Raw genomic sequence first — 144,179 nt, 5'->3', positions numbered from 1 at the left:
TAGGAATAAAGACGTTTTAAAAAACTAGTCGAAATGAAATCTAAGTTCTGTATGTTGACCTCCGTAACCCTGGCCTCGCATGCTTCATTTCTGTCTTAATGCTTCGCTTAATGCTTTGTTCAAATTTCTCATTTGATTTTTCTACCTATTTGTTCGTTTCTAATTCTCTCCTCCATATCTTTGGCCTACCGTGTTTCTAGCTCATTCAAAACGTAAAAACTTTCTGAGACGGAACTCGGTTATATTCCTTCCTTGTTTGATCATGGCACAGCGGCGCGGGACTGTCCTCTATCAAAATAGACTTTGGCTATTGGCCCAGATCATACGACATTCGAGAGAGGAAAAAACTAAAACAGATTTCCTGACATTTTATGCTGATTTGCTGGAACTCTTGTCTCTGTCTACATCGCTCTCGTGCGTTCTGTAAATGTAACATATCTATTGAAATAGCGCTGTCTGACTCCTTTTCACTGCGCTGTGCCAGTCAAGTTGAAATAGGTTAGGTGTCATCTCTCACATCACAATGTTGTCACCAACAACCATCATCCTCAACAGACAATAGTATTGTAATATCGCCCAACCCTAGTGACAACCATGCAGCATTTAATACCATACCGCATCGAGCGTGTTCTGTAGCCAATCATAGCTGACCCCTCAATCATAGCTAACCACCAACAAAGAGGCAAACGGTCCAAACGGGTCTCCAAACCCAATGAATCACCTTCAAAGTTTCTCTACAAGCCCAAAGGTCAACTCAGATCAAAGTGATAAACACATATAATTGCTGTGCTTTCTCTGTGGCTCAACATTGTTATTGCCCCTGTCATTTGTAAACACATGTAGTGTTGCCACTAATCCTCTATCAGCGCCGAAATTCAACGTGAAACAGACACAGCTAAGGGTTAAGGAAGTAGTCATTGTTTTAATAGAGAGAGAGCTGCTACAGTGTACCCCGTAGAGGAGCTCCAATGGAGACGCAGCGATGGGCGGCTGAGCCAGTCCAGATGCCTGCCGATGGACCAACTTGCCTGAGAGACGCCCGAGCTGTCTGGGGCTTCCGACAGCGCTCTTCATCACCGCACTCACCACACGCACACACTCCCTCCACATGCCATCTGTGAACACACAAACACACACCACACCAGCAACACCCACCAACCAACCAGCAGCGGCACAAAAGCGGGGAGACACGTTAGCATCATGGCTAAGACCGCAGCTCTGCTGACTGCTGACAGGCGTTAAAGAGAGATAGAGAGCGGGAGGGAGAGAGGAAGGAGGGAGGGAGGGAGCGAGGGAGACAAGAGTTGCTGAGCCAGATGGTCATCCTAAGCTAAGCTAAGCGCTAAAGATTGAGCTGCCAGAAGACAGCCGTCTTGGGCCGCTCTGGTGCTGTCGTGTGTGGGACTGCTGCTGTGTGTGTGTGTGTGGTGTGGCTATTTGCTTGCCTCTGTGTCTGTGTGTGTGTCATAGTGTGTGTTGTGTTTGGGGTAGTGTGTGTGAGCCGTGGCGTGGTGCTTGTGGCATGTAGGGTTAGCCCTCTCTGGTAGTGCGCGGCCCTGCACTTGCATCAATTACAGCGGATGACGGTGACAGCTGTAATTACAGTGCTGTAAGTGTGATTAACCAACGGCTCTGCCATGGAGATCAGCAAGCCACCCATTTCATCTTCAGCACCCCTCTGACCATAGCCGCGGGGAGAAGGGGTGCTGAGGGTGCTGCAGCGATCTCCAAAATGTGTCTTCACAAAAGTAGTGCACTGGGCCTTTACTAGTCCTGTACTAGCTGACTGATATATAGTTCTCTGTAGCGCGGGCTACATCGTTAGGGCAGAGAGCATGCTTTACAAAAGAGAAATGTTTTTATTGTCAGCAGATAGATGCAGTGAAATGTGCTGTTCTAATGAAGATCTACAACAATAAGTAAATGGCAGTATTAGACTGAAATATATAAGGTCATTCCGTGAGGCTCTCCCATGTTTATTACTGGCTCATTCAACATACAGTATTTGTTGCTACTTCACTCAATCCCGTTTTAACAGTTTCCCTTCCTAACTGTTTTACATTCCCTGAGATCAACCAGAAATGTTTTCTTGGCCAAATATTTTCATAAAAAGGCCATACGTGGTTTCTCGTTTCTGCATCATCAAATTTTGCGGAGGAGTAGGGGGCGCTTCGGTGCAGCGGACAGTAGTGTTCTGGAGCCGCACAGAGCTTAGCTCTGGCACTTCTCACACTGGTGCTCGTTTAGTAAAGTTAGATCAAAGCTGAATCAATGTCTTGGAAGATGAATGATTCATTAGTATTCTACATAAAAGAATCAAATACAGTATAATAGTACAGTATACCGTTACTGGTACACCAAAAACACCACCTAATTTCTTATGAGATCTTAGGACATTCAGCTGAATAGTCAAAAAGAAAATCAAATGTGGCCAAAACACAACAGCGCCCACCGCTAGGCAGGGGGTGAGGATGGGAGGGTGCAGCCAAATGTTTTTATTCATGTATGTCCCGCAAAATCATCCTGCTGTCCCACATTTGGGAATTTTATCCCCCCCCCCACACACACACACACACTCTCTACCTCAGCAGGGAAAAGAGGCCAGGAGGAAGGCTGAAGAGAGAGGGGGGTGGAGGGGGATAAATCGCCACTAAACACATAAATAGGTGTGCATATAGATAGAGACACTGTAACGGTATTCGTCTGAAGAAGAGGAATCATCGGACCAATGCGCAGCGTGGTAAGTGTTCATGCTTGTTTTATTACAACTGAACACTATAACAAAAATAAACAAGAGAATAACTGAAACAGTCCTGCACGGTGCAAAACACTAAACAGAAATTAACTACCCACAAAAACCCAGTGGGAAAAAGCTACCTAAGTATGGTTCCCAATCAGAGACAACGATAGACAGCTGTCCCTGATTGAGAACCATACCCGGCCAAAACAGAAATACAAAAACAGAAAAAGGAATGTAGAACGCCCACCCAAATCACACCCTGACCAAACCAAAATAGAGACATAAAAAGCTCTAAGGTCAGGGCGTGACAGACGCACGCACGCACGCACGCACGCACGCACGCACGCACACACACACACACACACACACACACACACACACACACACACACACACACACACACACACACACACACACACACACACACACACACACACACACACACACACACACACCCTCTCCTGCGTCGGTGAGCTCTCCTGCTGCTCTGTGTGATAAGGGCAGCTGCATCAAGCTCCAGTGTTATTATTTTTCCTAATAACGGACGGTTTGGTGGAAGATTAAACCAAACCTCTTCAGGAGACTGGTGTTTATCCTGCCTCTAGTGAAAATGAAGCACATGTAAACCAATATCATAATACATTGTGAATATCTTCTATCATCTTATTGGCAAACCATAATCACAAGTTCCTCTTTAGCCTACTCTAGCATCCAGCTTTCATCAATGATATCCCTAATAACTGTTTGTACTGCAACCGTGATAACACGGAACATTCACACAAATCTAATGTGATGAAGTCAGTGAATCGATTGGAGATGCCAACTCGGATATGACATGAATATTTAACGATTTGTCTGGGCCAGGCAAATACATTCCGTGATACCTTCAGGGAATCAAGACAGTGCCGATTTGTTCATAGAGGATAAGAGTTATCTCGCACAGATGAGCTGCGCAGACACACACACTTGCAGACACACACACAGCCAGACTCGCTCTGGCTCATAAGCTGCAACCCATCCAATATGCGTAGCTGTCGGGCAGCGCTCGGGAAAGCCATTCTAGACAGCACAGTGAATCCTGCACGCTACCCTCTATTCAATCACAGCCCTCCCTGGCCCAACCCGTACAAGTGGACCAATCCGGTGCACCAGACACTGCCCCCTCCCCACCCCCCATTGCCACACACACATTTAAAGCATCCAATCCAGCTGTGATTACTGGCCAGGAGCCAAGCTGTCGTTCTGGCCGGGGTGTGGCATGAATGGCAGGGAGATGTGAGTGTGTGTCTGTGTGATTGGGGGTGGGATGGCGTTCCCTGATACAAATCGAACCACATCTGAACTCTGGTAGTAGATAGTGCCTCGGCAGCACGCGAGACAGACGGAGATAGAGAAAGGGAGGGAGGCACAGAGAGAGACAGGGGGTTACTATGCCAGTGTGTGAGAGAGAGTGAGTGAGCGTGACTCTGGAGAGGAGAAGAGGAGCAGCCAGCCAGTGAATCATCCTCTGCTCACAAACATCTCTTGGCCCAGATCACAGAGATATAAAGCCTAGAAAGGCAGACTTACACTCTGTAAGACTCAGATTGGGATACATTCTACTTTGATCTGAGATTCTAGGTTATAAGTTCTAGGAGGTTGGATTTGACAACAGCAGTTTGATTATTTGTTGGATAGATGTTCTGCTCCAATATAACTCACACATCTGTACACAATCTTAAACACAAACACGGACACACACTTCTAAGACGAGGCTGATGTATGAGTGGTAATGAAACACAGTGGGGACTTACCTATGGTTCAACATGAGTAGTCTGTCCCAGAGCCAAATGCCAGGAGTGATATCCAGGTGAAGGGTCACAAGCCAGGGGAGGGGTCATACTCAAACCAGGAGGTAGAGAAAAGAGACATTCTGAAATAGGAACAAAGAAAAATACTAATCATTTTGGGGCTGCTTATATTTGTCCTATTTCACACGTTAATATATGCATGTGTGAATTGGACATGTGTTTATTGCATTTTCCAACTCTCCCTGAGACACCCTCAGAGACTGGAGCAATTATGTAAAGTCCCCATATTTGGGGACCCTGTTAGATTTTTTTATTCAATTCAGTCTGGCATGAGAGCGGTAGCCCCTATCTGCAAAAGCAGGGTGTCTGCGGAAAGCTGAATATCTTGGCTATTGATCTGTGCTTTAAAAACTTTGGCGTGACTTACTACCATATATGGGCATACGAATGTATAAGGGCGGGCTAAGCCAATGACCTCATTTCAAGATGGCTGCCACCTACATTCTGGTTAGCATTGTGAAGCATAAACAAAATAAAAACGGAACACGTCGATACACACCGAAAGCTTAGGTTGGTAGGAACAAATCTAGCCTTTTATCTGATGATGTATGACCTAATAGCAACATTGAATGTCCACGGAGTGACTATATCTTTGTGCATCAAAAATATGACGTCGCCTGCTTATGCGTCGTAGGCTTCCATTACACAGGGGATTGGCTACTATGTCACCTTGACAGTCTTGTAGCCAATGAGTTACGCTTTCCAGGGATATGCAGTTGACCTGAGTGGGACAAAGAAAGGCCTAGAATATTTTATGCGTAATGCGAACTATAGCCTTTTGGCTCAGAGACGAGATGCATGAGTTCATCGTAAATGTAATCATCGCTTTAGCATAAAATATGGCTAGGGGGAGGGGGGGAAGATAAAAACGAAGAATATCGAACAGGAAGCTAAAAAGAAGGCAGCTATGAATAAGTACACCGAATAAAATACTAGTCGGATCAGGGGAGCGATTTGGACAATGAGGATTTCGACTCGGCCGACAAAGATTGCTTTCTAGAAGGATTGGATCCACTTTTAGACCTGTGAGTAAATAATATTCAGGACTTTTTGCAGCTCATTTACTATATGTATTTCGTTTTTTATAAGTTGTCTGCTTTTTGTGCTTTGGATTTAGTTTACATAAGCAAGTAACAAGTCATTTCAATGTTATATCATTCCAAGGTAGTTATTGTCTGTTTCATATTAGTTCACTGTTTGCTGATCTACGTGTCATCATTGGAGAGGCCACTAAACTCTCATGGCCACTAAACTCTCATGGCCATTGTTTATTTGTGGTTGTCACCTCCATCAAAGTGTTACTCTTCGCATTGTGTGTGTGCTTCACACCTTCTATGTGAGTCACTGTACAGATGAAGTTGGTGTTTTTACTTTACAGTTATGTTGTTTAGTAAATTTAGTCAACTGTAATTCTGGGTGTCTTACAACAATATATCCCTATATTTTAGTCACCAGAGAGTGGAGGATGCAGAGGATGTGGATGATGACGTTTGGGAGCCACCCCTCCCCAGCAAGCGCCCCTGCCGGTCAAGGTCTTCACCCCCCACTGCTATGTCAATCACCCTGTCTGATAGTTCTACATCCACTTTTCATAGACCTCTTGAAAAAGAAAATAGGGGCTTGTGGCACCATTCGTCCTAACAGAACCAGTTTCCCCAAGACCAAGGTAAACGACATGACAAAGACATCGGAGAGGGGGACCATACTGTCGATCAGGACAAACAAGATGCTGTTTGTGAAATGGAAGGACAATAGGGAAGTAACCATGCTCACCACACAGCATAAGGCATTCAATAACAACCATGTCTCAAGGAGGGTGAAAAAGGAAGAATGTCTCCATTCCTGTTTCTGTGAAGGACAACAATGCCAGCATGGAGGGTGTCGACCTATCTGATGGTCCTCCACAAGACCAGGAAGTGGTAGAACACTTTTTTAAAAACCAATTTGTGGATATAACAACCATGTTAGATAATTCCAGTGCTATTACATATTTTCCTAAATGCTATTTGTTCAGCATAGAAACACAATTTCTACAACACCAACCTCTCTCAAACATTGTGGTTGTGTCAGGGGACATACAGTGGGGCAAAAAAGTATTTAGTCAGCCACCAATTGTGCAAGTTCTCCCACTTAAAAATATGAGAGAGGCCTGTAATTTTCATCATAGGTACACTTCAACTATGACAGACAAAATGAGAAAAAAAATCCAGAAAATCACATTGTAGGATTTTTTATGAATTTATTTGCAAATTATGGTGGAAAATTACAGGACTCTCTCATCTTTTTAAGTGGGAGAACTTGCACAATTGGTGGCTGACTAAATACTTTCTTGCCCCACTGTACAGGGTGTTTTTTCCAAGTGTTTTTTCAAACCTCTCCAAAGTGTCTGAACATTTAGCTTAGGCATATCCAATGTATTGGCCCCACATACAAATGAACTGTTGACAAAAAACTATATAAAAGCAACAGATATAAATAAAACAAATTGTAAAATGTCTTCTCAAACATAAACTTGGTTAAACACGTGTCCTTCACTATAAAAATAAGCAGAACTATTTACAACTATTTAACTACACCTGGGATGTAAATGCTTTCATTCTCCACAAGCAGATGGCCAAAGCAAAAGGTCAAACCCCTCTCTCCCAGTTGGCCTTCCTAGAGCAGCTGGTGTTGGAAATGGCTGAATTGGGGGCCCAAAGCAACCTCACAAACATCACAATACCCCCCAATCAAGGTGAGCGCCACTATCCAACACACGGGGGTGGGTGAAATGCTAGATCTTCTGTCTGAAATGCCAGATCACTTTTTGGATCCTGGCAGAGAGGGATAGCGTCAAAGACTATCACAAGATATGGTGAACATGAAATCTAATCATCTACACCTGGGATGTAAAACCAACATGAATGCCATTTTTTAAAGGACACGTGTTTAACCAAGTCAGTTAAGAACAAATTCTTCTTTACAACGACGGGCTACCAGCAAGTCAACTCAAATCAAATCAAATCAATTTATATAGCCCTTCGTACATCAGCTGATATCTCACAGTGCTGTACAGAAACCCAGCCTAAAACCCAAAACAGCAAGCAATGCAGGTGTTGAAGCACGTTAGCTCGGAAAAACTCCCTAGAAAGGCCAAAATACAGGAAGAAACCTGGCTGTACCGGGTGGAGATTATAACAGAACATGGCCAATATGTTCAAATGTTCATAAATGGTCAAATAATAGGTCTGGTTACAGGTAGCATGTCCGGTGAACAGGTCAGGATTCCAACTGCCTTGTTCTGGGGCAGAACAACAGATTTTGACCTTGTCAACTCAGAGATTGGATCCAGAAACCTATCAACCTACCCAAAGGTCTAACCACTAGGCTACCTGCCACCCCAAATGATAAAACATCATCATGGCTGCATGTGAAAAGATGGTGAAAAACGACTTTAACCATAAAAGTGTGCATTTCCTGATCTTTTTTTGCTTCACTTCAGACATTCCTCTCCATTGCCATCCCCATTATTTGGTGTCAAATAGATATTGCAACTGTTTGCAAAAATGTTTTTTCATATTTCCATCACTAAATATGTCCCACTGTTGTTATGTAAAATATCACACACGAGAACAACGTAGAATTTTTAAAATACATTGAATCGACGACCTGTACGCACCACTTTGAATTGTTTAAAGCCTGATTAGGAGAGTGCACACCGATCTTGTCCACATTTGTGATGGGTCGTTTGCGAAGGAGTCAGCTGTAAGAGCGGGCTCTTGTAGGTGAACGTTGGGAGCCGGCTCGCATATCAGAAGAACCGAATCTATTTATAAAAAAAAATAAAAATTAAGATATGAATAATCAAAAGATTTAAATGAACAGAATGAACTAATTCAAAGAACAAAAAAATAATAATAATATCGGTATAAATGCTCAAGCGCACACATTCGTTCTGACTGTCTGCTTAGACTAACAGCCTCACCTGTTGTTCCTGTCAATCAGACACGCAGTGTCAACCAATGAACCAAAGAAGCGTGAGGGAGGGCTGAGCCAACTCACTCACAGTCACACAGTTAGCAGGAGAGAGAGGAAGGACAGTTGTGAAATCAACAGCTGGAAAATGAGTTGGAAGCACAGTAGCATTTGGATGCATTTTAATAATGTAGACAATGTTACAGCACAGTGTAGAATTTGGAAAAAACAAAATCTCATATCAAGCCGGTTCAACGCATAACCTACATCGGCATATGCGAACTGTGTACCCAACTGTGAAGCTAGCTATGGCGGAGCTTTGAGAAACTAGCGGGCCTACTAGTGATAGTGGTGGAGCCAGCACCTCCACCCGTGGAGATGTATCCACTCAGTCAAGTAGGCCTACTAGTGATAGTGGTGGAGCCAGGTATCCACTCAGTCAAGTAGGTCTACTAGTGATAGTGGTGGAGCCAGCACCTCCACACGTGGTGATGTATCCACTCAGTCAAGTAGGCCTACTAGTGATAGTGGTGGAGCCAGCACCTCCACACGTGGTGATGTATCCACTCAGTCAAGTAGGCCTACTAGTGATAGTGGTGGAGCCAGCACCTCCACACGTGGTGATGTATCCACTCAGTCAAGTAGGCCTACTAGTGATAGTGGTGGAGCCAGCACCTCCACACGTGGTGATGTATCCACTCAGTCATCCATCCACTCAGTCAAGTAGGTCTACTAGTGATAGTGGTGGAGCCAGCACCTCCACACCCACACGTGGAGATGTATCCACTCAGTCAAGTAGGCCTACTAGTGATAGTGGTGGAGCCAGCACCTCCACACGGGTGATCCACCACTCAGTCAAGTAGGTCTACTAGTGATAGTGGTGGAGCCAGCACCTCCACACGTGGTGATGTATCCACTCAGTCAAGTAGGCCTACTAGTGATAGTGGTGGAGCCAGCACCTCCACACGTGGTGATGTATCCACTCAGTCAAGTAGGCCTACTAGTGATAGTGGTGGAGCCAGCACCTCCACACGTGGTGATGTATCCACTCAGTCAAGGCCTGATGATAGTGGTGGAGCCAGCACCTCCACACGTGGTGATGTATCCACTCAGTCAAGTAAGCCTACTAGTGATAGTGGTGGAGCCAGCACCTCCACACGTGGTGATGTATCCACTCAGTCAAGTAAGCCTACTAGTGATAGTGGTGGAGCCAGCACCTCCACACGTGGTGATGTATCCACTCAGTCAAGTAGGCCTACTCCATTACCCACAGTAACGCAGCCTTCTATGGACCAGTTTATGCCAAAGTCTATGTCTGTAGCAAAACAAGGCCAAAATAATATAGCATTGGCTAAAATGATTGCCACCGATCTCCAGACATTTTCGTTCATGGAGGACAGAGGTTTTTAGAAATTATAGCAACAGTCTAAATCCAATGTACACAATTCCAAGCAGGAAAACCCTTTCAAAATCACTTATTCCAGAACTGTACGAGAGCACACAGGCTTCAGTGTGGGAAAGAGTCCAAAAAGCTACTGCAGTTTGCCTTACCACTGACTGCTGAACATCAAGGGTAACCACTTCTTACAAGTCGGTTACATGTCACTTCATTGAAGATTTTTCGATGTCTCGCTGTCTTCTGGACTGCTTTGACTTCAGCGACAGACACACCTCAGAGAACTTGGCAGAGGAACTGTTGAGAGTAGCAAGTAGATGGAAAAGTGGTCTGTTGTGTTAGTGACAATGCAGCTAACAACCAAAGTCATGAAAATGTTTAAATGGACCCATCATCCATGTCTTGCCCACACAATCAACCTGATTGTAAGAGATGCTCTGAAGGTGATGAAGCCCACTGTGGACAAAGTGGAAGTAGCTGGAATCCTTCCACAGGAGCACAGTAGGTGCTGAAAAATTAAAGTCTACACAACGCCAGATGGAGATGCCTGAGCTGAGGCCTAAACAAGACTACACTACCAGTTGGAACTCTAAATTGTATATGTTGAGCGGTTTCTTGAGTTTAAGCATGCCATCATCTCTAACCTGGCCATTGTCAATGCACCTGTTCTCTGACCCAAGAGGAATGGGAGGTGGTGGAGGAGGTGTGCAGAGTCCTGAAACCCTTTGAGCAGGTCACTGTGGAGATCAGTGGAGAGAGGTACAGTAAGCAGTTATTACTACATCATTATTTAATCCAGTATTATATATGTAGATAAGCAGTAGATGAGAATGTAGTATCAGTAGACAAAACATGAATCTGAACTAATAAGTTACTGTTCTCTCTTTTCAGCGATGTGACAGCCTCAAAAATGACACTCCTGTGTCAGGGTCTGCAGCGAATCACAGCCAATCGCCAGAGAGAAGCAAATGTAACCACAGGACATGTGGCAGAGTTGATGGACACCCAATGTTCATCAATGGACAGAATGTTCCACAGAATGAAATATAATCACGTGCTATCAGAAACCGCTGCACTTGACCCCAGGTTTAAGAAGGTAGCCTTCAGTATTGCCAGAGCGATTGATGAGGCTCTTCAAAAAATCACCTCAGCAGCAGGGAGGGACAGCCCCAGCAGTCAGCTGGCTCAGGCACCAGGGCAACAGGAAGAAGAGGGATCAGATGGAGCAAAAGCACCAGCAGTAGTGCCACAAACATCTGCTGTTTGGATGCTGTTTGACGAGAGAGCAATCGGGGATGCAACTCGAAGGAATCCCTCAGCAGATGTCATAATGGAGGTCCGATCCTGTTTGGAGGAGCCCCTCCTCCAAAGACCTGCAGATCCTCTGAGCTGGTGGAAGAACAAGGCCTCTGTCTACCCCACGGCTTACTAAAGTCATGACAAGGAGACTCTGCATCGTGGCCACATCCGTTCCCTCTGAGAGGTTCTTCTCGAAAACGGGACAAATAATTACTGAGAGAAGAGACCGCACCGGCCCCTCGATAGTGAGGCAGCTTGCATTTCTGAATGCAAATCTCTCATAAAAGATAAATATGGTCAGCATTGCTGTGTGCTGCTGGTTATAACATGGCAATAAAGAAGAGAGAGAGAAAAGAGGGACCCGTTGAATGTTTTAACTGAGATGCTGCACATTGTTATTTATCTCTCTTTGATATGGTGCAATATTCTATTATGCTGTTCAGATTGTTCAGATCGCTGTTCAGATTGTATTCGTTTTGAATGGTTACATTTATATGCACTTTGTTTATATACATTATACATATACATACCGTGTATATATACATATACATTAAAAAGTTGTATTTTAAATGCAAATGTTTAATAGCATCCTTTTTCATAACAAACCAATGCATTTTTAAATCAATTGTGGTTAAGGTAGTGTATGATTTCAGTCAATCATTTAATTCGAATAGTTTTAACATCAATCATAGTCAAACTATCGCAAACGGTTTGACTTTACAAAACTTTATTTTTTTTAAAGAGCCGTTTGGGAGACAAAAGAGCCGGCTCTCTTTGGTGAGCTGAGTCGAACGAGACGGAATGCCCATCACTAGTCCACAGTTATGTTCTATGGTGAGGATGGGTTGTTTTCCTACTTAGTTTAATCTTTATGTCATATTATTGGCCACATTGATATGAAAACTATTCAGAATCATTTTTTATAGAAAGACATTTTTATTGATGAAGTACCTGTTTATTTGCACTCCGGATTCCACGGTTCCAGAGGTTGAGATTTCAGTGCACTGAGTATGTATAGAACCTGTTCAATGTGCTTTTGAACAAATGAGTGGTAAATAACAGCGTAGTAATAGGTTTTGGATTGTCTAAGTCTGGTCTCTAAACCACCATTCCATGCTTTCAATTCAGACTGAGGCTTTACAATATGGGGATGCTGGTTTTTTAGAACCTTAAATACTTATTGATTTCTGTCAAAGCGAAAGGGGCTTACTTTTTTTCACACTCCAACCCTCATTTGTGTTTTTTTTGTTGTTGACGGAGTACTCCCTTTCTTCATCTTTATTGTGGTCATACAATGAGAAATAACTGGTTTTCACTGGTTTAGAGGATATACTAAAACACTCAAACAACTCTCTTACTAAGGCTGAGTGTGTTGCTCTGTGTTTAAAGGCAGCCTAGTTATTTGTCCAAATGGGTTAAAGGCATAATGGTGTTTAATCCCCATGGGTCTCCCCCACCCCACTCCAGCACACACACACACACACACACACACACACACACACCAGCTCTCACAACGACCTCCCCCCTCAGCAATCAGCTGTCAAAGTCCCCTGGCTTTCCAATCCTGATTGCCAGCCCATTGTCATACTGCCTATCGACTTGTTAGATTAAACAACATTTCACATGTCAATTAAATGTGTTTTTCCCTGGTGATTAGCGGATCCCACTAATTGTCTCCTCCCTCCTCCTTCTCTCCCAGATATTTTCCACATGGAAGAGCAGGAAATGGGCCTTTGTCCTGACGGGCACCAGTAGACATGTCAAAGATGGCTTCTCTCCTCTTCAGATACCCCCTCTCTCTCCCTGCTCAGGGTATGAAGGAGAGGGCAGTATTGAGAGGGGGTAAGTTCACACAAAGCGGGATATAGGTCTGAGTTTATAGGAGAGCCCTCCCCACTTCACTTTGGGCCATTGATTCATCCATTCACATGATGCAGTGAGAATGCAAACAGACAAACAGACAGAGAGCACTAGCCACTCAGATAGCCAGCCAGCCAGTCAGCACTAGCCAGCCAGACAGAGAGCACTAGCCACTCAGATAGCCAGCCAGCCAGCCAGCACTAGCCAGCCAGACAGAGAGCACTAGCCACTCAGATAGCCAGCCAGACAGAGAGCACTAGCCACTCAGATAGCCAGCCAGCCAGCACTAGCCAGCCAGACAGCCAGCCAGCACTACCCAGCCAGACAGCCAGCCAGCACTACCCAGATAGACAGACAGCCAGCAAGCCAGTCCTAGCCAGCCATCCAGCACTAGCCAGACAGCTAGCCAGCCATCCAGCACTAGCCAGACAGCCATCCTGCCAGCCAGCACTAGCCAGACAGACAGCCGGCACTAGCCAGCCAGCACTAAACAGCCAGCACTAGCCAGACAGACAGCCGGCACTAGCCAGCCAGCACTAACCAGCCAGCACTAGCCAGTCAGCCAGCACTAGCCAGACAGACATCCCAGCTAACACTAGCCTGACACCCAGCCAGCCAGCCAGCACTAGCCAGACAGACAGACAGCCAGCACTAGCCAGACAGACAGACTTCTACACACACTCTCCTTCACACTCCCACACACTGGGCTAATAATTACCCAAGCAGACTCTGGAGACCCAGACACCCACACAGGGCCCCTAACGGCTTTAGACAAGGGCCACGGCACTCACAAGACCCTCCCTCTTTGTCCCTTTCTCACTGCCCATGTGTTTGTTTTGCTTAGCTTAATGAACTTGATCTCTGGATCATCCTCCCATTTGTTCCATCTCATCCCAAGAGGTGTCGGGGAAATGTTAAAATGGGCCAGGGAGTATCTTTTGAAGTGTCACTTGAAAGGCGTGAAAAACAAGGCGTGACTGGTAACAAATGTGTTATTCCTTTTTTCCTTCCCTCAATGTTAGGGAAAATTCGGATGCAAAGTTATGCATTCTTAATACTGCTAAATTATGCACGTGGAAGTAATTCAAAAGAAGAGGACAGTCGCTGGGAGAGTCTACACACCCTAACCACTCTGATCATCTTGACATCCCTCTTCTCTTGACACCATCTGAAAGAAATGTCCACACACAAAAGATACCAATCCGGTCGCTCAACAAGCTCCAGAAAAAAAACCTGTCCCTCTGCTCTCCTCCTCCAGTCATAAGGAGCCGCCCAATCATCCCTTTTCATAATTAACGGCAGTGGACAGCAGCTCCAAACACTGGGGTGACATCTTTAACCAGTAATCAATGGTCCCAACGCCCAGGCCCTCCCTAGTCCCACCCCAGTGTTCAGCACTAACCAAGCATTACACAGACCTACATTCACAACACACACGACCGCTTCCTTCATAATGGAGGACACAACCCCGGGGCGGACCAGCCCAGATCCCAGACGGTTTAGTCCGCACTTTATCAGACCTTACAAAACACCAGCCCTATTGAGCCTACAGTATATTGGCTGGTGGTTTCCTTTAAGAGCAGCACAATGAATGTGCCAGGCCTGGTCTTCCCTTTGTGCCTGGGCAGCGGACCAGAGACGACACACCACACTGGCCTGGTGGATGAGGGATGGATGGAGAGGTGAAGGAAGGATGACAGGGACCCTTCCTCCTAACAGGAAAACACTCTAAACAGTTTTAATATACAGCTCATGTAGTAGCATCAATTAATACAGCACACCAATGCAACTCTCCTTAGCATGTGTAACAGTCTATACGCAACTAGGAGCAATGACCTTTCCTTGGGTAAAAGGTTGATTCAGTGCAGGCTCTAAAATTGGCGTTAGGGATTTCCCTGTTTAGTCCTCTTCCGTGCAATCTCTCTCTGGCTCTCTCATTCTCTCGTTTTTACAATGTCCGTGATACTAGCACACTTGTGTGGATGTGCGTGTAGTCATCCGTGAGCTCGTGTGCATTAGAGATCGTGTGGCTGAGTGTGTGGATGAGTGCTCTAGTGTAGTACATGGGCAGTGTGCACACGCCGGCAGACAGTAGTATGCGAAGCCAGTCTCTACAGTCAGGGCTAACAGACAGACAAGTTGGAGATCAGTATGAGGAGTTCACTTTACAAGTAGAGCTATTATGTCAGCTTCTATTCATCTTTAACCATGGCAAAACAACCAGATGACTTTAGCTCCTTCTGCTATTCTGAACCACCCAAAACAAAAGATCCCTAAGGAAGCGAAACGGAATATACTGTAAACAGATGTAATAATCTATGTTCTGCAATAACATGAACAAATCCACAATCTGACCTGGTTTTAAAGGCAGAAAACACTTACAGAAATCATTCATTATATAGAATGTATTTGGTACTAAAGTGTTCCTGGTTGTAGAGTCACTACATGATATTACATGCCCCTAAAAAGCCCCTCAGCCCACGGCCATTACTGTGCAGAGAGAACCACAATGGTGGGAGGGGCATTGGGGAGGGGGGGGAAGTGTGTTTCCATGACAACGGTGAAGTTCAACTCCTGGCGGTTAGGTGGGGCAGGGGGGGCTTAACTGGTCCCATACTCTACGGTCACTCCTATTGTTATGGGCTGGGGTCCTCATAAGACAGGGTGGGTGTTGGCTGCCTGCCTGTAAATGAAGAATGAAAACAGAGGGCCACCGAGACAGCTCCCACAGATCTAGGATGAGGTTACCATCCAGCCCTAACCTTGACCATAATAGTGAACAAAAAACATAAAATGACCTTAGATCAGTGTCTAGGGTTAACATCACCCTCGTCCACGCAGAGAGGGCAGTGGGTGGAGACCAGGCCCACTACTATGTGGGGCCCCTCTGTGGTCTTAAAGGAGAGGTGATGTTGGACTGGCACTAATTGAAAGTGGCGAGGTCATCCGATGACACTGCGGGGATACTCTGGTTTGTCACAATGTGTTTGGGCTTGGTGTTCAAGGCTGGCTGCTCTCACAGCAGAGTTAATGAACGACCCAGCTTAACACAGAGTGCTCAGGACACAGCGGAGTGCAGCGGCTGGTCTAGAGGGGAACTAAGGTTCACTGGCCTCACAAACTGAGCTACATGCTAAAGTATGCCTAGCTATCAGTCAACGCTAACATCATCACTAGATGAAGGACACGCAAAGTGTGGTTTTTCTTGTAATTGTACCTTTAGCAAACCCCTTGATATAGTAGCTGTTGAAGAGAACATAAACATGAATAATCCTGGTCTGAATATTAGGGAAAAGAGCAGGGTTGATTTTCATGGAAGTCATGCATGTCCATCCAGCACATGATGTGCTGTGTCAGCCAACCACTCTTGTTTTCTACATTAGGCATGGCAGAAAGGAAGGATGAGAAAAAGTGGCATTCTGGACTGGACAGCACCAGACACACACGCTCAGACTAACACCTTCAGGGACTGCAATACACTGTTAGTGCCACGTTGGAGCCCTCTCTCTCTCTCTCTCTCACACACACACACACACACACACACACACACACACACACACACACACACACACACACACACACACACACACACACACACACACACACACACACACACACACACACACACACACACACACACACACACACACACACACACACACACACACACACACACACACACACACACACACACACACACACACACACACACACACACACACACACACACACACACACACACACACACACACACACACACACACACACACACACACACACACACACACACACACACACACACACACACACACACACACACACACACACACACACACACACACACACACACACACACACACACACACACACACACACACACACACACACACACACACACACACACACACACACACACACACACACACACACACACACACACACACACACACACACACACACACACACACACACACACACACACACACACACACACACACACACACACACACACACACACACACACACACACACACACACACACACACACACACACACACACACACACACACACACACACACACACACACACACACACACACACACACACACACACACACACACACACACACACACACACACACACACACACACACACACACACACACACACACACACACACACACACACACACACACACACACACACACACACACACACACACACACACACACACACACACACACACACACACACACACACACACACACACACACACACACACACACACACACACACACACACACACACACACACACACACACACACACACACACACACACACACACACACACACACACACACCGAATAACAGCTAGCCTTTACGGTACACTTGTAAAGTTGTGATTTACACTTGTGTACTAAAAACAGCTTGACACAAACAGACACATTAAAAGTGCAGACGGCTCAGGCCTTCAAAGTGTGCCAGCGTTTGGGCAAATTTACTGAGGTAGACCTAAACCTAATAGCGAGACAAAATTGACACCATAACAGTTTTCCGCACAAAACAAAGCCAACGCAGCAGTCTGGTAGCTGGCTAACTGAAGCAGCTAAACAAGATGTCTCCTAGCCTCGTGTACAGTCTAAACTCTGGCCCTGTCTGTCTACACGGTGTGAGGCCTGCCCTGGGATAAGTCTCCAAATCAAATGAAGAGGGAGGGAATCCATTTGCATTGTAAATACACCATGGATGCAAATCCTGTTTAGCTTGTTGGTTGGAGGGCTGATGTGGAGCTAGAGGATGGAGAGACGCACTGACAGATCTAGGAATCCCCCCTGGACCTGGACCACCCTCCCTACTCCTCCTCTCCCTCTCGCCACCCAGCCACCCCAATCCCCCGCCCCCCTGGGGGGACATCCCACTCCCTGACCTCCTCCTCCAAGGGGCTTCAGTGGGAATTTAACACACAGGTCCCACATTCCTCCAAGGTGATAATTGCCCTGGCAGCAGGCAGGGGGTCATCAGGAGCAGGGTAAACAGGCAGTGGGGTGTCTATCTACTCCTCTCCCCTACAAACACTGGCCCCCACTACCTCCTCCTCCCCCCTCCTCAATGTCATGTATTGCTGTTGCCCCGTGAATTATGGCATCAAGCACGCCGACCCCTGACAGAGCATGTCGCCCGTGACGCCCATCGAACTGGTTGCAAGGTTTATTTAGTCGCTAAGAGCCCACAGCTGTTTGCTAGATGAGCCCTACTACAACATCAGAGCAGGCCAGCCTCTTCACACGTTATACTGTAGATCCTATTCAACCAACCAGGGCCAGGCTAATACCCTTTCAATATACTCTTAAGAATCTAGCTAGCTGGGAGTTATGGAGGAATCACCGCGGCTGCCATCGCTCCCACAAACAGCCGCTCAGCTTATTAATCACCCCCCTCAATCATCTGTCCTCTTTTCCCCCTGGTCGGTGGAGAAAGAGCGGTGTAAACAGAGACTGATGGATGGAGCTGGCCTACCACAAGTATGTCGCTGTTACTGTGGAGCTGCTGCTCTCTCCTTTATTCAACTCATCAATCAAACTAGAGTCAGGCCATCATCACTCCTTCCTAGGCTTATATATTACCAGCCAATCAAAGTGTTATATATTCACGGCCAATCAAACGCTTATATATATAAACGGCCAATCAAAGGCTTATATATTAACAGCCAATCAAAGGTTAACTGTTTATATGTCATGTGGTCAGGGATGGGCAACAACTACAACATAGAATTACAAAATACCATAAAGGTCAATGGATCAAAAGAAACAACAAAATACTTGTATTTTCAAGTACATTTAATTAAAATACATGTACAGTGGCAAGAAAAAGTATGTGAACCTTTGGAATGACCTGGATTTCTGCATAAATTGGTCATAAAATTGGATCTGATCTTCATCTAGGTCACAACAATAGACAAACAGTCTGCTTAAACTAATAACACACAAACAATTATATATTTTCATATCTTTATTGAACACACTGTATAAACATTCACAGTGCAGGGTGGGAAAAGTATGTGAACCTTTTGGATTTAATAACTGGTTGACCCTCCTTTGGCAGCAATGTGCTCAACCAAACGTTTTCTGTAGTTGTGGACCAGACCTGCTGTCACGACTTCTGCCGAAGTCGTTGCCTCTCCTTGTTCGGGCGGTGCTCGGCGTTCGACGTCACCGGTCTTCTAGCCATCATTGATCCATTTTTCATTTTCCATTGGTTTTTGTCTTGTCTTCCCACACACCTGTTTTCAATCCCATTCATTACCTGTTGTGTATTTAACCCTCTGTTTCCCCTCATGTCTTTGTCAGAGATTGTTTATTGTCAGTGTTGTCATTTTGTTGTGTTGGTGCGCGTCGGGTCCTCGTACCCATGTTTTTCATGTCTGTACGTTTTAGTGTTATGGAGCATGTTCTGTGGACATTTATTAAAAGACTCCATTTACACACACGGCGCTGACACCTGCAGTCAGTCAGGAGGAATGTTGGACCATTCCTCTCTACAAAACTGATTCAGTTCACAAATATTATTGGGATGTCTGGTGTGAACTGCTCTCTTTGAGGTCATCCCACAGCATCTTAATCAGGTTGAGGTCAGGACTCTGACTGGGCCACTCCAGAAGGTGTATTGTCTTCTGTTGAAGTCATTCTGTTGTTGATTTACTTCTGTGTTTTGGGTCGTTGTCCTGTTGCATCACCAAACTTCTGTTGAGCTTCATTCTCCTGCAAAATGTCTTGATAAACTTGTGGATTCATTTTTCCGTCTATGATAGCAAGCTGTCCAGGCCCTGAGGCAGCAAAGCAGCCACAAACCATGATGCTCCCTCCACCAGACTTTACAGTTGGGATGAGGTTTTGATGTTGGTGTGTTGTGCCTTTTTCCCTCCACACAGTGTTGTGTTCCTTCCAAACAACTCAACTGTAGTTTCATCTGTCCACAGAATATTTTGCCAGTAGCGCTGTGGAACATCCTGGTGCACTTTTGCCAACTTCAGACGTGCAGCAATGTTTCTTTAGGACAGCAGGGACTTCTTCCGTGGTGTCCTCCATGAACACAATTCTTGTTTAGTGTTTTACGTATCGTAGACTCGTCAGATATGTTAGCATGTTCCAGAGATTTCTGTAAGTTTTTAGCTGACTCTCTGGGATTCTTCTTAACCTCATTGAGCATTCTGCACTGTGCTGCTGCAGTCATCTTTGCAGGACGGCCACTCCTAGGGAGAGTAGCAACAGTGCTGAATTTTCTCCATTTATAGACAATTTGTCTTACAATGGACTGATGAACATCAAGGCTTTTAGAGATACTTTTGTAACCATTTCCAGCTTTATGCAAGTCAACAATTCTTAATCTTAGGTCTTCTGAGATCTCTTTTGTTTGCAGCATGGTTCACATCAGGCAATGCTTCTTGTGAATAGCAAAATCATATTTTGTGAGATTTTTTATAGGGCAAGTCAGCTGTAACCAACGTCTCCAATCTCATCTCATTGATTGGACTCCGGGTTAGCTGACTCCTGACTCCAATTATCTTTCGGAGAAGTAATTAGCCAAGGGGTTCACATACTTTTTTCCAACCTATACTGTGAATGTTTAAATGACATATTCAATATAAACAAGACAAATGTAATACTTTGTGTGTTGTTAATTTAAGCACATTATGTTTGTCTACTGTTGTGACTTAGATGAAGGTCAGATCAAATTTGATGACCAATTTATGCAGAAATCCAGGTAATTACAAAGGGTTCACATACTTTTTCTTGCCATTGTATTTTGTATTTTAAAGTACAGAAATATATTTGCAAACAGCCAGCCCTAACAGCCACAACATCCTCAGTGACAGTTAAAAAAAAAGTTTTACTTGGTATGACTGTGATAGGTTGTTGTTATTTACGTTAATTGAATACACTGACTTTAAGTCACTCACTCTGGATAGCAGTGTCTTCTAAATGACCGACATGTAAATACTAGAACTTCCAGCGCCGACAGAGATGGCCGCCTCGCTTCGTGTTCCTAGGAAACTATGCAGTATTTTGGGTTTTTTAATGTGTTATTTCTTACATTGTTACCCCAGGTAATGTTAGGTTTTATTCAACATTGTTCCTGTTCCCAAGAAAGCGAAGGTAACTGAGCTAAATGACTACCGCCCCCCGTAGCACTCCGTCATCGTGAAGTGTTTGGAGAGACTAGTCAAGGACCATATCACCTCCACCCTACCTGACACCCTAGACCCACTCCAATGTGCTTACCACCCCAATAGGTCCACAGATGACGCAAACACAATCACACTGCACACTGCCCTAACCCATCTGGACAAGAGGAATACCTATGTGAGAATGCTGTTCATCGACTACAGCTCAGCATTTAACACCATAGTACCCTCCAAACTCGTCATCAAGCTCGAGATCCCCCCCATCAAGCTCGAGACCCCCCACACTGTGCAACTGGGTCCTGGACTTTCTGACGGGCCGCCCCCAGGTGGTGAGGGTTGTTAACAACATCTCCACCCCGCTGATCCTAAACACTGGGGCCCCACAAGGGTACATTCTCAGCCCCCTCCTGTACTCTCCTGTAGTCAGCCCTCTCCTGTTCACCCATGACTGCGTGGCCATGCACGCCTCCAATTCATTCATCAAGTTTGCAGACAACACTACAGTGGTAGATTTGATTACCAACAACAACGAGATGGCCTACAGGGTGAGGGCCCTCGGAGTGTGGTGACAGGAAAATAACCTCACACTCAACGTCAACAAAACAAAGGAGATGGTCGTGGACTTCAGGAAACAGCAGAGGGAGCACTCCCCTATCCACATCGATGGGACAGTAGTGGAGAGGGTAGAAAGTTTTAAGTTCCTCGGTGTGCACATCACGGACAAACTGAAATGGTAAAACCTCACAGACAGCGTGGTGAAGAAGGCACAGCAGCGCGCGTCTTCAACCTCAGGAGGCTGAAGAAATTTGGCTCGTCACCAAAAACACTCACAAACTTTTACAGATGCACAATCGAGAGCATCCTGTTGGGCTGGTTCACCGCCTGGTACGGCAACTGCTCCGCCCACAACCGTAAGGCTCTCCAGAGGGTGGTGTGGTCTGCACAACACATCATCAGGGGCAAACTACTTGCCCTCCAGGACACCTACACCACCCGATATCACAGGAAGGCCAAAAAGATCATCAAGAACAACAACCACCCGAGCCACTGCCTGTTCACCCCGCTATCATCCAGAAGGCGAGGTCAGTACAGGTGCATTAAAGCTGGGACCGAGAGACTGAAAAACAGCTTCTATCTCAAGGCCATCAGACTGTTAAACAGCCACCACTAACATTGAGTGGCTGCTGCCAACATACTGACTCAACTCCAGCCACTTAAATAATGGAAAAATTGATGTAATAAATGTATCACTAGCCACTTTAAACAATGCCACTTAATATAATGTTTACATACCCTACATTACTCATCTCATATGTAAAAACTGTACTCTATACCATCCACTGCATCTTGCCATCTTGATGTAATGTATCACTAGCCACTTTAAACAATGCCACTTGATATAATGTTTACATACCCTACATTACTCATCTCATATGTATATACTGTACTCTATACCATGTACAGCATCTTGCCTATGCTGTTCTATACCATCACTCATTCATATATTTGTTTAGGTACATATTCTTATTCATTCCTTTACACTTGTGTGTCCATAAGGTAATTGTTGTGAAATTGTTAGGTTAGATTACTCGTTGGATATTACTGCATTGTCGGAACTAGAAGCACAAGCATTTCGCTACACTCGCATTAACATCTGCTAACCATGTGTATGTGACAAATACATTTGATTTGATACGGTATATACATGAATATGAATATACCAAAATTAACTGCAAAGCACACTGGGTAATATCATTGGCCTTGTTTCGGGGTTATGTCTAGATGGGACACGGCTTAACCTCATTCTCCTAACCTGCGTCGTTATTTCTCCTAACCTGCGTCGTTATTTCTCCTAACCTGCTTCGTTAATTCTCTAACCTGCTGTGTAAATTCCTCTAAACCTGCTAGGAAAAGTCCATTTTGACAAAAGTTGAATCATTCCTAGACAAAACCTTGTTTTGTGGCAGAGCGCATTCAAATAATATTCAGGATGCTTTTCAATTGGAAATGTGTACATACACATGTATATGTAGTTAATTTAGCAGACGCTCCTATCACACCATAGTGCCATCAGACTTCTGAAACCAATGCAGGGTGAAAGGGGACCACAAAATGGTGAACCGCTATAAAAAAAAAATGGTATAGAAAAGTATTTTGTCATTTGAAAATACAAATTACAGCTACCGAAAGTATCTTGTTACAAAATACATTGGAGTGTAATTCGGCCCAGTCTAATAGTTGTTTCAAATACATGTAACCGAAATACTGCCCATCAAGTAGTGTATATTATTATTATTATATTTTTACATTTAAGTAATTTAGCAGACACTCTAATCCAGAACGAGTTACAGGAGCAATTAGGGTTTAAGTGCCTTGCTCAAGGGCACATTGACATATGTTTCACATAGTCGGCTCAGGGATTCGAACCAGCGACCTTTCAGTTGCTGGCCCAACTCTATTGACCGCTTGATTTGAAGATGTAAATAATATGACCAGGGTAAATGGTCAGTAAGGCGATGGAGGAAGCCTGCAGTAGGAGGTTACCAGCCTATTCCATGGAATTCAGCTCTCTACACATAGTAGTAGAGAAATCCATCTATTAATACTTTCCTAATCTCTCTTGACACTCCCAGCAGGATCATAGAAAAGAATGTACCCAGTTCCCTTCTCATAAGCATCAATCAAATGCAGCAGAACACTTCTCACTGTGCCCTTTGCCTATTGTGTTCAGCCCACTGAGCTTACAGAGCCCAGACTGTAAGTTCTGGGAGGGAGGGCCTATTCTTGTGGGCCTGTGTTTCCTGGTCGGTGCCCACATGTGGTTCCCTCCCTGCAGCCACACATTGAAGCTCAGGGAGGTTATAAAAGCCTAGGTGGTGATTAAGAAGCCACATAATGGCCTCCACAAAACCAGGAATGCGTTTAACTGCTACAGCGGCTCGGGAATCATTCTAAAGCGGAACGCCGCCATTAATATCGAGAATGATGCCACTATTCCCAGGCAGGATCTATTTACTAAATTTACTGTATTTACTGTATTGGCTATTTACTTTATTGACTGTCTTTACTGTTATTAGTGTATTTACTGTATTGACTATATTTACTGTTATTAGTGTATTTACTGTATTTAATATTTACTGTTATTAGTGTATTTACTGTATTGACTATATTTACTGTTAATATGGTATTTACTGTATTTACTGTATTTAGTGTATTTACTGTAATGTGGGTCTTGAAACTAGGGTATAAATGAGTATTAGCATAGTTTAGAAAGGAAAGGAGCATGGAAGTGCATGAGAGGCATAACCAGTATGTAGTGTAGTGTGATTATGTCTCCATGGCTTGGAGGGTGGACCGGGAAGATTTGAGCTCTACCTCAGTGGCGGTGCTGAACTAACTACCAGATTTACATTGTTGGAAATGTGTGGATCCTTCCAAATCCAGGATTAGAGGAGTCAACTGTGCACAAACTCTGACTTCCCCTCTCTCTATCCTCCTCCTCCTCACACAAACACACACACATGGTGTTGGCTTGTAGCGGCCTTATGCTCCACAGTTAGTGAAGGGGAGTGTAAGTATACACACACATACACACACAGTAAACTTCCACTATCTCTTTCTCTCTACACAGCCAAACACACACACACACACACACACACACACACACACACACACACACACACACACACACACACACACACACACACACACACACACACACACACACACACACACACACACACACACACACACACACACACACACACACACACACACACACACACACACGGTGTGTCCCTGATGCCTGCATGCTCAACACACCCAAACCCCATCACTTTCCTCATTACAGGAGCTTCATGGCTTTTTAGGGGCTCTGCGCTTTATCAGGGGATTTCACATTTCCCAGCCTGCCACTTGACATGGCTCACCCAGCTGCCAGCAATCAGGCCAGGCTGTAGAGCAGAGGGCTGTAGAGGGGAAGGGGCCGCCTAGCCTCCCTAGACTCCAGGCTGCACCTTGATTTGAACCAAGCGCCAAAGAGCCACTGCTCCTGCTAAGCCCCCATAATTACAGGTCACAGATCCCCTCCTGCCTTCCACCCACATCACACACTGACCTGGCCTCATGGGAGGACTAGAGAGAGAGAGGAGAGGGACAGCAGTCCAGAGGATTGTATCTATTTGCTTGTTAAGTTGTTGAGAGACAGTCAAAAAAAAGTGCGTGTGCGTGCCCTCATGCACGTATGTGTGCGCGAGTTGCATAAGTGTGTGTGTTTATCTAATTGAGAGGTAAGCAAAAAAATGTTCCCTTTAAAGTTCCCAATAAATATCCTTCCCGTAATTTGAAACACCTGCCCGTAAACCCTGGAGGAATGCTAAATGAAACCAAGTTGCAGAGCCAGTCTCCTGTCTGGAGTCTCACATCATGACAGCAGGATGTGTAACGACTTTAACCAGGATTAGGGAGTTCAAGCAGAACAGCCAGGGAGAAGAAAACGGCACATTAACAATACAGTACTTTTGTTCCATGCCGAATCCAGCAAGACGAGTAGCCTTAATAAGCCTTTCAACTTCACCATCAACCTTCAAGTTATGTACTTCATGGGGAGTATAGCAAAGAATAAAATAACCTGATCATGTATGGAACCTTAACAATATGTGAGATCCTCGTATGAAATCACATCAAATGATTGGAATCATTAGGATTGGAGCATTTTTTTGTGGTGAGTAATGGAATGGCATGACTTGCTTTCACTTCGGACCCCCAAGGGAGGGGGGTTACTAACTGACCCCGGGGGCTGGAGACACTAACCCTCTTCGGCCCATCTCTGGTTTCGATTCCCCCGGCTCCTGTCGCCTTCCTCCCTCTTGCACCTGTCGGCCGCCAATAGACCCCCCGCCCGGGCCCTTTCAGCAACCCTGAATATATGTCCCTGCTCGCTGGCCCTGCCTGGCTAATTGCTGTTGGCCCCAAAGGCCATGCTAGGCCCAGGCGCTTAGCTACTACAGCCATCTCTACCCTTAGGTAGGGCTGTGACGGTCATGGAATTCTGGATGATGCTTATCGGTCAGCCAAATAACCTCAGTCACATTATAACGGTTCACATTTTAAAAATAAAATAAAAGTATCTCCTCTTCTCTGCTCCTGACTGCATGTGCTGCTGCTTCAGGGAAGGGGTGTTGCTAGGCAACCAAAGACAAATTTGCTACAACACCTTGTATGTTTCAGCAAGAAGCAAAAAAGTTTCATCACGTTGTAGAGTAGTTTGTTACAGCAGAAATGAGTGATAGCTTTATTATTCATGGCTTTAATGTTTTAAAAAAAATTAAAATACGGTTATGGTGGTAATTTTATTTTCATGGCGGTCTTCATCCATTACCATCGGCTACATGGTTATACTGTTATTGTGCCAGCCCTTAGCCTCCCTCAGCCCGGCCAGGCCTGGTGCTCAGTGGGCTGACCTGGGTTGGCCTCCTAGCTACGTAGGCACACTGAGACATGAGCTGCCACAGTAAACCTGGAGATTAAGCACCCTGTCTACACGCAAGCCATGAATAATAGAGCTATCACGCCAGACGAACAGGCAACAGCAGTTTGAGCCATGCACACTCCTAATCCCACAGGTTCGCTGCACCAACGTGTCACACACAAGCTACATTCATATACAGGGGTATGAAGGAGGCGATGCACGTTCTTGTACAGTTATGGGAATGGATATTTTACTTTATTCACACAGCATCAGTAGTCAGGATATTCCATAAAATACAATATATTAAATTCAATAATATATGCCATGCATGCATATCATGAGGGTATCCCTCCCTATAGTATACATTCATGTGAATTATGTTTCCATTTTCAAAATACTTTGACAATGATTAAACATTTATGTGGAGAAAATGCATTCCATATGATCTGCATATCACTTCATTATCCAATCAAATGCTTGCCCTGATAGTTAGAATTATCCATAATGTATCCATCATTTGTGCAGTGGTGCATCCCAATATTTCACTTGAGTGCTATGAAATAAACAGCTCCCCCCATACACTGTAGCCTAACTCACTTAAAAGAGTGCGGACAATAACAAACACCACGTGACTGACTGCAGCACTTTGAGTCGAGACACACGAAAGAGTCCGGCTCAGAGCATCCTCGCTGTCCCGCGGAGAGGAGGAGAGGTGCACCAACTCATCTCAACACAGTTCATAAATTCACCAGGCAAGCTAAGGGTTTCAAGACGATTTTGAACAAATAAACAATATCGCTCCTACATGTGTAATAACGTTTATAGTAGCCTACACAGCTTGTCTGAGTCTCGTCTCCCCATCCCTGTTTTCTGCCAATTACACCTGCCATTCAAGCCGAGGTCTGAACCTCGACATGTGTACCCTTTCGATGTAATTGCAGTACATAAATTACCCCCCTTTACATTACAGCCCAGTCCGTGACTATTGAATGGAATCCATGGATGTTATTTGTCTCCATAACACCTCTGGTCGTTTACTGCGTCACCTGAGTCAGATAGAGAGGGAACGTGTGGCATCGCATCTGAACTTGTGAAACTACCACGATTTTAAAAAGCACTCAGTCAGCAAGCGACTCACTTAGCTTCCTGTGCATCTGTCTCACCTGCGTGGTTATCTCCTGCATCCCCCAGCGAACATCACATGTCTGGACCCCCACTGCGAGGCAGCATCCTCCAGGGTTCTGGACATCCTAGACAGACTGTCCTGCGACATATTTTTAGTTTGGACCCCCGTGATGTCACATCCTGTTTGGGTAATACATAACCAGCCCAGGCATATCGAAATAAAATATGAGAATTGGCATTTTTTCGGATCACACGGACGAGTTCACTGGGGCAAGCAGGAAATGAGCGGCAGGCGGCGGGGAGAAATACGCCGTCCTGAAAGAACATTAAAGTGATACCCGAAATACCATTTCGAGCATCTATCCGGTGGTGACACGGGCGCATTATACTTTTATATAATCATCTGATCCACTCCCAATTTATCCCTTGCAGATCCGCAGTCGACTTTTAATTTCCTGGTAGGATGTGCGCATTTTACTTTTAGGCGTAATGACAGGCAGCATCATCACCTATTGTTTTAACCTATATGTCATTTTATACCCAGAGGCTCTATTGACAAACTGGGGAACTTTAAATGAATAGTTAACTGAGGAATGGTTGACGGGGTGTTACATCACACAGACCAAGTCTTGTCCATAGTCTCAAATTACATTCCAAATTAAATCACTGACCTATTTTCCCCCTTGTAGAGTTGCAAAATGTTACACAATGTGAGAATTGTTAAGAGGCACACTTTAATTACTGTTAGAGGCTGACATGTTGGAGACAGGGCTGACTTGTAGAGGCAGGAGACATCACTCCTGAGGGGGGACTGATTGAGGTTACTGATGAAGAGGGTGTAGATGCGACACTCTTAGAGGGGCAAAGGGGAGTTTGGCTGATAGAGGTTGGTTTGGGTGTGGCCTCCTGCATGGAGCCGGATCCTCTTTCTTTAGTCCAGGTCTCGCCTGTTTACCTTTGAACCCTGGCCCAGCAGCCCATCTCTGATCTACCGAGGGGCTCCCTTTATGGCCCGTACCCAAATCGTCCCTGTGATAGATTGGCCACCGCCATGCCAATACTGCACAATATTTACATTTCCTGCCCAGGCGGAGGTATTCGGCGGGGTTGATTGGAGTTCAGCTGCACAGTGTGGAGCCTGCAGCCTCCTGCCACCGAACCCACTGGCCCCACTCTGCAGTATGGAGACCCAAGACCCAAACATTCAGCTGGGAACATTCCAGAACCCAGACCCTCTCTCTCGCTTTGTGTTTGTGTATCAGCAAAACAGCCACCTTCACCCGCAGTCCCGCTGTACCTCAGCTTAACAGACAACAGAACAGTCTACGACTGCAGCTCACTGCAACCTGGGTGAGTATCGGAGATATACCCTGGAGTAAAACAGTAATAATAGCCTGGATTAATACAGTAATAATAGCCTGGATTAATACAGTAATAATAGCCTGGATTAATACAATAATAATCGCCTGGAGTAATACAATAATAATAGCCTGGAGTAATACAATAATAATAGCCTGGAGTAATACAATAATAATAGCCTGGAGTAATTCTGTAATAATAGCCTGGAGTAATACAATAATAATCGCCTGGAGTAATAAAGTAATAATAGCCTGGATTAATACAGTAATAATAGCCTGAAGTAATACTGTAATAATAGCCTGGAGTAATACAGTAATAATCGGCTGGAGTAATACAGTAATAATAGCCTGGATTAATACAGTAATAATAGCCTGGAGTAATACAGTAATAATCACCTGGAGTAATACAGTAATAATAGCCTGGAGTAATACAGTAATAATAGCCTGGATTAATACAGTAATAATAGCCTGAAGTAATACTGTAATAATAGCCTGGAGTAATACAGTAATAATCGCCTGGAGTAATACAGTAATAATAGCCTGGATTAATACAGTAATAATAGCCTGGAGTAATACAGTAATAATCACCTGGAGTAATACAGTAATAATAGCATGGATTAATACAGTAATAATAGCCTGAAGTAATACTGTAATAATAGCCTGGAGTAATACAGTAATAATAGCCTGGATTAATACAGTAATAATAGCCTGGAGTAATACAGTAATAATAGCCTGGATTAATACAGTAATAATAGCCTGAAGTAATACTGTAATAATAGCCTGGAGTAATAAGCAAAACATAAATGTGCCTGTGTGTATTTATCTGTACAAATACATTGATGGACATAGAGGAAAATATTTTGCTTTTACTTGGTGAATAGCTGGCAAATAGTTCACTTTTACTTGGTGAATAGCTGGCAAATTATTCACTTTCATCTGGCGAATAGCTGGCAAATGATTCACTTTCATCTGGCAAATAGTTGGCAAATATTTCACTTTTATCTCTGCTACTAGGAACCCATGCCAGACATTTCTGCTAGGAGAAAAAATAAGGTTGTTAGAAACACAAGCAGGAATGAGGCCATGGATCAAGTTTGACATTACTATCTGGGTCAGTTATATTTATGTTACATGGTGTTTCAAGCAAACAGGATTATGTACATTCATATCTATGTATGTGACTAAAGCGGGCAAATATCCAGTGTGTGTATAAGTGGGTGTACTAAAGTGGTTTGTGATTTATGGAGGCTGCAGTGTGGCAGGGTTTTGGAGGGTGGTGATTGGCTGGAGTGAGCCAGGAGGCTCAAAACAAGCTGGAGGGTATGCTATGAGTCAGGCAGTGCAACCTAGTGGTGGGAGAGAGGGACGGGGTGTATCATTGACAGTTCATCACACACACACACTCTGATACACACACGTCTAGAACCAGTAGCACCGAACCATGCACGTCCCCCCACAACCCACACACATGCAAACACCCTGTACAAAGACCATTGTAAATTGTCAGCTAAAAGCATTATTTTACACTCTGTCATATTTGTCCCCCCCCCCCACTCCCCACCCCCCAAACTAAATGGTGCTAATGGCAACTTCAAAGTCAATAGCTCTGTGGCTGTTCAACCTTCACAAAACAACAGCCAGAAAATGCAGACATTGTTTGGTTGTTTCCACCAGTGGACATTATATACTGGAAGTAATGGGCCATACCGTTTAGCCAGACCCACGGCTGAACAGTAACTAAATGCAACATCAGAGCGCCAACCTTGATACTGTCAGGGAGCGGTCACCCCACAGTGTCCCCCCCAAGATCAGCCCCTTGCCCCCCTACACAATTATAGCAGATTATCCCTCCTTCCAGATGTTTTATGGGAGCAATTGATGGGGCTTTGTGAAGGGGGGTGGTTGATTTGGGTGGGGTGGGGGTGTACAGACCAGCCATAGACAGAGACCCTAAAGTAGAGTTTAGTAGCAGCCCAGCCTAGCCTAGCCTAGCCCAGCCTAGCCAACCCATCCCAGCCCAGCCTAACCCGGCCCAGCCCAGACTAACCCAGCCCAGGTAGCAACAGCCCTGTTTGCCAGTGAGGGGATTAATAATGAATTAAGGCATCCCCCCTTTCAAAAAGATATTCATGCATGCTAATGCATCCATTATTTATGGTGTGCATACAGGCTCGCTAGTGGTGGTTGCATGGGGTTCCAAGGCTGTGGCGAAACATCCGCCTATTGTTGTTGTGGCTATGGCTGGGAGTGGGGCTAGGGCTGGCACTGTGCTGGGACTAGGACTGTGGCTAGGGCTGGGACTGGGATTAGAGCTGGAGTTATGGCTGGGTATAAGGCTGGGACTGGGGCTATGGCTGGGGATAAGACTGGGACTGGGGCTAGGGCTGGGTCTGGGGCTGGGACTGGGGCTGGGACTGGGGCTAGGGCTGGGGCGAGAGCTGACGCTATGGTCGGGGATAAGGCTGGGACTGGGGCTAGAGCTGGTGCTATGGCTGGGGATAAGGCTGGGACGTGGGCTGGGACTGAGGCTAGAGCTGGAGCTATGGCTGGGGATAAGGCTGGACTGGGGCTGGGAATGAGGCTAGAGCTGGAGCTATGGCTGAGGATAAGGCTGGACTGGGGCTGGGACTGGGGCTGGGACTTGAGCTATGACTGGGGATAAGGCTGGGACTGGGACTGGGGCTGGGACTGGGGCTGGGGATGAGTGGGGACAGGATGGGGACTGTATAAGGAGGAGGAGGGGAGAGAGGGGGGCTCCTACCACCAGACAGTCAGTGCATGGGGAGTGAGACCGACAAGTACTGTAGGGGAGGGGTGGATTAAACAAATAAATACATGATAAGAAATAGTCACGATTGGGAGGTCGGGCTCAATGGAGAACAAAGAGGCTAAGGGGTGAGTGGGGGGGGTAAGTAGTTAAGTCAGCATGGATTTATACTGTCTGGAAGGTCCCATTCTGGCCTGAAATAATGTTGGGGTCACGACCACTTTTCTATCCCTTTAATTCATCTGTTGGGTTTAAGTTAATTCACACTCGCACAGTCACGCTCTGGGGATAGAGTTAACTAGTGGTGATCTGTAGAAACAAGGCCATCTCTTTATCTACAGGATACAGACTAAATAGATCTGTCTGAAGTTGAGTTTGAATGATCGGGCCATATTTAGCACTGTCTATGGCTGCTGACCAACAGACCATGACAATCAAACTATGGTATAGTTTCAACCATAGATGTAGACATACACAGAAAATAGGAATGTTGCCAGAAATACAGAGAAATGCAGAGAGAATATGTAAGGCATCGACAGAGCCCGTGTGATGGGCGAATAGGAATAATAAGGGAAGGAGGGCAGAGAGCGAACGTGAGAGAGAGAGAGAGAGAGAGAGAGAGAGAGAGAGAGAGAGAGAGAGAGAGAGAGAGAGAGAGGAGGATGAGAAAGTTTGTGGAGCCAAGGCATCCTATGAGGCATGCCAGGTATGCACTGAAGCAGAGGACAGAGAAGAGAGAGAGCGATAAGGTAGAGGAGAGAGCTGAGAAGAGCAGGCATCCTCATTAGCATAGCTACATAGGCATCAGGCTGCCACCCGGTGGGACGGAGGTGCCAGGAGGAGTGGCCACCACGGCACCCAAACACTCATCTCCATAGATACCAACAAGGACAAGGGACATTACTGACATACCTGTCTTATCTGAGCAACAACATCTATGCAGCATTATCTTGTAACATTTGGTAGCCTTAGCAGTCTCGAATTCTAAATCATGTTCATCCCATATACAATGCTGATTGACCTGAAAATACTCAAGTGGGGCACATCCTAAAAACACTCTGTGATTAATCAGAAACCAATGCAGGTCACTGAGTTCACTCTCTACATAGAGACTGTTGACAGAGTGGTACTAATGCCGTAAACTACTTGCACACAGGCTTGGAAAGGCTACTGAGAGGTCAATGTTTTTGGGTCATACTCGCTCTCTCTTGCTTTGATATCTGGGGTAAGAGGTTATCAGTGTGGCTTTGTCAAAAGTGTCCCATGGGATGGATGGATAGATAGATAGATAGATAGATAGATAGATAGATAGATAGATAGATAGATAGATAGATAGATAGATAGATAGATAGATAGATAGATAGATAGATAGATAGATAGATAGATAGATAGATAGATAGATAGATAGATAGATAGATAGATAGATAGATAGATAGATAGATAGATAGTAAGTACTGCTGAGTAAGTACTCATAGTAAGTACTCCTCGTAAGAACTGCTGCGTAAGTACTCCTAGTAAGTACTGCTGAGTAAGTACTCCTAGTAAGTACTGCTGAGTACGTACTCCTAGTAAGTACTGCTGAGTACGTACTCCTAGTAAGTACTGCTGAGTAAGTACTCTAGTAAGTACTGCTGAGTAAGTACTCCTAGTAAGTACTGCTGAGTAAGTACTCCTAGTAAGTACTCCTAGTAAGTACTGCTGAGTAAGTACTCCTAGTAAGTACTGCTGAGTAAGTACTCTTAGTAAGTATTGCTGAGTAAGTACTCCTAGTAAGTACTCCTAGTAAGTACTGCTGAGTCTGTCATTGTCTAAAGAGTATATTTGACCAAAAGGCTATAGTGTCTTCCATGGACAGTTTTAGGAATACAGTTTGATGAATGGATTAAATATTGACTCTTAACCAGGCCATTCCCATCAGAATAAGGATCCATTAGTAGCTAGGTTTAGTTTACTGTAGGTAGTCACACAATAGTCACACATAATATGGTTCTAATGAATTAGCACTGGAGGCTAAACCTCCCTGAAGATAGTCAACCTTTATTCCCCCCAACAAACACCAGGTGAACCACTTATAGCTTTTACACATCCATCTTACCACACACAGGAAAATCCATAAACGTTGAAATGATGTCAAAACAACATTGTGAGGTTTTTGACAAGATTTCATTTTCCACTGTTCAAAGTGAAAATGGCTCCTGCTATATTTCCTGCCCCACCGCCCCCTGATTTTTATGACAAATACAACAGCACCGTAATTACACATGCGACCACCGCGTAAACACCATATCGTTAACCAATGTCTTGTTAACATGGGGGGGACTTGCCCAAAAGTGCTAGTGTGACGCTTTCTAATCCTTCCTCACTGCTGCTGTCTGCTGCTTGGCACGGTTCTAAAGGAAATATAAACATTAATGTGGCAGAACATACACACCTACACACACACCTCGTGTTTGGGCTGGGGCTGGTTTGAATGAGCCGTGTAGGGGTGCCTGGTGATGGATCTACTGATGATAGACTCACTCTTAAAGATGTGTTACGAAGGTTTTGTAGAGTTTCAGCCAATAGTTTTGAAAGTAGAGCTCATGAGCCCAAAAATTGTGCACACTTGTGTACAACCTCATCCATTTAGAATGATATGTTACGCCCTGCAAAAATAACACAAAATGCTTTACACATACTGCAACCGAGTCCGACACACACTTTAAACTCTTAACTGACATACATACATTCTCTGACACACACTTTAACCTCAGACACTCTCTTAACCGGCATACACACTATAACTGACACACACTCTCCCTTACACACACACTCTCTGACACACACGCTCTGACACACTCAACACAACCTCCAGCTGTAGAAAATAGTCCAGCATGTCTGTGACCTGCCCCGGGGAGTCAGGGGGGAACTCTTTGAGTCTCCTAATAATGATGAACCTCCCACCTCCTCCCGAAGAGGCTTTCATTAGGTTTCAAAGGCTTCCTGGGTTTTACATTACAGACCAAACACAGTGCAGCTGGACACAAGAAGTGACCAGTCTCAATGAGACACTATGGAAGCAGAGAGAGCGGAGAGGGAGTAGAGGGAGCAGGGACGTCCCGTGACGTAACCAAACAGCCCAATCTTAAGGCCAGCAGGATCAGGAGGAATGCCATTGATGCTGATGTTTGGTGAAACAGGTCACAGTGGTCCCTGATGACAGGTGTGATATTACTCACAGAGCCCAGTGGTGTAGGGAGGCTGCCTGGCTGTTTATAGTGTTGCTGGGAGTGATGAGTTCAATCTCTCTCTGACTCTCTGTCTTCTACAAAGGGAAGTCTGGCCTCATAGAGTATCGGATGATAATAAAAATGGAGAGAGGTCATGGCAATGTTCCAGCATATTCTACTGCAATCTCATTTACCTCGAGCCCATACACCTCCACTGGCGGAAGCTACCTACCAGCTGCCTGTCAATCTCTACATGAGAGGTGGCTCCAAAAACCCACAGCACACCTCCTCAATAGCAACTCCATCAAAGCTCTCTTACTACAGAGATATACAGTATATATGACCCTATGTCAAAGGGTGAATGGGCAGAGAAAAGATACCCTCCTGAATCCTATTATAACTCAACCCCATTGTCTCTGGGCCATGCCGTATGCCCCTCAAAGTGGCCCTTAAAAGACATGTTGAGACAAAAAGGGCCTCTGTTTCGGAATGGGCCCAAATCAATTATCATAGCAACTGGCGGTTGCTCTTTAACATGTCAATAGTCCTCTGGCTACATGCATAATTATGCAGAGTCATTGTGGTGGCCTCTGTGTTGCCCGCTGACAAAAACCACAGGCACGGGGTCCTATTGTCATGGGCGCATCCATCTGGATCAAGGCCATTAGGATGGAGAGAGGATATTTGCACTTCCTCTGTGGCTCCTGGCTGCTTTTTGACATGCGGCAGAGGGACCAGGCTTTGACCAGGCTTTGACCAGGCTTTGACCAGGCTTTGACCAGGCTTTGACCAGGCTTGGTCCAGGCTTTGACCAGGCTTTGACCAGGCTTTGACCAGGCTTTGACCAGGCTTGGTCCACCACCCTCGGGCCGTTTGAGGTATAGATTTGGCTGGGGGGACCTGTCAGGCTGTGTGATAGACAGACACAGGGGCGGATGGGGGTGGTTGTTGGCCCGAGGTTCAAGAGGATCAGGGGAGATTGATGGGACAGGGTGAGGGATGGAAGCGTGGCTCACAGTGGATGTTGGGGGGGGCATTGGAAGGTGTTTCGGTATGTCAGTTCATTTTGGGGGCCACAGCACACTTCTGTTGTCGAGCATAGATATATATGCAAACATTATACAAACATTAGGAACACCTTACTAATATTGAGTTGCACACCCTTCTGTCCTCAGAACAACCTCAATTTGTTGGGGCATGGACTCTTCAAAGTGTTGAAAGTGTTCCACAGGGATGCTGGCCCATGCTAACTCCAATGCTTCCCACAGTTGTGTCAAGTTGGCTGGATGTCCTTTGGGTGGTGGACCATTCTTGAAACTGTTGAGCGGGGAAAACCCAGCAGCGTTACAGTTCTTGACACTCTCAAACCGGAGCGACGGGCACCTATTACCATGCCCGTTCAAAGACACATAACTCTTTTGTCTTGCCCGTTCACCCGCATACACAATCCAAGGCTTGAAAATCCTTCTTTAACCTGTCTCCTCCCCTTCATCTACGCTGATTGAAGTGGATTTAATAGGAGACGTCAATAAAGGATCATAGACTGACCAGGGGAAAACTATGTCACGGAAAGAGCAGGTGTTCCTAATGTTTTGTACACTCAGTGTTAGCTTGATCATGACAATCACAACACTGAATGTGAAATATGGGAAATGGATAGCCCTGATGTAATTACCTTGTCCTTAGTGGAGGCCTCAGACGCCCACTCAGGGAGTGTGTGTGTGCATAGATGAGAGCAAGTCAAAGAAAACAGCATTTACAACGGCCAAACACCCTAACACCAGAAACTGTCTGGCATGACAGTCCCCTCAGCTCTGCATGAACACATGAACACGAGAGCCTGTCAATCTGCCCACATGAAACATATACGCTGCACTCTCTGTACTCTGCAGCTCACAGTGTTGTGTTGGAATGCTGACGGCAGGGAGATGAAAATCTTGATTTGATTAAGCGCCAGGGCATGGGGCCGAGGTACTGGGTGGGTGTTCAGGGGGACCGGTGAGGGGGGAGAGAGCGGACTAGGTGATGGGGCGGGGGGGGGTACCTGTGGGCCCGGCCCCTACTGGGAGTAATTTGGAGCAGACTGCTCCCAATGTGTTCATTAGGTTGTGATTGGGAGCCGAGCGCAGGTGGGGAGGGCTCGCCCGGCTGACGCTGAATAGTCCTGATTGTGCTCAGCATAAAACGCCATCTGTTTCGGCGGGGGAGAAAGGAGAAGCACGGGGGGGGTGCTACTACCAGGGAAAAAGTCAGCTCTTTTTTGACTTCATTTTTGACAAATTCGGTGGGGTGCAGAGGAATAGGGAGAGGGAGATACTAGAGCTAGAGAAAGGGGGATGGTGGGAGGCAGGGCAGGATAGAGGGAGGGAGGGATGTACTGTTAGTGTTTATGATCATGGTTTTCCTCTACATGAATTGTCTGATAAAAACATTTTATTGAACAATATCCCTACCACCAAAAACGATGCCTATAAATCAAGGCCACGAAATGTCCACACAGAAATCCTCCCCCTATCTCTTGTAAACCACTGGCCGGCCATTTCAGCCAAACGTGATTGATTGAGGCGGCAGACAAAATGGAGGGCGTTTTGGAGTGATCCTGTTGAGCTGTGGTTAGTCTCTCTGTGAGGAGAGGAGAGAGATGAAAGGGGGGGGGTTGTCGATGTGGTTCCAGAGTTCATTAATAGGTCACCAGCCTTAAAGCGGGGGATGTTTTTGGATAATCCTTTACTATTCCCCAAAAACATGCGTACACACAATAATCGATAGCTTATGTACACATGTACTCTCTGTCTGCCTAGTTCTCCTCAGCAACACATGGCCATTTATGTGCACAGGCATAGAACGCAAATACAATAAAAGGAACATGTAAATAGAATATTTTCTTTATTTTTCTCTCCCTTTTTTCCTGTCACTCCGGGGAAGAAGGAGAGGGAGCGGCGGAGGAGAGGAGGGCTCAACTTTTGAAGCATCTTTATCTGGCAGCGTGGTCCTGCATGTCCAAGCCTCGCAGCGCTTTTCATCCATTGTGCCGTCCAAGGTGTGTCCAATGCACTGGGGCTTTGTGTTGGCGAGGGAGACGACACATCACATTCTGTCTTCAGTCTTCTGTCTCTAGTGGGGGGGGGGGACGGGGGGACGGACAAAAAGGCAACTTATAGAGGACCCCGGCGCTTCAAAGCTGAGATGCACAAAGGACTATAAAGCCTTACTTCATGCAGAGTTGTGCCAGATGTAATTGCGGGGTTCCAGGAGATAGGGAATCACATGCAACGCCTTGGCCCCGCCCCTGACACCATGAAAGGCCCGCGTCTAAGAGGCTTCCACGCCGAGCGAGAAGAAGAAAAAAAGGAAAAGTTTGCCTCACTTTGATTCACCATAAACAAGTGAGTAAATAAGCTATCCTTAAGGCCCTGTTACAAATCCACCACTTGCTGATGTGAAAAGGCAATTTCATGCATGGAGCTTGATAGCTGCTCGGTGTGAATGGCTGCCTCCACCACGACTCAGGAGGGGTGGAAGCTCCGCCAAGCGACAAGTGATACGCCCTCTCTTATCGGAGCCATCAGCTTCCGTAGCAACCTCTTTCAAGTCCAAATTGGGATTTCTACAGAAAATGATGTTGATTGGTTGTTGATAATGGTGGCGGTTGCGACGGTGTGGCGCGTCACTCAGGGAAATGTAGGCTGACTATTTCCTAATCAACCTGCCTGCATCTTCATCTGTTTCCTGTGGCCTCCTGCTGAGATTTAAGGGTGTGGAAGTGTGCATCTTTAAATATGTTCCTGGGCGTAAACAATTGGCATATGGGGGCAGGCAGGTAGGTCTGCGCAAGCTGTGCCTTTGTTGAAGTCTATCAATATGTGTGTAATTGGGGGTGAACGCTAATGGGTGTGGAGGAAGGGGAGGTTCCACCGCCACCACGGGCCTGCAGATGGGGTTCCCGCAGGACAGACACGCCCCTGCTGTCTCCGAAAACACGGAGATGATGAGCGCTTTATGTACAAGCAAATATGTTGGCGGCTTCGTCTTTGACTCTCCACAGAGCTCATCTCCACAGGCCTGTTGGAGCCGTGGTAACTCACGCTCAAAGGGTCAAGAGTCAAATCTCTGACAGGATCCTGTCTTTACCTCTCAAGGAAGAGTTTGGCAGATTGTGGCCTGCTAGGTGTGGATCATGTGGAAAGGGCCAGGACCTAGCCTTAGGGGACGCTACCCTTAGTACCGCAGATCCCATCTCAGGTTAACAACTCTTACTCAGCCATGGGAAAGAACTCTGTATCTTCCTCCTCTATGGGCCGGTGGAATTACAAGGGCTCTGTATGGCGGAATGAAATCTTCCCCCTGAGTGGAAATGAAGGATCCTGTGTATATCCACGTGATATTAAATGGTACCTGGCAGAGCTGGGGCGGTAATGCCGTGCCTGGTTCTCCGTTGCATATCAATAAGCTGTACAGCGGCCCTATGAAACAGAATAATTCATCCCTCTGTATCGCCCCGCTAACGTCACTTTCAATGGGGAAGCCGTAACCCTGCCGCACTGACCCACGCTGAAACAAAATGGAGGGGCAGAAGCCATGCCGAGCCGCTACAGAGGTTTGCTGGACTGCAGCGGCCGCAGGGAAGGAGACAGAAAAGGATGCCCACGCCGTGTTTCATAATGGCCTTCGGCCGCCCATTAATACAAATTGAGGAGAGGTATCGAGTACGATATGTACAGAGTACATTTTGAGCTTCCATCATCTAAGTTGCCGATTGTCTAGAGAGGAATGGTATCCAGTAGAAACTGGCAGGTCAGAGCCGTGTCAAACTCAGTGGGTGGGTTCGTAGCTCATAGCCTCACTGCTACAGTAATAACAGCACATGTCCAGATGAATATTTCTGCCTAGCTGCAGGGCTGTATATCACCAAACCCACCCTGGTTCACTGAGGTCACAGTACAAAGCACCAGGGTTGGCTAGCAGGTCTAGCAGGTCTCAAGGGTCAGGGGTTAGCCTATCCCAAGGGTAACGCACCTCACTCCCCACTCATCCTCAAAACTAACTCCGCCCCCCTACCAGCCAACCCTGTTCAACCCCTCATCACTAAAGTGCCCCCGATGCTCCCATGCGACCCCATGCCCCTCTCTGGTGGCAGCCGTGGTGCAGGGGGTGGAGGGGGCATCAGGCTAGGTCACCTGAAGCCCCTGGTACATAACAGCCAGGCTGGTTCTCTCCCAGACCCAGCCAGGGACACAGTAGGGGGGGAGACAGTAATAATGCAGATGGGGCCAAACACATCCGGGGGGGGTTACTTCCACTTCTTCTGTATTTCATAAAAAGCTGTTCTCACATTTTGGTGAATTCAAAGATTAACGAGAGAGGAGTTTACCCCATGAGAGACAATTAGCCATAACCCAATGACCCTGCTACTACGGTTCATATACACTCAAACACGTAACGTCCTATCTCCTCGGGCCAGCTCCGCTTTCCATCCACAACAAAGGAAGCTTGTTTTGAGACAAAAAAGTTATCCACCATTTCAAATCAAATCAAGTTGTATTTGTCACATGCTCCGAATACAACAGGTGTAGAACTTAGAGTGAAATGCTTACTTGCAAGGCCTTAACCAACAATGCAGAATTTATTTTTAAGTAAGAAAATATTTTCTAAAAAAAACTACTTTTTAAGAAAAAAAGTAACCCAATAAAATAACAATAATGAGGCTATGGGATACTGGTACCAAGTCAATGTGTGGTGATACAGGTTAGAAGAGGGAATGTAGGTAATATGTACATATACATGTAGGTAGGGGTAAAGGGACTATGAATAGCAGCAGTGTAAGAAAGGGGTTTAATTCAAATAGTCTAGGTAGCCATTTGATGAACTGTTTAGCAGTCTAATGGCTTGTGGATAAAAGCTGTTAATTCACTATTATTCTTTTTTTATTTCATCTTTATTTAACCAGGTAGGCCAATTGAAAACAAGTTCTCATTTACAACTGCGACCTGGCCAAGATAAAGCAAAGCAGTGCGACAAAAACAACAATACAGAGTTACACATGGAGCCTTTTTGATGAGACTTTTGGACCTAGACTTGGTGCTCCGGTACTGCTTTCCCTGCGGGAGCAGAGAGAACAGCCTATGACCATGGGGGCTGGAGTCTTTGAACATTTTTAAGGCTTTCTTCTGACACTGTCTGGTAAAGAGGCCCTGGATGTCAGGAAGCTTGGCCCCAGTGATGTACTGGGCCGTACACACTACCCTCTATAGTGCCTTACGGTCGGATGCCGAGCAGTTGCCATACCAAGTGATGATGCAACCAGTCAGGTTGCACTCAATGGTGCAGCTGTAAAACTTTTTGAGGATCTGAGGACCCATGCCAAATCTTTTCAGTCTCCTGAGGGGGAATAGGTGTTGTCGTGTCCTCTTCATGATTGTCTTGGTGTGATAGTTTGTTGGTGATGTATATACCAAGGAACTTGAAGCTCTCGACCCGCTCAGCCTCCCTTTTCCTGTAGTCCACGATCAGCTCGGTGATCAGGCCTACCACCCGTGTGTTGTTGGCAAACTTGATGATGGTGTTGGAGTGCATGGCCATGCAGTCATGGGTGAACAGGGAGTACAGGAGGGGACTAAGCACGCACCCCTGAGGGGACCCCGTTTTGAGGATCAGCGTGGCAGATGTTGTTGCATACACTTACCACCTGTGGGTGGCTCATCAGGAAGTCCAGAATCCAGTTGCAGTGGGAAGTGTTTAGTCCCAGGGTCCTTAGCTTAGTGATGAGCTTTGAGGGCACTGTGGTATTAAACACTGAGCTGTAGTCAACAAACAGCATTCTCACGTAGGTGTTACTCTTGTTCAAGGGAGAAAGGGCAGTGTGGTGTGCAATGGAGATTGTGTCATAGGTGGACCTGTTGGGGCGGAATGCGAATTGTAGTGGGTCGAGGGTTTGGGATGATGGTGTTGATGTGAGCCATGACTAGCCTTTCTAAGCACTTCATGGCTACAAACACGAGTGCTATGGGGGGGGGGTAGTCATTTAGGCAGGTCATGGCTCACAAGGACTATGGTGATCTGCTTGAAACATGTAGGTATTATAGACTTGGTCATGGAGGTTGAAAATATTAGTGAAGACAGTTGCCAGTTGGTCTGCACATGCTCTGAGTACGAGTCCTGGTAATCCGTCTGGCCCTGCGGCCTTGTGAATGTTGACCTGTTTAACGGTCTTACTCACATCTACTACGGAGAGCGTGATCATACAGTCATTCGGAACAGCTGATGCTCTCATGCATGGTTCAGTGTTGCTTGCATCAACTGTTGACCATAGCAGGTCAGAAGCTTCCCACTGGGCACAAACTGGTTGAATCAACGTTGTTTTGAAGTGAGTTGTCAATGTATTGTGACGTCGAATCTACATGGAAAATACATTGGATTTGAAAAACTTGTTTTGAGGGTGAAATTTCAAACACAGGATTATGTCATCATGGTAACCAAATGTCAACATAGACAAACCTTACATAAAATATATTGAATTTGTAACTTTAAAACAACGTCAGATCTATATCCACTATTAGAAAAGGAAAACAATATGCGGGGCAGAGAATTGCTCTATCTACAGCTAACTTTTGGTCTCGGCTCAAGGGTTTCAACCAAGCCCAGACCATCTTAGCTATGATATTTGTCACAGACTGTTACCAATGTGCTATCATGAGAATGTTGAGAGAAACAAAATAGATTCACCGTTGCTATCGAAGTCATTCCGAACGGTAGGTTTAACAGAGAAAATTAAATGTGACCCTGCTTTATCACGAAGACAGTATATCATCAATTTTGCTATTGAGGTCTATATAGCATTTGTAAAGTCATCAACAGCTATTGTTTCAATTCAACTAAGAATAGACAATACAATAGGCCCTAGGCTTCAAGCTCTGATTGATTTCAAGTGGAATGATATTTAGTTATATTCAATTGTGTTTGGTTGTCAACGCAACCAAATATTAATACTTGAAGGAGATTTTTATTCTGCTTGGATATTTCCATCTGTGCCACTGTCTCACAACCAAAAAATACAAGTTATATAGAATTGATTTTATTTAGTGCTATTCTTTAACTTAGATTGTTGGTTGAGATGGGGATGTGAATCCAACATAGACAAACTGGAATTAAAGCCAATGGCACAGATGGAACTATCCAAGTAGAAGGTTCAATCTCCTTCAAATAAAATACATTAGCACTTTTGAAATACAATAAATTGCCTATTAGCTTGTCGACAAGTTAACAAATGATATGTTGGATTCAAGTCTCCAACTCAACCAAACATAACATTTAAAGAATGGGATTAAGCCAGTGTCTCAGACGGAACTAACCTGACAGTAGCTACATCTCCTTTAAATGTTGATATTTGGTTGTGTTGTCAACCAAATACAATTCAATATTAGTTTTGAAATACAGTAAATAGACTAAAGTTAAGGCTCTTACAAACTAATGTAACATTCAACCATAAAATGAGTAACACATCCATGGCCACATTCTGAGGTTACTGTAACTATACACGCCTTCTTATGTAATCATATAAAGTGTGCATGTTCAAGAATAGCATGCAGAGGTTGTCGCAGGTCTGTGGAGATCTTCCCAATGGCTGTAATAGTCTGTGCAGAATGTCGAATGGCATTGATCAGTTGCACCATGTACTTTTAATGTAATCTCAACTGCAGTCCAGGTCATTTGGTTCTGCTATTAGATGAAGCACAGTGACAACACATTCATCTGTTGTATAAGTAAACAACATATCTGTATTACCGTTCCAACTTTTTTGTGCTTTTAAATGGTTGAAAGCGCAGTGATGGACACCAAAGATCCAACATTGTTTTTCCATTGGAAGCATAGTGATAACACATTGGAAATTCAACTAACTTTTGCCTGTATTTTTGAGTGAGTGAATATAGGTTGCAAACTCATTGATCAACATCTCAACCAAATATTACCCAATTATCCACGTTGAAACCAGTTGGTGTGCCCAGTGTGTACATTCACAACGTTGAGAGGATATACTCAGGAGTTTAATACTGCAGCACAACACAACAGCAATGAATGGAAGGTAGACAGGATTAGTCTTCAGCTACTCTCAGCCTGATCTGTCTGTGAATGTGTTTATTTTACTTGATAAAGACAAAGCGATGGGGTTACAACCATTGATGCAGCAAATCCAAAACCTCCTTCCCCTTGTCCGCCTAATCAACCATTGATAACGTCTCTCTTCCCTCTCTCTCTGGCCCTTCTCTAGAAACCCAGAGAGCTGGGCCCTAGCCCGACACAATGACGCCTACTCCCCCCATAAGTCTATATGCACAAGGTTAAAGAACACAGTTACACAGATATTTAAAGTGATTTTACCTCGGCATTTGATTTGAGAGGAAGGAATAGGGAAAAACAGCAAACGGCAATCCACACTAAATAACTCAACGGGAGAATACTAATACATTTTAGTGTGGGCTGCAGTGGTTAAACATATGCATACATAACATGTTGGGGCTGGGGACCCCCTGCCAGGGCCAGGCACGCCAAAGCCTCTCTAACAGGAATACCTCTGGGATCGCTAATGATTCATTAGCTTGTGTCATTAAGTCAGGCAAATGTCACCCTAGCTTGCAGGAGAAACTGTCACCACGTGCACAACTCTGCAAGCACCGGGGGGAGCAGAGCCCCGTTAACAAGGCAAACTCTGACATCTAATGGTAAAATACTAAACTACACCTGTTTCTGACAGCTCTCATTCAGGTAGCGCTGCAGTATGGTTACATGCAGTCCTCCCTTTTCCAACAACATAGAAATTCTACCAAATGTAAAAACAATCAACTATATGCACTACAATGCAACAGCACGAGAGACACAGATGCACCCGCTGGACTAATCTGGTGTAAAGAGGCTCGCTACAGTTAACATGAGGAGCAGGTGACCTTTGACCTGGAAGCGCCACTCACCCAGACAGTGACACATTATTACTGTCAGACTGGGACCAACAGACACATGATGGTGCTATGTGGTGAGCCTGGCATAACATAACATTAATCATAAATATTACTTATACACTTCAGCAAATCTGCCTGGATTTTTTTTGTGGCTAAAGCTTAAATCGATTAATGGAATAAATAAAATCCAAATATTTTTTGTTAAATAAAGTCATGTTAAATTTAAATCCAGAGCTTATACTGATTGTTCTTGAAAGTATTCTTACCAGGTCTTACCAGCTTGGATTTGAAGCTCTGCATTTGAAGACTTATCCAGGGTCTGAGTTTGACTGCCAGTGAACCATTTGAAAAAGCTACCGATATTCATGTACCTTTCTTTCCATCTATTAGCATTGGCCCTGTTTCTATCTGTGTGCTCTACCCATTGCATCCCTATGTCCCTATGAGCTGAACTGCAGGCCGTCTGGCCGTCTGGCCTGTTAACACTGGAGTTCAACAGAGTGTGAGAAGATGGCCCCTCGTTTCTAAAACATGGTGAGGGGTATGAGGAGGTAGCGAGGGAGAGGCATTAAACACACAACTTAGAGAAGCTTAACTGGTGACACACATCCGTCCATGCCCACTCATACACACACACACACACACACACACACACACACACACACACACCACTCCCTCACACACACACACACACACACACACACACACACACACACACACACACACACACACACACACACACTCACACACACACACACACACACACACACACACACACACACACACACACACACACACACACACACACACACACACACACACACACACACACACACACACACACACACACACACCCTTTCTCTCTCCATCTCTCTCTCTCCCTCTCTCTTGCTCTCACACACAAACTCCATTCTCTCCCTCTCTCTCCCTCTCTCTCTCACACACACACACACACACACACACACACACACACACACACACACACACACACACACACACACACACACACACACACACACACACACACACACACACACACACACACACACACACACACACACACACACACACACACCGCATGAACACACATGCACATACAAAGGCACACCTGTCAGTGCCTTTCCACTGCGTGAGCACGAGCAAAGAAGTCTGGCCCTCCCTCGGCCCCTAATCTGTTTTATATAAGAAGAGCAATTCAACCCCCCCCCCCTTTCTCATCTACAACCCTAAAATAATGGCATGAGCAATTTCACATTTTTGCAATGCATGTGGGCATGTATTGTTTCTCTCTCCCCCCTCTCTGTTTCTCTCTCTCATGCTTCTCTCTTTCCCTCTCTCGTCTCTCCCTCTTTCTCGCTCTCTCCCTCGCTCACACGTACACATAAGCTAAAAAAAATGCAGAAGCCTGGATCTGACACACGTGGCTTAGGTGTGGCCACAGTCCCCGGTCTGTCTTTGTGGCTCAGGGAGTTTAAAGCTCTACCATGGGTTTACAGATGCAGAGAACGTGAAATCTTCACTCTTTCTCTGTCACAAATGTGTTGCTGCTCATAGTCTAAGAGACCTTTTGAAGTCAGGAAGCGTAAAGTGGAATGTGTGTTGTCAGTGTGCTGCTTGTGTGTGTTGGTGTTATGAAAGACAGCAGTCTACACTGAGCATAAAAAAAACATTAAGAACACCAGCTCTTTCCATGACACAGACTGACCAGGTGAATCCAGGTGAAAGCTGTGATCCCTTATTGATGTCACTTGTTAAATCTGATGCAGTCAGTGTAGATGAAGGGGAGGAAACAGGTTAAATAAGGATTTTCAATCCTTGAGACAATTGAGGGGGGCAGAGGCCAGGGGCCAGGAGACTGCTTGTTGTGCTGGTGTGTTGGTCTGTGACGTCCATTTCCAGGGAAGTCTGTCAGATAGAAAGGTTTAATTAAAGAACACTTTGCTCCAGAGTGGTCCTCTCTTTGGAGCCCTTCCCCACAACACTGCTTGTCTAAAATTAATTAGCTTGGGGCCTTTGGTGGCGGAGCGGGCGGATCCTCAATGGTCAATGGGAAGAATCGTCTGTCCGTGAATGGAGGCCTCCCATCTGAGAGGACACTTTATTTTTCTACACTTGAGGTTTGTTGTCTTTTGTGACCATTATCCCATTCACCATTTGCTTTCATGTAGCTGTGGCCCCAGTCAAAAACTCTTTGTGCTTGCTCCATGAATACGGCGAATGTGGCTATGGCAGGTAGCCCTTATAGCAAGTTAATCTCCCGAAAGAGTCCCATACAAGTACTTTTAAGTTCTCCCTTGGCCACTGAGGGCCGTCATCAATCGGGCACTTCTGTCCTTTGTGGCCCACTTGCGTGAATGTGAAGCGCGGCCGTTGACAATGGCTGCCAAGTGTGGTGAAGTAATCACCTTCTGGGGAAAACACAAGTAATTACTTCTAAACTGTTTGGGCTCTGGAGACAAACGCCATTGTGGTGAGCAGAAGAAGTGAATGGGTCCTTTTCAGGGGCAGTGGTGTGACGGTCGCTCTGTGAATCTCCTGATTATCTATTTGCTTACTGATACAGCTCTCTTTAGCCACAGCCCCTCACAAGCACTGTTATATATGTGTGTGTGTGTGTGTGTGTGTGTGTGTGTGTGTGTGTGTGTGTGTGTGTGTGTGTGTGTGTGTGTGTGTGTGTGTGTGTGTGTGTGTGTGTGTGTGTGTGTGTGTGTGTGCGTGTGTGTGTGTGTGTGATGGGGTCATTTAAGATGACTGAAGTTCATATTTAGTTTAGAGTGATCAACATAATTTTTAGCATATTTGGAGTTTCTGTAATAAACACCAATCACATCTGATCTTTTTCAGCACTGATCTGATTGGTCAATATACCAATTAGTGAAACAAAGATCAAAATTGGGCTGCCGGTGTAAACGCAGCTAAGGTGTGAGTTGATGGTCACTGGACTTGAAGCTGAATGTTGTGGATTATTTTCATATGAGACGCCACTGGCCCAGGTTGAGAGCAGTTCATGATGTGTCCACAATAATCAGCTTTCCAAACATTGATCTGTCTTTGGGTGATGATCCCATTTGTTGCGTATGAAAATATACGTACAGTTGAAGTCTAAAGTTTACATACACTTAGGTTGGAGTCATTAAAACTTGCTTTTCAACCACTCCACAAATTTCTTGTTTACAAACTATAGTTTTGGCAAGTCGGTTAGGACATCTACTTTGTGCATGACACAAGTCATTTTACCAACAATTGTTTACAGACAGATTATTTCACTTATAATTCACTGTATCACAATTCCAGTGGGTCAGAAGTTGACATACACTAAGTTGACTGTGCTTTTAAACAGCTTGGAAAAATCCAGAAAATAATATCATGGCTTTAGAAGCTTCTGATAAGTTAATAAACATAATTTGAGTCAATTGGATGTGTACCTGTGGATGTATATCAAGGCCCACCTTCAAAGTCAGTGACTCTGCTTGACATCCTGGGAAAATCTAAAGAAATCAGCCAAGACTTCAGAAAATATATTGTAGACCTCCACAAGTCTGGTTCATCCTTGGGGGCAATTTCCAAACACCTGAAGGTACCACGTTCATCTGTACAAACAATAGTACGCAAGTATAAACACCATGGGACCACGCAGCCATCATACCGCTCAGGGAGGAGAAGCGTTCTGTCTCCTAGAGATGAACGTACTTTGGTGTGAAAAGTGCAAATCAATCCCAGAACAACACCATGTGAAGATGCTGGAGGAAACAGGTACAACAGTATCTATAACCACAGTAAAACGAGTCCTATATTGACATAACCTGAAAGGCCGCTCAGAAAGGAAGAAGCCACTGCTCCAAAACCACCATTAAAAAGCCAGACTACGGTTTGCAACTGCACATGGGGACAAAGATAATACTTTTTGGAGAAATGTCCTCTGGTCTGATGAAACAAAAATAGAACTGTTTGGCCATAATGACCATCGTTATGTTTGGAGGAAAAAGGGGGATGCTCGCAAGCTGAAGAACACCATCCCAACCATGAACCACGGGGGTGGCAGCATCATGTTGTGGGGTGGCTTTGCTGCAGGAGGGGATGGTGCACTTCACAAAATAGATGGCATCATGAGGGAAGAAAAGTATGTGGATATATTGAAGCAACATCTCAAGACATCAGTCAGGAAGTTAAAGCTTGGTCGCAAATGGGTCTTCCAAATGGACAATGACCCCAAGCATACTTCCAAAGTTGTGGCAAAATGGCTTAAGGACAAAAAATTAAAGGTATTGGAGTGGCCATCACAAAGCCCTGACCTCAATCCTATAGAAAATGTGTGGGCAGAACTGAAAAAAGTGTGTGCGAGCAAGGAGGCCTACAAGCCTGACTCAGTTACACCAGCTCTGTCAGGAGGAATGGTCCAAAATTAACCCAACTTATTATGGGAAGCTTGTGGAAGGCTACCCGAAACATTTGACCCAAGTTAAACAATTTAAAGGCAATGCTAACAAATACTAATTTAGTGTATGCAAGCTTCTGACCCACTGGGAATGTGATGAAATAAATAAATGCTGAAATAAATCACTCTCTACTATTATTCTGACATTTCACATTCTTAAAATAAAGTGGTGATCCTAACTGACCTAAGACAGGGAATTTTTACTAGGATTAAATGTGAGTTATTGTGAAAAACTGAGTTGAAATGCATTTGGCTAAGGTGTATGTTAACTTCCAACTTCAACTGTAGTTCCAATAGAAAATATGACCATATAAAAGGTGCTAATAAGCATGTTCCTGTGGGACAGTAAGAACCGTATGCCCTCTCCTCTCACGTAATAATAGATGCATTTTATATAGCGCTTTTCAATACAAACAAGAATCTCAGTCGCTTTGAACACAAAATAAACAAAAAATATTTAACCTGTGCCTGAGAGGACTGTATGATTAGGATTTAAAGGGCCTGTCTCCAAGAGGCTGGTGTTTACTGAACAGTTGGTACTGTATGATTAGGATTTAAAGGGCCTGTCTCCAAGAGGCTGGTGTTTACTGAACAGTTGGTACTGTATGATTAGGATTTAAAGGGCCTGTCTCCAAGAGGCTGGTGTTTACTGAACAGTTGGTACTGTCTGATTAGGATATATGGGGCCTGTCTCCAAGAGGCTGGTGTTTACTGAACAGTTGGTACTGTCTGATTAGGATATATGGGGCCTGTCTCCAAGAGGCTGGTGTTTACTGAACAGTTGGTGCTGTCTGATTAGGATATACAGGGCCTGTCTCCAAGAAGCTGGTGTTTACTGAACAGTTGGTACTGTCTGATTAGGATATATAGGGCCTGTCTCCAAGAGGCTGGTGTTTACTGAACAGTTGGTACTGTCTGATTAGGATATATGGGGCCTGTCTCCAAGAGGCTGGTGTTTACTGAACAGTTGGTGCTGTCTGATTAGGATATACAGGGCCTGTCTCCAAGAGGCTGGTGATTACTGAACAGTTGGTACTGTCTGATTAGGATATACAGGGCCTGTCTCCAAGAGGCTGGTGTTTACTGAACAGTTGGTACTGTCTGATTAGGATATACAGGGCCTGTCTCCAAGAGGCTGGTGTTTACTGAACAGTTGGTACTGTCTGATTAGGATATATAGGGCCTGTCTCCAAGAGGCTGGTGTTTACTGAACAGTTGGTACTGTCTGATTAGGATATACAGGGCCTGTCTCCAAGAGGCTGGTGTTTACTGAACAGTTGGTACTGTCTGATTAGGATATATAGGGCCTGTCTCCAAGAGGCTGGTGTTTACTGAACAGTTGGTACTGTCTGATTAGGATATATAGGGCCTGTCTCCAAGAGGCTGGTGTTTACTGAACAGTTGGTACTGTCTGATTAGGATATAATGGGCCTGTCTCCAAGAGGCTGGTGATTACTGAACAGTTGGTACTGTCTGATTAGGATATAAAGGGCCTGTCTCCAAGAGGCTGGTGTTTACTGAACAGTTGGTGCTGTCTGATTAGGATATAAAGGGCCTGTCTCCAAGAGGCTGGTGTTCACTGAACAGTTGGTACTGTCTGATTAGGATATAAAGGAGTGCTCAGAAAGGACCAGTTAGATTTGCATAAACTGTATGTATGTCTGTTTGACGTTACCAACGACTGCTCTCCTTTATGTTCACCTGGAAATTCCTATTACAGTATGTGTGTGTGTGTGTGTGTGTGTGTGTGTGTGTGTGTGTGTGTGTGTGTGTGTGTGTGTGTGTGTGTGTGTGTGTGTGTGTGTGTGTGTGTGTGTGTGTGTGTTTACCTACCTAAAAATGGATGGGAGGGGACTTTAACTACCTTAAAATGGATGGGAGGGGATTATACCTACCTTCAAATGGATGGGAGGGGACTTTACCTACCTTAAAATGGATGGAAGGGGACTTTAACTACCTTAAAATGGATGGGAGGGGACTTTACCTACCTTAAAAAGATGGGAGAGGACTTTACCCACCTTAAAATGGATGGAAGGGGACTTTAACTACCTTAAAATGGATGGGAGGGGACTTTACCTACCTTAAAATGGATGGGAGGGGACTTTAACTACCTTAAAATGGATGGGAGTGGACTTTACCTACCTTAAAATGGATGGGAGGGGACTTTTCCTACCTTAAAATGGATGGAAGGGGACTTTAACTACCTTAAAATGGATGAGAGGGGACTTTACCTACCTTAAAATGGATGGGAGGGGACTTTAACTACCTTAAAATGGATGGGAGGGGACTTTACCTACCTTAAAATGGATGGGAGGGGACTTTTCCTACCTTAAAATGGATGGAAGGACTTTAACTACCTTAAAATGGATGGAAGGGGACTTTAACTACCTTAAAATGGATGGGAGGGGACTTTACCTACCTTAAAATGGATGGGAGGGGACTTTACCTACCTTAAAATGGATGGGAAGGGACTTTACCTACCTTAAAATGGATGGGAGGGGACTTTACCTACCTTAAAATGGATGGGAGGGGACTTTACCTACCTTAAAATGGATGGGAGGGGACTTTACCTACCTTAAAATGGATGGGAGGGGACTTTACCTACCTTAAAATGGATGGGAGGAGGGACTTTACCTACCTTAAAATGGATGGGAGGGGACTTTACCTACCTTAAAATGGATGGAAGGGGACTTTACTACCTTAAAATGGATGGGAGGGGACTTTACCTACCTTAAAATGGATGGGAGGGACTTTACCTACCTTAAAATGGATGGAGGGGACTTTACCTACCTTAAAATGGATGGGAACGGGACTTTACCTACCTTAAAATGGATGGGAGGGGACTTTACCTACCTTAAAATGGATGGGAGGGGACTTTACCTACCTTAAAATGGATGGGAGGGGGATGGGAGGGGACTTTACCTACCTTAAAAATGGATGGGAGGGGACTTTACCTTAAAATGGATGGAAGGGGACCTTAAAATGGATGGAAGGGGACTTTAACTACCTTAAAATGGATGGGAGGGGACTTTACCTACCTTAAAATGGATGGGAGGGGACTTTTCCTACCTTAAAATGGATGGAAGGGGACTTTAACTAAAATGGATGGAGGGGACTTTTTTACCTTAAAATGGGGACTTTAAAATGGATGGGAGGGGACTTTACCTACCTTAAAATGGATGGGAGGGGACTTTACCTACCTTAAAATGGATGGAAGAAGGGGACTTTAACTACCTTAAAATGGATGGGAGGGGACTTTACCTACCTTAAAATGGATGGGGAGGGGACTTTACCTACCTTAAAATGGATGGGAGGGGACTTTACCTACCTTAAAATGGATGGGAGGGGACTTTACCTACCTTAAAATGGATGGGAAGGGACATTACCTAAAATGGATGGGAGGGGACCTTAAAATGGATGGAGGGGACTTTACCTACCTTAAAATGGATGGAGGGGACTTTACCTACCTTAAAATGTATGGGAGAGGACTTTACCCACCTTAAAATGGATGGGAGAGGACTTTACCCACCTTAAAATGGATGGGAGGTGACTTTACCTACCTTAAAATGGATGGGAACGGACATTACCTACCTTAAAATGTATGGGAGGGGACTTTACCTACCTTAAAATGTATGGGAGGGGACTTTACCTACCTTAAAATGGATGGGAGGGGACTTTACCTACCTTAACTAAAATGGATGGGAGGGGACTTTACCTACCTTAAAATGGATGGGAAGGGACATTACCTACCTTAAAATGGATGGGAGAGGACTTTACCTACCTTAAAATGGATGGAAGGGGACTTTAACTACCTTAAAATGGATGGGAGGGGACTTTACCTACCTTAAAATGGATGGGAGGGGACTTTAACTACCTTAAAATGGATGGGAGGGGACTTTACCTACCTTAAAATGGATGGGAGGGGACTTTTCCTACCTTAAAATGGATGGGAGGGGACTTTACCTACCTTAAAATGGATGGGAGGGGACTTTAACTACCTTAAAATGGATGGGAGGGAACTTTACCTACCTTAAAATGGATGGGAGGGGACTTTTCCTACCTTAAAATGGATGGAAGGGGACTTTAACTACCTTAAAATGGATGGGAGGGGACTTTAACTACCTTAAAATGGATGGGAGTGGACTTTACCTACCTTAAAATGGATGGGAGGGGACTTTTCCTACCTTAAAATGGATGAGAGGGGACTTTACCTACCTTAAAATGGATGGGAGGGGACTTTAACTACCTTAAAATGGATGGGAGGGGACTTTACCTACCTTAAAATGGATGGGAGGGGACTTTTCCTACCTTAAAATGGATGGAAGGGGACTTTAACTACCTTAAAATAGATGGGAGGGGACTTTACCTACCTTAAAATGTATGGGAGGGGACTTTACCTACCTTAAAATGGATGAGAAGGGACTTTACCTACCTTAAAATGGATGGGAGGGGACTTTACCTACCTTAAAATGGATGGGAGGTGACTTTACCTACCTTAAAATGTATGGGAGGGTACTTTACCTACCTTAAAATGTATGGGAGGGGACTTTACCCACCTTAAATGGATGGGAAGGGACATTACCTACCTTAAAATGGATGGGAGGGGACTTTACCTACCTTAAAATGTATGGGAGGGGACTTTACCTACCTTAAAATGTATGGGAGAGGACTTTACCCACCTTAAAATGGATGGGAGGTGACTTTACCTACCTTAAAATGGATGGGAACGGACATTACCTACCTTAAAATGTATGGGAGGGGACTTTACCTACCTTAAAATGTATGGGAGGGGACTTTACCTACCTTAAAATGTATGGGAGGGGACTTTACCTACCTTAAAATGGATGGGAAGGGACATTACCTACCTTAAAATGGATGGGAGGGGACTTTACCTACCTTAAAATGGATGGGAGGGGACATTACCTACCTTAAAATGGATGGGAGGGGACTTTATCTACCTTAAAATGGATGGGAGAGGACTTTACCTACCTTAAAATGTATGGGAAGGGACTCTACCTACCTTAAAATGTATGGGAAGGGACTTTACCTACCTTAAAATGGATGGAAGGGGACTTTAACTACCTTAAAATGGATGGGAGGGGACTTTACCTACCTTAAAATGGATGGAAGGGGACTTTAACTACCTTAAAATGGATGGGAGGGGACTTTAACTACCTTAAAATGGATGGAAGGGGACTTTAACTACCTTAAAATGGATGGAAGGGGACTTTAACTACCTTAAAATGGATGGGAGGGGACTTTACCTACCTTAAAATGTATGGGAGGGGACTTTACCTACCTTAAAATGGATGAGAAGGGACTTTACCTACCTTAAAATGGATGGGAGGGGACTTTACCTACCTTAAAATGGATGGAAGGGGACTTTAACTACCTTAAAATGGATGGGAGGGGACTTTACCTACCTTAAAATGTATGGGAGGGTACTTTACCTACCTTAAAATGTATGGGAGGGGACTTTACCCACCTTAAAATGGATGGGAAGGGACATTACCTACCTTAAAATGGATGGGAGGGGACTTTACCTACCTTAAAATGTATGGGAGGGGACTTTACCTACCTTAAAATGTATGGGAGAGGACTTTACCCACCTTAAAATGGATGGGAGAGGACTTTACCCACCTTAAAATGGATGGGAGGGGACTTTACCTACCTTAAAATGGATGGGAAGGGACATTACCTACCTTAAAATGTATGGGAGGGGACTTTACCTACCTTAAAATGTATGGGAGGGGACTTTACCTACCTTAAAATGGATGGGAAGGGACATTACCTACCTTAAAATGGATGGGAGGGGACTTTACCTACCTTAAAATGGATGGGAGGGGACTTTACCTACCTTAAAATGGATGGGAGGGGACTTTATCTACCTTAAAATGGATGGGAGAGGACTTTACCTACCTTAAAATGGATGGGAAGGGACTCTACCTACCTTAAAATGGATGGGAAGGGACTTTACCTACCTTAAAATGGATGGAAGGGGACTTTAACTACCTTAAAATGGATGGGAGGGGACTTTACCTACCTTAAAATGGATGGAAGGGGACTTTAACTACCTTAAAATGGATGGGAGGGGACTTTAACTACCTTAAAATGGATGGGAGGGGACTTTAACTACCTTAAAATGGATGGAAGGGGACTTTAACTACCTTAAAATGGATGGAAGGGGACTTTAACTACCTTAAAATGGATGGGAGGGGACTTTACCTACCTTAAAATGTATGGGAGGGGACTTTACCTACCTTAAAATGGATGAGAAGGGACTTTACCTACCTTAAAATGGATGGGAGGGGACTTTACCTACCTTAAAATGGATGGAAGGGGACTTTAACTACCTTAAAATGGATGGGAGGGGACTTTACCTACCTTAAAATGTATGGGAGGGTACTTTACCTACCTTAAAATGTATGGGAGGGGACTTTACCCACCTTGAAATGGATGGGAAGGGACATTACCTACCTTAAATGGATGGAAGGGGACCTACCTTAAAAAATGGATGGGGAGGGGACTTTAACTACCTTAAAATGGATGGGAGGGGACTTTACCTACCTTAAAATGGATGGGAGAGGACTTTACCCACCTTAAAATGGATGGGAGGTGACTTTACCTACCTTAAAATGGATGGGAACGGACATTACCTACCTTAAAATGTATGGGAGGGGACTTTACCTACCTTAAAATGTATGGGAGGGGACTTTACCTACCTTAAAATGGATGGGAGGGGACTTTACCTACCTTAAAATGGATGGGAGGGGACTTTACCTACCTTAAAATGGATGGAAGGGGACTTTACCTACCTTAAAATGGATGGGAGGGGACTTTACCTACCTTAAAATGGATGGGAGGGGACTTTATCTACCTTAAAATGGATGGGAGAGGACTTTACCTACCTTAAAATGTATGGGAAGGGACTTTACCTACCTTAAAATGGATGGGAAGGGACTTTACCTACCTTAAAATGGATGGAAGGGGACTTTAACTACCTTAAAATGGATGGGAGGGGACTTTAACTACCTTAAAATGGATGGAAGGGGACTTTAACTACCTTAAAATGGATGGAAGGGGACTTTAACTACCTTAAAATGGATGGGAGGGGACTTTACCTACCTTAAAATGGATGGGAGGGGACTTTACCTACCTTAAAAAATGGATGGAAAAATGGGGACTTTACCTACCTTAAAATGGATGGGAGGGGGGGACTTTACCTACCTTAAAATGGATGGAAGGGGACTTTAACTACCTTAAAATGGATGGAGGGGACTTTACCTACCTTAAAATGGATGGGAGGGGACTTTACCTACCTTAAAATGGATGGGAGGGGACTTTACCTACCTTAAAATGGATGGGAAGGACTTTACCTACCTTAAAATGGGATGGGATGGGAGGGACTTTACCTACCTTAAAATGGATGGGAGGGACTTTACCTACCTTAAAATGGATGGGAGAGGACTTTACCCACCTTAAAATGGATGGGAGGGGACTTTACCTACCTTAAAATGGATGGGAGGGGACTTTACCTACCTTAAAATGGATGGGAGGGGACTTTAACTACCTTAAAATGGATGGGAGGGGACTTTACCTACCTTAAAATGGATGGGAGGGGACTTTACCTACCTTAAAATGGATGGGAGGGGACTTTACCTACCTTAAAATGGATGGGAAGGGACTTTACCTACCTTAAAATGGATGGGAGGGGACTTTACCTACCTTAAAATGGATGGGAGGGGACTTTACCTACCTTAAAATGGATGGGAGAGGACTTTACCCTTAAAATGGATGGGGAGGGGACTTTACCTACCTTAAAATGGATGGGACTTAAAATGGATGGGAGGGACTTTACCTACCTTAAAATGGATGGAAATGGACTTTAACTACCTTAAAATGGATGGGAGGACTTTACCTACCTTAAAATGGATGGGAGGGGACTTTACCTACCTTAAAATGGATATGGGGAGGGGACTTTACCTACCTTAAAATGGATGGGAAGGGACTTTACCTACCTTAAAATGGATGGGAGGGGACTTTACCTACCTTAAAATGGATGGGAGGGGACTTTACCTACCTTAAAATGGATGGGAGGGGACTTTATCTACCTTAAAATGGATGGGAGGGACTTTACCTACCTTAAAATGTAGGGGACTTTACCTACCTTAAAATGGGAAGGGACTCTACCTAAAATAGATGGACCTACCTTAAAATGGATGGGAGGGGACTTTATCTTAAAATGTATGGGAAGGGGACTTTACCTACCTTAAAATGGATGGAAGGGGACTTTAACTACCTTAAAATGGATGGGAGGGGACTTTACCTACCTTAAAATGGATGGAAGGGGACTTTAACTACCTTAAAATGGATGGGAGGGGACTTTAACTACCTTAAAATGGATGGAAGGGGACTTTAACTACCTTAAAATGGATGGAAGGGGACTTTAACTACCTTAAAATGGATGGGAGGGGACTTTACCTACCTTAAAATGTATGGGAGGGGACTTTCCCTACCTTAAAATGGATGGGAGGGGACTTTACCTACCTTAAAATGGATGGGAAGGGACTTGGTTGTAACTTTTTCGTACCATAGTTTTTCATTTGCTGTTTGGCTCAGTTACAAGAGCAGTGAGTATAAATTGCTTTTCGTTATTAAATATTATATTTCTAGTTGTCCTAATGAATTGTCAATGTAAGATGTAACTTTGCATATATGTTATATGCATGTACATCAAAGAGCTCTCTAAGCTATATGTATACTAGATATCATTCTTAATATGCCTAATACATTTATGATGAGGCAGCGCAGCGGAAGATTTGACCCAATTATTGAGTACGGTCATGTAGTTTGATGTATTAATCATGTGGATTGGCAACATGAAGGGAATGCTAATCATGATGATTTGGATATCAATGGTTTAGAAGCAGAATGATGTGTGGGCTGAGGTGTTGTGTAACATTGTTCCACACTTCACTATTATTACATATTTTAGTGCTAAGTTAATATTCATGGTTATATGAAATCTTTACATTTTGGTAATTATTTGCATTAATCCACTTAATTAAGATGAATGTCGTGATGTATGGTGAAACAATTACTATAACTGTGAATCAGTGAGGCCCCCCAACACGAGGTATTGATGTGTTGAAGGTACCGAACTGTCTGTTAAACCAGCTGGCACACAGTTTAGACACTCATCGGTACAACACAAGACATGCAACCAGAGGTCTCTTCACAGTCCCCAGGTCCAGAACAGAGGCTGGAAAACACATGTATTAATTAGAGCCATGACTAAATGAAACTCTTTGTGGACACCAGGTAACACAAGCTTGCAATGAAACTAGATTTTTTTAAAAACTGATTAAAGAACACCTTACTGCACAAAGGGGACTGTGAAGAGACACAGCCATTTTATATATCTTGCATTGGAATTTGCAGTGTATTATGTATTATAAACTGGGTGGTTCGAGGCCTGAATGCTGATTGACTGACAGCTGTGGTACATCAGACCGTATACCACAGGTATGACAAAACTTATTTTTACTGCTCTAATTACATTGGTAACCAGTTTATAATAGCAATAAGACACCTCTGGGGTTTGTGGTATATTGCCACGGCTAAGGGCTGTGTCCAGGCACTCCGCGTTGCATCGTGCTTATCAATAGTCCTTAGCCATGGTATATTGGCCATATACCATACCTACTCAGGCCTTATTGCTGAATTAGACCTAGATATGGTGTGTATGTACTGATATGTAGGCTATGTGTGACGTTTTAAATGTATGTAGTTCAGTCCTTGACTAACAATGTTCTGTACTAGGTGTTATGTCATGTTTCATGTGGACCCCAGGAAGAGTAGCTGATGCTTTTGCAGCGGCTAATTGGGATCCTAATAAATTCCAAAAACTGATGAAATGTATCAATCTCAGCACTAGATGGCGGTATAAACCCACTCTGTTATGACGGTTCAAAACCAGTAGTATCACTAAATGAATGGTGCCCTCAAAACCTGTTCCTTCTTTCCAACTGTAATAAGAGATTTCCTCACATAATACCCACTCACATGGTTTTAATGTTTGACAAGTCATTACTACACAGAACCTTTGAGGACTCAGTCTTCATCTGATAGGGGGGAGGGGCTCTGTGACCAAACAGAGTCCTTGATCCACTCCACAAGTACAGGAGAGGTGGATACATGTTTTATTCACTCGCCTATTTGTTCTTTACACCACCAAATGCAGGAGCAGCTGAGCCTGGTCTGAAGTATCATGAGTGCCCAACCCACAATGCAGTCCGTCTCCCTAATACAGCTCGACCTCATCAGACCGATTCACATGACACCTTGATTTGATTTGATTTGATTTGATGGCTGATCAATGGGAACATTAGTTCTTCAGATCAACCGCATGCATGTTGGGGAATAAATATATGATTCATCTCCTCTCGCTCTTCTCGCTGTGGTTCCCTCTTCAAGGTTATTTTGCAACACTGTGACTTTCTCCTTTGAACCGCTTCCTCACTGCCAAAGGTTATAATGAGCACTAGTTAACAGCCTCTGTGTGTGAGTTAGAAATAATCTTAGGGGCCCCACAACTGAGTAGGGGTTGGGGGCTCCAGGGAGAAGGGGGCCCTTCCTACCCAGTGTGTCTGGCTCCTGAGGGTGTCCCTGACAGCCACAGGACCAGGGTGTAATCCCAAAGGCCACTGCAGGCTGGAGGGCCCACAGGGCTCCCTTGGAACCAGGGGCCATGAGGAGGAAGAAGATAAACTTCTTCCTATGGCCACCAGCATTTAATATGCAGTCAAATCTAACAGGAAGTGCTTACTCAGCACTTCAAAGGACTTCTGGACACCTTAGAGAGAGCTCGTTCGTTACAGATGTGTAGTAGGATGTTGCTGAGGAGGCTACCGTTGAATTGGATTGGGCAGAGGATCTGGGCAGATTTAGTTTCTCCACGCTATCAACTGTGAAGACTTTCAGATGATAATATAATTAACACATTCAACCTAGGATTGTTTCAAGTCAACACCAACCTATTTCTGTTTCTGCAAGTCAATTGGTCAATTTATGAATTATTCCATAAAGTACCAGTCAAAAGTTGACACACGTACTCATTTCAAGGGTTTTTCTTTACCTTTACTATTTTCTACATTGTAGAATAATAGTGAAGACGCCAAAACTATGAAATAACACATATGGAATCATGTAGTAACCGAAACATGTTACAGAAATCAAGATATATTTTACATTTGAGATTCTTCAAAGTAGCCACCCTTTGCCTTCATGACAGCTTTGCTCCACTCTTGCGCTTTCTCTCAACCAGCTTTATAAGAATTCATTTCAATTAACAGGTGTGCCTTGTCAAAAGTTTGAGCCAATCAATTGTGTTGTGACAAGGTAGAGGTGGTATACAGAAGATGGTATTTTACCAAATAGGGCTAAGTCCATATTATGGCAAGAACAGCTCAAAAAAGCGAAACGACAGTCCATCATTACTTTAAGACATGAAGTTTCATGAACTTTCAAAGTTTCTTTAAGTGCAGTCGCAGAAACCATCAAGCGCTATGATGAAACTGGCTTTCATGAGGAACGCCACAGGAAAGGAAGATCCAGAGTTACCTCTGCTGCAGGGGATAAGTTCATTAGAGCTACCAGCATCAGCTATTGCAGCCCAAATAAATGCTTCACAGAGTTCAAGTAACAGACATCTCTACATCAACTGTTCAGAGGAGACTGCTTGAATCAGGCCTTCATGGTCGAATTGCTGCAAGAAACCACTACTAAAAGGACACCAATAATAAGAAGAGACTTGCTTGGGCCATCGAAGCATGAGCAATGGACATTAGACCAGACCGTGTCTTCGTGAGACGCAGAGTAGGTGAACGGATGATCTCCGCATGTGTGGTTCCCACCGTGAATCATGGAGGAGGTGGTGTGGTTGTGTGGGGGTGCTTTGCTGGTGACACTGTCTGTGATTTATTTAGAATTCAAGGCACACTTACACAGCATGGCTAATACAGCATTCTGCAGAAATACACCATCCCATCTGGTTTGTGCTTAGGGGGACTATCATTTGGTTTTCAACAGGACAATGACCCAAAACACACCTCCAGGCTGTGTAAGAGCTATTTGACCAAGAAGGAGAGTGATGGAGTGCTGCATCAGATGACCTGGCCTCCACAATCACACAATTGGGATGGTTTGGGATGAGTTGAACTGCAGAGTGAAGGAAAAGCAGCTAACAAGTGCTCAGCATATGTGAGAACTCCTCCAAGACTGTTGGAAAAGCATTCCAGGTGAAGCTGGTTAAGAGAATGCCAAGAGTGTGCAAAGCTGGCAAAGGTGGCTACTTTGAAGAATCTAAAATATATTTTGATTTTTTTAACCCTTCTTTGGTTACTACATGATTACATATGTGTCATTTCATAGTTTTGATGTATTCACTATTATTCTAAAATGTAGAAAATAGTAAAAATAAAGAAAAACCCTTGAATGAGGTGTCCAAACTTTTGATTGGTACTGTATTTCCTGATCACATGACCTGACCAAGAAAAACACCCAGACCCTATAACCTGGACAGATGAGGTAAACCTCTTGTCCTTATACAACATAGATGAAGAGAGGTCACTAGGTTGTGTCCTGCACCCTCCTAGCCTGTTGTTACGCCATCTCCTGACATGCTATGTTGTTTACATCCTAGACCTTAAGATCCCCACTTAATTAAACCAACTGATTGGATAATTCAAACATTTAGACCATTGAGATTATTGGAGATTCAATACAACAAACTGGAATAGTACACATGCAACTCCACATACTGTTGTGTAGCTACAGTGCATTCGGAAAGTATTCAGACCCCTTGACTTTTTCCACATTTTGTTACATTACAGCCTTATTCTAAAATTGATTAAATTGTCCCAAACCCCATCATTAATCTATACACAGTACCCCACAATGACAAAGCAAAATCAGATGTTTTGACATTTCTAAGTACTCAGTACTTAGCACCTTTGACAGCGACTACAGCCTTGATTCTGCTTGGGTATCAGGCTACAAGCATGGCACACCTGCATTTGGGAGTTCCTCCCATTCTTCTCTGCAGATCCTGTCAAGCTCTGTCAGGTTGGATGGGGAGCGTCACTGCACAGCTATTTTCAGGTCTCTCCAGGACAAAGTCTCTAAACACACAGCCGAAAATGTGTGTTGGGTCATTGTCCTGTAATAAAAACAAATTATATTCCCACTAAGCGCAAACCAGATGGGATGGCATATCGAACCCGATGTTCGATCAGGTTCAAGTTCGGGTTCTGGCTGGGCCACTCAAGGACATTCAGAGACTTGTCCTGAAGCCACTCCTGCTTTTTCTTGGCTGTGTGCTTAGGGTTGTTGTGCTGTTGGAAGGTGAATCTTCACCCCAGTCTGAGGTCCTGAGCAGGTTTTCATCAAGGGTCTCTCTGTACTTTGCTCCATTTATCTTTCCTTCGATCCTGACTAGTCTCCCGGTCCCTGCCCCTGAAAAACATCTCCACAGCATGATGCTGCCACCACCGTGTTTCACTGTAGGGAGGGTGCCAGGTTTCCTTCAGATGTTACGCTAGTTATTCAGGCCAAAGAGTTCAATCTTGGTTACATCAGACCAGGGAATCTTATATCTAGGTGCTCCAAGCGGGCTGTCGTGCTTTTTACTGAGAAGAGCTTCTGTCTGGCCTGATTGGTGGAGTGCTGCAGAGACGGTTGTGGAGAAGGAGATGGAGAAGGAACTCTGAAAGTCTGTCAGAGTGACCATCGAGTTCTTCGTCACCACCAAAACATTTCGAAAACTTGTTTTTGCTTTGTCATTATGGGGTATTGTGTGTAGATTAATTCCTCATCAATTTAATGTAGTCCATTTTAGAAGACGGCTGTAACGTAACAAAATGTGGAAAAAAGGAAGGGGTCTGAATACTTTCCCGAATGCACTGTATATACCTTTAGAATTTTACTATTATATTTGACAACGATTCAACTAATTCAACATATATGCAAGGTTTATGAACTCAAATGCAAAACAACAATTGAAGCATCAATCAGTTCTTTGATCAGTCAGCCCTGTGCAGACTCTGCCACGAGGAAACGGAATCAATACATCTCTTTTGGTGATGTCCATCCGTGGCACGTTTATGGAGTCGGGTGCAGGAGTCGTTCTTATGTTATCATGTCGGTGTTCTGTTGGACCTACAAACAGTACTGTTAGGAGATCTGAAAAACCACCATCAATCAATGAGAAATATGATTACACTGTTAGGTAAAGCATTTCTTTTTTGGTCAATCTCTGTAGAGAGGTAAAAAAAAGAGGTTCACGGCCCTCGTAAGACATCACTGTCAAATAGAAGGATGTATTACAGAAGGAAAAAGTTCAATGGTACCGGGAAAGATGGACATCTGAGGGTACTTAGCAGAAGAAGAAGTGTTGTTTTCCGTTAGGTTGCTCCAATCAGGGGAGGGGTGGTAGGGTTGGGAAATAAAATATACAAAAAAGTGTGAGATTAGAAATTATGCAAACAATTAGTGTGATAGAACGTAAAATCTATCTGCAATATTGAAGCTGATGATCTATGCAAGATGCACCTGTGGATATTCCAGAGGGGTGCAGGTTTAGTAGCCCTTTATTCCAGAAAGTTATTTTCGTTTAATTAAATTACTTTCGTAATATTTGGTCACAGGAAATGTACATTTCGAGTATAACGCTCAATGAGACACTGAACTACAACACCAGGAAAGAACACTGATACTTTGATCTAAATCAGGACTGCATTATGGATGTTGGTGCTCTGGGGGGTAACCAAAAGTCTTTGCATTTTGAACAAAGACAAAAATTGGCAAATAAATGTTGCTGATTGCAGATGAGCAGCTCTCACAGCGCAGGTGTCGTCCGTTTTATGACAAACCAGTATTTCATAGTCCGTTACATAAGGAATGCTTGATTTGTCATGAAAATAAACGGTAAAGGGCAGTGGAGATTATTCTTGTCCAAATATTCTTCCCCGTTGAGTGATGACAAGAAGCGTATGCCGCTTGAGCCGTGGGGGTGGGGGGGCTGCTGCCATTGACGATACAGCCTTGCCTAAAATGGGAGCGCGACGAAGCGATGACAATCGAACGGTATCAAAGTGGGAACCAGGGCTCTGGTGCTGAGGAGAACGGAACATCATCACCGACCAAAACACTGCAGCCTTCAGCATCTCAACCGAACCCGCCCCCAAACAAAGGAAAGATGGCCATTTCAAGGTAAAACATTTATTCTCACTGATACATTTGTTGCTGTTTTGGCAACAGTGAAGACTAGATTGTACAAAATTAATTGATTGGGAGCATCAGTGAGCAAGGATGAACTGGCATTTTGGAAGGAGTTGTTTGAATCCCTTTCCTTCTCAATTTCAAGTCGCCTATGTAAAATACTGTATATGTTTATTTGCAATGCAAGTCGGGTATCAAGGAATAATACTGTCGTCAATTTTGTCAGAATGTGTTTGGCGATTGGGGTTCAAATTTGCACAGGTTTCTGTTGATAGATAATGAAATGTACAGACACTCGTACTCTCTTTACTGGTCTAATGCAGCTGTTACAAAAATACATTGCCATGGGTATACCATGTATGCAATGGTTTTGCAGCTACAGTGGGGTCTGAAATGATTGAAACACTTGATAAAGATGAGCAATAAGGAATGTATGATAATAAATGTTTTAAATAATTAGCTATATTCTATGCTCCAAAAAATTGGGAAATTATATTATTTTATACTGTTGTTTAATAAGTTGTAGTAAAAAAATATTTAAAAAAAAATGTAAATGAATGAATTCATAGTGAAATTAAATCAGACTCAACAATGTAGTCCTCTAGAATTAGAGAGTACATGCTGTTTGAAAGCAGACAAACCTTCGTTCGAGCTTGTGCTTTTGTCTTCTCTCATCCTCTCCTTTCAAGAAGAAAACGGACTGACAGAAAAGGGGACCTGTGAGACATCGGGTGGAAACGGTGAAGGCTGTGAGAGCTACAGTCACGCATGTTGTCTCCCCCACCCTGCCAACTTCAGCATGTCCACCTCTGAGGCGCCTGGTGTGAGCAGTAACTTCAGCACCGTGCCCTGGGACCCTGGTTCCTCTGGTCCTCCTGGCCCCACAGACTGGCCGTCGGTGGCCAACAGCGTGGTAAAGATGGTGCTGATCTCAGCCATCGTGTGTGTGTCTCTGTTTGGTAACGTGGTGGTGTTGTTAGTGTTCCAGAGGAAGCCTCAGCTCCTCCACGTGGCCAACCGCTTCGTGCTCAACCTCCTCCTGGCAGACCTGCTCCAGACTGTGCTGGTCATGCCCTTCGCCATCGCTGCCACCGTGCCTGGTGTGTGGCCCCTGGATGCCCGCTTCTGCCAGGCCCTGATAGTGCTCATGCACCTGTTTGCCTTCGCCGGGGTGAACACCATCATCGTGGTGTCGGTGGACCGTTATCTGGCCATCATCCACCCGCTGTCCTACCCCACCCGCATGACCCCTCATCTGGGCACCAACCTCATTGCCTGCACCTGGGTGTTGAGTCTGCTCCAGAGCACGCCGCCCCTCTATGGCTGGGGAGCCATAGAGTTTGACAGCAAGCATAACATGTGTTCTGTGGTGTGGTCCTCCAGCCTATCCTACTCAGTACTGGTTGCCACCTGCTCCTTCTGGCTGCCGGTGCTCATCATGCTGGGCTGTTACTGGATGGTGTTCAGGGCAGCTAGGAGGCAGAACGCCCTTGTGCACCCCATCCAGACCCAGTCTAAGTCCCAGCCCAACCTGCCTCCGAATCCCCAGGCCCCCTGCCCCGGCAGCCCCCAGCGCCCACCCCAACAGGCACCCCCACCCCTGGACTCCTTCTCAGCCGGGGGGTACCCCATCCGGGGCAGGCACAGACGTTTCCACTACCACTGCAAGGCAGCCCGGGTGGTGTTTGTCATCATGGCCTCGTACATCCTGAGCATGGGACCATACAGTGTTCTCAACACGGTCTCCATTCGTTCCAGTGCTGCTGTGCCTCCATGGCTAGCCTCCCTAGCCCTGGTGCTCTTCTTCTTGCAGTGCTGCCTCCACCCCTACATCTACGGCTACATGCACCGCAGCGTGAGGAAGGAGTTCCTGGCCCTGCTGTGTGGTCCGCTCTGCAGGCAGGGCCGTCCCTGCCACAACTCCGCCCAGGACAGCTGCTTCACCGTGACCGACGGACGCTCCACGCTCCCCAACCTGCCCACACGTGTCTGTCCCCTCCGCACCTGGGAGGAGGGAACCACCACAGAGGCTACCTCCTCCTCCCCCACCATGGATAGGAGGTCCAGGGACACCCGCAAAGAGACCACCAGCCTGAGCTCTGAGAGAGAGCTGACTGTCCACACCACTACCAAGTAGAACAGTCTACAGAGAAACAGCCTGGGAGATGGGGTTGACTTGTCTTTCATGTGGCTGTTTTCACCTCCAATGAAGACATCATGGTTATTCAGCATGGTTCAACTTGAGCAGATCTGCCTTCTAGTCTACAGGGTTATCCATTCTGACATTGTCTGTTTGTTGTTATTCAGGGTTGTTGTATTTTTGATGGCTAGATTGACCTAGTAATGCTTATTTGCCATAGACATGGTTCCAGGAAAATAATTGCAACCTGAGTTGCAGTATATTCCTTGAAAAGCCATTGTTGGTTCTCCTATTGTTAGGTCATGGTTGACGCGGAATTGAAAAATGCACATCTACTGTTATGTCTACGAGAGCACTAGACAAGGTCACCAAAGTGTATTTATTGATCATTTTGTGCATTCAAAAATATGCTTTTATATAACATTAGCCATTGAGAAATATAAAGGGAAGGGGGAGTGTTTCTAGAGGGAATCTCTGTCAAAGTGCCACGAAATAGATCACCTATCATATCAACTTGAAAATATCATGCCACAAATGTATTTGATTTGAGTGTTGCAAATGCTGCTACAGAACACAATTTCCCCTTGGTGACAGCTTCTGCTTATCTTATGTGGAGAGCATGATTAGTGTATTAACCATTACCACTCACCCTGCCCATGGTGTATAACACCTGATGTCAAGGAAGAGATGGTTGAGTGGGCTCAACATGACCACTGATTCATTAGTCTAGATCACTACTTCAGCACCAGAATCATGCTGCCTTTCCCAAACAGCATCTCATCTAGCCAATATCCCCCATTTATCTGTGCCCTGTGATTCAGCCAGTCTATGCAGCCTGCCAGTGCAGCCAATTAATTCAGGGTGTTATGGGGACGGTGGAGTGTCCATGCCAGTCCGTAAAGCCTATTGAGCAGGCTGAACCGTCTGGCTCCCTCTCAAAGCACCTCGTCAGAGAGCTGTGCAGTGTCTCATTGACTGTTCCCCTCTACTACCAAGTGGATGTGGCTCTACCAAGCCTTCTGAAGGCTACACTGTTCATGTTTGCCTTAGCCAGTTTGGCCCTCTCATCTCGAAGTTTCAAAAGGAGGCTGAGGAGCTCTCACAAACTTCCGTTACCTGAACGTGGAAATGCTTCTTGGTAGGGCTCCACTGACCACATCCGCTCACTTAGCCGCTTCTGTATAGCGTAGATACCATAGAAGTATTGGTGTTACTTTATCTTTGCACTTTATCAGCGCATAGGGCATGGAGGTCAGACTATTAGTCGATTTGAAACAGGTTACAGAGAACTGTAAACCCAGTACTATAGCTAGATTCATGTTGAGACCTCTGAAAATACTGATGGTCTCAAACTTTCAATATAGTAAATGTACATACAGTGCATTGGGAAAGTATTGAGACCCCTTGACCTTCCACATTTTGTTTCCTTACAGCCTTATTCTGAAATGGATACAATATTTTTTTCCATCAATCTACACACAATACCCAAAAATGACAAAGCAAAAACTGGTTATTATTTACATAACTATTCCGATCCCTTTGCTATGAGACTCGAAATTGAGATTTGGTGCATCCTGTTTCCATTGATCATACTTGAGATGTTTCTACAACTTGTTTGGAGTCCACCTGTGATAAATTCAATTGATTGGACATGATTTAGAAAGGCACGCATCTGTCTATAGAAGGTCCCACAGTTGACAGTGCATGTCAGAGCATAAATTGAGCCATGAGGTTGAAGGAACTGTCCGTAGAGCTCTGAGACAGAATTGTGTCGAGGCACAGATCTGAGAAAGAGTACCAAAAAATGTCTGCAGCATTGAAGAACAGAGTGGCCTCCATCATTCTTAAATGGAAGAAGTTTGGAACCACCAAGAATCTTCCTAGAGCTGGCCACCCGGCCAAACTGAGCAAACGGGAGAAGGGCCTTGGTCAGGGAGGTGACCAAGAACCCAATGGTCACTCTAAAAGAGCTCCAGAGTTCCTCTGTGGAGATGGGAGAAAGTCCCAGACGGACAACTATCTCTGCGGCACTCCACCAATCAGGCCTTTATGGTAGAGTGGCCAGCCACTCCTCCGTAGAAGGCACACGACAGCCCACTTGGAGTTTGCCAAAAGGCACCTAAAGACTCTCAGACCAAGAGAAACAAGATTCTCTGGCCTGATGAAACCAAAATTGAACTATTTTGCCTGAATGCCAAGAGCCACGTCTGCAGGAAACCTGCCACCATCCCTATGGTGAAGCACGGTGGTGACAGAATCATGCTGTTTGGGTGTTTTTCAGCAGCATGGACCGGGATACTAGTCAGGATCAAGGTAAAGATAAACAGATCAAAGTACAGAGAGATCCTTGATGAAAACCTGCTCCAGCGCGCAGGACCTCAGACTGGGGCAAAGGTTCACCTTCCAACAGGACAATGACCCGAAGCACACAGCCAAGACAGCGCAGGAGTAGCTTCAGGACAAGTCTCTGAATGTCCTTGAGTGGCCCAGCCAGAGCTCGGACTTGAACCCAATCTAACATCTCCGGAGAGAGCTGAAAATAGCTGTGCAGCGACGCTCCCCATCCAACCTGACAGAGCTTTCGAGGATCTGCAGAGAAAAATGTGAGAAACTCCCCAAATACAGGTGTGCCACGCTTGTAGCGTCATACCCAAGAAGACTTGAGGCTGTAATAGCTGACAAAGGTACTTCAACAAAGTACTGAGTAAAGGGTCTGAATACATATGTAAAATGTGATTAGTTTATGTTTATACATTTGCAAAAAATTCTAAAAACCTGTTTTTACTTTCTCATTGTGGGGTATTGTGTGTAAATTGATGAATAAAAAAAAAAAGCTATTTTAGAATAAGGATGTAATGTAACAAAATGTGGAAAAGGTCAAGGGGTCTGAATCCTTTCCGAATGCTCTGTAAATACAAATGGGCACATACCGATTCGGTATTCCTCAAAGGCATGGAATGAATGAAGTCAGACCCAATAATAATTATTGGCACCCTTGATAAAAGGCCGCCTGGAGTTTGATAAACGTCATTGGCACTTGGATTGGAATAGGTGCTTTGCCCAGATGACATGAAAATAGAGCTCTGGCTACCCACACCAGTGGTGGGTTTGATGTTGAAAAACAGAAGTATATGCAGAAAAGTAGCTCATACCTTGGGTAAAATATGGTGGTGGATCTTTGATGTTATGGCGCTATTTAGCTTCCACTAGTCCTAGGGCCCTTGAGGTTAACGGCATCATGAACTTGACCAAGTACCAGGACACTTGGCTGCAAGTGGATCTTCCAGCAAGACAATAACCCCAATCAGCAATCAAAATCTACAAATAAAATGGTTAACTGACCACAAAAAAAATCAACATTTTGCAATGGCCATCACAGTATCTGTACTAGAAACCCCATTGAAAACCCGTGGTTTGAACTGAATAGGACAGTCCATAAGAGCAGATCTAAGGATATCAAGGATCTGGAAAGATACCGTATGGAGGAATGGTCTAAGATCCCTCCCAATGTTTCCTTCAATCTCATAGAACATTTGAGAAAAAAGTATGTCATTATCCTCACAAGGGGAGGGTGTTGGCTTATTGAAAACAGGGGTTCCAATCATTTTGAATTAATCATCCGATCAATTGTATTAGTATAAAATCATTTCCCAATTGTTTTAGCATACAATTGGGAAATGATTTTATACTAATACAATTGATATGTATTAATGCATTATTGTATTACTTATTTCATACAGTCTTCCCCCCTCATCAAGAGTGCAAGTAATTATGGACCCGACTATACATGTAGAAAGAGCAGTCTCTGCCCCTGGACTTAAGGATCCAATACTTGTTTTTAAAAAAAATTAAAAAAATAGTACTTCAAGTGTAATTGTTCAATCTAAAGCAAGTTCATCTGAGAGCTCATCACAGAATTGTTGGCTAACAAACAAACAGTCAATATAGTAGTTTCAGCAGTGGGTCATCTCTGCTCTGAGAGGAAGTCCTTCAGTAAGTGTGATCTGTATGCATGTTGTTGAGAGCCTGAAGTGTGTTAAGTATGAGTGAAAAGACTGAGTGCTGAGAATCTCGATTTTCAGCCATTTTGCTTAAAGGTAATTGACCTTGAGTGCTAGTTGACAATCATCACCAACACCATTGTAAAGTATTGTGTGATATGTTTCCCGTTGAACATGTAAAATAGAGACACTAAAGTAAATAATGTTAATATGCAGTACTTCTTAAAAAACTAGACATTTGTGAAGATTTCTATATATTTTTTTCCTCTCAACATGGTCTGAGGATGCTTGTGTACAGTTAATTTATAAATTAATAAAGCGAGAGTTTAACAACGCTGATCAGAACTCCTTCCATGGAGTGGCAGTGAGATTGATGCTTTGCCTTTAAAGGGGCAATCCAAGGATTGAAAAACAAAAGCGGTCACAGCGCCACTTATTTTGGTAAACATCTGGGCATGTTATATTTGTCAATAAATCAACAGCTGTATATGATTTAACCAAATTAAACGGATGTACCAATCTCGGTTTGCCCCTTTAAAAAGGTGGGAAAAAAATGTCCATCCGAGAGAATAGAGGTTTTATGCATCTAGTGAAAGTTAGCGAATAAGAAATGTCTAAATGTGGTATACTGTATCGTCATCATCCACCAAGCTGTATTCTCCTGTGCTGTGTGAGACATTTACAATCCAAACAAAAACATGAGTCATAAGCTTTGGCTTACATTTCTACTGTTATAGCAAATTCATCTACGGTAAAGATTTGTTTCTAACTACATATTCTTATTTTCATATCAACCAAAATATAGCCATAAAAATAAACAGATTTCTTCATGGCAGAGTCAGTTGTAGATATTTATACAGATTCCATTACTGTAAAACGATAGTACAGGTCATTAAATGGTTAGGATGCTACAGCCCGTCCTCACCTCACCAAACAAATATAAAAACAAAACAAAACAGAACATTTGTAAAGGACAGATCCATAGAGGTGACATTCTTTAAGTATCAACACATCTTCTGAATACAGCAGAGTTGGTGAAAAATAAAAATATAAGTTTAGGTTTCTGAGAATATAAAAGCAAAATAAAGTACTTTTGTTTGTTTTTTTACATTAGAAATGGGGAAAAACATCATTTTGGAACATCCTTCACCACCCTCCCCTAACCAGTCACCCACTAACTTAGACCTTTGGAACTCACCTCGTAGATCAAGGTGCAAGTCAAATCCAAATGTCAATTAATCTTAGATAGTAAAAGCCAAAATAATTACGACCGCAACATATCAAGTTTGAGGGCTTCACCTCTCTAGATCTGAGACGTGATGTTTTCAAGTCATTCAAAGGGCTTCCTTTCCTCAAAGTGGTCACTGTAAAAGCGCTGCACTGGGAGAGTAGGGAGTCCGGCCTTCATTCCGTTAGTCCACCTTCACCACACTGTAGATTTTATTTACAAACCAGAAGCAGGCAAAGAATCCAATTGTGCCTGAGGAGGAAGATAGGGGGGGGAAACTCTTAGACACAGTACTGCTGTATACAAAATAAAACACTACATTACACACTCAATATAATACAGTGCCTTCAGAAAGTATTCATACTAGAGGTCGACCGATTATGATTTTTCAACGCCGATACCGATTATTGGAGGACCAAAAAAGCCGATACCAATTAATCAGCCGATTAAAAAAATGTAATAAAAATTACAACACTACTGAATGAACACTTATTTTAACTTAATATAATACATCAATAAAATCAATTTCGCCTCAAGTAGATAAATGTTCAATTTGGTTTAAATAATGCAAAAACAAAGTGTTGGAGAAGAAAGTAAAAGTGCAATATGTGCTATGTAAGAAAGCTAACGTTTCAGTTCCTTGCTCAGAACATATGAAAGCGGAGTCTTCAATATTCCCAGGTAAGAAGTTTTAGGTTGTAGTTATCATAGGACTATTTCCCTCTATACCATTTGTATTTCATTAACCTTTGACTATTGGATGTTCTTATAGGCACTTTAGTATTGCCAGTGTAACAGTATAGCTTCCGTCCCTCTCCTCGCTCCTCTCTGGGCTCGAACTAGCAACACACCGACGCAGCGTTACCCATGCAGAGCAAGGGAAACAACCACCCCAAGGTTCAGAGCGAGTGAAGTTTGAAACGCTATTAGCGCGCGCTAACTAGCCAGCCATTTCACTTCAGTCACACCAGCCTCATCTCAGGAGTTGATAGGTTTGAAGTCATAAACAGCGCAATGCTTGACGCACAACAAAGAGCTGCTGGCAAAATGCCCGAAAGTGCTGTTTGAATTAATGTTTACGCGCCTGCTTCTGCCTACCACCGTTCAGTCAGATACTTAGATACTTGTATGCTCAGTCAGATTATATGCAACACAGGACACACTAGATAATATCTAGTAATATCATCAACCCTGTAGTTAACTAGTGATTATGATTGATTGTTTTTTATAAAATAAGTTTAATGCTAGCTAGCAACTTACCTTGGCTTACAGCATTTGCATAACAGGCTGTCAGTCTCGAGAGAGAGGCAGGTCGTTATTGAGTTGGACTAGTTAACTGTGAGTAAGGTTACAAGATTGAATCCCCCGAGCTGACAAGGTGAAAATCTGTCTTTCTGCCCCTGACCGAGGCAGTTAACCCACCGTTCCTAGGCCATCATTGAAAAAAGGATGTGTTCCTAACTGACTTACCTAGTTAAATAAAGGTGTTAAACAAATTAAAACAAAAAACAATTGGCGCACAAAAATACCGATTTCCGATTGTTATGAAAACTTGAAATCGGCCCTAATTAAATCGGCCATTCCGATTAATCGGTCAGCCTCTAATTCATACCATTTGACTTATATCACATTTTGTTGCGTTACAGCCTGAATTCAACATGGATTAAATAACACACACAGTCAAAAGTTTGGACACACATATACTCATTCAAGGGTTTTTATTTGTACTATTTTCAACCTTTTAGAATAATAGTGAAGACATCAAAACTATGAAATAAGACATGGAATCATGTAGAAACCAAAAAAAGAGTTAACAATCTAAAATCGATTCTGATTTGTTTTAAAAGTAGCCACACTTTGCCTTGACAGCGTCGCACACTTGGCATTGTCTCAATCAGCTTCAGGTAGTCACCTGGAACACATTTCAATTAACAGGTGTGCCTTGTTAAGTTCATTTGTGGAATTTCTTTCCTTAATGCGTTTGAGACAATCAGTTGTGTTGTGACAAGGTAGGGTTGGTATACAGAAGATGGTATTTTACCAAATAGTCCATATTATGGCATGAATATAAATAAGCAAAGAAAAATGACAGCCCATCATTACTTTAAGACATGAAAGTCAGTCAATAGACAATTTCAAGAGCTTTGAAAGTTCCTTCAAGTGCTATGGTGAAACTGGTTCTCATGAGGACCACCACAGGAAAGGAAGACCCAGAGTTACCTCTGCTGCAGAAGATAAGTTCATTAGTTACCAGTCTTAGAAATTGCAGCCCAAATAAATGCTTCACAGAGTTCAAGTAACAGACATCTCAACATCAACTGTTGAGACTGCGTGAATCAGGCCTTCATGGTCGATTTTCTGCAAAGAAACCACTACTAAAGGACTCCAATATGAAGAAGACTTGCTTGGGCCAAGAAACATGAGCAATGTTAGAGCGGTGGAAATCTGTCCTTTGGTCTGAGGAGTCCAAATTTGGGATTGTCTTTATGAGACGCAGAATAGGTGAACGGTTGATCTCCGCATGTGTGGTTCCCACCATGAAACATGTAGAAGGTATGATGGTGCTTTACTGGTGACACGGTCAGTTATTTAGAATTCAAAGGCACATTTAACCAGCATGGCTACCACAGCCTTCTGCAGCGATACGCCATCCCATCTAGTTTGCGCTTAGTGGGACTATCATTTGGTTTACAAAAGGACAATGACCCAACACACGTCCAGGCTGTGTACGGTCTATTTGACCCGGAAGGAGAGCGATGGAGTGATGCATCAGATGACTTGGCCTCCAAAAAGCACCCCACCTTAACTCAATTGAGATGGTTTGGGATGAGTTGGACTGCAGAATGAAGGAAAAGCAGCCAATAAGTGCTCAGCATATGTGGGAACTCCTTCAAGACTGTTGGAAAAGCATTCCAGGTGAAGCTGGTTGAGAGAACACCAAGTGTGTGCAAAGCTGTCACCAAGGCAAAGGGCGGCTACTTTTGAAGAACCTAAAATATATTTTGATTTGTTTCATACTTTTTTGGTTACTACATGATTCCGTATGTGGTATTTCATAGTGATGATGTCTACACTATTATACTATGTAGAAAACAGTAAAAAAAAAAAAAATCCAATTAAAAACAACAACTCTTGAATGACTAGGTGTCTAAACTTGACTGGTACTGTATAAAGTCGTGGCCAAAAGTTGAGAATGACACAAATATTAATTTTCAAAGTCTGCTGCCTCTGTATGATGGCAATTTGCATATACTCCAGAATGTTATGCCATGCAAATGAACCTAATCCCCCAAAAACAACATTTCCACTGCGTTTCAGCCCTGCCACAAAAGGACCAGCTGACATGTCAGTGATTCTCTCGTTATCACAGGTGTGAGTGTTGACGAGGACAAGGCTGGAGATCACTCGGTCATGCTGATTGAGTTCAAATAACAGACTTCAAAAGGAGGGTGGTGCTTGGAATCATTGTTCTTCCTCTGTCAACCATAGTTACCTGCAAGGAAACACTGTCATTATTGCTTTGCACAAAAAGGGCTTCACAGTCAAGGATATTGCCGCCAGTAAGTTTGCACCAAAATCAACCATTTATCAGATCATCAAGAACTTCAAGGAGAGCGGTTCAATTGTTGTGAAGAAGGCTTCAGAGCGCCCAAGAAAGTCCAGCAAGCGCCAGGACCGTCTCAAAGTTGATTTAGCTGCGGGATCGGGGCACCACCAGTACAGAGCTTGCTCAGGAATAGCAGCAGGCAGGTGTGAGTGCATCTGCATGCACAGTGAGGCGAAGACTTTTGGAGGATGGCCTGGTGTCAAGAAGGGTAGCAAAGAAGCCACTTCTCTCCAGGAAAAACATCAGGGACAGACTGATATTCTGCAAAAGTTACAGGGATTGGACTGCTGAGGACTGGGGTAAAGTTGTTTTCTCTGATGAATCCCCATTCCGATTGTTTGGGGCATCCGGAAAAAAAGCTTGTCCGGAGAATACAAGGTGAGCAGTAAAGCATCCTGAGACCATTCATATGTGGGGTTGCACATCCTCCAAGAGCATCTTCTCCCAACCATCCAGGAACAGTTTGGTGACTAACAATGCCTTTTCCAGCATGATAGAGCAACTTGCCATAAGTCAAGTGATAACTAAGTGGCCCAGGGAACAAAACATTGATATTTTGGGTCCATGGCCAGGAAACTACCCAAGACCTTAATCCCATTGAGAACTTGTGGTCAATCCTCAAGAGGCAGGTGGACAAACAAAAACCCACAAATTCTGACAAACTCCAAGCATCGATTACGTAAGAATGGGCTGCCATCAGTCAGGATGTGGCCCAGAAGTTAATTGACAGCATGCCAGGGCGGATTGCAGAGGTCTTGAAAAAGAAGGGTCAACACTGCAAATATTGACTCTTTGCATAAACCTCATGTAATTGTCAATAAAAGCCTTCGACACTTTTGAAATGCTTGTAATTATACTTCAGTATTCCATAGTAACATCTGACAAAAATATCTAAAGACTGAAGCAGCAAACTTTGGAAATTAATGTGTCATTCTCAAAACTTTTGCCCATGACTGTATATAATTATTTTCTTACTCATCTACACACAATACCCCATAATGACATTTATTGAAAATGAAATACAGAAATATCTCATTTCCATAAGTATTCATACCCCTGAGTCAATACTTTATAGAAGCACTTTTGCCAGCGATTACAGCTATGAGTTTTTCTGGGTGAATTGGCTCCCGAGTGGTGCAGCGGTCTAATGCACTGCATCTCAGCGCTAGAGTCATCACTACAGACACTCTGGTTCGAATCCATGCTGAATCACAACCGGCCGTGATTGAGAGTCCCATAGGGTGGCGCACAATTGGCCCAGCGTCTCTGGACGTGGCCGGTGTAGGCCGTTATTGTAAATAAGAATTTATTCTGAACAGACTTGCCTAGTTAAAAAATAATAATAAAGTCTCTGAAAAGCTTTCCACACCTGGTTTGTGCCACATTTCTCCATTATCCTTTACGTCACATTGGCCTAGAGACATTTACAGTTATCAAAACATCACACCAGGGTAAGTCTACAAGAAACCCAGCCCTTATTTAAGTGTTTCTAAAATACTCCATGGGAAAAATGAATGGTGAAAAACAATTGGAACCATTTCCTTGTTTGACCGCTAGATTATATGGGTATTATGACTCATACTGTGGTACTCTATAGATGGCCTTCTTTGCGAGGCATTGGAAAACCTCCCTTATAGATAATTGTATGTGTGGGTTACAGAGATGAGGTAGTCATTCAAAAAGTATGTTAAACACTATTGCACACAGAGTGCAACTTATTAGATGACTAGTTAAGCAAATGTTTTACTTTTATTTAGGCTTGCCATAGCAAAGGGGTTGAATACTTATTGACTCAAGACATTTCAGGTTTTTATTAATTTGTAAAAATGGCAACAAAAAAATATGAAAAATCCACTTTGACATTATGGGGTACTGTGTGTAGGCCAGTAAACAAAAACAATTCAGGCTGTAAGAGCAAGATGTGGAAAAAGTCAAAGGGTGTGAATACTTTCTGAAGGACTGTAAATACACTGTATGACATGGGTGTAATGTACAAACTGTACATGTCTTTTACAGCCACATACAGGTAGCTGCCAAAACAATGGAAACACTTGAGAAATGACCGATACAAATCAGGTGCTTCCACACAGGTGTGGTTCCTTAATTAAGCAATTAGCATCCCATCATGCCTAGAGTCATGTCTAAAAATGCTGGGCAGACCATTATTTTGGATACCATGGCTATGCCCCTCCATAGGATGGCAATGACCCCATCCACAGGGCACAAGTGTTCACTGAATGGTTTGATGAGCATGAAAACAATGCAAGCCATATGCCATGGCATCAAAACTTCAGTTGTCACTATGCATTGGGGCAGGTAATGTTGTCCTGGCATCCGCCAAACCCAGCTTCGTCTGTAAGACTGCCAGATGGTGAAACGTGATTCATCACCCCAGAGAACGTGTTTCCACTGCTCCAGAGTCCAACGGCAGCGAGCTTTACACCACTCCAGCTGACACTTGGCATTGCGTATGGTGATCATAGGCTTGTGTACGGCTGCTCAGCCATGGAAACCCATTTCATGAAGCTCCCGACGAACAGTTATTGTGCTAACGTTGCTTCCAGAGGCAGATTGGAACTGGGTAGTGAGTGTTGCAAATGAATCGGACGGTTTTTGCTCGCTTCAGCCCTGTTCTGTTAACTTGTGTGGCCTTCCACTTTGCGGCTGAGCCTATATCTAACGAACTGACTTGTTGGAAAGGTGGCATCCTATGACAGTGCCACGTTGAAATACAGTAAGGCCATTCTACCGCCAATCTTTGTCTATGGAGAGTGCCTGGCTGTTTGCTCGATTTTATACCTGTCAGCTACGGATGTGGTTGAACTAGCCCGAATCCACTAATTTGAAGGGATGTCCACATACTTTTGTATATATTGTGTATGCCAAGGTGCATTGAAGCTGTTCTGTCTCAACGCCCTATCAAGACACTTTATATTAGCTGTTACCTGTACATACAAACCATTCAGTTTGTCAGAGTGGAAATGAAGTGAGCTCCTCTCTGGAGAGAACAATTTAAATTGGGCAAAATCCTGGGAGAAAATTCATTAAAAATATATATTTTTTAAACGTTGAACACCCGTATCTGACGGCTCAATGAGAGCCATACAAGAGACTCCTGGATTAAGTTCTGAACAAAGTTGAGACGAGGTGAAATGGGAAGGACGAGGATTGGGTAAAAATCTGAAATGGGGCAGATTAGAATTATTCCGATGAAGCCCCTTTATTTTAGATTGATGGATCTTCTGCTAGCCCATCCCAATATTAAGTCTTAAGATGGAGGCTGACACTGTTTCGGTGATATAGGCTACATCTGGCCCTTAAGACGGTAAATGCCTATGATTTTAACTTGATTTATTAGGATCCATCTGATAGGTCGCCATAAGTTCATATGTCTATATAATATTTCGGGAGAGAGAAACTCATTACTTCAGGAGTAGTTTTGTATCGACTTCCCTTAAATTGTGTCCTAGGTCACGTGTGTGTGTGTGTGTGTAAGAAAAGGCCAGACGGGGTCGAAGTGTCGTTACCATGTCAACCCTGTGTCCATTTCTACCCGTTCCACATCACAGTAAAGACAGAGGGCGGGAGGCAGATCTGTTCATAGCAGTATTGTTGTTGTGAGTGTGGATACCCAGTAATCGCCCACATTGCTCTCCTCCTGGTAGACAGCTATATATTTTCAGTGCCGTGGAAGGGAAGTTGCCATAACAGCCGTAGTCAAGGATGCTGGTGCATCTATTAGAATCCATGGCAACCTGTAAATTGGGCGCTGCCTCACGTTTATTTTCTAGGAGACGAAAGCTACCCTCTCTCTAAAACCAACACCTATAGGAGGGCTAACCATTGATCAACTACTACAAGCAGTAATTCACAAATACGTCCGGTATTCGTTTGTTTAAAACGCGTGCTCAGTTTTAGTAGTGCTAATAATAGGTCAAATCCAGTCAAATGTCCCACTGAGGAGACCAGGCGAGGGTCTGTTGATCTTGAGCTTTTTTACAAAAAATAATCAGGTTTGATGAATACCATAGATGAACATATATAATTTAAGAGTAGGAACATGGAGAGGTGGTCAGAGAGCATGGCTGAGTGCTGTTCCGCCACAGCTCCTACGACCAGCTCTTTTCCATGAAGTAGAGTGGGAGGAGTTCACTGTGTGGAACCGTCTGTCTGGCCTTTCTCCCTCCTCTCAGCATATGAATGAGCTGCTCAGTGGAACCAGGAAGAGGGAAAGCCACTAAATATACAACCCATTTAGAAGACTGGTTTGACTGGTAATTTACACTGCAGTATAAATTACCACATTAAGACTACAAGCTCCACACCATTAATTTATCATTATGATCAAGAAAACTTAAAAAATGATGAGTCTTTATTTGGTCTCAGTTTAAAGGATGCACTCCAGCATCTCCATGGAGACTTCTTTAAAATGTTGCCGTAAGAAGGAAATGTCTGCGGTAAAAGTCTAAGTGCATTTAGCAAAGAACAGCTGTACTGCCAGTAAAACTAGAGGAACCAGAGGTGTGACGCCTGTCACGGGGGGAGGGGGGGGTTGAGCAAACAATACTTGCGCAATACTAGTGCATTCCTTGGTCTATGTCGTCACTGGAACGGGATAGGGTTCCTGGATCTTAGCAAGTGTGTACATTGCCGGGCTGAGCAGCCCCTTTGATGTTAATCAACCTGGCTTCTTCAAACACTAAGCAATTTCCATTGCAATCCCCACCTCCTCCTCCTGCTTATAGTCTTTACAACACAATCACTCTGGGACAGATTGCTACTCCAGAAGATTTGTCACCGCCATTCATAAAACTGCAAGCGGTATGTGTTGAAGGACGGGCGGGTTAACGCCTCTTAATTATCCATAGTCCATGAACAAACAATAGGACAGGTCTTTGCAAATAATACAAGCCAGTGGTTCATTGAGACACACACTGGCCTGTTTAACTATCACGTTCATAAACCTCGCTCACGCAGTGTTCCCAGACCACTCACCTGTGAAGAGGAAGAATATGAGCACCATGATGGAGGTGTAGCCGAAGTAGAGGATGGTGCTGGCGGCTCCTACGATCTGCAGCTTGGAGAAGAAGTAGTGGACGGCGTAGACGAACAGGTAGACGGCCGTGAAGCCGCTGGTCAGGAACGAACGCCACCACCAGTGGTAGTCCTACAGGAAACACAAAGTTACGCTACAGGCATTCTGGATTTGAAAGAGTTATTACGTTGGCTATTATGGTTGAAGCAGTTACCCTGGTAAATGTTTAATGGTGTTTCCTAGTACACCATCGTCCACATTACAGTAAATGGTACACCTACACGTTTCAGTAGGCCATTCTGAAAGAAGGCACTGAATAGTATGGTTTCCTCTCACCTCCGCACACAAGTGGAAGTAGCATAGCAGGATGGTAGCCTCAGAGCAGGTGATGAGGAGGATGATGAAGACCAGGAAGAGGAAACCAAACATGTAGTACATCTGGTGAGACCTGGAACAGAAGACAAAAACATTTAACTAACTATTACATCAATCAATGAAGTCAGTCAAACAAGTCTCCCAGCAGGCGAGTCGCTTCTACCAGAAAGATAAGCAACAGACAGACGGTTGGACAGGTGACAGGACACACAACAGCATTACAGATGTTTTATATATTAGAAATGGCTTCCTACCAGATGCTATTGAGGATGAAGAAGAGCTGGATGAAGATGCAGCCGAAGGGCAGGATGCCCCCCATGACGATGCCGGGGACAGGCTTGGTGAAGAACGACTGTTCTGGGATTTGTCTGGGGATCTGGTTGGTTCTCACCGGCTGCTCAATGGCCTGTAGAATGGAGCAAGAGATGGGTGGCAACTCATCAAGAAATGGACAGTTGTAGCCATATTAGAAAGGGCTGGCTTTTAAGGTGGACAAAATATCAGGGCCCGTATTCATAATCCAGCTCAAAGTAGTTGTGCTGATCTAGGGCCAGTTTTGCCAATTAAATCATAATGAATAAGATTCCATGGACAAGGGGATCTGATTTGAGACTCACGGGTCTCTTGAAGCCGAAGTAAGCACCGATGAAGGTGAGGGGCACGGAGATACCAAACCACAGAGCTAAGATGGCCACCAGCGTGCCGAAGGGGATGGCAGCCGACGAGCCTTCCACCCACAGGATCAAGTTCATCAGGAAGAAGTCTGCAAACACAATCCTGGGGAAGGAAGAGACAGATGTGAAGCCTCTGTACATATCTCCCTGTTAAGGAGAATTTCAAACGAATGCAGCTTTGGATGTTACAGTACATACAGCAAACAGCTGACCTACCCTGGACACAACAGTGCTGTCAACAGGACATTTGTCTTCCATTTCTCACCACCGAAAGCTGGGGAAATACACATGGGGAAATAAGGGTTCAAACCATAAGCTATAAACTGGGCATGCAGAATACAGACTATTCAGGCAGAAATACATATCCAACAATGGTTGGAGGGAATATCATACTGTCCGATCACTGTAGCCCTGAAATTATGATCTGTTTGGCATTCATATCATTCCCTTCTCAAACTCAATCTTATTACATTAATTCACGGGTGGTTCATTGATGAGTATGTCAAATGGGGCTTACTCTTGTAGAGGCGTGCTGACACGTATCCTGCAGGGGTGCCCAGCAGAACCCACAGCACCACAGAACAGGTCATCAGAGCCCCTCGGTTAGCTGGAGACAGGAACCCCAGGCAGGCCAGGACTAGAGGAGTCAAACCGATGTCACCATCACTACAGAGAATACTACCACTACAGTAATACTACCACTATTACACTAGTAAAATGTCAATAAGAGAATTATTATTACTCCATTAAAAACTCATCCCTACAGGTCATGTAGACTTGAGTTCATGTTGAATAAACCATCTTCTGAAGATGCTGTAAGGTATTGTGATTTTACGTTGCTTATTAACCTCCACAGGATCGGTGTCCCCACCACGAGATGGTTGAGCTAACGTAGGATAATGTGATTAGCATGAGGTTGTAAGTAACAAAAAAAATCCCAGGACATAAAAATATCTGATATGGGCAGAAAGCTTAAATTCTTGTTAATCTTACTGCACTGTCCAATTTACAGCAACTATTACAGTGAAAGAACACCATACTATTGCTTGCAGAGACTGCACAATTATGAACTTGAAAATGTTTTAATAAACCAATTAGGCACATTTGGACAGTCTTGATATAACATTTAACATATATGCAATGGTTCGTTGGATCAGTCTAAAACTTTCCACATACAAAAATGGTACAAAAAATATATATTTGTGTTATATTCTCCTACATTAATTTAACATTTTCACAAACTTCAAAGTGTTTCCTTTTAAATGGTATCAAAAATATGCATATTCTTGCCTCAGGCAGTTAGATTTGGGTGTCATTTTAGGCTACATTTTAAAAGAAAGGGTCAGATCCTTAAGAGGTTTTAAAGCATCTGGGGAAGAGTTACTTACAGAGGGTGATGAAAGTCATGATGAAGATTTGGGTTCCCTGGCCGAGGAACACAGAAAGCAGCATGCCCTTCCTGGGAGGCCTAAACACATCCCCGTGCACCTGCTTCCACCCAGACTCCTCCTGGGCATCCTCCTGTTGGGTTAGAGTGCACCACAACCAATCAGAACCAATGGAATGGTCAAATTTATGCATATTCAAATTGCTTCGTTACGGATAAGCCAATCACCAAGAGTGACTCATTAGCCCATCTTCCAGCTCATCTAACACCTGCTAGTGTAGCAAAAACCACATGACCATGTTAGCCAATGGCTATAAAATATGGTGTAGACAAGAACTCAGTTTAGCCCAATAGCAGAGGTGGTTAAGATAATTTTTTACATTTTTTATTCAAAGGATTGTTCAGTTGTAAATGATGGCCTGCACTACACCACATTTTAAAAGGTTTACAAGTTATATGACACTTCAAGAGGTAGCTCCCAGAAATCACACCAACAATCCCCAATTTGTGCTCAAATGGCTTTCGATAACCTTACATAGAATATGGATTTTCCTTGTGGTGGTGGAGCCTTTATCAAGTCTTCCTGTGAATATGAAATGTTACAAAAGTTTCATGCTTGTGGTTCAGCAACATACAGAACATAAATGACTTTTGGCAGATGAATCCTCTGCCACGTCCATTTGCCCCATTCACTCATGAAGGATTCCTTTGCGTACAATGGAACACAAATGAATAATCCAGTTCTGTTTTGCGGCATGTAACTTGGTTTCATACAATCGTATAGTTTGCCGGTCAGAGAAGTGAGATGGTGAGTGTCTCAAAGAGCTGCTCTGTGTGTTTCTTTACCTGGTCCACCTGGTTGTACCTGGCGATGTCCTTGTGCAGGGTCCTCAGCATTATCATAGCCACCATGCCAGACAGGAAGAGCACGATGACCAGAGAGTTCATGATGCTGGAAGGAACAAAAGCCATGCACCATTAACATGACAGCAGAAGAGCACCACATTCTAATCTACCGTATAACAGCACTGGAATGGGAATATTTAACATGACTAAAGTTCCTATTACATTTAGAGTGATCAACATACTGTTGAGCATATTTGGAGTTTGTTAGACATGATTTTCAGTGTTCCATTTGTGACATTTAAGGTGCAGGTTGGTCACTAGACTAGATGCTGTATGTTATGGATTAAACTCATATCTACTGATAGTGATTGACTGGAAACGTCACTGCCTTTTGGTTTTGACTTCATACAAGTCGCTCAGGCTGGTGTTTACAGAACAGTTGCCTGCTGATTAGGATATAAGGAAGGGCCTTCTCAGAGGCCTGTTAAACATTTTCTCTACTTCTATGCTGTAAGTCCCTTATCAAGGCTGAGTGTTGCGAGACCTAGCGTACCTGAGACCTAGCGTACCTGAGACCTAGCGTACCTGAGACCTAGCGTACCTGAGACCTAGCGTACCTGAGACCTAGCGTACCTGAGACCTAGCGTACCTGAGACCTAGCGTACCTGAACCACTGGATGTTGGTGTGAGGCATGGAGACCAAAATGTAGTCCCATCTAGAGGCCCACTTGATGTCATTGTTTTCCTGTGAATGAAGAAATTATTATTTGAGAAAGAGAATACTTTAATGCTTCTATGAACTATGCTGTCGACCAAACACATGGTGTACTTGTATGTGTAAAACAAATACTTTGTGGTTAACTGTTCTAATGTACCTCGAAGCTGACAGAGTAGGTGTAGGTGATTTTCACATCACTGGTAAACTCTCCAGGAACCTCCATGGGAGGGCCTTCACATGTCGGTTTGTCAGCGTCAGCATTGTTGATACTGTCAATCACACAAACACACATTAGACCACTAGCTACAACACAAAACCATTTCAAAAAGTATTATAAAGTTGGGGGCTTTCCAGTGCTTCATATGAAACTCTGCTTGTCTATACCAGATGCATGCTGCAGTGCAAAAAAAGTAGGAGTTTTGGACTCCTCTGGTGAAATGTGGAAATTACACTAATCAACAATAATATTAAACAACCGTACGTGGCAAACAGTTGTTCATCGAGTATAGAACAGTGCATATTCATGGCCACCTATGGAAGCACCAGCGACCGTATGTTCAAGTGCGGCTAATGAAAATGGAATAGATCTGTTCATACATCACCTGATTTACACGCTATCTGGCCGTCTGAAATTCTTACCTCTTGGGCTCCAGTGTGGCAGCCACCAGGCGAGCTCCTCTCCACCCCTCCCCTTCCCCATTGTGGTAGGTCAATTTGATGTCCACGTGGTTGAAGATGTAAAATGTGTTCTTCTTGTTGAAGTCAGACTGAAAAGAGAAAAGATTCCAGTCAATTACCCCATATTGCATACTAAACACAATCATATTCAAAGTAGGTTATCATTAGAGCTATTATAAAAACAGCACGGCTCACCCTAATACGACACACTCACCCCACTCATGGTCCAATCTAATGATGTTGTTACAACTGAATATTACCATTTCACAACACAGCCTGTCCTGAACTAGAATTGGCATAGCTACAATCTCTGGTGTTATCAGATAGATATTGGACAACCATCCTGTGTGTGAGATATTGTAAAAGTATGGCTCACATTGATGACACAGGCATCTTTAGCGCGCCCTTCGGTGGTGACGAGGCAGCCAATGGGGAATCCAGGATTGCAGTATTTCTGACTGTCTTCCACATCATAGCACCAGGTGACTGGCATGTTGTCAACAATCCTGAAAACAAACACACATTTTGTTAAACCCAATTTTAAAAAACACTCAAACTGGAAAAGCCCTGCAAGTGATTTGGTTGACACAAATCTGTCTCCCGTTCATCCACCTCCGTCTAACCAAATGCTGTGCAAAAATAGTGTTAACCTCTTGTATAGGATTCGTATCATGCTAAGGGGCCCTACTATGCCTGGGGGTAAGCAGACCTATTTTCTGTAGAATTAACTACAAGTATCTCAACCTATTCAGGAGAAGGAGAATTATTAGCTCACCAATGGTGCTGGTAGTTCAACTGCATTCCTCTCTTGAGGAAGTCCAGCATGTTCTTATCCTCGGTTTTATCCTTCACATAGGTTTTGGTGCACAATTTCTTGCATTTCTCATCTTTTTTGAATGAGAACTGAAGGAAAGTGAAGAATAAAAACTCTTGACACTGCCATAAAGTAACACATAAATGGGTATAACAGGAAGAACAGGGCAGCTTGAATAGCCGGTCTTGTCTGGAGTGATTGAGCAACACAAAACAATGGAATCCAATACCTGAAAAGCTGGGCCCAGAAGACCTTTAGTGTAATTAAAGCCTGGTGGTACATGCCAGACTATCAATGAAACCTGTGATGACAGAGGTGCCCTACCTTGTATGGTGACGTCTCAATTCTCTCACCAAATAGCACCTGGCCCAGGTTCTCAGACGGTCTCCTCTCATTGTCATCTTTGCAGAAGTCAAAGCTGTGAAAGGAATTTGTTGACTATGAATGTGCAATGATCTAACAAAAGTAAGATACGGTAGACAGAGGTATGTACCAGTCAGAGCTGCTGCCAAAGTTAAAGTAAATAAAAACTTAAATGAATAATTTAGAGAAAATTTTGTAAAAATTAAAATAATGAATATACTCAAGCCAAAACTAACTAAAATAAAAAAAAAACAGTCATAAATTATGTTCAGTTTTAGTTTATTTTTCTTCTAAACTGTGTGCAAAATCGAATGGTGTTTTGAAGCCTTGGGGGGACATCAGAGTGACATTGCTGACCAAGGCACTTCTCCCCCGATTGCTCAGTTTAGCCAGATGGCCAGCTCTTGGAAGAGTCTTGGTGGTTCCAAACTTCTTCCATTTAAGAATGATGGAGGACCTTCTTGGGGACCTTCAATGCTGCAGACATTTTTTGGTAATCTTCCCAAGATCTATGCCTCAACACAACCCTGTCTCGGAGCTCTATGGACAATTCCTTCGATCTCAAGGCTTGGTTTTTGCTCTGTCAACTCTGGGATCTTATCTAGATAGGCGTGTGCTTATTCGAGCTCAATTTCGAGTCTCATAGCAAAGGGTCTGAATACTTATGTAAATAACGCATTTCTGTTTTTAAAAACCTATTTTCATTTGTCATTATGGGGTATTGTGTGTAGATTGATGAGGGGAAATTTGTATTTCATCCATTTTAGAATAAGCCTGTAACGTAACAATATTTTGAAAACTTCAGGGGGTCTGATTACTTTCCAAAGGGGGTCTGATTACTTTCCAAATGCACTGTATGCCTTAATTTAATTTTTTTATTTAGACTCTTCGATTTCAATTGACACCAAATTTGACATGCTCTTATGAACTGGAAATGACCTCACATGCATGCTTTCGGTCCCTAACACTAACAAAATAAATAATATAAAAATGAAATATTTGTATACAAATGAACTAAATAACAACTAGCCAATCAAGTCTGAAAACTGAAACCAAACAGAATTTCAAATAAAAATCAAAGATCTAATAGAAATAAAAACGAATACAAAAACACAACTATAATAACCTTGGCTACTACTTACACGTCATATTCATAGGGCAGAACTGATTCCACTGAGTCCAAGCGATTCACAAACAGCTGGATGAGAGTCTAAGGAAGGAGAGAGATGGTCATACAGGCATGTTGCCTAATAAATCTGTGCGATACCACTTACAGGTATACAGTCAAGGCACTGCCCAAACATGGAAGATTAACTTAGTGTTGAATAAAATTATAATTTTACTCCAACGATTGTCCATGGGGTTGATCCTTAAAATGATCGAACATTTTTACATTAATATTTACCCAACTTTTTTGAGCGCCGGTGCAGAAGTTGCGATTTAGATCACCTGACACGTGCACTAAACCTTGCAAACACCTGCAAGACTACGGTTAGTATGCATGCATCCGTCATGTTGATAGACTATTATATTATTTAATCACATTATAAGCGCAGCAATACGCACAAGGCAGCAGGCTACGCGCGAATGTTCCGACCATAATGTAATTAGCGGGAAACCACCATTGTGACAGAAAATATCCGTTAGGAATGTAGAAAGAGGTGAGATCTAATATGCAACTACTAACATGGGTTGCTATTATGACAGATGCTACGAATATACTGTACACGCGCATGTAATTTAGGTCATAAACACACAGAGGCCTGTGTTTTGAAGTCAGTTTAATAATACAACCAGCACTGAATGGTGTAGGGAATCATTGTACCATCTAAATTGCTGTGAAATATATTTTCAATAACAACAAATATAATTTTTACAGTTGTTTGAAACCGGTGTACGAAAACGACAGTTAGTTTCGGTTTTGGTCCACCAGCTTCGAACAGTGGTTTTGGCGAATATCAATGGCCGATCACAACACTGGCGATTAAATAATACTGTGAAACACTAACGTACCACTATTAGCGCCAGATATATTATGGACATTTTAAGAAATAACAATGGAAAAATAAAGCAAAAATGCGTAGCACCTTTAAGTACATTACTGTGATTGTTTTTAAACAAAATGGTCAAAAATAGCTTCTTAGTTAGAGCAATTTCTCAAGCAAGAATTTTGCTAGGACTATCTGGGAGTGGTCTGAGTGGTGGGGGGAACTGATAATTAGCTGTTATTGCCAGAGGTTAGGAACAGCTCTTACTCACACTAAAAGGGCATTATCATTTTCACAATATTAGTCCAACCTCAGTGTGGAGATAAACACGGTGATATCACATTTCTGACTGCACTGGGCCTTTAACACGCATATTTCGCTGTACGGTTTTGGAAACAAAATGAACGTATCTTTCATATCAGCCAGAAATAATTTTATGAAATCTAAAGGTTAAATTACTACACACCCTTTATGGGGATTAGGGTTCCCACATGGTCATACCTCCATGTTACAGTCCTTGTTTAAGGAGGACAGAGAGTCGACCGTCTGTGTTAATTAGCCATCTAGCATGTCCACCTGTTCCCTTAGAATAACTGGGAAGGGAGTGTAACGTTAGTTCGTCGGCTGGACGTAAAAAGCCATATTGATCTGTTCAAACCTGCTACATACAGTAAGTGTATATCTGTTTTATTTTAAGATTCTCAGATAATACAAGTTCCATATGTTTCGAAAACGGTATCGCAAGTGGTGATTGGCGTTTCTAAACGTTAAAACAGTATCGGGATTGTAGTTAACATGGTCATACCGGTAAGCAGTGCTTACAACTGAGAACCTTGCTTGAGATAAGGCAGAATGCCTTGGGTTCTCAAGAGCAAATGTTTTGTAGTTATCTTACTAGCCAGCCGTGACGGACAAGTTGCAGACTAACTAATTATGTAAACCACTTCAAATCAAGACTAGTCAGCTAGCAAACTAGCAACAACTGTTAACGTTACGTTAATGTTTGGTAGTTTAGCTAGTGAATAGCTTTGGTAACTAGTGCAACAGTATCTGTCACCTGACTAGCATGCAGCTAGCTACATAACGCTAGGAACAAACCCCGTAACTAGCTAGCCAGTCGAAGGAAATAAACAAAACATTAAACCGTCAATTTGATGCACAAACTAGTTAGTTTACAGCGAAATAACCACGTGCGACCATGTCAGTCCGTAAAAAAAGACCAAATGTGTAAATTTACCTGACAATCATCGCCTCCTTTAACATCTTCACAAAAACTCACTGGGGCTAAACCCGGAAGGTAGAATCCTGAACAAGTACTAAAGGCAAGTAACGTGAACACAAGTACAAATGCAGTGTCTATCCGCGTCTTCATTGTCCTGGTTTTGTTTCTAATTTCAATTCACTTGATATGTAGCTAGTTCCGTTTTTGTTTCTGCGAGGAAAAATAACGTTAGCTAGCCAGCTTGTCAGCCAGTTGAGCTTAGATAATTAGCTAGCGTCAAACGCTACTTCTTCTATGATGTAATGGCTGTCCGCAAACCAACGTTAAATGTTCATGCCGCCATCTACTGTGCTGGAGTGTGGTCGATTACGGTTTACAACATTTCTAAATCCTCCTACCTAGCTCAGTACTTCTGAGAAAATAAAAAAGCTCCCTACTAAGTTCTAATAGACCCTCCCCCATCGCCTTCCAAACCCATTCCAACCTCAATGACCCCACACTTCAATCTTTCCCTCTCTTCAACATACTTACAACAATATAACAACACCTGCTCCACCGTTTCAATCGACCATACACTCCAGATGCAAACCATTCACTTGCTTGGCAACCAGATGTAATTACAAGTTCAATGTCCTAAGCAAACACCACCTCTCTCTTCCGAATCTGACCTTTGAATCTTGGTCCACCAACCTTTCCTTGGAGGGCATATAAATGCCGGCCCTTGTGCTCAGTCCCATCTCTTCTGCCACATGTAACAGTTTAACTTCCATCCCTCTCCTCGCTCCGGACCCTCTGCACACATCAACAACTGACACCCACGAAGCATCGTTACCCATCGCGCCACCAATTTTTTTATTTTTTTTATTAATATCAAATCAATACATGAAGCACATGAGGGAACACAAGCATACATAGATTACAAACAATAGACAATCGAGCTAGGGGGTACAATATCACATAACAATTACACAAGGACCTTAGGGGACATGCATATACTTACAATTCTAACAGCTTTTTTGTTAGTAGAGCATTTAACCGTCTTAAAATACAGTTCAATTTCTTTTTGTAGGATACGAAAATGTGGTTTTCTGTTTGTAAATTTACATTTGTGTATATGAAATTTGGCCAAAAGAATAATGAAATTAATTACGGCAAAATGATTGCGCTTATTTCTATTGTATGTAAAGAATCCAAACAGTACATCTCTCCACAATAGTGTAAAATCTTCATAAATGTGTTCAATTATAAACCTACTGATGTCTTGCCACAGTTTTCTTACATGCATACAATGCCAAAAAAGATGCACAACTGTTTCTGGGTGGTCATTACAAAAGGAGCAATTTGAGTTGATGTTTTCCTTAAACTTCTTCATATAGTGGTTGGCAGGATAATATTTATGAATAATTTTAAAGGAAACTTCCTTCGTTTTGTTAACAAGTAGGTATGTGTGTGGCAACATCCAAACTTTTTTCCAACATATATTATCAATAAATCCATTCCAATAAGGCATGACATAAGGTATAGATAGATACAACATCCTGCTGAAACAAGGATCGTATCGCTCTGTTGTTGAATGGACCAAAAGAGAAACAACCATCGGGCCACAAAAGCCACGGCCCCCCCCTCAGAGCGAGTTACGTCACCGATTGAAATGCTATTAGCGCGCACCACCGCTAACTAGCTAGTAATTTCACATCGGTTACACACACATCTATAAAAATAGCTCTGACATCTTACATTTACCCAATATCAATTATATCTTGTTTCAAATCTCTTTAACAAAGGTATGCTTTGTTAAACGTTCATTTGTGGAATATCTTTCCTTAATGCGTTTGAGCCAATCAGTTGTGTTGTGACAAGGTAGGGTGGTATACAGAAGATTGCCCTATTTGGTAAAAGACCAATTCCATATTTTGGCAAGAACAGCTGAAATAAGCAAAGAGAAATGACAGTCCATCAAAAATATGAAATAACCCTTTTTTGTTGTTGAAGTGACCCAAACAGGTTTAAACAAATCCTAATATATTTGAGATTCTTCAAAGTAGCCAACCCTTGTCTTGATGACAGCTTTACACACTTTTGGCATTCTCTCAACCAGCTTTGAGGAATGTTTTTCCAACAGTCAGGAGTAAGGAGTTCACACATATGCGGGGCACTTGTTGGCTATTTTTCCTTCACCCTGCGGTCCAACTCATCCCAAACCACCTCAACTGGGTTGATTGAGGTTGAGTGATTGTGGAGGCCAGGTCATCTGATGCAGCACTCTATCACTCTCCTTGGTCAAATAGCCCTTTCACTGCCTGGAGGTGTGTTTTGGGTCATTGTCCTGTTGAAAAACAAATGATAGTCCCACTAAGCGCAAACCAGATGGGATGGTGTATCGCTGCAGCATGCTGTGGTAGCCATGCTGGTTAAGTGTGCCTTGAATTCAAAATTAATCAGTGTCATCAGCAAAGCAGCATCACACCTCCTCCTTCATGCTTCACGGTGGGAACCACACATGCGGAAATCATCCGTTCACCTACTCTGCTTCTCAAAGACGGTGGTTGGAACCAAACATCTTAAACTTGGACTCATCAGACCAAAGGACAGATTTCCACCGGTCTAATGTCCATTGCTCGTGTTTTTTGGCCCAAGCAATTCTCTTCTTCTTATTGGTGTCCTTTAGTAGTGGTTTCTTTGCAGCAATTCAAATGTGAAGGCCTGATAGTCACTAACTTTACCTACATGTACAGTGGGGCAAAAAAGTATTTCGTCAGCCACCAATTGTGCAAGCTCTCCCACTTAAAAAGATGAGGCCTGTAATTTATCATAGGTACACTTCAACTATGACAGACCAAATGAGAAGAAAAAAATACAGAATCACATTGTAGGATTTTTTATGAATTTATTTGCAAATTATGGTGGAAAATAAGCTTTTGTTATTGACCAAATACTTATCTCAATACTTTGTTATATACCCTTTGTTGGCAATGACAGAGGTCAAACGTTTTCTGTAAGTCTTCACAAGGTTTTCATACACTGTTGCTGGTATTTTGGCCCATTCCTCCATGCAGATCTCCTCCAGAGCAGTGATGTTTTGGGGCTGTTGCTGGGCAACACGGACTTTCAACTCCCTCCAAAGATTTTCTATGCGGTTGAGATCTGGAGACTGGCTAGGCCACTCCAGGACTTTGAAATGCTTCTTACGAAGCCACTCCTTCGTTGCCTGGGCGGTGTATTTGGGATCATTGTCATGCTGAAAGACCCACGTTTCTTCTTCAATGCCCTTGCTGATGGAGGTTTTCACTCAGAATCTTACGATACATGGCCCCATTCATTCTTTCCTTTACACGGATCAGTCGTCCTGGTCCCTTTGCAGAAAAACAGCCCCAAAGCATGATGTTTCCACCCCCATGCTTCACAGTAGGTATGGTGTTCTTTGGATGCAACTCAGCATTCTTTGTCCTCCAAACACGACGAGTTGAGTTTTTACCAAAAAGCTATATTTTGGTTTCATCTGACCATATGACATTCTCCCAATCTTCTTCTGGATCATCCAAATGCTCTCTAGCAAACTTCAGACGGGCCTGGACATGTACTGGCTTAAGCAGGGGGACACGTCTGGCACAGCAGGATTTGGGTCCCTGGCGGCATAGTGTGTTACTGATTGGCTTTGTTACTTTGGTCCCAGCTCTCTGCAGGTCATTCACTAGGTCCCCCCGTGTGGCTCACCGTTCTTGTGATCATTTTGACCCCACGGGGTGAGATCTTGCGTGGAGCTCCAGATCGAGGGAGATTATCAGTGGTCTTGTATGTCTTCCATTTCCTAATTGCTCCCACAGTTGATTTCTTCAAACCAAGCTGCTTACCTATTGCAGATTCAGTCTTCCCAGCCTGGTGCAGGTCTACAATTTTGTTTCTGGTGTCCTTTGACAGCTCTTTGGTCTTGGCCATTGTGGAGTTTGGAGTGTGACTGTTTGAGGTTGTGGACAGGTGTCTTTTATACTGATAACAAGTTCAAACAGGTGCCATTAATACAGGTAACGAGTGGAGGGCAGAGGAGCCTCTTAAAGAAGAAGTTACAGGTCTGTGAGAGCCAGAAATCTTGCTTGTTTGTAGGTGACCATACTTATTTTCCACCATAATTAGCAAATAAATTCATTAAAAATCTAACCATGGTTAGACCAACAATGGGATCTGACAGTAACCATGGAGGAACATCCCCTATCACCACAGAAGGGCCAACCTCCAACTCCCTCAAACCACTTTCATCAGCAAGCTTTCCAACTGTCCAACCAAAGCCACTGCCTTGTCTACTAGCACACATCCAACCCGTCGTTCGTTTGGTTGTCATTAAGAAGTGGGGCGGACGATACGTTTGATTGGTTAGTCTTCCAGACTCTTGGCAAATATATTTACAACTAACCCTCCTTGTTCCATCTGTGCTGTTGGTCTTCTCTAAAGTCGTGTTAGTTGAAATGTTGCAAGCAACCTACCTATAACATTATTACTGTTCAATGCTGTCATATTTGTTCTATATTTGTATGCCCATTAGAATAAAACAAAAAATGGAAGAAAATACAATATGAAAAATTATATCAGACATTCACATAAAAAAAGAGGCAGTGGTTTTACTCTTTGCTGTGCTGGTTTTTCAGATTGCCAGCTACTTCCGGATGCGTGATAGCACGTGATCGTTATAAATTTACATCCATCGTTTCGCAGTTTTCTTGAGGCGCCAGCGCGTTGAGAAAATCGTAGAGGTAGGTGTCAAGCACCGTTCAAATGTATTTTGTGCACAATGTTTTGCAGATAGTAAACGTCCAACTCACGTTAAAATCAGATAAAACCCCCATACATTTATGCACCTATTTTTTAACATCCGACTAACAGCTAGCCAGCTTCAAATGAACTCGTCGCCATTTTGAGTTTTGTTGAATGAACCCACAGTTTTGTCCGGTTGTTATTTATTGTTAAATGCACGTTTATTGTTAAGTTACTAATCATGCACTTGGACTGACATGGTCCCACGTGATAATTCTGATTTAAACTAACTAGTTTGTAAATCCGCTTACTTGCCAGGTAACTCGAGCTAGTATAATTGATGTCCTGGCTGGATGGGAATTGGCAGAGATACGTTTGGTTTGGAAATGTTAGCTAGCCATTCATTCCACTTTCGACGCCATTTTGTCCTGCATGTTAAAGCTTAACAAAAAGATACAATAATGTACAATGTTAACTTTCTAATCGTAGATGACGTTAGTTACACAACACATTAACTTGCTAGACACCACGTAGACCCGAATCAAATATTAAGCTAACGTTAGCTAGTTAACGGCATATTTCGAAACCGAGGTCTGGAGGGAGGACAAATTGTTTTCCCCAACATGCCTTAGTCCAAGCATGCTCATTTGTTGCACAAACAGTCGATCTGGTGGCTTAAAACGATTTTCTCCTATTAGATTAAACCCACACAAATATGGCAGAGGCAGATCGACCAGGGAAGCTATTCATCGGAGGCCTGGACACTGAAACTGACGAAAAGGCCCTTGAGAAGTATTTCAGCAAATATGGCAGAATAGTGGAAGGTACATATTTTTAAACATGTTTATTTTATCTTGGTTATGAAGAATACACCTAAATGGATTGCTGTTACATTGCAATAGTTATGTCCCAATAAAGACATTACTCTTGCTATTGTATGAGGACAGAACTTATGCGTATTGGAACTGCTTGGATCTCAATTATGAGCGATTAAGTGAATAACACAATGGTTTTGATAAGCAATGAGCTGGGGAAAAAACACCAATAACTCAATTCTGAGCATCATTTCAGATTAATATTTTGTAACCTAGTCATCTTCTTGTGTCTGCATTAAATATATATATTTTTCTTTCCAGTTCTGTTGATGAAAGATCGGGAAACAAACAAATCAAGAGGTTTTGCTTTTGTGACCTTCGAGAGTCCTGCAGATGCAAAGGATGCTGCACGTGAAATGAATGGGAAGGTAAAGTTGTGCATTTTCTAAATCTACTTAAATTACCCTAGTGTCTGTAGCTTGTGTACATTCCTAATGTTCACTTCAATCTCTTTTTAAAAGTCGCTTGATGGAAAGCCAATCAAGGTTGAACAAGCTACGAAACCTACTTTTGGACGCGGCCCACCACCCATGCATCCACGCAGCCGTGGTCCCCCTAGAGGCCTTCGAGGATCTAGAGGAGCACCAAGTGGAATGAGGGGTCCACCATCCAGAGGTAACTTTGCGGAAGTACTCACCGGAGTTGTTGTATTGGGCATTTATGAACAGTATTATTTAAAAAAAAACTTACATTGGGATATGTATGTAGGCTATGAAACTGGCATTTATGTCTTTTGAAATTACTTTTTCACATTGTTTCATGAGTGCTGAGTTTGCCATTAATATTTGCATTTCTTGTCTGCCAAAAGACTACTATGATAACATAGGAATTGTAGAACCCTTTTTCAAAGGGATTTCATCCAGAGGCCCCCCACCACTGAAGAGAGGACCTCCGATTCGTAATGGAGGCCCCCCACCCAAGAGACACGCTCCTTCTCCTATGGGTAGAAGTAAGTGTGAATACCTCTCTTGGAACTTATTGCTGTAAGGAATGACTAACCACGTAGTGCCACAGACTTCTGTTCTCCTGATAATTACTGCCAGATCTTGTTTTCTTTAGCTCCCATGTCTAGGGACAGGGACCCCTATGGCCCACCCCCTCCCCGCAGAGAGTCGATGTCCAGAAGGGATGATTACCCATCACCAAGGGATGACTATTACAGCGCAAAGGACAGGTGGGTTTGCCCATTCAATAAATATCTTACTACTCTGTTTGCGGTTGGTTACATGTTCTTAATGTTACTTATAACATTTGTCAAATTGCTTATTTATACAAGTGGCATGTTTTCCCATTTTGACAGCTATTCTAGCCGGGACTATACGAGTTCCAGGGATACAAGGGACTACGCACCACCACCAAGGGATTATCCCCAATCCAGTTCCCGTGATGACTATGGGTCAATGTCCAGGGGCTACAGGTGTGTTTGACTTGTGACTCTAAAGATTGGTTGAGAGTTCCGTTGACATAAGTAACGTTACACCATTCCTTTCACTAGTGAGCGTGATGGCTATGGTGGAGGCCGGGAACCCAAAAGCTATATGGAGCGCCCTAGTGCAGCCGCATATCGAGAGCCCTACGGTGGTTACGGTAAGATTGACCACTTAAGTATAATGGACAAAAGTTGCTCCAGTCTCCCACAACCTGCTCAATGTCCCCCTGGGAGCTGGAGACCTTACATGCACCGCAAGGGAAACATCCAAAAAGCCTCTTAACCATTCAATGTTCATTCTACAGTGTCAGAAAATACTCCCTCAAGGAGTCGTGCTCAAATCTGTTTTTGTAGGGTGAAACGACCCTCACAAAACCATCAAGACCTCACTGAAAAACTGTGACCAATGTGAGATTCTAACAACTGGAATTCTAAAAGGAAAAAGCAGCTCCTCAACAAAACCATGGCATGCTCAAAGGGCTTTCATTGCCTAATTTATGATCCCCCAAGCTTGGATAAATAATCGCTGAAAGCACCTAAATGTTAAGTTTTGATCAGATCCCTAGCATATTGGAGATTTAAACGTATAGTTGCAATTGATAGTCTTAAGAAATACTCACAGAAAACATTGGCTCATAATTCAGCAAAGTGTGTGAAGTGAAACTTGCCAATTACCTGACCCATTGACCCTGCAGGTAACTCACGCAGCGCCCCACCCTCAAGGGCCCCCCAACCATCCTACAATGGCAGTGGCGGAAGCAGTCGCTATGACGACTATGGCAGCAGTTCCCGGGATGGCTATGGCGGTCGTGAAAGTTACCCCAGCAGTCGAAGTGACCCATACCCCCCTAGCCGTGGTGAGCGAATGGGCAGGCAGGAGCGGGGGCCAGCGCCCCCTATCGAGAGAGGCTACCCTCCTCGTGACGCGTACAGTGGCTCAAGTCGTGGAGCACCCCGTGGTGGCCGCGGAGGCACCAGAGTCGATAGAGGAATTGCCCGCAGCAGATACTGAGATGGACTTGGACATGACATCAAAGCGACCGCTACGTAATGCGTGTTCATTCACTACTTGTATAAGTGGGTGGAAAGTAGGAGGGCAAAAAAACTAGGATGTCAAATTCCATGGACAAGCATAGGTTTTGAGATGTTTATCTTCAGGCTGTCAATTTCTTTTTGTTTTAAGTGTTAAAATACTTTTATTTCCCCAGCCCATGTAATGATATCATTGCCAAGTGATGCGTGTTTAGTTTTTGTACATTTAGTGCTGTTAAGTCCTGCTATGCCCATGGATATGGCTTTCGTATACTAATAAAGTTTTTAACCAAAGTTCTTTACGCAACACTAATGGATGTTCTGAAAGTGACAAACTATTACATAAATGTACACCGATTGCCCAGCGCACATCAACAAGTAGAGATCATTTGAGATGCAGAGCTTTCAACTGTGACGCTTGTAGATGACACTTAGCAGTCCTGTACTTTGCATTGTCCAACTGGGTTGTCGGAGGACAACGCAAATGTCAATCAGTGTAGTTTTCCCTCAGTGGAAATGGAGTCATCGCCATAAAGCCAAACAATGCTGGCTTGCAACGACCTTACCAAAGACCAACAACCAAACGCCAGAGTCTTTTCAACCCGACTGATAGTGTCAACAGCTGGTAAGCAAAGCAAAACTTTTTGTTTCTCGTCTGTTAACTTAATTTCTCATTACCGTGAATTGCAGTCTGCTCAAAAGGTATATTGTTCAAGAGACTGGATGCCCCAGGGAATGAAACGAATCCATTTAGTTCAATTGAAGTAGCTTTTTTTTTTTTTTAAGTCTTTTTATCTACAAAATTTTGATTACATACATTTTAAGAAATTGTATTTTACTTGATAAACAATGAATTAGCCACTAAACCTACGTTACGGGTCAACATCTAACTTGTCAACAATGCGCAGAATCACAAAAGGAGATCACCTTTGCTGGGCACTTGTTTTTTTTTCAACTCATCCCAAAAAATGTTTGGCAATTTTTTTTTTACTGAGGGGCAATGTTCATAATAAGGATTTTTTTTTTGTGTACAGTGGATTTCATTTTATTTTTCTGTGCCATAGTCAAAGATCAAGCTTGTCTCAAGCATGCCAATTCTCAAATGGAGACCACTCGGAAGAGCAGCCATGACCTAACAACCAAGCTGGAAAGTGAATGGGAGCGAGAATCAAATCGGACCATTGCGTTATTTGAAGGGGATACTGAAAGATTGGGTTATCAATTTTATGTAATCCAAAAGAAATGGCGGGATGTTAATTTATAATTTCTTGTTTCAGGATGAGCAATCTTGGAACTATTGCTGATTAAAGCCGTCCTGTTGGATCCAAGTGGATGTTGGACCACTGCATAGAGAACCGAACGTGTATGACCACCACCTTCAGTAATCAAGAGTTTAATAGCTACATGTAACGTTTTCAGACTTAATAGACTATTTGCTTCCCTGTTCCAGGTACCAGTGCTGATCATGTGACGGAACCAAGCGTGGTGGGCAGATCTATGGACAGAACTCTGGCTGAGAAATGGGCCTTGAAGTCTTAATGTCTATTTTTGCCAATAAAACATTTATTTTTTTACTTGGAATTGTTTGGTGTCGTTTAGATTTGTTTGCTGTTCAGGACTGTCTGCAAATGACAATGGTTAGCCACTAAGTGGTTGATTTTTATATGGTGCCCAAAAGCAAAATAACTTAATTCCTGGAGTTTTGGGAGTCGATGATGTTAGACTAGAATGTAATGCAGATTTCGTTCTGTTTGCTGAGGCACAATTGTGGTCGCTACTTTCTACAGCATTCTGTTGAATATGGAATGTGTCCCTTCAGATAACATTATTTCTCTGTTTCCTGATGTTATGTCAGTGGAATTGGAGGCACAAAGCATTCAACCATAGCTCAGAATTCACCTACAGTGTCTCAGGTGTGGAAGGGCGAAAGGTTATTGCATAGGATGGAAACCACCATCAATATATGTATTGCTACAGTGCTTGTTATTAACCAGTAGGGGAACCCAGTACTAGTACAAACGGCGTTTTTAACAAGCAGAAGTGTTACACGGATGTGGGTAACATTTTGATACGGAGTTGTGTAATTTGGCGCCTTCGGTGGGGATGCATAATAAGGAGGGTTAATTGGAACCATGAACCCAGAGGAGCAGACCGTAACGTGGCTGATATCATTAGGGGTGCTTAATTCACCCAAGAAAAACATAGCTGACCCAGAAGAATTTCTGAAAACATCTCTGAAAGATGGGGTCGTCTTGTGCAAACTCATGGAGCGGCTCGTGCCCGGCACTGTTCCAAAGGTAAGCAGAACATTGTTACTGCAATGTTATCCGTGCAACATTCTAACGGTGATAACGGAGAAAAATAATATTTACAAAGTCAACAACTTGAACCGTGAGAAAACACTGGCGACGTCAGTGGAGGGATTGCTTGAATCGCAAGGGAGGGGTTGTTTGAATAAATTACCAATCCCTGCTGAAGTAATGTAACTTCAATAGTCTAATTAAACCAGGGGCGAATACATTAATATGCTAATTTAAGATGAGAAATGAATCAATAATGTAAAAGAGTGCTGAACTCCTATGGGTTTGCATGCATTGCTGACTTCCTGTCAAGTGAAAAGTGTTTCCGCATTCTGAAAATGACGAAAGATGTTCCAAAACGCATATAATTATGTAACCAAAGATGCTTCTATTCAGGTTAATGCACATTATACTACGCAAAACCTGTGCATTTTTAGCAGGTAAATTCTTTTTACATTTCGGGAACCAAACAGGAATGTATTTTGTACAGATCAGCTGAATCACATGTAGAACAAGGAACACAGCCTACTTGGTTAATTTAACAGGCTACATTAGGCGGAAGGCATTCGTGTAACTTAATTGTAGGCTATCCAATTCAAATCTGATGATTGTCACTGACTAGAAAAAAATGTTTTGCACTGCATTTTCGATTATACTGAGCCGAGGGGGCACCGGTCTATGGCCCGTGACGTGAACAGGGAAAAACGGTGGAGGAGGAGCGCCTTTCTCAAATCGAACTGCAATCAAACCAAATCAATCTGCGCCGCTCGGTCCTATTGTCAATAAGGCAGCGTGGTGAATGGTCCAGAAACATAACATAAAAGCAATCACTTTTAGATGCGAAAAGAATCTTACTCATTACACCGCGAGCTTAATTAGATCACTTTTGTTTGGTGCCGATTTCGCCGTGGGATTTGACCCGGACACCTAGCTCTCGCCAGTGAAAGAACACCCCTGCCCGGACCAGATTGGTAATGTACTTTTATAATCTCCCGGCACAAACAGAAGTGGACTGGCCACCCCTCAGAGCCTGGTTCCTCTCTCAAATCAAATTGTATTGGTCAGGTACACGTGTTTCGCAGATGTTAATGCGGGGTGTAGCGAAATGCTTGTGTTTCTAGTCCCAACAGTGCAGTAATATCTAACAAGTAATATGTACCAATTTCACAACAATACACACAAATCTAAAGGAATGGAATTAAGAATATTTACATATTTGGACGAGCAATGTCAGTGTTGCATAGACTAAGACAATTGAATAGAATACTGTATATACATATGAGATGAGTAATGCAAAATATGTAAACATTATTAAAGTGACTAGTGTTCCATTATTGAAGTGGCCAGTGATTTCAAGTCTATGTATATAGGGCAGCAGCCTCTAATGTGCTAGCGGTGGCTATTTGACAGTCTGATGGCCTTGAGATAGAAGCTGTTTTTCAGTGTCTTGTTTACCAGCTTCGATGCACCTGTACTGTCCTTGATTATTTTTTTGGCCTTCCTGTGACATCGGGTGCTGTATGTGTCCTGGAGGGCAGGTAGTTTGCCCCCGGCAATGCGTTGGGCAGACCGCCCCACCCTCTGGAGAGCACTGCCGTTGTGGGCGGTGCAGTTGTCATACCATACAATCCGACAGGATGCTCTCAATTGTGCATCTGTAAAAGTTTGAGGGTTTTAGGTGCCAAGCCGAATTTCTTCAGCCTCCTGAGGTTGAAGAGGCACTATTGCTGTGTGGGTGGACCATTTCAGTTTGTCAGTGGTGTGTACGCCGAGGAACTTGAAGCCTTCCACTTCTCCACTGTGGTCCCGATGATATGGATAGGGGGATGCTCCCTCTGCTGTTTTCTGAAATCCACAATCAGCTCCTTTGTTTTGTTGACATTGGGTGAGAGGTAATTTTGCTGGCACCACACTCACAGGGCCCTCACCGCCTCGCTGTAGGCTATCTCGTCATTGTTGGTAATCAGACCTGTTGTTTTGTCTGCAAACTTGATGATTGAGTCGGAGATGTGCATGGCCACACAGTCATGGGTGAACAGGGAGTACAGGAGTGGGCTGAGCACACACCCTTGTGGGGTCCCAGTGTTGAGGATCAGTGAAGTGGAGGTGTTGTTTCCTACCTTCACCACCTGGGGGTGGCCTGTCAGGAAGTCAAGGACCCAGTTGCACAGGGCGGAGTTCAGACTCAGGGCTTTTATGTTTCTTCTTAGGTTCATGTCCTTCAAGGGAGTTTTTCTTAGCCACCGTGCTCCTACATATGCATTGCTTGCTGATTGGGGTTTTAGGCTGGGATTCTGTATAGCACTTTGTGACATCTGTTGATGTAAAAAAAAAAAAAGGGCTTTATACATACATTTGATTTGATTGATGGTTTCCACTATTTACCACAGCCACAAAGTAAAAGTGGTTGATATCGAAAAAAGAAAAAAAATCAAAACCATAAATATGCTTTTTGGTATTTATTTAATGTCAGGGTTGGGCATAAGGTTATCTGTGTGGTTAAGGTTAGGTTTAAAATCACATTTTAAGAAAATCAATTGTAGAAATAGGCGGGGTTTATGACTTTGTGTCTGTGGTAACTAGGGACGGCCCAAATTAATCGAATTCCCCTCATTTGAGGAATAATCGAGGGGAAGAGGCGAAGCAACAGGTATAATGGGCCCAAAATCTGTCTTCCCCAGCAGGTGTTTTTTTCCCTTCGCTTATCAAGTGAGGAGTTTTTGTATGGAGGTCAATGAGTGTCGAAGTTGGTCAATAAAAACATGAATTGCTTATTTGCTACGGTCGAAAAGTCAGAACTCTAGGAAGATGCCTGAATTTCCGTCTTGGAATTCCATCTTTTGTAAATGTTTAACTGTTATTTTTCTATTGTTTATTTCCCGTTTGTTTATTATCTATTTCACTTGCTTTGGCAACGTAAACACATGTTTCCCATGCCAATGAAGCCCCTGACATTGAAATTGAAGTTGACTGTTCCAAACCATTTTTCCCCGATCAGAACTCGTTTTTTTTCAGTTCCCAGTTGTCTAGAACGCACGGAAGTTGGATTTAAAGATTTCCGAGTTTCCAGTTATCAAGAAATCGACACAATATTCCCGAAAGAGAGACTTAGGAAGAGTCCACCATTACTTTGTTAAACTGTAAAATATCAACATTCGAAAGGATACAGTGGATTGTGAATTTGTTTATTTCCCCCACCTTGAGTTGTCATTTGCGTCAACGCCTGTAATAGTAAACCAAAAAAATAATTAAATATATATTTATCTCCAAAATAGGCTATGTTTTTATACATTTATTTGATGTCTGTTTTAGTACTGTCAGGAACCGAGGAACGAAGCCGAATGCATCGCCAATATCAAGGAGTTTCTGAGAGGATGCACATCCTTAAAAGTAGAGGTAAGTGATTTCAAAGAGCTTGGTTGGTAGTGGTTTCACCTCTTCTATATTGACATGTTTTGTTTTATGATCATGTGTTTGTTGTTGTTGGACATTTAGATTTGAGTTCCTTGCTGAATTCTTGTTTCTAGCTTTAGTAAACATTTACAGACAACCAACAATAATATATTGCCATAATGGTTTGCTTATTTGAGGACTGGTCTCTCCATGATGTACATAACTGTCAGCTGAGCAATTCCAAGTGGTGATTGGAAAATAATACTGCATAATTGTGGCAATAGAGTCAACTCAGGTTTCTGTCAACAAAAGCTTAACTTTCCTACAATTGTTTTGCTGTGACTTCAGCATAGATTTGTTTTCCTCTGCAGGCAGTATTTTTGTGACATGTCTCTTGATTGCCATGTGGAGTGGGTTGCCCTTTTAAGCAAGCATGCTGTTAGTCACTCCGACAGAACACACAGACAGATGGGTTTGTTGATGGGTCTCAACTAATACTGCTCGTCTTAAATAATGCCGCGTTCAAGTGCAAGTCGGAACTAGTAAACTCTAAAATGTTTGACTGGTTGAACGTGGCACATGTTAAGTACAAACTGTAAGCAATACGGACATTTCTGAGTTTCCTAGTTCTGACTGGCACTTAAACACGGCATAAGGCTGGCTCCACTATCTACTACTGCTTGAGCAGTGTACATTGAGCAGCATGCATCACATTGCAATAGGAAACCTAGCTGTTCTCCCTACCTTTTCTGCAAGTGAAAATTACCCCCCCCTTCAGCCATGTGACATTGATATTTACAGTGCATTCGGAAAGTATTCAGACCCCTTGACTTTTTCCACATGTTGTTACATTATAGCCTCTAAAATAGTTTATATTTTTTTATTATCAATCTACACACAATACCCCATAATGACAAAGCAAATTCAGGTTTTTACATTTTTTAAATCTAATTTATAAAAAAACAATTAAAACAGAAATACCGTATTTACAGTTGAAGTCGGGAGGTTACATACACCTTAGCCAATTCCTGACATTTAATCCTAGTAAAAATGCCCTGTCTTCAGTCAGTTCGGATCACCATTTTATTTTAAGAATGTGAAATATCAGAATAATAGTTGAGAGAATTATTTCTTTCAGCTTTTATTTCTTTCATCACATTCCCAGTGGGTCAGAAGTTTACTTACGCTCAATTAGTATTTGGTAGCATTGCCTTTAAATTGTTTTAACTTGGGTCAAATGTTTAGGGTTGCCTTCCACAAGCTTCCCACAATGTTGGGTGAATTTTGGACCATTCTTCCTGACAGAGCTGGTGTAACTGAGTCAGATTTGTAAGCCTCCTTGCTCGCACACGCTTTTTCAGTTCTGCCCACACATTTTCTATAGGATTGAGTTCAGGGCTTTGTGATGGCCACTCCAATACCTTGACTTTGTTGTCCTTAAGCCATTTTGCCACAACTTTGGAAGTATGCTTGGGCTCATTGTCCATTTGAGAGACCTATTTGCGACCAAGCTTTAACTGATGTCATGAGATGTTGCTTCAATATATCCACATAATTTTCCACCCTCATGATGTCATCTATTTTGTGAAGTGCACTAGTCCCTCCTGCAGCAAAGCACCCCCACAACATGATGCTGCCACCCCCGTGCTTCACGGTTGGGATGGTGTTCTTTGGCTTGCAAGCCTCCCCCTTTTTCCTCCAAACATAACAATGGTCATTATGGCCAAACAGTTCTATTTTTGTTTCATCAGACCAGAGGACATTTCTCTAAAAAGTATGATCGTTGTCCTCCTGTGCAGTTGCAAAACGTAGTCTGGCTTTTTTATGGCGGTTTTGGCTTCCTCCTTGCTGAGTGGCCTTTCAGGTTATGTCAATATAGGACTAGTTTTTACTGTGGATATAGATACTTTTGTACCAGTTTCCTCCAGCATCTTTGCTGCTGTTCTGGGATTGATTTGCACTTTTTTGCACCAAAGTACGTTCATCTGTAGGAGACAGAACGTGTCTCTTTCTTGAGCATTATGACGGCTGCGTGGTCCCATGATGTACTATTGTTTGTACAGATGTACGTGGTACCTTCTGGCATTTGGAAATTGCTCTCAAGGATGAACCAGACTTGTGGAGGTCTACAATATATTTTCTGAGGTCTTGGCTGATTTCTTTTGATTTTCCCATGATGCCAAGCAAAGAGTCACTGACTTTGAAGGTAGGCCTTGAAATACATCCATAGGTACACCTCCAATTGACTCAAATTATGTCAATTAGCCTATCAGAAGCTTCTAAAGCCATGACATAATTTTCTGGAATTTTCCAAGCTGTTTAAAGGCACAGTCAACTTAGTGTATGTAAACTTCTGACCCACTGGAATTGTGATACAGTGAATTGTAAGTGAAATAATCTGTCTGTAAACAATTGTTGGAAAACTGACTTGTGTCATGCACAAAGTAGTTGTCCGAAATGACTTTCCAAACCTATAGTTTGTAAACAAGAAATGTGTGGAGTGGTTGAAAAACAAATTATAATGACTCACACCTTAGTGTGTGTAAACTTCCGACTTTAACTGTATTTCCAGCACTATGAGTGATGATACACATAATAAGAGGGTGTTGGAAGTCCTTTCCCTCCCTATGCATTACAGTGACTGCCCCATTGGACCCTCAGTCATGCCTTTCCCTCCCTATGCATTACAGTGATTGCCCCATTGGACCCTCAGTCATGCCTTTCCCTCCCTATGCATTACAGTGACTGCCCCATTGGACCCTCAGTCATGCCTTTCCCTCCCTCCCTGCCCCATTGGACCCTCAGCATGCCTTTCCCTCCCTATGCATTACAGTGACTGCCCCATTGGACCCTCAGTCATGCCTTTCCTCCCTATGCATTACAGTGACTGCCCCATTGGACCCTCAGTCATGCCTTTCCTCCCTATGCATTACAGTGACTGCCCCATTGGACCCTCAGTCATGCCTTTTCCTCCCTATGCATTACAGTGACTGCCCCATTGGACCCTCAGTCATGCCTACAGTGACTGCCCCATCCCTATGCATTACAGTGACTGCCCCATTGGACCCTCAGTCATGCCTTTCCCTCCCTATGCATTACAGTGACTGCCCCATTGGACCCTCAGTCATGCCTTTCCCTCCCTATGCATTACAGTGACTGCCCCATTGGACCCTCAGTCATGCCTTTCCCTCCCTATGCATTACAGTGACTGCCCCATTGGACCCTCAGTCATGCCTTTCCCTCCCTATGCATTACAGTGACTGCCCCATTGGACCCTCAGTCATGCCTTTCCCTCCCTATGCATTACAGTGACTGCCCCATTGGACCCTCAGTCATGCCTTTCCCTCCCCAACCCTTATAAACAGTCGTTTCTGCTTTTGAATCACAGTAGTTGGTTTGAAAAAAAGGGGGAAAAAGTAATTTAATCAGCCAGGCTCTTTACTGCAAGTCAAGTGGTTCGGGGGAGAAATGCAGGCTGGTCTGTTGTGGTTTGGGATGTTCCTTCTGCTTTCTTGCAGCGATCGCACTTCTCCATAATTACAGGCTTGGGGGCAGTTCAGGAGCTCACGACCGTAAGGATTTGGAAAGCCCCTGTACAATGAGTCATCTTGACTTTTTCCAGACCATTGCAGTTCATACTCTGGCCAGTCACCCTCTCTCACTCCATTTTTCATAACCACAGCCATGGGGCTGTCATGTGACTGGACAAAGACCACATTCACACAACTTTCACTTCTGTTCCGAGATGCAGAAATGGGAAGCAGCAGCCACGGCTTGAGTGACGGCTAACTTGACGAGTTATGGTCGACTACAGTATAGTTGAATTTATAGATCCTGAGCCTGTGGTATTATTATTTTTATAGACATACCGTTGTAACGCCTGCGAGTCACATACTACCATGGCCCTGCTCAGGGCTTTTTGACAGCAACAAACACGTTTGATTCCTGTGTCATATGTTAGCTTCAGATTGTTCAACTTTTATGTCACTGTTTTAATGTCTGTATCCTTGCTTCGTTTCTCTGTAGATGTTTGTTCATTTTTGACAACAACAACCGATTGATACATGTCAATATCACACGCTACCTCAGTCTGTCGTCTTGACATGGTTACCAGATAGGCCACACTTCAGCTTTGAAAAGACTATGCATGAGTCAGTCAGTCGTGTTGGCTCTGACGGGCTAGATAGTGAACAGATGCCTCGTGCTCTGCTACCCTCTTCATTTGAAGTGTGAAACCATAGCCGCTAGAGGAAAGTGGATAACCGGCTGTCTGTGAGGCCCGGGAAACAGACAGAGCGGGCGAGTGCTCGGCGTGCATCGAAGGACAAATTCGTTTTTTATTGAACCATTCTTTAACTAGGCCAGTCAGTTAAGAAGAAACTCATATTTATAATGACAGCCTTCCCCGGTCAAACCATACCCCGGTCAAACCCTAACCTGGTCAAACCCTACCCCGGTCTAACCCTAACCCGGACGACGCTGGGCCAATTGTGTGCCGCCCAATGGGACTCCCAATCACAGCCGGTTGTGATACAGCCTGGAATCGAACCAGGGTCTGTAGTGACGCCTTTTGCACTGAGGTGCAGTGCCTTAGACAGCTGCGCCACTCAGGGACCCTCCAAATGAGGAGAGAACCGTCTGTTTTGTTACCAAAACCACTAGGCCACGAAAAATATGGGTCACATTCAACATGTCTGTTTTTCTCTCCGTCTTCTTGTGTGTAAGTCACATCCCATTATGTGTTGTTGCTGGGCTGCGGTCAGGATTCTCTCTGTGTGATAATCAGCCAAGCTGTATCTTCTACACCTTTGTTGCTAATGATTTTATACCTACTTCTTTTCCCCTGCTGATTTTAGTCTGTCATATGAGCAGCCAGGTATTTTGTTTTTGAATTGAAAGTGTCTTCTTTGTGTCGGTCTCCTCTCCTGCCAGGGATTTGAACCAGAGTGCCTGTACTCTGGCGAGAACTTTAACAAAGTGCTGACCACTCTGCTGGGAGTCAACTTCGCCACCCAAGGTAAGTCTAATGACTGTATTTATTTGCTGGGCCTTATTCAGGAGGATGCACAGCTACGAAACAGTCGGATAGAAATGCACTGGGTAAAACAGACATTCCTACTCCACACATTATCTCTCTATTTCTATTTTTAAGGTTGTAAACAATGTACCCCACTGAATAAGACCATTATGAGCTTAAGGTTAAGGGCCAAATAAAATGTACTCACCTGCCTTTATTATCATGCAATATTGTAATCATTGATGTGTATGCTACGTTTGCATGACTAACCTGTCTGCTCTCACACGCTGTAAGCTCTAGTAGAAAACTGAATCATTTTAGAGCTATGTACTAGTGTGTGAACTGTGTAGTGCTGAGACTCGCATTGACCACAGTTTAAAATATACTGTGTGTGTGTGTGTAATAAAATGAATATGCATGTGTCATTTGTTGCTGGATTGGTCCCAGTAGGCCTGGTGAATCTTAAAAGGTGCCCTGTTCACAGACAGCTGGCATGGCTGTGTCTGTTTCTGAGGGCCTCCTGCAGAGTACCATATTGACTCTGATGACTACCATGGCTCTCATGTCCTACTGAACATGGCTTGCTCTTTTCTGTAACATTGCATTAGAAGGCGCCTGGCTCAGCCTGAATAAGACAGTTGTAAGGAAGGGAATTGACATGGCAGAGAGCTCATTGTCAATATGATGAAATGGTATTTCATGTCAAAGCAACAGTGCAGCTAGGCTATAAGACATCCAGGTGACAAACAGCAAGCTGACACAGTCACCCCAATCGATACACTCTTTTGACTTTCTGCTAGCGCCAAGCTTTTGCTGCTAAATCTAAAAGCCATCACTTGACTATATCCAATAGTGTCGTTATCTGTTTGAAGTTGTCTTAGCGCCAATCCTCATCAGAGAGCATCGATGATAAAGGCCGGAGAATGACGATTGGACCAGAGTCTCTCGCTCTCTCAGCTTGAAATGGAATAGTCTTCAAAATGCCTAGTGCTGTTGAGTTGGGCTGGGTTAGTCACACTCTCTTTAATGGGTTCAAGAAGAGGCCTCTCTCTCTGTGTTTCTGCTTATCATGATCCTCTAACAGGCTTCAGTACTGTGTCTCTCTCACTGTGTTTCTGTGTGATTGTGTGCACGTTCTGACAGTGCAGCTGTGAGAGGTATTGGTGGCCAGGCCACGAGGAGGGAGCTGCTGACAGTACAGGGCTTGTTGGGGCATCTCACTGCATGTGTAAAGGGATGTGGAATACTCACCCCCTCACGGCTAAGAGAAACACAAGCATTCCTTCTATACTGGCCTGCCGTTTGTGCTCTTTTCGTTTTTCTTCTCCTCCCCCCTATCTGCAGTTGTAAAGGGATGGGGAATGAGGGTGATGTCCAGGTTGGCACTGACTCTTGGCGGTGCCCTAGAAATATAGTTGGCTGAACCAGTATGGATATATGTATGGAGTGCCCTCCAATTATTAAAGGAGAACTCTGAACCACCAAAGCACACCGGTCATTTCATATCTGGACAGGGCTTTCCTGTAGCCTACATGGCCAGATCTACCTTGGAAAATGTCTTTATTTATATCTCTATTCTCGGGTCTAAAAGGTTGAATAAAAACATGATCCTGGTGCTTTTTCCTCCAGTCATTTCCAGACTGTAGCGATACCTCTGCCAATCTCACTTGATCAATTCTCTTTATAATGGTCTGTGTGACTAATAGGATATATAGCGAATCTTGCCTTCCAGATGGTTGGTTCTCTATCAAAACATGTATAAATAGCTTTGTGATGATCTGCTCCTATATTGAAAGGAGGTTAAATGAAGGTTTTACTCCGGGACACTTTCTCTCCTTGGATAGTGGATGTAGACTCGGTACCAGCCGACAAGGTTGCAAATGTTTCATGTAAATTCATGTGTTGGTTCATTTAGAAAGTATTTGCTGTCACCTCCCGACATCGGTCCAAGTATTGATCTAGTAGTGTGTTGGCTCAGTTGTAATGGATGGCTATGGGTCCACATGATCAAAAATATAAATGCATCACGCAACGATTTCAGATTTTACTTTGTTACAGTTCATTTAAGCAAATCAGTCAATTGAAATGCATTCATTAGGGCCTAATATATGTATTTCACATGACTGGGCATAGATCCACCCACTGGGAGCCAGGCCAAGCCAATCAGAATGTGTTTTTCCCCCATAAAAGGGCTTTTATTATAGACAGAAATACTCCTCAGTGTTTGAGAGAAATAAACTTTTGGTATGTATGGAACATTTCTGGGATTTACAAAATTTCAACTCATGAAACATGGGACGAACACTTTACGTGTTGCGTTTTTCTATTTCTGTTTAGTGTAGTTGTTGACTTAGGTTTTGCAGCTGGCATTGGAAGAGGTTGTGGCAGAGACATGCCCAGCTCTGTTGGTACTGCTGTAGCTAGAAGCTAATGCATCACGGTGCCTGCAAAGGGAGTCCTCTCACAAGACTACACCTGTCAGAGAATACTGAGAAGAGTTTATTAGTCAGCTCTTTGAAGATGATTTTGTCTACCTGCCAGTGTTATTGTCCAACTCAAACTACCATCCACGCCATCGGTTTACTTAAGCACATTTAAGGTATAATGAGCCATTACGTCATTGATGTCAGTCAATGATAATATACATCAAGGTTTCTCAGCTTGTCTGTGTTAGATGGCTGGTCTGGGATCAGTGTGTGCTAGTTGAGGTGATGTGAGGTGATTCTGTCAGCTAGGCACTGCAGACATCTGTGTGCCCACTGTCCCTTGGGGACAGCCTGCACTGAAACACATTGTCATCAACAAGCTGCTAGCACTGCACAGCCCAATGCTTCAACAGACTGAAATCCATTTAAACTGACGACTGAAGTGTGTGTGTGTGTGTGTGTGTGTGTGTGTGTGTGTGTGTGTGTGTGTGTGTGTGTGTGTGTGTGTGTGTGTGTGTGTGTGTGTGTGTGTGTGTGTGTGTGTGTGTGTGTGTGTGTGTGTGTGTGTGTGTGTGTGTGTGTGTGTGTGTGTGTGCGTGCAAGACAAGTATTTCTGTCATCTCATCTGTTATGAGTAGTGTAATTGTAGAAATAAAAGTGATTTTGTACTTGATTAAAATAATTATGTAAGTTGTCGTATTCAAGGACAGACTCGCAAACATTTATATAACCTCAGTCCTGCAGTCACATTGCTACATGGTGGATCATAATGAACTATTTAAGGTGTGTGTGTGTGTGTGTTTTCTCTTCCACAGACTGTGGCACTGAGAGGTCATGTCCCCAGTCCAGCACACCTGCTCCTAGCCAGTCCACCACCTCACACACACACACCTCTTCCAGGTCCAAGTCCCTGCCCAGACAATCCAAACCAGCAGTAAGGTCGCACGCACACACACACACTCCGTCACGTTAGTCGTTTGTGTGTCATTCCATGTTTGTAAAAGGATGACCCTGACAGTGAAACAGACCTAATTGGAACATTTTTTGTAGCATGTGCTGTTAACCAGTAATTACAAATATATTCACACTCCTGTACGCCTGTCCTGAACGGCTTGTACACTTGGCTCACATATTACATAAATGCATAGTAAATCAAACTTTCCTGATTGGTTAAATTGTATATACGAGTCGTTAACTGACAACTATTCTACCTAACCAGGAGATGTCGGAGAACGGCGGAGGCGGGCTGGTGCTGGTGAAGGCGCGCTTCCAGTTCAAGCAGAACAACGAGGATGAGCTGTCCTTCAACAAGGGAGACCTGATCAGTGTGTCGCGCCAGGAGGAGGGCGGCTGGTGGGAGGGCTCGCTCAACGGCAAGACGGGCTGGTTCCCCAGCAACTATGTCCGCGAGGTCAAGCCCTGTGGTGAGTAGGGCTGGGAAAGAGTCTGTGGTAGCATGCTGTACTAACACCAGACTAGATTATGATGCTTAGCACAACACTCATTCTGTGTGCTGTTTGCTGCTCTGTAACTTTGCCCCCGACTACCTTACTTCTTGCAGATAAACCTGTGTCTCCTAAAGCATCTCAACTGACCAAGAACTACTACACTGTGGTGAGTGGGCCCTCTCCCATTGAATCTCCATTTTCTACAGCTCTATATGCACTGGGCCACGACAGCTTTGCTTAGCGGAACAGTTTAGGCTGTGTCAGCGTTTCTGTCTCTAATAGGATGTGGGTTATTTAAATGATCTTTCTCAGGTGGTGCAGGACATCCTGGAGCATGAGAGGGAGTTTGTCAAGGAGCTGCAGACAATGTTGAGCTGTTACCTGCGACCCCTAAAGGCCAGCAACAAGTAAGCTCAGCGAACAAGGATGGGTGTCAATTCATTCAGATGCAAACTGTTTAGATACATTTTGAAATACCAGTTACTGAAGAGCCTTGTGGCATTGTGAATCTCTCCGAATGACCCATGCAACATGCTGTTGTTTTTAATAGGTATATCTGTTCTACTCATTGTAATTCTATGTTCTCTACTGTGTGGTGTCCAGGCTGAGCATTACAGACAGTGGCAGTCTGAGTGGTAACCTGGAGGAGATCCTCACCTTCCAGCAGGGTCTGGTTCTTGCTCTGGACGAGTGCACCAAGTAAGTGTACAGTGCATTCGGCGTGTATTCAGACATTTTGTTACGTTACAACCTTATTCTAAAATGGATTAAATAGTTTTTTCACCTTATCAATCTACACCCAATACCCCATAATGACAAAGCAAAAACTGGTTTTATACATTTTTTCAAATGTATAAAAAAAGGAAATATCACATTTTACATAAGTATTCAGACCCTTTCCTCAGTACTTTGTTGAAGCACCTTTGGCAGCGATTACAGCCTTTAGTCTTCTTGGGCATGACGCTACAAGCTTGGCACGCCTGTTTGGGGAGTTTCTTCCACTCTTCTCTGCAGATCCTCTTAAGCTCTGTCAGGTTGGATGGGGAACTTCGTTGCTCAGCTATTTTCAGCTCTCTCCAGAGATGTTCGATCGGGTTCAAGTCCGGGCTCTGGCTGGGCCACTCAAGGACATTCAGAGACTTGTCCTGAAGCCACTCCTGCATTGTCTTGGCTGTGTGCTTGGGGTTTTTGTCCTGTTGGAAGGTGAACCTACGCCCCAGTCTGAGGTTATGAGCGCTCTGGAGCAGGTTTTCATCAAGGATCTCTCTGTACTTTGCTTCTTTCATCTTTGCCTCAATCCTGACTAGTCTCCCAGTCCCTGACACTGAAAAACATCCCCACCGTATGATGCTTCCACTACCATGCTTCACTGTAGGGATGGTGCCAGGTTTCCTCCAGACTAGACGCTTGGCATTCAGGCCAAAGAATTCCATCTTATTTTCATGAGACCATCTTGTTTCTCATGGTCTGTGAGTCTTTAGGAACACTTGAGTAAATGAGGAATACAAAGTATATTACATTTACATTTAAGTCATTTAGCAGACGCTCTTATCCAGAGCGACTTACAAATTGGATTACAATTGGATATTGAAAGCAAGTGCTTCCACACAGGTGTGGTTCCTGAGTTAATTAAGCAATTAATAACCCATCATGCTTAGGGTCATGTCTAAAAATGCTGTGCAGACCATTATTTTGGCTACAATGCCCCAATAGGATGACAATGCCCACATGGACAGGGCACGAGTGTTCACTGAATGGTTTGATGAGCGTAAACCATATGCCATGGCCGTCTCAGTCACCAGATCTCAACCCAATTGAACAGTTATGGGATATTCTGGAGTGGCGCATGAGACTGCATTTGATCACCACCATCAACAAAGAATGATATCGCATCTTTCCAATAGAGTTCCAGACACTATGCCAATAATCTATGCCATGGTGCATTGAAGCTGTTTTGGCGGCTCATGGTGGCACAACGCCCTATTAAGACACTTGGTGGTGTTTTGTTTATTTTGGCAGTTACCTGAAGCTCTAGATGGGGAGGCCTCAGGTTACTATGCTCCCTCTATTGGACAATATGTAGAATTTAATCTGAAACTAAACATACAGGAACAACCCAACTGTTGTCCTAGTAACTAACACACCCACTTCTTTCTGTGTGTGTTGCAGAGTTCCAGAGAGCCAGCAGCGATTGGCTGCCTGCTACCTCAACCTGATTGGTCAGATCAGGAGGCTGTACCGGTCATACTGTTCCAGTCACCCCTCGGCTGTCTGCGTACTCACTGACCACAGGTCAGTCCTTACTGGCATCTCAGTTCTGCATGACATGCATCTGCATTTGATTGACATTTCACTGTAAATTAACATGTCCATCAGTTTAGTATGGCAAGTAAAATGGAATGTCTTTGTGGATAACCATAGGCTATTGGAGAGTAGTTGCAGTTTCTCTTTGACCCACTAGGCGTCATACTTTCTCTGGAAATGTAGAGGTGCAACAGAGCGGTGTCTCAAATCAAATTGTATTAGTCACATACGTTGAATACAACAGGGGTAGATGTCACCTTACAGTGAAATGCTTACTTACAAGCCCCTAACCAACAGTGCAGTTTCAAAAAGTATGGATAAGAATAAGAGATAAAAGTAACAAGTAATTAAAGAGCAGCAGTAAGAAATAAATCAAATAACAATACAATAATAGTTAATTAAAGTGACTATGCATAGATGACAACAGAGAGTGGCAGTGGTGTGGGGAGGGGGGGGGGTGCAATGTGAATAGTCTGGGTAGCCATTTGACTAGATGTTCAGGAGTCTTATGGCTTGGGGGTAGAAGCTGTTTAGAAGCCTCTTGGACCCAGACTTGGCACTCTGGTACCGCTTGCCGGGTGGTAGGGGAGAGAACAGTCTATGACTAAGGTGGCTGGATTCTTTGACAATTTTTATGGCCTTCCTCTGACATCGCCTGGTATAAAGGTCCTGGATGGCAATGAGCTCGGCCCCAGTGATGTACTGGGCCGTTCGCACTACCCTCTGTAGTGCCTTGCGGTCGGAGGCTGAGCAGTTCCCATACCAAGCAGTGATGCAACCAGTCAGGATGCTCTCAACTGTGTCTTTCTTGTCCGTTGTGACCTTTTTTAGTTTGTAGCCTCCTCATTCACATCCCCTCACTACAATCAGTCAGACCCTGAGGCTCTGTGAACAGTTAATCACAGCGCTGTCCATCACACGCAATGTAGTTGTAACGAGCAAACAGAGCAATGAATCAAGTGGTTGTGTAATTATTATGTTAGTTACGCAATTAATCATGTACACTATTGTGGAATTGGTGTCCCCCCCCCCGGTCTCTTTCTGCGCAATTGTTAATGTGAAAACATGCACTGCAGAGACAAGAGAACACTGTCATGACACACACAAATACACACAGGAAGCTGCACACAGGATATCTATAGTTGTGGTTATGTTCCAGGCAGGTGAGGCACTTTTGATTTCACACTGAACTAATTAGCATCTTTCATACTGTGGGATCCTTTTCAGCTTTTTTCTTTCACTACCAAACACATTCAACAAATCTAGATTATATTTTCCCCATGGTAGAATATTTTCTCTCTCTTTACAAGGTCACCCAGCAGTAAAACTCTGTGTGTGTGTCTGTTGTAGTGAGGAGCTGGGTACGTTCATGGAGAGCCAGGGGGCCAGTCCGCCAGGCATCCTGACCCTGACCACCAGCCTGAGTAAACCCTTCATGAGGCTGGACAAGTATCCCATCCTGCTGCAGGAGCTGGAGAGACATATGGAGGTAGCCTAGTGGTTAGAGTGTTGGACTAGTAACCGAAAGGTTGCGAGTTCAAATCCCCGAGCTAACAAGGTACAAATCTGTCGTTCTGCCCCTGAACAGGCAGTTAACCCACTGTTCCTAGGCCGTCATTGAAAATAAGAATTAACTCGTTGCCTAGTTAAATAAAGGTAAAATAAAAAATAAACATTAGGCCTCATCTGGAGCCAACATAACTCTCTATAAGCCCATCTATGGATCCATATGCAACTGAGATTTAACTCCCCTCCGCTGTTCCAGATGTCACTCCCCAATATCATGTATTGGTATCCCTCCCAAACGTCTTAATGTAGATTGATTTATACATTTTTAATTGGGTATTGTGTAAGATATAAATCATTTAAATGTTTATAATTTGTTGACTATCTTGCAGGAGGCCCACCCGGACTACAGTGACATCTTGAAGGTTACGGTGGCTTTTAAAAGCTTGGTGGTAGGTACAGAACCCCTGTGGTTCCTCATGCAATGTTTAGGTAGACATGGTCCATAGAGATTAGCCGTGTACACTGAGTACTGTATCAACTCACTAGTCTACAGTAGCATCATCTAGTCTATATTACCTAACACGCTACCAAGAATCATCACTGTCTGTCTTGATGAAAGCACACTTAGCTATTTGAAACTACCGAAGGCTGTCCTTCTCAGAAGATTGGAGATGTTGCTTGTGTTACGGATACAAGTATCCTGTGTAGGTCGTATGTTTCCAAACTGAGATGGAGCATCACATAAAAGACACTCTTCCACGAGAGAAATTCTCAAGATGATACGCCCATCTCGGTTGTTTTAATGAAAAGAAAAACACCCATCTTGCTTCCTGTGTAATATGTCCTCAGTGAAAAAACGTTTTCCTCTGGTGGGTTGTGGACTGAAATAGCAGCATGATACACCGTTTTCTGTTGGAGCAGTAGTTTGAGAGGAAGTTTCCACAGTGTGGCTGAGAGTTTGCGGGGAAGCGTTGACTCACACACACTGTAGTCGTCTCTTGACGTGTGAGGTGTGTATTTGAGCATATTTTGGGTCCACCAGCCCTATTTACGTGAACCTGGTTGGTGTTGATTTGTCATTTTGTCTTTGAAAGATGGGGAATCCCCCTCCTGGTCCCGGTAAACTGTTCTCTGTAACTCACCTTTTGCACGATGCACAGTTCCTTTAAGCCTGTTGCAGCATTGCCATATCCTGGACATTTTTACATTATAGTGTGGAAATGCTTACTAAACCAGGCTTAAAACAGCTTCTATCTTATGGTTAATCTATCCAGCACACATGAACAGTGTTTTCAATTTCTCATATGAACTATACAGTAATGCTTCTACACCTGCATTGCTTGCTGTTTGGGGTTTTAGGCTGGGTTTCTGTAGAGCACTTTGAGAGATATCAGCTGATGTACGAAGGGCTATAGAAATAAATTTGATTTGACTAATGGACACCTCTCCTTTCAGGCCCAGTGTCAGGACCTGCGGAAACGTAAGAACCTGGAACTACAGATCCTGTCGGAGCCAGTGAGAGGCTGGGAGGGAGACAGCATGAAGTCTCTGGGTCACGTGGCCTACATGTCCCTGGTCCACATGCAGAACGGGACCAATGAGGTGAGAGCAACGGATACACGTGTCCCCCAATATGACGTGTTAGAATCTGGGGAAGGGAAGCCTATCCTAGATCTGTGTGTAAGGGCAACTACCTAGAGAGAGTGCTACAGACCACCTCCGAGAAGGTCAAAGTTCAAAATAACAATGTTTTGAGCAGTATGAACGGTGGTTAGGCGAATAACGAGAAAAGGGAGGTAGACCATTTACATTCTCTGCCAGCAAATACAATTTCCAAACAGCTGCCTGTTTGTTCCCTCACAGGTTTAGAGTTGATACAAGGACCTGTTTCCCCCGAATTGTATTATTTCAGCTCCTGTGAATAGCATTTCCAAATGACTGAACGTACCATTGCCACATTATTTGGCACAGATAAGATTGTTTCCGTCAAACACATTCTGGAGATCAAATTGTATTAGTCACATGCGCCGAATACAACCGGTTAGTTGAGGTAGTATGTACATATAGGTAGAGTTAATTAAAGTGACTATGCATAGATGACAACAGAGAGTGGCAGTGATGTGGAGGGGAGGGGGCTTTGCGCTCCGGTACCGCTTGCCGTGCAGTAGCAGAGAACAGTCTATGACTGAGGTGGCTGGAGTCTTTGACAATTTTTAGGGCCTTTCTCTGCCACCGCCTGGTATAGAGGTCCTGGATGGCAATGAGCTCGGCCCCAGTGATGTACTGGGCTGTTCGCACTGCCCTCTGTAGTCCTATAGATGAGTCCTATATGCTGATTGCCACCCCCTCTCATACGTTATGCCTATTTCATTATGAATCAGAAACCCCAGACTGGCCATATATAGAGTGGAAAGCCAGTCCCCCTCCACGTAGTGTGGTTTCTGTGTAGGGGTCGACTATGAGGATCTGAAAGCTGAGAGGAATAAATATCTGGCTGTGTTTTGGTCTGATTGAAGCATCACCTGACGCCAATCTAACATCTTTCAAACCTATTCCCTGTTTTCTTTACTTTTGAACTCAAATCAAAAGTATTCGTCATGTACATAGTTTACAGCAGGGATAAAAGGTGCACCGAAATGCTTATGGGCTAGCGCCCTCACCTGTGTCCGTGGGTGTCATTGTGTGATTGACTCTGTGGTGCTGCTTGTGTGTTCCCCATAGGAGAAGGAGGAGCGCTACCTCATGATGTTTCCCAGTGTGCTGGTCCTACTGTCTGCTAGTCCGCGCATGAGTGGCTTCATATACCAGGTAAACTAATGCATCCTAACTATTGCACTCAATCTGGGGAAGTGTGTCAACCCCCCCCAACCTCTTCTCTCTCTGTGTCCCCCCCACCCCCCAGGGAAGGCTGCCGCTGACGGGCTCCACAGTCTCCAGGCAGACGGAGGACACGGAGAACGGCCACTACACCTTTGAGATCACAGGTACCGTAGGTTAGAGAGGGAGCCTTGAGTCATTTAGCAGACGCTCTTATCCAGAGCGACTTACAGTAATGGGTCCATACATTTTCATGCGCTTTGGTGTGGTCTGCAGTTCCATCAAGTAGATTAGTTCTAGTGAGTTTGCAATCGGTGCCAAGGATTGGGTTTCCTGTGAAAGGCCTATATCTTAACACACTGGTCCGTTACGCTCTACACGTCAGTGGGTCGAAGGTCAGTAATGCAGTTGCGCCTCATTTTTAGCGAATGAATGGAGGATTTCTTACTTAACATCCCTCTGATAGAGCAGCTTCCTATTATATTATGTCATTCTCATTCCAATACACCAAACGGTGTAAAAACCTTGATTCGTCTCGGTTTTAATGATGCAGTGACTCATAACGTTCACTGAGGGAAACGATGCTACATCAATGAGTTACGTGACATTATCCGTCATATTGTTAATGCAATGCCATCATTAACATGCCAGGGCTGCAGGGAGAACCACTCCTCCTAGTTGTCTTGTTTACTTTCCGAAAGGACACAGGATTGGCTAACAGTTTATTTTTAAAAACCATGACACCATAATCCAGTTTTTCATCCAGTCGCGACTCGCCAGCTGTCATGGTGGACGGTTATGATTAATGTCAGGTGCCCTATATGTGGGCGTTACGAAACGCCTTGCAAACAGTTTTACCCACCCCTAACTCTAGGTAACCCAGCCTGAAACTTCCCTGCAAAGTGCAACCCACTGAAGTGTGTGTGTGTGTGTGTGTGTGTTGCAGGAAGCACAATGGATCGCATCACAGTGTTTTGCAGTAACCCCCAGGATCTGCAGGAGTGGCTGGACCATCTCCATGCCTACAGCGAAGGAGCCAGCCCCGTGGGCACCATTATCAAGGTAAAGACATGGACACACTGTTCATGATTTCTTTCTGAAAAGATGCAGAAAGTGGCGTTGCGTAGAGAATGTTCGCTAAACAAGATGGCTGTGCTGTATTTCCCTCTAGACTTAGTATCATAGTATGAGAACATCTACACCACTTCATATATCCAGAACTCGCATTGCGCTGAACCATTTCAACATCCACTGTACTTCACACATGGCTGGCACTTGCATTCAACTTGCATTGAAGCTCACACATCCATCATCTCTCCGACTGAAAGCCGGTCAGTATGGTGGGCACCCCCACTCACCTGCCCAGCTTCAGCACCCCCAGCCAGGCCAACCGTGGACCCCTGGAGCCCCCCAAGACCACCAAGCCCTGGTCTCTGAGCTGCCTGCGCCCCGCCCCACCCCTCAAGCCCTCCGCTGCACTGGGCTACAAGGAGGTAGGCCAACCCAGACCTACAGAATATCCATCTATCTCTTTGTTCTTCAGTCTTGATACCCTGAGAGCTGCAGTGTGAGCAGGGTTTTTTTCCAGCCCAGCATTAACCCTCTAGAGTCTGGAGGTATTCAGGTTCTTGATGAATAGCTGATTACTTGAGTCAGGATATAGTGCTGGGTTAGGGCAAAAGCCTGCACACTCTAAGTTTATTCTGAGCCTGGGGTAAAGAGCACTGCTTTAAGTATTTTACGGTAACATGAGTTTAACGGGTCCATGGAAAAACCCTGTCATATATAGCTGTTTGTGTGGGCAGAGCTCTTACCAGATGAGTAGGCAAACGGGGGTCCCAGATTCTATATAAAAACTGTGTATAGACAAGGTGAGGGGGTTGTGTTGGTGATAAGTAACTACATTAATTCCAGTACAGACTTGTCTTTTGAATGGCGCTTGTCTGGCTGTCAGGTTGACCTGGTGGTAGGCTGCACCAGCTGCTACTCCACAGGGTCGGGAAGTGGTCAGTGTGCGGTGAGGTCGAGCTCGGTCACTGACCATTTATTTTGCCAGAATAATCCTCTTAAAAATGGTTATCGTTTTGCAGATTCCTGAGATCCATGAAAACGTTGACAAAAAGACAATGACGTAGGTTGAAAATAGGTCATTTGTGGTGAGATGTCACGATATTCTGAAGCCAGAGTGCAGCATTATCCACTATGCTCTATGCCCTCAGGGTTAAAGCAGCTATTAGCTGCATCTCCCCTTCCCCTCTCTTTTTCTCTGTGGAATCATCACCCTGTTTGCTTCATACTACAGGATGAGGGGGGTACTGACATTTTCACCGTTCACCCTCTTCTAATTTCTCCCACTTTTTTTTTCTTCTCATGCATCTCTATATCTCTCTATCCCTCTCTCTCTCTCTCTCTCCCTCTCTCTATCCCTCTCTCTCTCTCTCTCTCTCCCTCTCTCTCTCTCTCTCTCTCTCTCATCTCTCTCCATACTGGCTGCTGTAGAGGATGTCTTCTATCTTGAAGGTGAGGCTTGATCTATCGCTCTCCCTCTGTGTGGATGTGTGCGTCCATGTGCTGAAGTGGCATGTCAATGCTCTGTTTGCCTCTTCCTCTGCAGTAAGCTGTTGGTTTCCTGTGTTCTCTGCTGCCTTGTCTGTCTTTTATCCCCATACTCACCAAGAGCCTCTGGCAGATGTTCTGTTTTCTAGGTAACACAAAGCTATTTCTAGGTAACGGATACAAGTAGAATTTGATGCAGAAACACTCATCCCCCCCCACTTTTTATAAAGAATCAATCATCCCGCTTTTTAATAGGTCTGTTAGGGAGCTTTATTGAGATGGACAAATTGTGCATAAATGTGTGTGTGTGTGTGTGTGTGTGTGTGTGTGTGTGTGTGTGTGTGCTTTATTTTCAACGAAGCTGCTTCTTGTTGCACCTTGGCTAGTATATGATCAAATAAGAAAGAATGGCAGTTTACAGGTTAGAAAATGAGAGGGGTTACATAAGAGGGTTTTACAATGGTTCATTAATGGTAAAGGTGATTCATTATAGCAGACGTGATGACATAGGCCACACAGTTAGCACCAAGTGTGTGACATGGCTGTGCTAAAGACTAAATGTGTTAATTAATGACTCAGAGGGGACAATTTTTGTTTCTAAAAGTAAACTGTTAAAAATAATACCAGGGTTGTGTTCATTAGGCACCAAATGGAAGAAACCTGACTGAAACGAGGAGTGGCTACTTAAATTGTAATTTTATTTTCCTGTTGCGTGCACTAATGAACATGACCCAGGTTTCTTTGGTTACTGCTGTCCCATGCTTGTGGAACTTCTAAGACTTTGTCACCGTGTATGTTTTCGTCTATGGAGGCAGTGTGTGTGTGTGTTACTGTAGGCTTGTATTTACTGTGATGTTTTTCCCCTGGCTTAAAGGTGTGTCACTGTGTTGGCTATGACTCTGTGTACCATACCCTCCTAACAGTTCTCTGTCACTGTGTTGGCTATGACTCTGTGTACCATACCCTCCTAACAGTTCTCTGTCACTGTGTTGGCTATGACTCTGTGTACCATACCCTCCTAACAGTTCTCTGTCACTGTGTTGGCTATGACTCTGTGTACCATACCCTCCTAACAGTTCTCTGTCACTGTGTTGGCTATGACTCTGTGTACCATACCCTCCTAACAGTTCTCTGTCACTGTGTTGGCTATGACTCTGTGTACCATACCCTCCTAACAGTTCTCTGTCACTGTGTTGGCTATGACTCTGTGTACCATACCCTCCTAACAGTTCTCTGTCACTGTGTTGGCTATATGACTCTGTGTACCATACCCTCCTAACAGTTCTCTGTCACCCCTACAGGACTCCAGTAAGAGCTCTGGGCCCATTAAGAATTTCTTCCCAAAACGCAGAGCAGAAAGGAAACATTCCGACGAGGAGTTCCTCTTACGGAAAAGTAGGTTTGATCATTCCACGCTAGGAAATGAAACCATAAATGTGTTGCCACCAAGGAAAGCACCGATTCACACTCTGCGTGGCAAAATCCAGTCGCTGCCTAACCAATGAACTCATTTCTCTCACTGTGAATCGACACTCCAGTGTAATTCACTGCACGTAACTCAAAACACATGTCTAACGTGACTTATGGTACCTCATCGCTAGTTGAGACATCCAGCTCCTAGTAACTGTTAAGTCAAATCTTACTTTTAAAAGTTCACAGTCCGTTAACTCATACCTAAATAATGTTGTTGACTCATCCTATACTCATATTTGTGGCCAAAGTGTAAATAAAATAAAAACACTTAGGAAAGAAATTCAACTCAAACAGACTGTTTAAAAATGCTTGCTGTTTCCTCATTAAATGTGATGTCAAGTTGGCTGAGCTGGCCAACCAGCTTTTTACTTGCCATTTAATATTTTTAATGATGGTATACACCCACACTGTTCTGTTGTAGCCCTTACCATTCGAACACAGAACAGCCTCTTTTAAACATACTTAATTACCATTTATTGGATGAAGCAGCTAAATCCGTTTTTTTCTGTCTGTCTGTCTGTCTGTCTGTCTGTCTGTCTGTCTGTCTGTCTGTCTGTCTGTCTGTCTGTCTGTCTGTCTGTCTGTCTGTCTGTCTGTCTGTCTGTCTGTCTGTCGTTGGAATTTAAAGTCAGTCTTTGTGGTTCAGAAGGCTCCTGACTCCCAGTTTCCCTTGTGTGCCTTTGATTGACAGGTACAGCTGCTCTGGAGGAGGATGCCCAGATTCTGAAAGTGATCGAGGCCTACTGCACAGGGGCCAGCCAGCATCAGGCCAGCACCGGTGAGCCGAAGAGAGTGTCTGTCTGTGGGCACGCGCACTTGTATGCATCTGTGTGTGAGGGATTATTTTCAACCTGTCATAAATGTAAGTGTGTGTGTGTTATACACACACTGGCCACCCCTCATAAGGACTGGCCACCCCTCATAGCTTGGTTCCGCTCTAGGTTTCTTCCTAGGTTTTGGCCTTTCTAGGGAGTTTTTCCTAGCCACCGTGCTTCTACACCTGCATTGCTTGCTGTTTGGGGTTTTAGGCTGTGTTTCTGTACAGCACTTTGTGATATCAGCTGATGTACGAAGGGCTATAGAAATACATTTGATTTGATTTATACAGACAAATCATTTATTTCAACAGGTCCAAGGTGTGTGTGTGTGTGTGTGTGTGTATGTGTGTGTGTCACCTTTTAATGGCCCATAGATAGGCATGGTAATGACTCAGACTTACATGTGTGTTATTGTGTCTTTCTACAGCGGTGAGGAAAGTGTGTGTCCCTCAGGTCCTGCTGCCTGAGGAAGAGAAGATCATGGTGGAGGAGATGAAGAACAACGGTCAGACAAGCATAGAGGAAAAGTAAGATGGCCATCACTCAGGAGAATAGATGTTTATTAAACCATTACAACACTGTGCGTTAGGGCGGGGCGGTATACTGTCAGAATGGAGAAAGACTCATTTGAAATCACTTATTTGTTGCCCCCTAAGATCTTGAACTACTCAAAGTATATTTTATAACTTTTTTATTATTAAAAACATAAAATACCATCAAAAATGTGAAAAATATGATATTTTGGCCAGATTGCCCAAAAGGCACTTGCACATCTGAGCTGTTTTTGTTGCAGGTGCATGGTAATAGTTGAATAAAATAAGAAACCCGCACACCGCTCTTGATAGTGTCACCGCTCTTTAATAAGCTTAAGTATCGGACACACTGCCTTAGCACCATTATGTAGACATAGCTCCACCCACATCCGTTCCACGCATCGAATGGGGTTGGAGTCAAGAGAACCAATAAGTGCTACCAAATATAACAAAGTGCATTTCATAAATATTTGAAATAGTGTGTACGTTAAACGTATTAAACACAATGAGGACATCGAGCTACCAAGCAAGTTTTCATAAATCATCAGGTACAGCGCAAGAAAAACGTCAGAGTAAACTGAAAGGGGGGCATAATTCATGTTCACATTTTACAACATAACATACATAGGCATTTCATCATTAAGACCTCTAGGAAATAATGTCTGGAGGGTGAAAGTCCCAGAACATTCTCTTTTACTCAGAGTATTATGTATATCACCTGGCCATATCGCTCAGCCCTACTGTGTATGTACATGGGTCTGCAGTTAGTTTTGTTTAGGTGGTCGTTTCAACACATCTAATACGATGCTTTTTCAAATCTGTAGTATTTATTCATCCAGTTAAAATTAAGAAATGTATTTCTTTACATAATAACGTTAAGGTATTAGCAAGTGGTAGTTTTGCCTTGAACATTGAGAAGCAAGAAATTGCCTCTTCAATATTTGTGAATTTATCTTCGACTGCCTGGAGCACTCAAATTCCAAAGCCTTTGCCAAAGAACATAATGTGACATTAAGATATGCTGCTGTCCCACTTTCTGATAACCTTTTGTTTCTGCACTGGCAGGAGTCTGGTTGATGCAGTATATGCTTTAAAGGATGAGGTCCATGAATTAAAGAAGGTAAAACAAGAATTGTTCATCTAATGTTCACTCTGAGAAAGGTAAAGGCTGACAAGCCATTTTTGCTAAGTCGTGTTGGTGTAGCGGGTAATTGTGGTTTGTGCGGGTTCATACTTGTAGGTGTGTTCTCACATCTGTGCTGTGTAATATTTAACTTGTATGGGTCTTGTCAGGAGAATAAGTGGATGAAGCAATGTATGGAGGAGGAGCAGAAGTCTCGTAAGGAGCTGGAGAGAGTGGTCAGGAAGCTGGCCAAGCAGAAGAACGACTGTGCTTGGGAGGATGGAGGACACTGAACAACTCCCCATACCTACCCAACTACCTACCTACCTAGCCCGTGTGTGTGTGTGTGCGACTGTGTGTGACTGCCTTCAATCCCTACAACACAGAAGGGTTGGATTCATGCATCTGGACAATGGTTAGAGCAACTCTCTGGTCTGATGCTTGGGGGGATAACCAGAAGCAAAAATTCTGATTGGTTGCCTCCCGTCTACTGGCACTGGTCAACTCTGATGGAGCCATTTTGGACAAAGGACAAATAACTACTGCTCTATTGTCACCAGCTGCATCGCCACTGTGGACTATTGGGTCTACATTTTCAATAGAACATCTAATGGGAACGAGAAGCCATCTTTCGGGTCAATGGGGTGTTCTCTTGCATGTACTTGTTTCTGCAGGAGAGCGACTCCCTCTGCCATAACTAGGGCTCATCTGGCCCACTCTACGTCTGTTACAGCACTGTTTCTTTATTTTGGTGTTGAGGACACCCCTTGCAGCCTTGTCGGGAAAGAGTGAGGCTTGCATCGAGCTTTATTGAACATCATTTGGCATTTTGAGATTGGACGTTCTAGACGTGAGACTCTGCGTCTCCAAGCTGTTTCATAGTCCTCAGAGCTTTAGCTTTTCATTTCAGATGGGTGAGACCTATCCGTGGACTATCAAACAGTCCTCTAGCTCATGGTAAGTGGATTTCAATACCGCTCATATCCAAGCTGGTATTAACATTAATGAATAATGTCCTTGACTGTGTTTCTTACAATCTGCGCGGATGTACAGTATTTTTAAGATATTGTCACACATTAGATGTGACGATCAATATATAGGCCAAAGCTTTCAGGGATATAGATATATAACAAATAGAACACTCGTATATGGTGTATTGCGTATAAAATAGACATGTAAAGATGACAACTGTGTGGCCTATACTTTCTTACCGAAACGATATAACAATTAAATACATGTACTAATAATACATAGCTTTGCTTTATTCGGGAGTTAAAGAATATATATTGCTTATTTATTTTCCATGAAAACATTTCATTATGTAGGTAGAGATGTGTGTATTGTATGTAGGTTATATGGTACTGGGAACCCACTTGGGGCGGTCTCTGGGTTTCTGCCTTAAACCAACCCGCACCGCAGAAACCATCTCTACAGAATGATCACCTAAGGAAAAAATGTTTTTAAGTGATCTTTATTTATTTGGCATTGTCCATTGGGGAAGACAAAAACACAACCCATTTTGATTTTAAGAATTTGGTACCACAGGAACAATGTTATTTGTACTTCGTAAACTGTGTCCCACAATGTGAGTTAGGGTTACATTCCAAGGAAGTCTCATTGCATCAGTGTACTCCGACCGTTTTCACAGAGCGTCTGAGCTGGACTGCTGTTCTAGGATCAGCATTTTTATCTTAACTAATTATGGTCTAAAAGGGAACAAAGATGATTCTTTTCTTGGACGGTTTGTAAATTTCGTCCCTGGTCTGTCGTTCTTATGCTTCTTCCTGGTGACTTAATGCAGATGGAGATATATGTCCCCACTTTGATTGTGTTGATGGAGAGTGTAAAGTATGAGTAGTGGGATCAAGGGCCTCCTGATCACAGTGGATTAAGTTATGAGGTACAGAGGAAGTGGCAGGGATTTACATGCACAGGTTTTCTGTCATGTTTCACATTTCAATGGGACTGATGGCACTGTTTAGATGGGGACAGGTAAGGGTCGTGTGACGATTCAATGTGGAACCGGGCTTTGATGGCTTATGTCAAGGCCTTCGGGGAAAGATTATTCAGTTGAATCACATCACTTCCTCCCAGGATGAGGTGCACTGCGTGCACTGTAGAACCTGATGTCAACCTCATACTGCAGAGTGACCATAGGAACTTCATGAGAATGCAATGTGACCACTTCAGTAGGACTGTTTTCACTTGAGTGTCACTCTGAGACAGTCAGTTGGGCAGTAGACCAGATTGTATAAAGAGATATCTCTGTTAATGTACAGTGATGATGACTCATTCACCCACTTAACCAAAATGGGCCTATTGCCTTGCCACTGTGTTCTCTGTAGTCCTGATGTATAGCAGCATACTCTTACAAGCTGTTGTGTTCAGGTCCCACGGTCTGTCAGGGCAGCTCCACATGTTTTGTCACCTGTACAAATGTCCTTCAGTATAATTTGTTTATGTTTTATTGCTGAGATTATTTTTAACATCAATATTTTTATCAATGCATTTTATTTTCTTTATAAAGTGTCTTAAACTTTTCAATGTCTGATAGCCTAAGCGAGCACTTAGACTGACCATGACGACTTGTGTCGGCAGACCACTCCACGTGTATCATTTGAAAAAGTGGTTTGATGCCAAATTCTAACTCTATTGTAAAGGCATTTTGTTTCTTCTTCTAGTTGCGGCACACTTTCATGTTTTCAGTATGGCCATTCTTTTAATAAAAATCAAACTTGATCCGCTGTTATTCATCAGTTTTTCATTCATGCTGGAAAAGTCCATTGGTAAACTGCGTTCCACCCTGTTTTCCACTTCTGGGTGATTGCACAGGTACATAGAACACGCTACAGTGACTAGCGTATGTTGAGAGAGACCCATGACAGGATGGAATGACTGAGTAAAGATGACATCCTGTGAAAGCCACTTCTCCTCTCTTCATCTCCTGACAGGGTACGCTGCATCTCTGCTCTGTAGACTTGTTCTTTCCATGCTGCTCAACGACTCCCTCTACCCCTGCAGTGGAATGGTCTATATGACGGCAGGGCTGTGTGGAGTTTGTTGCCATACTTTCGTACTGTTTTTATAAACCAAATTTAGTCAATGGAATATATATCTGAAATCCCAGTCGAAACCTGGAAGCCAGTTTCACTGATCTTTAATTCTTCCCCTCGAAATCAGGACTGATTTAGACCTGGGACAAGATGGTGCAATTAATTATCAGGTAGAACAGAAAGACAGCACTACTCCGGACCTCGTGGGGCAGCGTTTCCCAAACAGGGTCCTGGGGTCCCCAAGGGGAGCACGTTTGGTTAGCACTACACATCTGATTTAAAATAATCAACTCATCATCGAGCTTTAATTAATCGTCTGTGTAATGCTACAGACAAAAGGAAAACGTTTACCCCTTTGGGTCCCCAGGACCGAGTTTGGGAAGCGGTGTCATAGGGTAAGATTTGAATAACCCTGGAGTAGATGTTACTACGGTATACAAAATGGCTTACAGTCTGTGCCCTGTGTGAAGACCTCATATTGCTGTCACAGCATCCTCATGAAACGCACTGATTTTCATTAGACCTGTCTGGTTTTGCTGCACAGATCTTTTTGCTCTGGTTCTAATTCTAGAGGTTACTGCAGCGTTTGTTGTAAAGGGATGCAACATTGCTGCAGAAGGTTTGTGTGAGACACTTATATATTTTTTTCAACTTGGTTTCATAAGTTGCGTTGGGGACCATAAGCATAAAGTACATGACATTTGTTTGTGGTGATGAGTCAAACAACAAACCATTTTAGTTTGATAATTATGCTTAGCAACCCACGAAATTGCGGGGGGAGGGGAGGGGGCTTGTGGAAATAAAGGTTTCACGGGTTGCGTCAGTTCCAAGCACCGAGACGATACTGTATGCGATAAACCAATTGGAAACCTACCATAGAGAGATTGGTTACTTTTCATTTAAATAATCAAGCACATTTTTTATTAAAATATAATAATTTATTAACTATACAGACACCATCTGTCACAATAAATACACAGTCATTGCCATATTCTTAGAAATGACTATTAATATCTAACATTGTGGGGGCAGGGAGACCAGGTTATCCAATCAACAGCAATAAGTTCCAGAGATTCCTTTCACCAAGGCCTTTTTAGAAAGATGTTCAAATTGGTGTAGTCCATGAGCAGATCTGTTCTCAGTCCTGTACCAAATCCAACAGCACGCAGGGCCTTGATTCCACCCATCACTCCAATACAGTAATAATCCAAAGTAATACAGTCCATCCTCTCCATACTGTAGGTAATGTCTTGTCTACAGCTTAAATAATCCAAAAGTGGTCGTCCCCTCCTCATAGTTGACCAGGCTGGGGTCCGTCACCCACACAGAGATCTGGTCTTCAGGCTCCAGACTGAACACGCCTCCCTGGAAGGCCGTACACACGTCTGTCCGGTTCTGGTCCCCCAGGCTGCAGTAGGCTGTCATCAGGTTCTTCTCCTTTCCTGTCTCCCCCTTCCTCAGCTTCACCCGGCTCGCCAGAGGGGTTTTGGGGTGCCATTTGGAGAAGGCCACCTGGGAGTAAATGTCGTAGTCTCCAGGCTGCAGAACCTTCAACCAGCTGGACTTGAAGTACTGGACGTTCCTCAGCACTGAGTGGCCTATGTTCCACTCCAGATACTTCGCTGTTCAAACAATTAATATTTTAAGTATTTGCATTTATTATGGATCCCCATTAGCTTCTGCCAAAGCAGCAGCAGCTAAGGAAACACTAAGGAAATGTACCTATAGTTCAAACGTTACACTTCACAACACATTATTACACACTACTACAACATATCTACAGTACAAAATCGATGTGTGTGTCTTCACTGTCGGCGCTGTTCCATAAGGTGTAGTTTTTCTTGTTTGAATCAGATTTTACTGCTTACATTAGTTAAGAGTTCCATGTAGTCATAGCTCTATGTAGTACCTCATACTGACACTCTTTTCTTGAATTGAGGCTACAATTTCATAGGAAAAAGACAAACCAAGAATGTTTGTGATAAGTAACTCTTACATGAAGGGAGTGCACCAATGACAGGTTGCTTGACTATCATGCGTGCCATGGCTCCATACGAGGGCACACCCCCAGTGCGTTTGACAGCTGAAATGGAGAACAGACAGTCAGTCAGTCTTCACCCTCTCAGAATAGGAGGTCCTCTGCTGACAGAGTGGCAAGTAAAGCAGATGAAGTAAAGAAACACAAAGAGCTCGGTGACACATGTTGTTTTGGCTCTTTACTCCAGCACTTTGGATTTGAAGAGATACATTCACTATGAGGTTAACGTGCAGACGGACAGCTTTAATTTGAGGGTATGTTCATACATATCGGGTGAACGGTTGAGAAATGAATGAATTCAGTACATCAAGTTTGAGACACATTTGTTGAATGCATTTGCTGGGGTTAGGGTTAGGGTACCCCCAAGACATGCTAACCTCTCACCATTACAATGGCAGTGGAGGTTAGCATTGTTTTGTTTTGTTTTTCTTTTGGGGGGGGGGGTTGATGATAATTATGTGTCTAACTTTCTCCCTCATCATTATCCACGATTAATTCAGGATTATCTGTAATCATGGTAGCATCCACATTAATGCAGAAGTGTTTAGAAACATATTCTATTCTTATTTTCAATAAAAGTAACACAATACATTACATTACATTATTTACCAGGAATTTTGATTGGGCACAGCGTAATCTGAAACACAACCAAAACAAACAGCAAATGCATCCTGCAAATGTGTAGTCACAAGCTTGATGTAGTCATTGTGTGCTCTGAATATGGGACCAAATACTTATAATTGTACTACTTTAATTCACATAAGAGAATTTGTCCCAATAGCCTTGGTCCCCTAAAATGGGCGGACTATGTACAAAAGGTCTGTCCTCTCTAAACGGTTCACCCGATATGGATCAAAAATACCCTCAAATTAAAGATGACCGTCTGTAATCCAAAGTGCTGGAGCACAGAGCCAAAACAACAACAAATGTGTCACTGTCCCAATACTTTTGGATCCCACTGATGTAATGAAATATTTTAACATACCTTTTCCTTCAACTTGTGAGACCTTGATAGGAGAGAGAGCATAGCATTGCTTAATTATCTGTTAATACGGCATATTTCTTCTTCTCCAAATGTACTCCTAAAACCTCTTATCTTCATTTGAGTCTCAGAAACCATAGCCTACCTTTTCCATTATGTTTTTGTATTTCTCCACAAGCTTCTCACAGTCCAGCACTGACTGGCTGTCTTTCTCACACTCCCCAAGTCTCCTCAGGACGACCATGTCATCCAGGTACTTGTGCTCAAAGTCCTCGTCATACTGAGCCCAAACAAAGCAGGAATTAATGTTAACCCTATATTTAATATCAGCACTGATTAAGGAGGACCACACGTGTCTTTCAAGTTCACATCAGGACAAGCGCATGAAGCATGTTAGGACTAAGCAGTTGTTTTGTATGTGCTGTTGCTAAATGTTTCTGTTCAATGTTTATTCTGATCATGGAAAATGTTCTCATGAACCTATTTTAATTGTTTTATAACAGAGGTTGTTTCCTGTGCTTGAAGAATAGTAGGCCTAGGTTGAAACTGAAATACTTTAGATGTTGAAAAGACGCCCTTACTCTGTAAACCACATTGCTCTTTGAAAATACACTATACTATGTCACGTATAGCCGACGGCAGTCAAATTCAAACAATATCTCGCTCTCTAGTAGCGTTCAGGATAGATTTCAGCTATAAAATAATGAAACGGGTCACACTTTATTTGGTTAGTCCGGATAGTTCGTCTGGAGATGCTCTACAGGTGGTCATACTTTCAACAAACTATCTGTTGATGAGCAACTGCTGGCTAAGGTTAGGTTTAGAATAAAGGTTAGGATAAGGACTAGTGTTCGTAGACAGTTGAAATGCTACTGAGAGTCTGTTGAGCATTCACAGATGGACTTATCCAATTAAAGTGTTACCAGAAATAGACTTGTATCCATGATCTATGATAGTTTTGAACGTGGCACTAAGAAACTAATAAATGTATAACCGTATCTAGAAAGGTGAGTTCTTACCTTGTTTTCCTTGTGGTACAGGTAGGTGAATCCCCCCAGTAGTAGCAGCATTTGGAGCACTATCATACCAATGAGGAACCCGAGGAGAGGTTTGTTGTGGCCCGTTCCTGGTGCTGACTTGACAGAGCCTAGCCGGGGGGGGATCGGTGGTGGAGGCAGGTTGGTCTGGTACATGTTGATCATGGTGGTGCAGAGAGATTTACTCTGAGGAGGTCTGGCTGCCTACACACACCATTCACTTCTGAATAGCTACTGTTAGTCGACTGTCACTAGCAAGTGTGTTCCTCTGAGGCTACTTCCCGGAAGCTCTCAACTTTTAGGTGTGTGCCTCTGAGTGTGTGTCTATGTGTGTGTGTGTGTGTGTGTACATTGTGTCTGAGATTGATTTGAATGCATCAACCTCTCTAAACAATCCCATTTTTACCTGTTGGCTTCTCCAGTCCACGTTTACCCAGGGACCGATTCCAAAAAGTTCCTTTCTTGAAGTGTTTGGTGTGTGATATGATAGAGCATAGTAGAAATGCTCATGGAAATCACCTAAAGAATAGTTTGAATGTTGCACAATTAATGCATTTGCTGACCAAGGCTTTGTGGCTGAAATTTGTCCATCTGACAGAAAAAGATTCAACCAGAGTTACAGCACCTAGAGGTGCATCTATATATTTCTGTTTAGAGTTGGGCATGTTAGATTTTTCAATTGAATCAAACGTTTTCATAGGTTTACAGTTGAAAGGACGTCGCCAAATATATATATTTTTACAGTTTCAGATCCCATCAAGGCCCTGATTGGTGAACCACTGATTCATTCACAGATCTTTGCCTGTGAGAGGTTAGAGACATCCACACAAACAGTGCTTTTAATATACACTGCTCAAAAAAATAAAGGGAACACTAAAATAACACATCCTAGATCTGAATTAATGAAATATTCTTATTAAATAGTTTTTTCTTTACATAGTTGAATGTGCTGACAACAAAATCACACAAAAATGATCAATGGAAATCAAATGTATCAACCCATGGAGGTCTGGATTTGGAGTCACACTCAAAATGAAAGTGGAAAACCACACTACAGGCTGATCCAACTTTGATGGAATGTCCTTAAAACAAGTTCAAATGAGGCTCCGTAGTGTGTGTGGCCTCCACGTGCCTGTATGACCTCCCTACAACGCCTGGGCATGCTCCTGATGAGGTGGCAGATGATCTCCTGAGGGATCTCCTCCCAGACCTGGACTAAAGCATCCGCCAACTCCTGGACAGTCTGTGGTGCAACGTGGCGTTGGTGGATGGAGCGAGACATGATGTGCTCAATTGGATTCAGGTCTGGGGAACGGGCGGGTCAGTCCATAGCATCAATGCCTTCCTCTTGCAGGAACTGCTGACACACTCCAGCCACATGAGGTCTAGCATTGTCTTGCATTAGGAGGAACCCAGGGCCAACCGCACCAGCATATGGTCTCACAAGGGGTCTGAGGATCTCATCTCGGTACCTAATGGCAGTCAGGCAACCTCTGGCGAGCACATGGAGGGCTGTGCGGCCCCCCAAAGAAATGCCACCCCACACCGTGACTGACCCATCACCAAACCGGTCATGCTGGAGGATGTTGCAGGCAGCAGAATGTTCTCTCCAGACTGTCACGTCTGTCACATGTGCTCAGTGTGAACCTGCTTTCATCTGTGAAGAGCACAGGGCGCCAGTGGCGAATTTGCCAATCTTGGTGTTCTCTGGCAAATGGCAAACGTCCTGCACAGTGTTGGGCTGTAAGCACAACCCCCACCTGTGGACGTCGGGCCCTCATACCACCCCCATGGGGTCTGTTTCTGACAGTTTGAGCAGACACATGCACATTTGTGGCCTGCTGGATGTAATTTTGCAGGGCTCTGGCAGTGCTCCTCCTGCTCCTCCTTGCACAAAGGCAGAGGTAGCGGTCCTGCTGCTGGGTTGTTGCTCTCCTACGGCCTCCTCCACGTCTCCTGATGTACTGGCCTGTCTCCTGGTAGCGCCTCCATGCTCTAGACACTACGCTGACAGACACAGCAAACCTTGCCACAGCTCGCATTGATGTGCCATCCTGGATGAGCTGCACTACCTGAGCCACTTGTGTGGGTTGTAGACTCCGTCTCATGCTACCACTAGAGTGAAAGCACCGCCAGCATTCAAAAGTGACCAAAACATCAGCCAGGAAGCATGGGAACTGAGAAGTGGTCTGTGGTTATCACCTGCAGAACCACTCCTTTATTGGGGGGGTCTTGCTAATTGCCTATACTTTCCACCTGTTGTCTATTCCATTTGCACAACAGCATGTGAAATTTATTGTCAATCAGTGTTGCTTCCTAAGTGGACAGTGTGCTTGGAGTTACATTGTGTTGTTTAAGTGTTCCCTTTATTTTTTTGAGCAGTGTACAATGTATTTCAACTTACATATTTGACACATGATTACATTGTTCATTTATACAGTTATTATTCCACATGTCCTCACCTAAGACTCACAACTTCCTGGTTGATCTGATCTTCCTGCTATGCCACCACGTTTGCTTTAAACGTCATTGGTCAGGCATGTACTTGCAACGTTCCCATGACACGTGTCTAGAACATTAATATGGTATATTCTGAAAACATGGTAACCATGTTCTGTTTGACAAATTGTTCAGAGCACTTTGAAGTAGTGCGCTTCTTTTTAATGAGACTGTCCTTGAAAGGGAATGTTCTCTTAAGTTTAATGCCAAAACATTTTTTTTGGCTAACATACATAGAATGTTCCCATAACTAAAGGAAAAAATGGACACAAACATCAGGAGAACATTACTAAAACGTTCTCTCCCCCTAGAATTGTTAGCTGGGTTGTTTATCACACACTACACCCTGCAAAGAAAGTGGAAGTGAAAACTGGTGGCTAACCTTTCTGACCATCTCACACAGGATATGATTCACAAATGTGTCATTTACTTTCTATACTTCCACTGAATGAGTTGATCCAAAAGAATAGAGCAAAGCAATGGATATACATCAAATTGAAATGCTTACTTACACGCCCCTATCCAACAATGCAATTTCAAAAATATGAATAAGAAATAAAAGTAGCAAGTAGTTAAAGAGTAGCAGAAAAATAACTTTGGGTAGTGTGGAGAGGGTAGTGTGGAGTGCAATAGAGATTGCCTCATCTGTGGATCTGTTAGGGTGGTATGCAAATCGGAGTGGGTCTAGGGTTTCTGGGATAATGGTAATGTGAGCCATTTAAAGCACTTCATGGCTACAGACATGAGTTCTACGAGTCAGTAGTCATTTAGGCAGGTTAGTGTTCTTGGGCACAGGGACTATGGTGGTCTGCTTAAAACATGTTAGTATTACAGACCTCAGACAGGGAGAGGTTGAAAATGTCAGTGAAGGCATTTGCCAGTTGGTCAGCGCATCCTCGCAGTACACGTCCTAGTAATCCGTCTGGCCTTGTGAATGTTGACCTGTTTAAAAGGTCTTACTCACATCGGCTACGGAGAGCGTGATCACACAGTCATCCGGAACAGCTGGTGCTCTTATGCATGTTTCAGTGTTTTGTCTCAAAGCAAGCATAGAAGTGGTTTAGCTCATCTGGTAGGCTTGTGTCACTAAGCAGCTCTCGGCCGTGCTTCCCTTTGTAGTCTGTAATGGTTTGCAAGCCCTGCCACATCCGACGAGCATCTGTGCCGGTGTAGTATGATTCGATCTTAGTCCTGTATTGACACTTTGCCTGTTTGATGGTTCATCTGAGGTCATAGCGGGATTTCTTATAGGCTTCCGGATTAGAGTCCCGCTCCTTAAAAGCGGCAGTTCGAGCCTTTTGCTCATTGCGGATTTTGCCTGTAATCCATGGCTTCTGGTTGGGGGATGTACGTATGGTCACTGTGGGGACGACGTCATCGATGCACTTAGTAATGAAGCCAATGACTGATGTGGTGTACTCCTCAATGCCATCAGAAGAATCCGATGTACGCGTCTCTGTGTGTGGAGTATAGGTGGTACAGAGTTTTTTTCCTCTGGTTGCACATTTAACATGCTGATAGAAATTTGGTCAAACTGATTAAAGTTTCCCTGTATTATAGTCCACTAGGAGTGCCACCTCTCAATGAGTTTTCCTGTTTTCTTATGGCGGAATACAGGTCATTGAGTGTAGTCTTAGTGCCAGCATCGATCTGTGGTGGTATGTAGACAGCTACGAAAAATACAGATAAACTCTCTAGGTAGATAGTGTGGTCTACAGCTTATCATGAGATACTCTACCTCAGGCGAGCAAAACCTCAAGACTTCCTTAGATATTGTGCACCAGCTGTTGTTTACAAATATGCATAGTCCGCCCCCCTTGTCTTACCAGACGCCACTGTTCTATCCTGCCGATACAGCGTATAACCAGCCGTATGTTGATAATGTCGTCATTCTGCCACTACTCTGAAGCATAAGATATTACAGTTTTTAAATGTCCCGTTAGTAGTTTGATCTTCCTCGTAGGTCGTCGATTTAAATTTTCCAATGATTGCACGTAAGCTAGTAGAACTGAAGGCAGGGGGGGTTGTTCGATCACCAACGAATTCTCAGAATGCAGCCTGACCTCCGTCCTCTTTTTCTCCGCCTTCTCTTCACGTAAATGACGGGGATTTGGGCCTGTTCCCGGGAAAGCAGTATGTCCTTCACATCAGGCTCGTTAAAGTATATTAAAAAAAAGCTTCTGCCAGTTCGTGGTGAGTAATCACTGTTCTGATGTCCAAAAGTTATTTTCAGTCATTAGAGACGGTAGCAGCAACATTATGTACAAAATAAGTAAACGCAAAAATACAGACAAAAAAGCACAAATGGTTAGGAGCACGTAAAACGTCAGCCATCTTCTCCGGCATCGAATAAAATACACATTTTAGCTGCGTCATCAAATTAGTTTTTAAACCACTGATAAGTCCACTGTTTAGGGGACCTGCATGGCTCTGGTACTGTACGCCATTTGTTTATAAATAGATCTTTGGACACCGAAGATTGAAACGGCTTGCATTGAGCGGCAGCCCTGATTCTCACAGTCAGGAGTATGTCTCTGAAATCTGACACCACTTGTAGCTGGGATGTCTCATCGACCATTTTGTTTGGTCTTCGGACTGTCCATCAACTCCTGTCTGAGCCCTACGTCACATCTGCTAACAATACATATGCTTGGACTCCTTACATCGTAACGCAACAGGAAAGTGGTTTCGTCGCTGTAGCACATTGCGTTCAATTTATAGCCAGTAATCTAAAATAATTCATAGATTTTAAAACAGAAACAATGTTCACTTTGTCATAGATGGACAAGATTAATATTAGATGAAAGGCAGGTTCCTAACAAGTTCAGGAAGCCAAGCTAGACTTCTGTGAGATGTCCACAGTGATGGAGGCTGATGTTAAGATCAAGAAAGATCTTTAGAAAATATGCACATTTTCTCTAAGACTAAATACAGTGCATTCGGAAAGTATTCAGACCATTGACATTTTCCACATTTTACCATGTTACAGCCTTATTTCTAAAATTGATTCAAATGTTTTTTCCCCCTCATCAATCTACACACAGTACCCCGTAATGACAACGCAAAAACTGTTTTTTATACAAAAAAAAATTAAAAGGAAATATCACATTTACATAAGTATTCAGTACTCAGTACTTTGTTTTAGCACCTTTGGAAGCGATTACAGCCTTGAGTCGTCTTGGGTATGACGCTACAAACTTGACACACCTGTATTTGGGGAGTTTCTTCTATTCTTCTCTGTAGATCCTCTCAAGCTATATCAGGTTGGATGGGGAGTGTCACTGCACAGCTATTTTCAGGTCTCTTTAGAGATGGTCAAACAGGTTCAAGTCTGGGCTCTTGCTGGGCTTCTCAAGGACATTCAGAGACTTGTCCTGAAGCCACTGCATTATCTTGGCTGTGTGCTTAGGGTCGTTCTCCTGTTGGAAGGTACCTTTTCCCGCAGTCTAAGGTCCTGAGCGTTCTGGAGCAGGTTTTCATCAAGGATCTCTCTGTACTTTGCTCTGTTAATCTTAACCTCAATACAGACTAGTCTCCCAGTCCCTGCCACTGAAAAACATCCCCACGGCATGATGCTGCTACCACCATGGTGCCTGGTTTCCTCCAGACGTGATGCTTGGCATTCAGGCCAAAGTCTTCAATCTTGGTTTCATCAGACCAGAGAATCTTGTTTCTCATGGTCTGAGATTCTTTAGTTGCCTTTTTGCAAACTCCAAGTGGGCTGTCATTTGCCTTTTACTGGGGAGTGGCTTCCGTCTGGCCACTCTACCGTAAAGGCCCGATTGGTGAAGTGCTGCAGAGTTGGTAGACTCTTCCAGAAGGACAACCATCTCTGCAGAGGAACTCTGGAGCTCTGTCAGAGTGACCACCACCCTGCCCTTCTCCCCCGATTGCTCAGTTTTGCCGGACGGACAGCTCTAAAGAAGAGTCTTGGTGGTTCCAAACATCTTCCATTTAAGAACGATGGAGGCCACTATTCTTGGGGACCTTCAAAGTTGCTGACATTTTTTGGTACCCTTCCCCAGATCTGTGCCTCGACACAATCCTGTCTCGCAGCTCTATGGACAATTCCTTCAACCTCATGGCTTGGTTTTTGCTCTGACATGCACTGTCAACTGTGGGATCGTAAATATAGACAGGTGTATGTGCCTTTCCAAATCATGTCCAATCAATCAAATGTACCACAGGTGGACTCCAATTAAGTTGTAGAAACATCAAGGATGATCAATGGAATCAGGATGCAACTGAGCTCAATTGAATCTCATAGCAAATAGTCTGAATACTTATTTAAATCATTTTTACCAAAAAGATGAGATGAACCGTATGCAGCATTACTAGTTATTGTTTATGGTCCACTCATAATTACTGTTGGGGATTACCTAGATACCATTTTAGATGATATTTAGTTACATTTAAGAGGTTAGTAACCCACTGGGCACACCACATGATAGTACTTGGCTGTGACCATAGGCGCGTGGTGGCATCTTCATTGGGGAGGATGTGCTCATAGAAATGGCATAAATGTAATGGTATTGAACACAAACACGTGGTTTTCATATGTTTGATACCATTCCAGTCAATGCATTATGGGCCTTCCTCCCATCAGCAGCCTCCTGTGGTTGAGACGTTGATCAATGAGATTACATCCTATATTCACCCACTCCAAAAGACAGCCAATAGTTAATTGAATTTCCAGTGTGTTATCACTATGCTTTCACCCACCTCAAATTTGATTGGTCACACAGATGTTACTGCGGGTGTAGCGAAACGCTTGTGTTTCCAGCTGCGACAGTGCAGTAATATCTAACAATTTCACAACACTCACCCAATACACACAAATCTAAGTAAAGGAATGTAATTAAGAATATAAATATATGGACAAGAAATGTCAGAGGAGTATAGACCAAGATACAGTAGAATACGGTATATAGAGTTGAGATGAGTAATGCAAGATATGTTAACATTACAGTGACTACTGTTCCATTTATTAAAGTGTCCGCCAGTGATTTCAAGTATATGTACATAGGCAGCAGCCTCTTAAAGCTCAACCAAATTCCAATGGAAAATTGTCCGATTTTTGGATTAGTTGTCATCCAAATGTTTATCACTGCGCTATCAACTATTTAAAAGCACAGCATAGTAAATGGGAATTCAATGTCAGAGTTGTCTATTTATAAGACAGAGTGTGTTGCCATTGTGTTTAATCTAATGACAGAAACAAATGACCTGCATTACAGTTGAGAGTACAATAGAATGGTGGAAGTGATCAATGCCATTCAACCGTCTGTGCAGATTATTACAGCCATTGGATAGCTCCATCTGGGTGACTGATTTAGGCTTAAATGATTAACTTGTAGACAAACTGGAATTAATGTTGAATGCATGTCTCCATCTCAACCAAAAATGTAAATTAAAGAACAGGATCAAATCTAAATTTATACGCACTTTAAATAAAGTTATTTGATTTAGTCCTATTTTGTTTTACTTAGAATGTTGAGATGGAGAGATGCGAATCCAACATATCAATGATAAATTAGTAGACAAACTGGAATTATAGCCAGACTAATTCAGTGGCACAGATTGAATTAACCCAGCAGAAGATACGTCGCCTTTAAATATTGATATTTGGTTGCGTTGACAACCAAACACAATTGAATATAACTAAATATCATTCCATTTGAAATCAACCAGAGCTTGAAGCCTAGGGCCTATTGTATTGTCTATTCTTAGTTGAATTGAAACAATAGCTGTTGATGACTTGACAAATGCTTCATAGTATTTAGTTTCTCTCAATCGTTCTCATGATAGCACATTGGTAAGTCTGTGACAAATAACATAGCTAAGCAGGGTTTGGTTAAAACCTTGGCTGGGAGTCTAAAGGGTTGCTGTAGATATATTTTCCAGTAGGAGGTGCCGCACAGCCTAATGTTTTTTTTCTGATCGTGGATCTAGATCTGATGGTTTTTTTTTTTTTGTAAAGTACAAATTCAATATACACTACATGTACAAAAGTATGTGAACACCCCTTCAAATGAGTGGATTCGGCTACTTCAGCCACAACCGTTAATGACCGGTGTAGAAAATTGAGCACAGTCATGCAAATCGCCATAGACAAACATTGGCAATAGAATGGCCTTACTGAAGAGCTCAGTGTATTTCAACGTGGCACCGTCATAGGATGCCACCTTTACAACAAGTCAGTTCGTCAAATTTATGCCCTTCTAGAGCTGTCCAGGTCAACTGTAAGTGCTGTTATTGTGAAGTGGAAACTGCGAGGAGAAATAACGACACAGTGCTGGCCCGTGAGTGCTGAAGCATGTTTATTTTTTTTTAAATTAAAGTTAATTTTTATTTTTTATTTTTTATTGTAAAAAATGTATCGCCAGTCCTTGGTTGCAACACTCACTACAGAGTTCTAAACGTCACAATAACTAGAGCTTCATGAAATGGGTTTCCATGACCAAGCCTAAGATCACAATGTGCTATGCCAAGTGTCTGCTGGAGTGGTGTAAAGCTTGCCGCCATTGGACTCTGGAGCAGTGGAAATGCGTTCTCTGGAATTATGAATCCTGCTTCACCATCTGGTAGTCCAGACGAATCTGGGTTTGGTGGATGCCAGGAGAATGCTGGCTGCCCCAATGCATAGTGCCAACTGTAAGGAGGAATAATGGTCTGGGGCTGTTTTTCATGGTTTGGGCAAAAACAATAAAGAACAATTTAGTTATCTTGCCCCATCACTGCAACTCCCCTACGGAGAGGCGAAGGTCAAGAGCCATGAGAGGTCAAGAGCCATGAGAGGTCAAGAGCCTCTGAAACATGACCCTGCCAAGCCGCACTGCTTCTTGACACACCAATGTGCCGCACCAATGTGTCAGAGGAAATAAAGTTCAACTGGTGACCTAAGTCAGCTTGCAGGCTCCGTCCCGCCACAAGGAGCAGCTACAGCGCAATTGGACAAGGAAATCCCAGCTGGCCAAACCCTCCCCTAACCCGGATGACGCTGGGCCAATTGTGAGCCACCTCATGGGTTTCCTGGTCACGGCTGGCTGTGACAGAGCCTGGGAATGAACCCTGGTCTATAGTGACATCTCAAGCACTGCGATGCAGAGCCTTTGACCCCTGTGCCACTCGGTAGGTCCAGTGAAGGGAAATCTTAACCCTACAGCATACAATGACATTCTAGACTATTCTGTGCATCCAACTTTGGGGAAAGCCTTTTCCGGTCTCAGCATGACAATGCCCCCATGCACAAAGCGAGGTCCATACAGAAATGGTTTGTTGAGATCAATGTGGAAGAACTTGACTGGCCTGCACAGAGCCCTGACCTCAACCCCATGGGGAACAGGCCTAATAGCCCAACTCCATATTAATACCCATGATTTTGGAATGAGATGTTTGTCGAGCAGGTGTCCATGTACTTTTGGTCATATAAGGTATTTTAAACAAGGTTTGTCTGTTGAAATTCAGTTACCATGACACAATCCTGTGGTTGAAATTGCTCCCTCAAAATTATTTTTTTCTAATCCAATGTATTTCTCACGTAACAATACGTTGACAAACTACATTGAAACAATGTTGATTCAACCAGCTTGTACCCAGTGGGAAGACATTTTTTGGAAATCCGCCCCTCTTTCAAGTATAGGTGCCCAAAAACTCACACTGGTTACAGAAAGAATTAGTCATTGTCAACCACACCAACGCTTGAGAGGCCAATGTTATCCCACAAATCAACAGCGGGGATGGTTGGTTTTCATCAGAATTCTGTCAATTGCTGTAAGAGCCACCCCCAGCCTCCTCTCATAGTGAAGCATTTGAGTTGGACCACAGGACGAGCAAGAATGGAAAGACTGCTAGCTTGAAGGCATGTTAATATATGTATGGTTTTACTGAAAGTGGAACAGTGTTCCACATTCGCATGCAAAATTTCACAGGTGGGTTGTGGGCAAAAAGTCATCCCCTGTGGCTTGCCTCAAAACAGACCCCAGAGTTGATGTAACCTTTTACCTTGAAGGTGCACTATGCAGAAATCACTCTGCCATTTCCTGGTTGCTAAAATGTTAACAATTTCCCTAATTTCAGGTTGTGACAAAACAAGCAAATAGTGTAGAGTATCATTGCACCATCTAAACCGCTGTTTAATATATTTTCCATAACAAAGAGTATTTTCAGCTGGTGTACAAAACCGAAAATAAAAGATGCAAAAACAAAACTTGAGAACAGGAAGCATAGAAATAGTACACAGAACAAATCTCCCGCTTCTTAGACTTGTTTTCAATGAGTGACAGATCTATAACTCACATTTCTAGGCGCATTTGGTCAGGTCGCCCCAAAAAAGTTAGTTATTGCCGCTTTAACCTGTAGAGACACCCCATCCCGTGAACGGGACCGTTGTCATCATCTGACACTAATTAGCATAACGCAACGGACATAAATCTTCCTAGAAAATGTTCCTATTCATGAAAAGCACAAGTGAAATATATTGGAACACAGCTTAGCCTTTTGTTAATCACCCTGTCATCTCGGATTTTCAAAATATGCTTTACAGCCAACGCTAGACAAGCATTTGTGTAAGTTTATCATAGCCTAGCATAGCATTATGCCTTGCTAGCAGCAGGCAACCTTGTCACGGAAATCAGAAAAGCAATCAAATTAAATTGTTTACCTTTAATGAACTTCGGATGTTTTCACTCACGAGACTCCCAGGTAGACAGCAAAGTTAATTTTTTCCCAAAATATTATTTTTGTAGGTGAAATAGCTCCGTTTGTTCTTCACGTTTGGCTGAGAAATCGCCCGGAATTGCGGTCACCACAACACCGAAA

The 144,179-nt window shown here is 43.6% G+C and overlaps 5 protein-coding genes across 10 annotated transcripts; 3 read left to right on the top strand and 2 right to left on the bottom strand.

Annotated features, from left to right (window-relative positions):
• The first annotated feature begins 64,505 nt into the window (after positions 1-64,505).
• LOC118372141 (probable G-protein coupled receptor 101) lies at positions 64,506-72,103 on the top strand. The gene is made up of 2 exons (XM_052488321.1): positions 64,506-64,866; positions 65,565-72,103. The coding sequence occupies exon 2, from the start codon at positions 65,675-65,677 to the stop codon at positions 67,010-67,012; it is 1,338 nt and encodes a 445-aa protein (XP_052344281.1). The 5' UTR covers positions 64,506-64,866; positions 65,565-65,674; the 3' UTR covers positions 67,013-72,103.
• Positions 71,855-90,259, bottom strand: LOC118372137 (transmembrane 9 superfamily member 2-like). 2 transcript variants are annotated; one of them, XM_035757922.2, is made up of 18 exons: positions 89,967-90,259; positions 87,884-87,951; positions 86,703-86,796; positions 86,340-86,467; positions 85,941-86,070; positions 85,526-85,653; positions 85,044-85,155; positions 84,834-84,913; positions 84,169-84,274; positions 83,858-83,905; positions 83,324-83,456; positions 82,453-82,572; positions 82,152-82,209; positions 81,879-82,038; positions 81,516-81,667; positions 81,223-81,334; positions 80,847-81,018; positions 71,855-72,496 (listed from the first exon to the last, which is right to left on the bottom strand). In XM_035757922.2, the coding sequence occupies exons 1-18, from the start codon at positions 90,099-90,101 to the stop codon at positions 72,429-72,431; spliced, it is 2,004 nt and encodes a 667-aa protein (XP_035613815.1). In that variant the 5' UTR covers positions 90,102-90,259; the 3' UTR covers positions 71,855-72,428. The 2 variants fall into 2 exon arrangements, with proteins under 2 accessions (XP_035613815.1, XP_035613816.1); XM_035757923.2 differs by lacking the exon at positions 83,858-83,905 and having other exon boundaries at positions 89,967-90,258.
• Positions 89,254-99,614, top strand: LOC118372138 (RNA-binding motif protein, X chromosome-like). 4 transcript variants are annotated; one of them, XM_035757927.2, is made up of 11 exons: positions 89,266-89,399; positions 94,592-94,696; positions 95,396-95,521; positions 95,834-95,940; positions 96,034-96,187; positions 96,381-96,521; positions 96,632-96,746; positions 96,873-96,989; positions 97,068-97,159; positions 99,311-99,396; positions 99,484-99,614. In XM_035757927.2, exons 3-10 carry the CDS (start codon positions 95,413-95,415, stop codon positions 99,313-99,315), a joined length of 840 nt encoding a protein of 279 aa, XP_035613820.1. In that variant the 5' UTR covers positions 89,266-89,399; positions 94,592-94,696; positions 95,396-95,412; the 3' UTR covers positions 99,316-99,396; positions 99,484-99,614. The 4 variants fall into 4 exon arrangements, with proteins under 4 accessions (XP_035613818.1, XP_035613820.1, XP_035613817.1 ...); XM_035757924.2 differs by having other exon boundaries at positions 89,274-89,399; positions 97,697-99,396; XM_035757926.2 differs by having other exon boundaries at positions 89,279-89,399; positions 96,408-96,521; positions 97,697-99,396.
• A 426-nt stretch (positions 99,615-100,040) lies between these two features.
• LOC118372135 (rho guanine nucleotide exchange factor 6-like) lies at positions 100,041-128,489 on the top strand. Of its 2 annotated transcripts, XM_052488319.1 has the most exons (22): positions 100,041-100,330; positions 103,646-103,729; positions 108,659-108,743; positions 111,985-112,103; positions 112,389-112,593; positions 112,731-112,783; positions 112,930-113,024; positions 113,221-113,316; positions 114,787-114,909; positions 116,272-116,410; positions 116,820-116,879; positions 117,886-118,032; positions 119,152-119,238; positions 119,333-119,414; positions 120,194-120,309; positions 120,576-120,740; positions 121,747-121,767; positions 123,105-123,198; positions 123,968-124,054; positions 124,522-124,621; positions 125,693-125,747; positions 125,921-128,489. In XM_052488319.1, the coding sequence occupies exons 1-22, from the start codon at positions 100,166-100,168 to the stop codon at positions 126,041-126,043; spliced, it is 2,301 nt and encodes a 766-aa protein (XP_052344279.1). In that variant the 5' UTR covers positions 100,041-100,165; the 3' UTR covers positions 126,044-128,489. The 2 variants fall into 2 exon arrangements, with proteins under 2 accessions (XP_052344279.1, XP_052344280.1); XM_052488320.1 differs by lacking the exon at positions 121,747-121,767.
• Positions 128,490-129,719: 1,230 nt separating this feature from the next.
• LOC118372136 (CD40 ligand-like) lies at positions 129,720-133,322 on the bottom strand. Its single transcript, XM_035757921.1, has 5 exons — positions 132,843-133,322; positions 131,969-132,103; positions 131,827-131,848; positions 130,800-130,886; positions 129,720-130,425 (listed from the first exon to the last, which is right to left on the bottom strand). The coding sequence occupies exons 1-5, from the start codon at positions 133,023-133,025 to the stop codon at positions 130,058-130,060; spliced, it is 795 nt and encodes a 264-aa protein (XP_035613814.1). The 5' UTR covers positions 133,026-133,322; the 3' UTR covers positions 129,720-130,057.
• Between the last annotated feature and the right edge of the window lie 10,857 nt (positions 133,323-144,179).

This window comes from Oncorhynchus keta, chromosome 30 (genome assembly GCF_023373465.1).
Source record: "Oncorhynchus keta strain PuntledgeMale-10-30-2019 chromosome 30, Oket_V2, whole genome shotgun sequence".
Lineage (NCBI taxonomy): Eukaryota > Metazoa > Chordata > Actinopteri > Salmoniformes > Salmonidae > Oncorhynchus > Oncorhynchus keta.
This window is presented reverse-complemented; position numbering and strand designations above follow the sequence as displayed.

What these genes read in the sequence shown, in the direction of transcription:
- LOC118372137 (XM_035757922.2), bottom strand. Translation starts at nt 90,101, where the DNA reads ATGAAGACGCGGATAGACACTGCATTTGTACTTGTGTTCACGTTACTT. An exon ending in CTGCCCTATGAATATGACGT is followed by an intron (nt 86,797 to 87,883) that starts GTAAGTAGTAGC and finishes TTCCTTTCACAG; the next exon opens with CTTTGACTTCTGCAAAGATG. An exon ending in TTGAGACGTCACCATACAAG is followed by an intron (nt 86,468 to 86,702) that starts GTAGGGCACCTC and finishes ACTTTCCTTCAG; the next exon opens with TTCTCATTCAAAAAAGATGA.
- LOC118372136 (XM_035757921.1), bottom strand. Translation starts at nt 133,025, where the DNA reads ATGATCAACATGTACCAGACCAACCTGCCTCCACCACCGATCCCCCCC. An exon ending in ACAAAAACATAATGGAAAAG is followed by an intron (nt 131,849 to 131,968) that starts GTAGGCTATGGT and finishes TCTCCTATCAAG; the next exon opens with GTCTCACAAGTTGAAGGAAA. An exon ending in CTCACAAGTTGAAGGAAAAG is followed by an intron (nt 130,887 to 131,826) that starts GTATGTTAAAAT and finishes TCTCCATTTCAG; the next exon opens with CTGTCAAACGCACTGGGGGT.
- LOC118372141 (XM_052488321.1), top strand. Translation starts at nt 65,675, where the DNA reads ATGTCCACCTCTGAGGCGCCTGGTGTGAGCAGTAACTTCAGCACCGTG.
- LOC118372135 (XM_052488319.1), top strand. Translation starts at nt 100,166, where the DNA reads ATGAACCCAGAGGAGCAGACCGTAACGTGGCTGATATCATTAGGGGTG. An exon ending in TGCAGAACGGGACCAATGAG is followed by an intron (nt 118,033 to 119,151) that starts GTGAGAGCAACG and finishes TGTTCCCCATAG; the next exon opens with GAGAAGGAGGAGCGCTACCT. An exon ending in AGGTCCATGAATTAAAGAAG is followed by an intron (nt 125,748 to 125,920) that starts GTAAAACAAGAA and finishes GGGTCTTGTCAG; the next exon opens with GAGAATAAGTGGATGAAGCA.
- LOC118372138 (XM_035757925.2), top strand. Translation starts at nt 95,413, where the DNA reads ATGGCAGAGGCAGATCGACCAGGGAAGCTATTCATCGGAGGCCTGGAC. An exon ending in GAGGGGTCCACCATCCAGAG is followed by an intron (nt 96,188 to 96,380) that starts GTAACTTTGCGG and finishes GTCTGCCAAAAG; the next exon opens with ACTACTATGATAACATAGGA. An exon ending in TCAATGTCCAGGGGCTACAG is followed by an intron (nt 96,990 to 97,067) that starts GTGTGTTTGACT and finishes TCCTTTCACTAG; the next exon opens with TGAGCGTGATGGCTATGGTG.